Source organism: Trichogramma pretiosum, unplaced genomic scaffold (genome assembly GCF_000599845.2).
Source record: "Trichogramma pretiosum strain Unisexual culture from Peru unplaced genomic scaffold, Tpre_2.0 scaffold120, whole genome shotgun sequence".
NCBI classification, from domain to species: domain Eukaryota; kingdom Metazoa; phylum Arthropoda; class Insecta; order Hymenoptera; family Trichogrammatidae; genus Trichogramma; species Trichogramma pretiosum.
In genome coordinates, this window is record NW_019641645.1 from 246,502 (window position 1) to 379,815 (window position 133,314).

Consider the following 133,314-nt stretch of genomic DNA (forward strand, 5'->3'; position numbering starts at 1 on the left):
TTATCAAAAATACAGTAGACATATAAAAACTTGCTCCATTCATAGCTCCAAATAAGCAGTGAAAAAAACACCTTGAGTTGATCGTTGTATGAATAGTTTCAGAAACTAAATAGCCAAAAAATTCATCGAGAGTAGTAATTAGTAGTACACGAAATTCGGAAATACCACAATGTCGGTATACTAAGGTGTAATATTGATTATGAACCTCAAAGTTTTAGGATTATTTCAGCGCAATTTTTATTGAAAATTTTTGAAAAACTTATTTTTTTGACTATCTATGGGCATAGTCATGTCAAGCATGGTATGTCAAAAAATGAAGTTAAAAACTAAGTACGTGGTCATGATCAGTACACATTGAAAAATGAAAACCCTGAAAGTTTCAGTCCCCTAGGTCCAATCTTTTTGGAACTACAAGGGCTCAAAGTTGGAATTTCATATTTCAAAATCTGTTCTGTTTCCCAAGGCTGAATATAAAAAAAATTTTGAAATATGATTTTTGATGTAAAATTTGATGAGGAATTTAGATATGTCGTCTAAAATCATTTTTACAAGCTTCTGTTTCTTTAGAAACTGAAAGTAGTAAAAAAGTCACAAAATAAATATGTTTGTATCCAGCGTTTAGGCCAAAATTGTAATATGCTCATCGATATATCAAAATACAACTTCTGATAAATTTTGATCATTGGCAGATAAACAAACTTCATTATTGAGCATGAAATGAGTCTAGAATCAAGGAAAATTAGAGAAAAACCATGTTTTTGACCCATATCATGCTCAATAATAGAGTATGTTGATATTCATTTCAAAATTTGGCGCCTCCTTGGCGTGATTTGCGTGCTGTGCAATCCGACACTGCTCATACATATCGAATACGAGAAAGTAAAGTGCAGAACGTGTGCCTTGTTAAAAGACAAATTTTTTATCGAGTAATAACTAAACTAGAGTTGATAACTTTTATATTTGATAACTAAACTAGAAAATTAAATATTAAAAGTAACTATTCATACTTCTTCAAAGCAATTAAAGTGTTTAAAACTCAGTCGTACTTTGTAAATGGATTTTCGAGGTTGCATGAAAATTTTTAATGCTACATCTCTAGAATTTTAGGTGAGACAGTTTTTTAGCAATAAGTTTTTTTAACTTTAATTTTTCAAAAAATGTTTTTATCGCCGGTCCACCTCGCCGAGGTCGAGAAACTTTTTCGCGATGTACTCGTGGCCAGCGATGCAGGCCACGTGGAAGTTGCTGAGACCCGACTCGTCCACGTAGTTCGCGTGGAACGTGTCATAAATCTGGAAGAGGGGGCGAACCTTGTGTGCCCAGTCGTTGATCTCGTGTCTGGCGGCGTAATGTATCGCTGTGGTACGACGCAACGATGGCTCGCCGTCTTCGTCGAACTCGGGCACGTCCCGGTATCCTGTCCTTGTCACAAATTTGATCAACTTGGTAGGGGTGAATTCACCCCCATAACCACCGAAAAGAGCATTTTTTTAAGAAAGACTCAAAATCTTAAAAATTGAAAATATCAATTTTATAGAGGTTTGTCTCCTAGAGAAAGTTGTAACGATTAAAACGAGACGTTAAACGTAAAGATCGGACCAGTAGTTTTATCTCAATCGCTGCCAAGAGCCGAAACACGGATTTCAGCAAATTCCGCCTACAGCCAACAAAATGGGTCTTAAGTCCCATAAAAAAATTTTTTATGTAGTTTAATATGTCAGAAACAATACCCAAAAGGCCCGGAATGAATAAAAATTATAATTTTCAAAAAAAAAATAAAATTTAAAAAGTGATTTTTTTTACAATTTGCAATGGGAATATCCCCTTAAATTATTAGGCTTCTCCTGTCATAATAAATAAATAGAATAGAAACTTAAAAAAAGTTCCAATTACAGTATATAAATTATAATATTTATTTCCTAATGGTCTCTGCTCTGTTTATTTTTTATAACGCAGAGCTGACGAGCTGCCATTTGAGTGTTCTAAAATGATCATCGACGATTCATTCATGAACGAGAGCTTATATCATATTTGCTCGGCCATTACAGGCCAAAACGAATGTTGACTCAGTAATTTTTTTAACGCATTAAGTCATTTGTCAAAAATTGTACAAAATGGCTGCAGCTCAAGAAAATGGCAAATATAAGAACTTAAGCTTCGATAGACTTCAATCAAATATAATCTGCGAAGCATGTTCATTTGATGAATTACTACCTCAAGAGTTATGCCATATTAACTAATATTGCTTCATAATCATCCGTAATTTCATTTCAATGATACTTAGGGTAAGATGCATTAGATGACCACTTTTTTAAATTCACAGATCAACAGCTTCGTTTTGATGAGAGATTTCAGCGTAACATCGAAATTGCGTCATTGAAAAAATTAATAAAACTCGAAACAATCACGAGTTCAATGAAATATGTAATATGGTAACAGAAATGTTCACATTCTTATACATTAATTTGGTTGATAAAAATTTAAATTATTCTCATTTCAATATTACAAAAATAAGTAGTCGATGGCAAGATTTTTTTGCATTATTGTTCCTCAAATAATTTTACTGATATCGATTAAAAAAGTCATTTTTCTCCATCGTAAAGTATTTTTGAAAGGATTTTTAAATATAAATGAGCAAAATTAGAAATTTCCTCGAGTGGTTAGAATAAAGAAAATTTACCCGATAATATAGACCGCACAGTAGAATCGAGAGTAAATCGGAAATGTTTGTTTTTCTTTGTTTTTCTCATGGACAGGTGGACGCCGAGCCTTGGCACGCAGTATTTTACATTGCCGCAGCCTTTATGGCCCTTATGAATCTGATCTGCACAATATTTTTGCGAGCCGAGGAGTAGAATTTGCGGCTGAGGAGAAAAATTAAGAATTTTATCACGCGGTAAAATTAAAAGTGATGAAGCATTTAAATTACTGGTAGACAAAACTACACAATGCTAACAGTGAAAAATTAACGTAATTGAAAGATTTATAGAGCTTCAAAATCTTTGAATCTCATTACAAATAAATTCGTGTACTGTTATATTTTAAATAAAAATATTGCAGAATAGTGATATAACAAATCATTATAAAACAATGAGAAAGAAAACCAAGCACTCTAAATAATTTCCATACGTACTTCAAGTAATTATAGCATCTAAACATGAAAACTATATAAAAGAATTATTAAGTAAAACGTACACATGTGCATTAAAAAAACTCAATTGTCTTTCTTTTTTCTTTTCATTGATCAGCGCTAATTAATGCGGATTGACCCAAAAGAGATCTACTATAATGAAGGTCATGCAAGATCATGGCTTAAAAAAAGACTATCGAATTTTTAATGAATCACTTGAATAATTAAACGAGTGTCGAGACTTTTTGTGGGGGCTTTTTCAAGAATATAAAATCAAGGCAAAAAGAAGTCGTAATTCAGTTTAGTTTCAACCACGACGATGTCGACCCTCGCGACGTCGTTTGTCGCGATCGTCGCGGTCCTCAGCGGCATTATTTTACTCGGCTCGATTTCACCCGTCTCGGCCTATCGGAGTTTTTCGTTCGAACGCAAGCTTGGCAAAAATTTCATAAAGATCAGTCCGAGTGCCGTCGAAAATGGCACCGTCTATTACGGCGTGTGTCCCGACCGGAATAGTGTATCTCGACTAGGTTGTGTGCTATACCGAGTGAAGGGAGATTTCTATGGTGGCAGCCCGAAGGAAGACAAGTGCTCCTTTACGATAAAGAGCGAGCTCGGCGACCGACTCATTTTGGATTTCATTAAAATCGATTCGCTTGGCAGGGATCGAGCGATTGTGCGTTGGGCCGAGGAAGTAGGAGACCCGGAGTGGGAAAAATATAGATTCCGACTCAGCATTGTCGATTTTTCAAATTGCAAAGTCACAACCACCAAAAGTTCGCGAGATCTCGATCGCTTGATTGAAGGAAAAACAATCAAATGGGACAAACCGGAGACTATTAAGGAAGGCTTTGACAATTTTTTCTTTCAGAGTGATGTCGCGGTGAAGTATGATCACAACTGGCCAATGTATCAGAAAGGAGAAGATGATTTTGAAATTGTGTCAATTGTCTACGATGATAATTCATTCTCAGATAACTCGATGCCCACGTCTTGGGAAGTTCTTCGAGCATCGATCGATGCCGACGGAGTAGTTGCAAAGGTCGACACGTTGCTTCCTTCCACTTTATCCCCTCCCGTTGTGCTTGTTCATCCATTGTCGAAGGACCAAGGCTATTTGTACATAGCAAGCGAGTCCGCGGTATTTCTGGACCGTAGCACCATGACTGTGGCACTTATCCAACCCAACGGTAATTGCTAAAGAAAAAAAAAACACGTGTTTCAATTTTCGCTACTTAATAATGCTAATGAGATAAATATTTTATGTTTTCAGGTCAAAGGCGTAATTTGACTCACGTTCGGAATGTTTACCACGTAGGTTACGCTTCGATCTCGTTGGCCAACGGAATGATCGGCATATGCATCCCACAAAACTACACGATGTCGCAATGCACGCAGTTCAGGCTCGACGACCAAGAGATCGAATGGTTTCCGGTCACCCTTTACATGGAAAATCTATATTCCGTTGGAGAGGTTAGGCGACTCATCTACAACTTGCCCCGGGGCGAAGGATTTCTGACTGAAATCGCTAACAATGGCGAAAATCCGTCATTCTATACTGACAAGTATCTGCTAAAAATAGGTTTGGATGGAAAAGTCAAACAATTCTTAGATCCCGACATGTACTGTAAGCGTTACACTAATACTGTAGCCGCAGTCAATAATATTTTCGAAGACGATCTAGGCAATTATTGTGTGACTCTCGCTTGCTGGCGAGAGGATATTTCCTTGATCACGCTCGACGACGGAAGATGCAATCATTATGTAAAACTACAATCGAAATGTTTCAAACCGGAAGATTTTAAAAATGTTTCAAAGTTCGAGGTGATTGCAGAATACGAGAATGGCTACCCAATATATGGAAAAGGCAGCGTATACAGTGGCCTAGTCAAACCGTTGGAGCTTCTCATCGAATAATATATTTATAAGCCACAATAAATTACTTATCGGTCTCATTGGATTTCCATGTGATTAAAGCAGTTATGAACTACGCCAATATTTAATTTTTTCTCTTTAGAGCATTTAAAATCGTATTTAGGCGCCGGATGAGATAATGATATTCATAATTTGAGAGCTGCTGTCGTAGCGGACAGTATTCATTTTTGCACAGAAATTGACATAATCAAATTTCCATAAATAAAGTCATGTAGTTTTTGACGTGAGTGACGATTTGGATCACAAATATCATTTCTACTCAATCAGTAATCTAATTAATTAAAATGTCTGCTTGATTATTTTTTACAATAAATTTGAAAAAAAAAATATCTTATACGTATAATTTACAACCTATATGTATTGCGCACCATACGTATCTCTTTCTGCGCTTCTGTAGACGAAAAACCGACGTTAAAGAATTAGCAATGAACTTCATCATAAACAAATTATCGTTCGTATTTTCCTCTGTTTCACAATTTAACACAGAAAATTAAAGTTTAACAATTCATAGTTCAAAATGACATCTGAAATATTTATAAAAAAACATTTGTTAATTATTAAATTTAATGCCCACTGCAACTAGTTCATATCCTCGAGTACTTCAGTGATAAACAATTTAATACCTAATAATAATAATATTGTGTAAAATAATAAGAAAACTGACAAAACATACATAAATGATTTGATTTCGTCTAAAAAAGTTTGAAAAAATTTGATTTGTTTATTTCAATACGATAGAAGATAGGAAAAATTTCCCGAATTCCTCCAGGACTAAATTTTTAAAATTGTTGATAAATTTTTTCTAAAGCTTTGAAGCATTCGGAAATTCTGAAAAAACTTGAGGTCTTTTGAATTAACGAAATTTTTTTAGATTATTCAAATTTAAAAAATGTATTTCTGACGATAAAATTTGATGAACAACCTAGGATATCGTTCTGTTTTCTATCGCATCGAAATAAATAATCTCAAATATTTTCAGATTTTTTCGAGTTGCTTCACGCAAGTTTTAGAGCTACCGCCATAAAATAACTGCCCCCAAGTGAATGGAAAGACACTTGTTTTGCTACTACGAACTGTACGTTTTTGTTGTCGAATGACGCGCCGCGTCGGTCCGCGCCAGTGCAATGACCGATAGTCAATCAATGAAACGCCGAAATAGTTGCTAACTAATGACAATTATTATCAGCGCGATCGATCGTTCGGACCTAATTAGAACAACTTTGGATTCTTTTTTTCGGTACATATAAGTATGATCAGTCAAATTTCCCGGGACTACTATTCTTCATTCAGCCATTGACAATACAGTTTCGAGTAAATTTGAAAAATAAACAACCCAAAACATCTTGTGGAAAAATGTCGGGCGACGATACGATCGAGAGGAGTGACGAACCGTGCCTGGAGTCGCCCAAACAGCGTAAGTTTTTACCCGTCATTTTTCCTACACTTCGCGTAATTTTAATCAACGTAAATAAAAAAATGAAGTTAAAACGATAATAAAAAAAAAACACAGTAATGCTTGGCACGCAGAGAGCTGCTACGGCACGCGGCACTGCCAGGTGTTTCTCATGGCCCTCAGCCTGATGATGGGCAACGCCATGAATCTGTCGCTGCCCGTCGCCATCATCGCCATGACCGACACCAACGACGCGAGAAATTTCACGGTAGGATATATGTGCCGTCGACTGTAACGACATTTCCAGTGGAATTTAAATTTTACTCTTACTCGTCAAATATCAATGCATTGAGATTACAACATTCGGTTTGGTTCGAATATCAATTCATATAGAGACGAGTACGAGTACGAGAGTACGATTGTAAAATTGCCATATAGATTGGCAGTATCTCGTACTTAATGCAAAAACTTAGCTAATTCTCTTTTGGTTTCCGAAAATTTGTCCATACGCCATCTAGGGGTAACTTAAGAACTGCTTGAACCGAAAAGTCACCTGTAGGATTTTCAATACGCTTGTCTGAATTCTCAGTGCATTAAAGTTTTGTATTGTTCCAGAGCGCATTACTTTTGATTCGAATTATCGTAATTAAATTTTATAAAATACAGCTGTATTCAAGTTTTTACTTACGAGTTCATACGTTAGTCGAGTAAATCAACATTATATTATTTTCATTTTAACAATATTACTTCTTAATTTAATTTTCACACAAAAATCATTGGCTTTACGCGTAAACGTTGTAATTTCAAAGTAAATATAACTCAAAAAGTCAATATTCCGGCACGAATGTACCTTATTTTTCTCTCGACGATCTCACACGCGCGCTCTCAGTTCTACGACTGGACGACGGTGGAGATGGCCCTGATACTCAGCTCGTTCTTCTGGGGCTACCTGCTGATCCAGGTGCCGAGTCGCTACTTCGTGCGCAGGTACGGCGCCCAGCGGCTCTTCTCCGTCGGCCTGTGCTGCAGCTCCTGCGTCAACTTCTCCATACCGCTGATCGTGGCGTACGGCGATTACGTGGCGCTGTGCGCGGCCCGCCTCATCATCGGCCTCTGTCACGCCTGCTTCTACGCGTGCACCCACGCGCTGCTGCTCAAGTGGGCGCCGCCCTTCGAGCGCTCGAGAATGAGTGAGTAATAATCGCGTATACCCGTTGTAACCGATTTTTGTTTTTTTTTTCGTGAAAATTTATTTTAAAAAAATTTGCTCGCATCTCAGGCTCGGTGATCACCGGTGCGGGCTTCTTCGGCACGATCGTGGCGATGGCCTCGTCGGGCCTGATCGCCGCCTCGAGCCTCGGCTGGCCCGGCATCTTCTACATCTTCGGCTCGCTCGGGCTGCTCTGCAGCTTCGTCATCTTCTTCAAGATCGTCGACGACCCGGAGTCCCATCGGAACATGTGCTCGCGCGAGCGCGACTACATACTGGAGCACAGGCGGCGCGAGGCCGTTCGCTTCGAGGCCAGGGTAAATGCGAAATAAATAGAAAAAAAAAAAAAAAAAAAAAAATTGGACGATAATTTTGATGGATTCGTTGCCGATAGAAATTGACGTGCTGCGACGTGCTGCTGTGCGTGCCGCTCTGGGCGCTGATCGTCACGGAGTGCGGCTCCAATTGGGGCACCTACATCATCAACTCGGGCATGCCGAGTTACATGAAGTACATCCTCGACTTCAACATCAGAACGGTAAGCCGTTAAACTATTTAAAAATAGAGATGCTCGACATTCGTAATGGGCTCGATTGGCCGAAGAGATGATCGTTCGATATGTTTCAAAAATCATTGCGTTAAAATTATGCTAGAAATATTAAAATGATTAAAATTGATCGGCAAATGAAAATTTAACCGTTTGAAAAAATTAAAATTAGATACGTTAATGATACTTCGAGTTTCCACCACTAGATGGAGAGCACCTTTATTTCAGTAAATCTGCAAGTGGCACAGTAAAAATGAGGGTATAAGATTTTGAATTTTATTCTACGGAGCATACTTCGTAGATCTCCCGCCCCGTCAATTTGATCTTTTCAAAATGTAGAAAATTCAAAATAATCACAATGAAGTACAATCTATGTAATTTGTCAATTCCTGCAATTCGTAAAATGATAAATTTGCACGAATTATGCATAGTCGAAAAATCATTACAATAATGGCAAAAAAAAACCGCATACTTTCGATAAAGACGTATCCAGTTCTATCGGCCTTTTCATGCCCAATAAACTTTCTCGTTAGCCAAAAAGCTATACGTTGAGCATTTCTCATCCATCTTCGCATTGAAAAAACATTTTCTCTTATAGAACGGCCTGATCTCGACTCTGCCCTACCTCACCAACTGGCTGCTGTCGTTCGCGTTCAGCCGACTGTCCGATCTGGCGCTGCGCCGGGGCGTCTCGCCGGCCCGGGTGCGACGCGTCAGCAACACCGTGGGCATGTGGGGACCCGCCGCGGCCCTCAGCCTGCTCTGCCTCGTCGACGAGTACAGCCTCGTGGCGCCCGTGCTGCTGCTCACCCTGGCCGTGGGACTGCAGGCCGCCTCGCCGAGCGGTTTCGTCGTCAATCAGATCGAGATGTATCCGAATTACGTCGGGGTGATTTACTCGACGGCTACGTGCATCGGTACGAGCGTCAGCATACTGGCGCCCATCGTCTGCGGCAATATCATCGTCGACGTGGTGAGCGTGGCATAGAATTTGAACGATATACTTCAACGATCATTATAAACATCTTTTATCATTTTTTTGCTTTCAGAGAGACGTCGAGCAGTGGCACGCGATATTCTACATAACTGCCGCCGTTTACTTCTTCATCAACTTGATCTTCATGGTCTTCGGGCGCGGAGAGACGTACCTTTACGACTTCGATGACACCACGAATACGAACGTATCGTTTTCGGCGCAGGACGTGGAGAGTGTCGCGGATAGATCAAACATCGAGCTCGTTCGGACGACTCGTCGTGACAATTAGTCATTGTTTATTATACTTATATATTACAATCGTTACGTTTTATTCATATTAGATAGATAACAAATTTTAGGTAATTTTTAATTTTAAAATAAAGGAGAAGAAAAGACTCGAAACAGGCGGCTTGGAAAATTTGCAATCGCCAGCGGTCAATACAAGAATTTCATGTATCGCATCTATCAGATAAAAAAAAAAGAGCCAGAGAGAGAGAAAAAAATTTCACATTCTTTTGTTTATATTATTGTTTTAATCGCTCGTCAAGATATTTATGTATACATGTATTTACGAAACAATCACGTGCTCGAATCTAGCGAACACGAGAGATTGTAAATTACATTCGAAGGTATTTCAACGTGTTCGCTTATCATTGCTGCTGCTGCTGCTGCTGCTGCTGCTGTGGTGATCGATTTGAAAATAAAAAAAAAGTGATCTACGCGTGGAATGTTTAATTAAAAAAAAAAAACAAACAAACTTTCTTCAGTTTTATTTCATTTTTTCGAAACGAGGGTGCCAACATTGGGTACAGGTGCGCAGGGTAAAAATTGTCGCGCGCGCCGGATACGGGACAATAAAAGCGAGCGTGATAGATAAAAGATCAAAAATTATGTCATCGAGCTTTCGAAATGTTTATAATATACGATTACGCATACATTTTTTATAATACATGAACAAATATAACGATAACGAAAAAAGGGGAAAGAATCGTGGCTCTGATTTAATTTTTAATTTTTAATTATTCGTCACCCTGCTAGAACGATCTTTCTCGACATTCGCCTCTTTCTTCTTTTTTTCTCGATTTCGGTGTCAAGAGCATAATCGGAAAGATATAATTGCACACACACACACACACTCACCTACCAGATACCGGTTATACTTTATCGGGCTTAACGATCGTCGTCGTTGTCGCGGCGCACACGCATCGTAGCCCCAAGTCTGTATATATGCATTACTCGAAAGCGATGTTAGATTCGAGTAATATCTCTCGTATTATTATTGTATTATTGTTGTAGTAGTATCGAGGCACATCGCGACGAGATAATTTTTTTTCTTTTTTTTTTTTGACATTCGTCGGCGAGCTATTGTTGATTCAAGAGAGTACAATATTGTGACGATACACAACGAGTGCGCGTGAGATTATGGTAATAGAAAAGTGTGTCCACGTTTGTTATGCCACGGGTATTTTAATTGTCGATTAATTTCTGCGCAAAAATCACGATATAATACACGATAAATAGATATATAATTCATACGATACACAATGGACGAGACGAGGGAAGAAGAGCAGTTGCCGAAAAAAAGTAACGTCGATTTATGTGCTTTAATCGAAGTTTCAATTTAAAGACAGCGAAAAAAATGTTTTTTATCGTCGTTTCGTATTTATTTGTATTTTTTTAGAGGGACTCGGCTCCAGGCACGTGCAAGTGCTCATGCTGTTCCTCGGCATGGCGGTGGCCTACACGCTGCGAGTCTGCATGTCCGTCGGCGTCGTCGCCATGACGGCGGAAAACTCCACCCATCCGGATATACCGGTTAGTCAGATTACGATGAAATAAGATTTAAAATCCATACGAAAATTCATCGCCACTTTGATTCTTAAAAAGTCTTAAGAACTCGTAAAAACTCATTGAAAGTCTGAATAAGTCTTAAAAATTCTTATAATTGTTCGGATTTCGTACCACGATTTTTAAGAGTTAATAAAAATTCATAAGAGTTTTAATTGATATAAATAAATTTAAAAAAATGTATTTGAAACTTGATATTTGATTACCGAAATATTCAGACTGGTAAGACAATCGCTTATTTAATTTAAAAAAATGTTTATAAGTGTGTTTATGAAAGTTTTTAATTATAGTTTTAAAAACTTTTTTGTTCTGTATAGGCATATGAACAATATAGAAAAAAATGAAAAAAAAATTAACACTTTTGCCAAAATGTCGAGTCTCTACAAGGTTTTATGAATATTTAAAAACTCTTACTAAAATCATCAATCGGGTGTACGAAATCCGAACATTGGTAAGACTTTTTAAGACTTTTTTTTGGACTTGATAAAACTTTCTCACGAGAAAAATTTCCGTCGAGGAAACAACAAAAAATTTACATTGAATTATCTTTAAACGCCTCTCGAAAGACGTACAACTGGGGCGCCAACGTGACCGGGCCGATCCTCAGCTCGTTCTTCTGGGGCTACCTCGTGACCCAGCTGCCGGCGGGCTACATCGGCACGGTGGGCAGCGCCCAGAAACTCCTCTCGATCGGCATCGCCTGCTCGGCCCTGCTCAACATGCTCGTGCCGGTGCTCGCCGAGCACGGCGGCTACGTGGCCGTCATTGTCTGCCGTATCGCCATGGGTCTGAGCCAGGGCTGTCTGCTGCCCGCCAGTCAGACTCTGCTGTCGCGATGGGTGCCGCTGGGCGAGAGGGCGAGACTCGGCGCCTTCGTCATGAACGGCCCCCAGTTCGGCACGGTACTGGCGATGCCGATTTCCGGACTGTTGGCCGACTCGGGGGCCGGTTGGCCGGGTGTGTTTTACTTCTTTGGCGCGTTGGGACTGGCTTGGAGCGCCGCGTTCTACTGGATCGGTGTGGATTATCCGTCGGAGCATCCGAGCATCGACTCGAGGGAGCTCGAGTACATCAACAGTTGCACGGGAGCCAACGATCACACAAACGTGAGTATAGTTAGTTTGTAAAATTAGATATTCACGTTTTTTCGATTTCACCGTTGACAATTTTTACATTGTAATCGATCCAAGTCAAAATCTCAGACAATCTCAAAACTGTTCCAAAACGGAACTTGACTTATACACTTACTTTGACTTTGCCACTTGCAGATTTACAGATAAATTAGTACTCGCCATCTACAGGTGGTGACTGGAGTTAACTATGACCGAACTTCCATACATTTTTTTTAGCAATTAATTCCAAAAATACATCAGTATTAAGACGTTAATTTAGAATTAATTTGAGTGTAGAGTTTAATTCTATTTGTTAATTTTTGCAGTACACATAATGTATGAAGTGGCATTTCAATGAATCATATGTGAAGTTAAGGGGTATTGTACACCAATTTTTTCCCTTATGCTATTTTTATAATATAAAGTGCAGTTTTCAGATAATACCTTTATTACAAAAAAAAATAAACTTTCAAGTTCTCATAGACGTGAAAAAATATGCAGAATAAGCCTCTGCATCTAAAAATAATTTATAAATCCCTTTAACTTCACAAAAAATACGTTGAAATGACACTTCATACGTTATTTGTACTGCAAAAATTAACAAAAAAGATTAAATTCTACGCTCGAATTAATTCAAATCTTTTTAATTCAAAATGAACGTTTCGATACCGATGTATTTTTTGCGTTAATTGCCAAAAACTCGATCACAGTTAAAGCTAGCCTCCACCACTAGATGGCGAGTACAAATTAATCTGTAAATCTGCAAGTAGCAAAATCAAAGTATGTGTATAAGTCAAGTGCGGTTTTGGAACAATTTTAATACTATCATTGTATTTTCTCGAAACTGCTCTCTATGCTATGAAAATAGTGTAAGAGAGAAATTGGTGTATAACTTCCCTTAATTCAAAATAAGTTGCAACACCGGTTACTTCAATTTTAATGTTTCATTAAAATTTTCATTAAATTTAATGCTTTTTTAAAATAAAAATAAATATTTTCGAGATAACAAATCACGACGCACCGACGAGATAACACCATTTTGTATACAGAAATCCAAAGTACCCTGGCTCAAGATCCTCACCTCCGTGCCCATCTGGTCGATCATCATCGTCCAGAGCGGCTTCAACTGGGGCTTCTACACTCTGCTCACCGAGCTGCCCAATTACATGAAGTCCATCCTCGATTACGACCTCACCGAGACCGGCTTCGTCTCGGCCTATCCGTATCTCGGCATGTGGCTCATGGGCTTTCCCATCAGCGTGTTCGCCGACTGGGCCATCTGCAGGGGCGGCCTGAGCACCGCCACGACGCGCAAGATCTGCAACACGGTGGGCCTGTGGCTGCCCGCCCTCTGTATGGTGATACTGTGCCTGGTGGAGACGGACGACAGCACCGTGATCGTGGCCATAGTCGTGCTCGCCGTGAGCTTTCAGGCAGGCGTGACGTCGGGCTTTCAGATCAATCACATAGATCTGAGTCCGAATTTCGCCGGTACCATGATGTCGCTGTCCAACGGTTTCGGCAATCTCACGGGACTGTTCGCGCCCATCATCTGCGGAATCATAACCAACAACGACGAGGTACGCGTGTGTCATGATATAATTCAAGGTCTGATCGTACAACGGTACAACGTATTTTTTTTTCTTTATCTCTCTCTCTCTCTCTCTCTCTCTCTCTCTCTCTCTCTCTCTCTCTCTAACAGCACAACCCGGCCAAGTGGCACCTCGTCTTCTACATCACGGCGGCGATCTACTTCGTGGCGAATCTCATCTTCATGATCTTCGGCAAGGCCAGTATACAGCCCTGGAACGAGCCGAAGATCAAGCGCAAGCGGGAGCTCGGCCAGCTGCCGCGTCTGTCCATCGTCTCATTGGGCATCGAGCCGATCGCCCTGGCCGTGCCCGAGGACAAGAAGAAAGAAGTGGACGCGAGTCTGGCTTAGGTTTTTTTTCTGCGGTTGCGTTTTTTGCCGTTAAATATAACTTTTTTTTATATAAGTATACGTTAGCGATCTAGTTGTAAATAACAAAAAATTATTATTGTATCTCTCTTGTAACATAAATAAATTAAATTTTATATAATTTCGTAAGGAGCTTCAACGTCGCTGGTTTATTTTCTCCTAGCTTCAGTGCACATCCGCTTTCGTTGACCGAGCAAAAAAAGTAGGCTGTTTTTCGGCAAAAGTCTCACGATAGAGATCGGGGTCGGATTAGAGTTACATTTATATTTATCGCGACAAAGTGTCGGCACGATTACTGCATCATAAGAAAGAAACAGAACCTCAAGGACTTTTTTTTACATCCGGTCGTTACGTGAACTTTTCCTTCTCGCAGCTGCACCGGTTAGTCATGCATCGATTTTACCGTAAACGCTCGATATCCTGTAATCTCGACGCAGCATGAAATTCGACAGTCTTCTAGATCTGATTGTGCGCGTCGCAAGCCGTATGCGAAATTAATACGAGCGAGTTAAAAAAAAAAAAAAATACATAAATTAACGGTAGTCATTCGAATAATCGACCGATGCTCGAGTGCCGTCGACCTGTTTTTCTAAAAGTAGCCGCGGGCGCGAATCAAGTGTGAAATCTCGTGTTCTACAAGCCGCAATTAATTAGCCATAACTTTTTCATTCGCTACTTTGTATCGAATATGTACCGCTCGAGGTGATAATAAATTCCACAAAGTAGCGTGTTAATTTGTCAGCGCTCTCGTCGCCTCGAGAAACCATAATTCTTCTCGATAAATATGGGTACGCGAGCATGACATTTTTTTTTAATCTCCATAAATCTCTCTTACGTAATTGTGAATTATTAATTTTTGTTCGTACGCAGCGAGATTTGGCATGAGACACGTCCTCGCGTTGCTTTTGTTCCTCGGAATGGCCATTGCCTACGCACTGAGGGTCTGCATGTCGGTGGCGATCGTCGCCATGAAAAATCCAAACCCCATCAATCCGAGCGTACCCGTAGGTATATTTTCATTTGACGTAATTTATATTTTTGCGATTGTTCGAGATGAAAGGGTTACTAATGAATTTCATAAGACCATATGTTGTACAATTCATAAATTATTATAATTTATTCATAAATATTGGTGTTCGTACTTTTATTCAGTCATGGTGAGCATTAAGATTACTCTTAAAATTAATTTTTTTAATTTTAAGAGTATCACTGGCGTGGATGATATCATTATGTATCGAATTTTCGCGGGTTTTGAGTTTGTCCTATCGTATAAAATTCGTGGAAATATCTTTCCACATTTATATCATATGAATAGGTGACATTACTGTGTGACGCTACAATTACCTCGTTGAGCGAATATCTTTTCAAATACATCACATGCATAAGTAATTTTTTATGCAACAAATCAATGTGATGTTGTAGCTAGACCCGGTATTTGAAATGTCTTTCCACATTTATAGTTATAGGTGATATCACTATGCAATGCTTTGACCGATTGTATCGCACTGATGCGTGACATCTTTATGTGTCCGCCTCATGTGATTATGAAGACTTATTTTGTATTTGTATATCTGTCCGCATGCACCACACGTATGAGAGTTTTTTTTATGTTGAGCGTCGACGTGTCTTTTGAGGTTTGACTTTGTAGAGAATTCCTGACTGCATGTATCGCATGAAAATTTGATTCCACTATGCTTCGAAACAATGTGGTCTCTGAGATAATTTTTACAGGCGAATATCTTTTCGCATATATCACATTTAAGACGGATTTCACTATGCACTTGTCTGATGTGAGCACAGAGAACATTCTTAGTTCTAAATTTTTTTCCGCACTTTTTGCATTTAAGTCTCTTACTCTTACCATTGTGTATCGCATCAATATGGTTTTTGAGGTGATCTTTTCGTTTAAATGTCTTATCACATCTATCGCATGCATGACTGGCTCCATTATGTGTTCTACTCAAGTGCCTTCTGAGACTCACGATTTGTGCAAATGTCTTTTTGCATGTATTACATTCAAAAGTATTTTTATTATGCAACGAATCGACTTTGAGTTTACTTTTTTGAGCAAATTTTTTTCCACGTGATTTATGCGCGGAGATGCTGTCACTTTGAACTGTATTACTTTGTGCTTTGGGTCTGTTTTGATGGTCAGACTTTTTTGTAATTCTCCTTTTTTTATTTTTTTTGACTGATTCACAATTCAAATTCATTTCTTTTGCACCGTCAATCAAATTTTCTTTTTTCACTTTCCGGGCTACTAGAATATCCACACTGGGCTTGACATCTTTACATTCGAATTCAATTTCAACATCGTTATTGACTTCACCGTCAAAATTCGAATTCGATTCCTCGGCCATGTCGTCGACAACTTCTTCTTTTAGTTTTTCTTTCGGTTCTTCTTTAATTTTGTGTAAATCCATTTTCTTTGGTAGCAATAAATTCTTATCGGGCTTTACATCTTGACATTCGAATTCAATCATCATATCGTCGCATCTTGGAATCCTAAGGACCTGTTGAAAGTTAAAGTTGAGTAAAAATTTTCATTTAAAACAATTACGATAGCAGTTGCTCATAATTATTAATTCTCACCAAATTATCTCGAAACGGCAACAGTTGGACGATTTTATAATCAGTTGACTCCTCAGTTATTTCGTCCTCACATTCAGTAAATGACACTTCAGAAGGTTCCTCTTTCACCCTGGAATAATTGTTTAAGATTAAGTAATATTTTATAAAAATTTATTCATACTTTCATTCTCATGAAATAAAAATTACTTGACGGGAGAGTTGAATATTTGACTGGAATCCATCTTATCCTCAATGAATTTCGTTAATGACTCAACGCTCTGGAATTGTCCAACGATCTAACTTGAACTCAATTTAATAATACTAACAAATCATGTTATAATGAAAAGCCGAACCAAACAAAACTAAGTCGTTATAATTTTATTATAGAAGAGATTAGAGGAAGAAATTGTATTATTTATCTTATGTTTATGAACGGTCGCTACAGAAAATATTGATGAAATGAAAATTATGAATACAATTACGAAGAAAGTAGATTAAACAAAAGAATACGTAATCGAAAAATACTTAGAGCCTCTCTGTACGAATGAAGAAGACATGATAATAAATATTGAAATTATATTAGTCGACATTTGAATAGTGAAATTCTGAAAATGATACTAAACGTTGAAAATTTTAATAAAGTAACTAATCGGTCTCGAAACTGATCAAGTCTTTATGTTAATTTTCATGCAGGATTGATAAACCAAAAAATTCGTCTGAACAATTTATTTCAATTCTGGGGTAAATGCAATTTATTAATTGCCCCATTGTTGTCTGTAACTTCACTGTGGCGTTATTGATTGATTAATGCCGCGTCAAATTATTTGGAGATGTATATAGTTATCGGAGAAATTCCCTACGATAGTGTCTGTTGGCCGAGCGCAACCGCAACTCATGTATCTTTCATATTGTCACATCTCGCCCAAGCGATAACATTTTTCAAGTGCCTACGCGTCGGCAGCCATCTTATCCATACCCAAACGTGTAAAATCTATTTAATAGCTAAAGTAAAAAAGCACAATAATGCTGACTTCATTCAATCCGCATTGCGAAAATTCAATCATAAATAAAGCCGACCTCCACGACTAGATGGCGAGTACCTTTATCGGTCAATCTGCAAGTGGCAAAGTAAAAATGATTTCATAAATATCAAATGTCATAACTTATAATTTCATAAATATTGGAATGTATTGATGAAAATGTATTGATATGAATTTTGGAAAGTCTTTACAACGAAAGTTTGGCGTGAAAATAAAGTTTCAGCTGTGAACGAGGTACACGAAAAATATTAATGAAAATTCTTTCATAATCATAGTCACACGTCGAACATAGACTAAACGTCAGTGGTGGCGCGAAACCAATACATCATCACTGCATCGAAATTCCCCTGACCAATGTATTTAAAGTTTCTTGTAGTTGTTGTTATTTCGCCAATGGTATTGAATTAATCGATAAAGATGTTTCACATCTTGCATCTATTCATAAGTAGCTGATTTTTTTCAATATTTTTTTTTTTTTTAAATTTTTAATATTTATCATTCATTGATTTTTTCAAAATCCTAAGCTCGCGTATAGTATAACATCAATAGAATGAAAATGTAGACTCTAGTGTCAGAATCTATCAACATATACATTTTTGTAAATAAAGACCAAATAATATCAAGCGTCGGTCCGTATACCAAAATACAAGCAACATCTGGCTTCGCGTTGTGTGGTTAAATTAATCGAGTCGCTGCGGTTAAATACTCTTCGAGATCTGCGAGGAGGAGAGACGGTGGTGGACATCGAGGCGAGGAACGACGCGGGCTCGACACCGCTGCACTCGGCTCTGCGGCGGGGTCGCACGAGCCTGGCCGAGCTGCTGCTGAGACGAGGGGCCGATACGAACTCGCGCGAACACGACGAGACGAGGCGGACGCCTCTGCACGTCATCTGCGAGCACGCGGACTACGGCGATCGTTCGATGGAGCCGTTCTTGGCGATCTGCGACGAGATGAATCGGCAGCTGCTGATCGACGCCAAGGACGAGTTGGACCGGACGCCGCTGGACTGTGCCCTGACAAATTTGCGGCCGGATCTGATGGAGCTGCTCATGGATCGCGGCGCCAATCTCGACGAGGTGCTTGTCCCCGACGACGACGAGAGCGACGAGGAAAATCTCGACGAAGGCCAGGAGGGCGATTACCACTTGAGACGGGTGGCAGGTGTCGTGGGCGTCTACGAGTGCCTGGAAAAACACGATTACGCACTCGGCCACGAGAACGCCCTGTGGATCGTGCAATTTTGGGCCCGGTACGTGAAGAAGAAGTGGCAGTATCTCGACGACGCTGGTGACTGGTGGAACGACGAGGACTTCGCGCGCGAAGCCAAGCAGCTGATGATACGTCCGGACCTTAGCATCCACGATTTGATTCGAGTCGACGAGCCCGAGCCCTTCGGGCTCGGTTACAGGGACTACTGGGAGCTCGCCCGCACGAACGCGCTGTCGAGGCGGCTCGCGTCCGTGACGCCGAGGCTCGTGCTGGCTTGCACCATGCATGTCTGCGAGAAAGCGTTGAGAGGACTCTTTAAACGCGCGACGATCGCTTTGGCGCGAAGTTTGAATGAAACTTTGGATGAAATGAGCGAAGACGATGACTCCGAGTAGTTGACGAACGAAGATTTGTATCGGGTTAATAAGTTTAACAAAAAAAAACTTATAATTTGTGATGATTAATTTTTTAAAACAATAATAATAATTTTTTCTAATTTTTGTCATTGTTTGATTTAATTTAATCAATTTGATTTGTTGATAAAATTGTATGATCTTTTATTTTTTGTAGCTTCTCATCTATTTAAGGAAACACACCTGTGTTTATACCTATAAATGAAAAACATGAAAATTAAGGATTACTATTAAAATTTTTCGTTTCTGGTGTAAAAATATGTTTTTATAGGTCCTTTTACAACAAACAATATGTCTCTAGTTCCTGTTATTATTAAGAATCATTCATTATTCATGTATATTGACTTGTGATTTCCAAGTCATTGACTGCATGATATTGAATACAATTTTTCACCAATCCGGATCCTTGCTCTCTCAAAAGTTTTGTAATAAAATTCTTTTCCACTCAAGTGTAACAGAATTTAAATAAAAGGCTTGGAAAATTTTTTTCATTCGAAAGTACAAAAAAAAGACAAAAATAGCTATTTTAATAACGCTTATTGCAATATTTGGAGATTAATAGATTAAAAAAATAACTAAATGAAAAATCTGCTACACTTAAGTGGAAGAGGATTTTATAACAAAACTTTTCAAAATCAAAGTCATGTGGTTAATGACTTAGAAATCACAAGTCAATAGGCATGTTTGATGGATGATTTTTAATATTAAGAGGAACTACAGACATATTTTTTGTTGTAAAAGTACCTGTAAAAACATATTTTTACATCAGAAACAAAAAATTTTAATATTAATCCTTAATTTTCATGTTTTTTATTTATAGGCATAAACACAGGTGTGTCCCCTTAACATAAATAAAAGGTTTGAAAACATGCACGATAGTGCGCAAAGATGTTTCACACCATGAAAAAGGAAATAAACAATAAATCCTCGCGCGATATCTCTTCCGACATTTCAGACGTACCAGTGGAGCTCTCGCGTCAGCAGCACCATCCTCAGCTCCTTCTTCTGGGGCTACGTCGCGGCCCAGCTGCCCAGCGGTCACTACGCCAGCACCCGGAGTCCCTGCAAGCTGCTGGCCTCGGGCATGCTGCTCTGCTCCCTTCTCACGGCTCTGCTGCCTCTGGCCGCCTCGCGCGGCGGCGTACCCTCGATCGTCCTCCTGCGGCTCTGCACCGGCCTCGGTCAGGGCTGTCTGTTCCCCTGCGCTCAGGCGCTGCTCGCCCGATGGTCGCCCGCCGCCGAGCGAGGCCGCCTCGGCGCCTTCGTGATGAACGGGCCGCCCTTCGGCGTGGTGGTGTCGATGCCGATCGCCGCCGCCCTGGCGCACAACACTCGGCACGGCTGGCCGGCCATATTTTACTTCTTCGCGGGCCTCGGTGTCGTTTGGTCGGCGGCGTTCTACTGGATCTGCTCGGATCGGCCGAGAGTTGATCGCAAAGAAGACGATCCCATCGTTTCGGCTGGTGCGATGCGTGATTCGATCGAAAGATCGCCGAGGAAGGACAAGGAAGTGCCGTGGCGAGCGATCTCGACGTCGCTGCCGGCTTGGTCGATACTCGTCGCCCACTGCGGCTACAATTGGGGCAATTACACGCTGCTCACGGAGATGCCGAGCTACATGAAGTACGCCTTGAACTTTGACGTGGCCCAAGTAAATTTCTCTTTTCTAGAAAATAAAATTATGCGCTCACCACAAAAGTCAAATCAAAGTCAAAAGTTCAATAGTATAGAAGTAACATTTTATATCTTTTGTAAAAGCTTAAAATAAAAATTCGTTTAACATTTTAAAAAAATCAAGTGTCAAATTATAAAATATAAAACGAGCATTTCATACTTTGATAAAAAATTTTTTTTTCAATTCATAAATTCCAATAAGCTTCTTTGACATCTGAGCATGGCTTATCAATGTTCAATTGAAGAAAAAAAATACATTGAAAAAACCCCCCAACACTACTCATATTATCTAGAGCGGCTTCGTCTCGACTCTGCCCTACCTACTCATGTGGCTGCTCGGCTTTCCGGTTGGCTACCTCTCGGACCTATCCATCAAACGTCGCTGCTCGATCGAGCTCGCCCGCAAGGTCTGCAACAGTCTCGGCCTCTGGTTGCCGGCCCTGGGTATGCTCGCGTTGTGCCACGTGCCCCACGGTGTCGATAACAACAACGACGATTCGCAGCTGCTGCTGGTGGCCATCCTGACGCTGACCGTCGGCTGCCAGGCTGCGGTCAGCGCCGGCTTCTTCATCAATCACATCGATCTCAGCCCGAACTACGCCGGGGCCATCATGTCCTGGACGAATTTCGTCGCCAACGTATGCGGCATACTCGCCCCGCTCGCCTGCGGCTTCGTCGTCACGGACGAGGTGAGCGATCGATAATAATAACAATAATAATAATAACGAGGGCACGCGGGTAATGTTTGTAAATTAAATTTGTGTCACGAATGGGTGCACAGGCAGATAGCTCAGTGAGACAAGAGGCACGGCGTTTCGTGAATCCGACCCAAGCACGGTTTCGAATTCCGTCGCCCGAAATCTCACCGAATTGATCCGCTATTGAACGTTTGGTGCCTTTGTGACACCCGCTACCTCGTACCTCATACCTCATACCTGTAACCTACACAAAAAAGTGGTCCCTCTTACGTCTGACGTAGGAGGGCAACTTTTGTTTTTTTTTGTACACTTTCAAAGGGACATTTTTTTTAAACACAAAATCATTTATTTTTTACTGAGATGTCACTGTTTACGGTAGAGATTTATTAAGCACAAAAGAATTATGTATCAAGTAATTTTCCCCTGTTGTATTTTCAGAAAATTCAAGCTGAACGTTGATTGATCTAAAAAATTGAGCATGCTTGTTTGCACATGAAGCCTAAACCGATAAAGAGTCGAAATAAAAAGATTTAACCCGTGCCAAAAATCGGAAAAATGAAACTTTTATAATTGTAGCCATGTACATAATACTTTTTTTTTTGTTTTTTTAACATAATATACTATTTTTTTAATAGGTACACAAATATAATCATAAAATTTTTGCAAAACCCTTCTTCAATTTTAAGAAGTAGCTTTTAAAATATTAGGTAAATTTTAATGTTTTTATACGATATTGAAGCTTAACCGCACGCAGATTCAAAGTTACGCACGCAGATCTCAAAAAATTATTCAGAAAAATTAATAGAAAAAAATATGTTTTTTCTCTGTTAGTCACTAAACAAGTTTTTCGAAATGTATCCTCATCGCGATCGATAATAAATGCAATTCGGTCTAAATATGCAGAACAACAAGCTCTTTTGAACGTGTCAAGAAAAAAATACGTGTGGATTGTCTCAGGATTTTATAATTACGATTGACGGCACAGGTTCAAACTTTTTACTTCGACTCTTTACCGGTCCGAGCTTCATTTTTTTACGATACATACATGATCTTCAAATTAATACAAAATTAAGGATACCGCAGTAAACCCACAATAGTTTGCATAGTCGAACGAATGTTTAAATTTACAAAATAAAAAGTCACGCTTTCCTCCTCCTCCTCTCTATCTCTATATATATACTTTGCTCGCAGAGAGACGTAACGCAGTGGCACGTAGTCTTCTACATCACCGCGGCTGTCTACATCGCCAGCAACGCGTTCTACATTGTCTTTGGAAAAGCCGAGATTCAGTCTTGGAATAATCCCAGCCGCGTCGACGACACCGAGCTCAAGTCGTATACGTTCGAGCGAGATGTATAATTTCGGAGTCAGTCCGCTCGTCGTCGTGCACTTTTTCCAATGACAATCCAGCGACGACGATGACGAGGAGTGCGCTCGAGCTTCGAAAGCAACGATATAATCGTTGGATATCTGTGTTTGCTCGCGGTCTATGAATTTTGTCGGACTTGTGTGTATACGAGTATAAGAGGAAAATAACAAGGAATAAAAAGGCGTTATAATTGTATGAAATTCCACGACTGCATTCCAATCGCTTGTGCTCTTGCATAATATAACGATAACGGACGAGAGAGAGAGAGAAAAAAAATTCGATCGAAATTTTCACCTTGAACACATTCAAAATCGGCACGTATAAATTCGGTATAGCCGAGAAAATGCGTTGAAAATGAAAAAATAACTCGAATCGAATGCACGCGCGCGTGGCCGATTACGAGCTCGATCGTGCGTGCGACTGAGAGAAGAAAGAGCCGCCCGAAGAAACGCGTGCCTCGAAGCGAGAGACGTGACTCTCTCTCTCTCCTCTTCGTAATTGATCTCCCCCCGGAAAGGTGCCGATCGCGCGCGGATTTCGATGATCCGCGGAGCTCGGGCTCGCTCGTGAATGCACAAATGCACAAACACACGCGTATATGTAGTGCACGTATATAGACGCGAGAAACGCTTCGGTGTGCGTATAGTCTCGTCGATGCCACACGTGCACAATCTACGTGAACGCGGGGCACGCACTCGGTCGCGCGGGGGCCCGCTGCAGTCTCTCGTTGCACTTTGCGCGCGCTCGCCTGGACTCGCGGATCATCCTCTCGAGCTTTTTTAAATTTCTTTTCATTTCTTCTTCGTATTAATTTAATTTACATATATGATCATCGAGGAGGCTTCGAGTGCGCGTAATTATCTCAACTTTCTGTGTTTGTTTTTTACTTTTTTAAATTATTTGCGAGGACTGAAGTATTAGAACGAAAAAAAAAAAAAATGACGAGGCAAGGCAGCTTGAGACGGGTGTCCTTGGCGGACAACATGAAGGAGGCGCCGGTCAAACCCAAAGGTGAGTCGTCCACGCTATGTGTGTGCTTGAAAAATTAGTTTTGTTTCGTTGTATAAGCATACCGAATCATCCAAATTACACTTTGATTATTTAAAATACCTCGAGGAATAATTTTAAGTTCAACTGTCGCGTTTGAAAAAATAAAACGTAAAGGTCGAAACATAAAAACGATTTCGTTGCGAGAGAAATAAATTCGTGCGCGGAATTAACAACCGGCTTATATACACACACGTCAATTATCGCACGCGCCTCCGACGACGACGTGATTTTAATGCTCGCCAGCTCTCATTGTTCGTTCAACTTAATCGAATACAGCCGTTAATGCGCTCAAAACTATATCGATGTTTTTTAAAGTCCGCTTACATGCATATAATTACCGGACTAATCTTCGCTCTATGACGCGCTAAAAAAAGCATAGAAAAAGAAGAAAAAAAATTTATTACACTTTTGCCACTCTACTTCGAAATTGAACCAACTGCGCTCCAAGCTCGCGGCGTTGTCGTTTCTCTTATCGTTAATGGCGAGTGTATACGAGCTGCCACACACGCTATTAACGAAAAAAAAAAGCAAAAACAAATTTATTGTACGTGCGTGTGTGTAAGAGCCCTCGCTCGTTCGAACGCGTCAAAGCTTACGTAAAAAAAAAGAAACTGAAAAAAATTGCCTACTTAAAAGCTAGTACAAGTAAGCGCGCAGTTTTTCAAACGAAACGAAACAAAATTTATTGCTCGGCGAGTATGCGGAGCGACACAATCGCGACATTTCGCTGTTATTAAATTATTATAATATGGCATTTGTCGGACGACGACGTTGACGCACAGACACACACGTGCCCGCGAGTCCATATAGCCGATGACTGGCGCGCGTGGGTACATACGTACCACATTATATGTATTATAATCCGACGAGAGAATCCGTCAGCTGTGCGAGCATGTGATGCCCCTGCGCCAGTCATCGGCAAGGATCACGCGGATTTTTTTTCTTCTTTCGCTTAGATATCGCGTATACGCGTTGAGAAAAAAAAATGTGCGTCACGAAAATTCGTCTGGTTTCGTACATTTTTTTTTTGTACAAATACGTACGGTCTACGATAAGTACATACACACACGGAAAATTAAGCCCGTGGTCGCGGTGATTCGAGGCGCGAATGGAGCTATAATAAACACACATGCTAGCGGACACGAGAGGTGAACGTTCGATACGCGCGCGAGACCGCCACGGAGCGCGAGCGTCAATTATTATGTACACGATCGATCGAGCGACAAAAAAAAAAAAACAAAACAGCGACGAGGATTTTCGGCTGCCCGATCGAGATCGTTTATTATTCCGTGTACGCGACGTGGTATAATGACCGATTAGACGAGCAATTAGTAAAAAAAAAAAAAATAATTCGTTTTCATTAGCGATTGGCTCGTCTCGTAGGTCAAAAAATCCTCGCGAAATACATCGTTCAACTCGACATTTACGCACGCGTTCGTATATGCGCGCGATCGTTTCCTTGGACTGATTTTGCAAGTTGACACGACTAAGGCGACAACGACGCGCGCGGCACATATTTAATAAATACGCGCGCGCATACCTCGATATTAGCAATGAGATTATTTGTATATTTATTATAAACAAAGCCTCGGACGAGAGAAAAAAAATCAATTTCCAATCGAACGACGACACACACACACACACACACACACACGTATACGGATCGGTAATAATGTATGCCGATCGCGTGTATATGTATCATAACGCCGAGTATGTGCCCGATAACGATTTGCGAGTTCGCGCGTGTATGCGTGCTCTATCGTATAATTGTAGTAAGTCGCACACACACTCACAGGTGTGCACAGGAATCCGCGGCTTATTATCATTCGTTGTTATTATTACCGAGTCGCACGTGCGGAGGTAGCTGTAGCCGCTGCGAGTGGCATTCGCGAATCCTTTTTCGTATATTATACGTACACGTTTATCGATAAATATAATAATCGGATGAAAAATCGGTATCAAACGCGCGACGAACGACCCCAAAGCCTTTTATTTATATTGAAACGCGACGATCGGAATGTGCACTCGTGCACATATCTCGCGTTCGCGTAATGATTTTTGAACCTTGCCGTGTATTTGTATATTGCTTATCTTCGCTTTTTTTTCCTTCGCGTTATTTCTAACAAATATATATATAACGATGCCGCCGCGTCAATATATGAATTAATGCATGTACTATATTATGATAAAGTGTCCGCTCGTCGCCGGCCGACAGCACGACGATAAGACGACGACGACGACGAAGCGGCTGCCCGATGATTTTCCGCGATACGCATTGGAATATTTTACGCATGCATAATAATATTACAGACAAGAGTCGAGTGGAATCGATCGGACTCTTTTCTCTCTTAATTTTTCCATCTTAGGCTCTCAATTGTAAAATGCGCGTAAATATAGGAGACGCATAGAAAAATGTATATCCTTATCGAACGTATACCAAACATAGGCGAGCACGTGCTTACAAATGAATTAATTCTCTCTCGTACTTGATATTGCGGAGATCGTGCGCCGCATTATTCGTTCATACGATATTATATGCCATTAAACTTGCTCATAAAAAATTCTAATCATGCGCCGCTCTTGTGTCCACGCGGTGGTCACACACTACATACACACACAGACAAGATCGGCGCCCGTCACGTGCAGGCGCTGCTCTTGACCGGCGGCTTCCTGTGCTGCTACGCGATGCGCGTCTGCATGTCCGTCGCCGTCGTGGCCATGTCCGACAAGACCAAGCCGATGGTGAGTACATATACGACGAAAGAAAAGAAAAAAAAATTCAACCGATCTTATACACATTATATACATTATATCGCATATATACAGCACTTCGACTGGGACGAGTCCACGCAGAATCTCATGCTGAGCTCGTTCTTCTGGGGCTACGTGCTGACCCAGATACCGGGCGGCATGGTGGCGCAGCGCTGGGGCGCCCAGCGGCTCTACGGCGCCGCCGTCGGCCTCTGCGGCTTGGCCACCCTCGCCATACCGATCGCGGCGCGCTACGGCGACTATCAGCTCGTCTGCGCCTGTCGAGTGTTCTGCGGTCTGTGTCAGGGCGTCGTGCCGCCCATCATACACACGCTGCTGGCCAAGTGGGTGCCGCTGCCCGAGCGAGGTCGTTTCAGTAAGTGTATTAACGATTCGATTAAAAGCTTGAATTAAAAAAAAATAGTTGTATAAATCGAAATGGTGGAAATTTTATTTTTGTGATTATCTACGCGCGATTGACCAAAAGAAACTTCTACCCAAGCTCAGGAAAATGAATTTAATCACTTTTATCATAGTCCTGAATATTGTGTTATAAATATCACTTGTTACATGATCTTGAAAAGTTTTTTTCATCAATATTCTTGTATAGGGGTGTAAAAATCTTCAGAAAAGTACCTCATCGACTTGAACGGAGCAGAATTTGGAAAAATTGTGTACAACTTTATATACACGTTAAAATGTGACAATTTTTAAGAAAATCAATATTTAATCAAATGCCATATTTAAGCACTTGGAAGAGAAGTAAACTTTTCTTTTCAAATTCATCTTCGCTCAATTGGATGAGGTTACTTTTTTTGAAGATTTCCACACCCCATAGATCAATATTGATGAAGAACTCACGTCAGACTCGCGCGGCCAGTAAATTCAATTACAATATTTAGTATTATGATTAAATTGATGTAAGTGGTATTTCAGAGCTTGGGTAAAAGTTTTCTTTTGTCAATCAGGCGTAGAATGAACATATTTTACTATCACAAAAAGAAAATTTCCACACTGAGAAAAAAATTGATTGATTCAATGAAAATTTAATTAAATACAATCTATGAAATAATTTCATTGAAATAATCTTTTTTTCTTTGGTTTCATGAAATTAAAGAAAAAACGATTATTTCAATGAAATTATTTCATAGATTGTATTTAATTAAATTTTCATTGAATCAATGAATTTTTTTTCTCAGTGCACTATTTCGATTTACATAACTATTCTTGAATTCAAGCTCCGCGCTAGATCGCGCAGCCAAATCATCTTTTCTTTCTCTTCTCCTTTCTCTTCCCAGCCTCGTTCGTCTACTCGGGCGGCTGGGTCGGCAACGTCATCGCCCTCCAAAGCTCCGGCCTGCTGGCCGGCTCCTTGCTCGGCTGGTCCTCGTGCTTCTACTTCTGGGGCAGCCTGTCGCTCGGCTGGGCCGTGCTCTGGCAGTTCGCCGGTCGCGAGTCCCCGGCCGAGCACACGGAGATGGCCTTCGACGAGCGCCTCTACATCGAGAGCAGTCTCGGGGTGGTGGAGACCACGGCGCCCGTGACGACGCCCTGGCGCGCGATACTGACCTCGGTGCCGGTCTGGGCGCTCCTCGTCACCCAGTGCTCGCAGTCCTGGGGCTTCTGGATGCTGCTCTCGAAGATACCGAGCTACATGGACAAGGTGCTGCACTACGACATACAGAACGTGAGTTGCGAGGATTATATACCGATTGTAACTACCGATTGCTCACTTCCTGGTGCATTTAATGTTTACAGAACGGCTTGATCTCGTCGCTGCCCTACCTGTGCGCCTGGCTCATGAGCTTCCCCGTGAGCATCATGTCCGACTGGGCGATACGCAAGAATCGCCTGAGCACGCGCTCGTCGCGCATGATCTGCAACACCTTCGGCGAGGTGTTCCCCGCACTGGCCCTCGTCGGCCTGGGCTTCGTCGGCGCGGGCCAGCAGCTGCTCGCCGTGGGCATACTCGTGCTGGCCGTGACCGGCAACATCGCCATCTACTGCGGCCATCACGCCAATCACATGGATCTGTCGCCGAATTACGCCGGGCCGCTGATGGGCTTCACCAATGCCGCGGCCAACGTGTGCAGCATACTGGCGCCTCTGGTGCAGGGCTACGTCGTCAAGGATCCGTCCAACGTGGCCGAGTGGAGGAGCATATTCTTCCTGACGGCGGGCATCTACGCGGCCGGCGCCACGACCTTCCTGTGCTTCGGCTCGGTGCAGGTGCAGTCCTGGAACGACGCCACCATCAAGCGCAGCTGCTCGGCCAGGCGCTCGACCCTGTCGGCGAGGCGACCCGTGCCGCCCATACCGATCACCGAGATCTACAGCAGCGAGCAGACCAAGGCCAACGTCATCGGCAGCAACGTCGCCGTCATCGAGGAAAAAATCGAGAGATAAGCGTCCACGAGGCGAGAGGTGGATATAAACGCACTGGAGTCTCATCAATCTCACCGTTGTACATAGATAATCATGTATTAAAATACTGTATATTGTATGATGTTCGAACAATTATTCTAGACCATAAGTTTCAATTGTATTTAATTATCTACAAATTTCTGTTTTTACAAATCGATTAATTTTTATCGTACGTAGAACTTAATTTCTTAACAGTGCTGCGTATTGCGTATTGCAGCGTACTTACTATTAGTCGATTCGACTTATCACATAGTGTAAGCTATATAATTTTATGTACAAAGTTTAGAAATGCAATGATTCACATGTAAATAAATGCTATGCAAAATCTGCTTGGCAGATTTTTCTAAATTAAGAATTCCATTCGTGTCGCTCTCTTTTTCAACACTTTTAATTATCTTTGGACTTTTTTGGTACTTTGAACGATTTGTGTATAGTCCACAGTACGTAAGCTGCTCCGGTGAGAGTCACCAGGTGTGTCATACTAGTGACTAGGAATTTTCTACTCGTATTGCCAACTGGTATCTTCCATTCAAAGTCATTGTAGCCCTCCTGCAGAAAAATATTCGTCGAATGAGTTGAGAGAATGAAATCTACTGTACTGTAACTTTATAAAAATTTACCCAAATGTAATACACGTCTCTCCATTTCTTGGTGAGTTCACTGCACGGCGAGCATATTTTTGCCTTTGAAACTCTATGATCTTTGATTCTTTCCTTGCATCCTAGTAAAAGTACAGGTCTAGCTAGAGTTACATCGACAGGCTCTCCAGACGGATTAGAAAAGTGATAGCGCTGATGAATGGGAAAGGACAGAGTAGTTTTTGTACTTATCAGTTGTGCGCAAGCTGTTACGTCCTGCTCGTAGGCTCTCTCGCCAAACAGCTCCACGTCAATTTCACCATCTACGCAAGCATTACTCTGCAACGACAAATGCTAATCAGCCATCTTGATTCAAAATTAATAATTCTTTATCAGAGCAATCAATGTTTTTTACCTCTTGCCTACGTCTGAGATCAGCTAGCTCATCATAGTTCACGTAAACAGAGGATGGCAGTTCTTCGTACAGTGCTATGAAGCAGCTTTTGTTTTTCCAGCTACCTGTATCCACCGTATACCTGACAGTTCTGTCAAAAACAAAAGAAACTCATCAATTATTTCAGACCAAAACATTGGCCCCAACGAGTTGACTAACCTATGAAATCCTTCGCCCTCGACGAAGCCCTTGACCGTGGCACCGACGGACACGGCGGTCGTCGCCGTGGGCAGGAAGCTCAAGGCGAACAGCACGTAGAAGCACACCAGCAGCACGGCGAACACGAAAGTCGACCCGGCGGACATGACGAGGATGTGACATATACACAAACGTATTCACTGATCGCCGACGACGCGGTGCATTACGAAACTTCGGGTTTTGTTTATCTCTCGCTCGCCTGTTGTGCGGCTTCTGCTACGCGAGGCGAGTAGTCGACGATCGCGCCGAGGGATGGCGCTGTATGGACACTTTGCCAGTCGAGTAAGCTGAAATATTTTTTAAGCGTTGCTGCAGCGACTTGCCAATAGATGATGGAACCTCGCTCGGGACTTTCCTCGCGAGCGGGAAAATATTGGACAATTGCTATATAATTGCCAGTTCCGAGCCTCATAAATAAACACTTTCGACTTACTTCTGATTAAATTTTTGAAAGGTATTTTTTTCAACGTTCTTGGCATTTTTAACTTAAAAACTGAACGGCACACCTGGTGTAGTTGGAAAAATAGCCGGTATAGCGTTTGGTGCAATAGGAGTAATTGGCACCGCGAGAACGTTTTGAATTGAATGCATAGCGATATGCGGGTCTCGCCTAGTTGACGATCATCGTCGCGCACGCCGACCTCTCTTATTTGAATCTCGATCTGGAACGACCCATAAGCGCTTCATAAACTTCTTTACGTTTCTTCGAAGACACTCGTTGGTGGCAGAATTGCAAGTGACTGATTTTATTAATTTTCTGAAGTGTAATTGACACTGTTGGCTTTGCGCTTGGCTATAAAGAGACTATGACGAATAAAATTGATGAAATTGTGACATCGTCCTGCTGCCATGATTTATTGCAATCATCATTTATATAATGTACTGAGATTTTAATGTATTAGAACATTGGATTATCAATGATTTATTAATTTCATAATCGGAGCCAGTTATTTATTCGTATTTTTTTTCCTGATCCTCTATCTATGGCACGGTATGCACGAAAAATATTGAAATAATAAGATTCACATTTATTATTTTATCATTCCTGACAGAATACATTCTGTTAAGGAATAAGTGGACACAAGTATATAGGGAAAAAGCCTCGTAAGGCATGAAAAACATTTTTATCAAACGATAAGTTGTAAAATTTGACATAACGTTGAACAGATGAAAGTCAAGCTATTTTGAAAACAGTAGAAAACACAGAAGAAAACGATCTTTCAACCTTCCGTCGATTGATTTTTTTATAAAGGTTATTAACATTTAAAAAAAAATTTCTTAACTAGAATAAATCGAAATAAGTTACGCATCGTGACAACACGAGTTCCGTCTATCTGAATATCGTACAAAAAAATACAAGCTATATAATATGTGCACAGAGTATACAGCTATTTGCAATTATCGTTTATAAATTCGATATACATTACAGCCACACACATTAGCTCGAGTCACGTCGATGGCGATTCTCCGCGCTTCGCTCTCGAGAAGTTTATAGAGATAGAGAGAGAGAGAAAGAGAGCTTGCGACTTTCGTCGCCGAGTATTGTCCCTGGGACACGAAAATAGCTGAAAGCGTTTCTCTCTCTCTTTCGCAGCGCCAGAGCAGCAGCAGCAGCAGCAGCAGCGGAGCAGAGCAAAGCCGTATTCTATATATGCGTCAGCGTCGTCGTCGTCGTTAACTGCCTTAGCTCTAGCTTATAATGTAACCGTACCCTATATATATGCGTGTGTGCGATCGAAAGAAAAACCCGCGCGCTCGACGACGACGAAGTTTTACCCTCTGCCGCGCGTACACGAAGGAGAGAGAGAAAAATTTTTTGGCGGTGCGGATATGGCCGCGAGCATAGAGAGAGAGAGAGAGAGATTATCAAGGAGAAAATTTATCGCGCGCGTCTCTCTCTTTTTATGCACACGTGTACGCGAGTAGTATAACATATATATATACCCCGCAGATCTCGTAAAATATACGCACTCGTACACGCGTATGCTCGAACGATGCATCTGTAATCACGCACCATTTGGAGAATATAGCCCGGTGACTTTTTGAACGTAACATTTCGATGGCGAGTTTTCGTAGATACGCGCGTGCGACAATGTGCGAAACGTCGGATTCCTCCGCGGCTTCCGGATCAGCTGATCGATCGTCCGCGCAGGTGGTGGTGCCGCGAGAACTGCTGCGTTATCTTCCATGGGGCTGGGAAATCATTACGATTTTCCGAGCTTCAAGGGATTTACTGTATCTTTAGAATTTTCTAAAAATTGATTATTTTTTAATTGCATTTTTAGAAAGTATATAAATACAAAAGTGTCTTATTGAAAATTCATCAATACTGGAGCGATCCCCGGCATCAGGGTGAGAAACGAAATGGATTACACCAATCGATTTCTCGTGAAATTTTACATAGAAATACATTTGATATTTTTAAAGTGTAAGTGTAAAATCGTTCGCGATATCGAAATATTAGTCAACCGTCGGCCGTGTTGGCTAGCCACGCATTAAAAATTCAAAATGTATTTCTCTGTAAAATTTCATAAGGAATCGTTGGTGTTATACATTTTCCCGTATTTTGCTTAGTTTTGGAAATATATGCGAATAACAATTTCACTCTCTTTTTTCACCCTGATTATGGAGGTTGAGGCAAAAAATAATATCATATTCGGATTCCTGAGGGTCAAAAACACAAGAAAGCGCATCGTTTGCTGTGGTTTCTAAAATTTCTTCCACATATGAAAAGCATTGTAAATAATGTCGTTAAAATTTCAAGAGATTCTACCGATAGTCATTTGTTGAGGAAACTACTTCAAATGCAATGGCGACTGATGTGATACCACATGGTGGACATCGACGGTACCGACTCCGAAGTGACTCTCACTCTTGTGAGCTTACAATATATTCGTTTAATTTTTAAATTTTTGGACTTATTATTATAATATAGTATCCTTTACTTTCAATACAACACATGTACCAGGATTTCATCTGATCCATTCCGCCAAATTCCACAAATTAAACAGGAACGATGGCAATAGTAGGTATGGTATGGAATGAATTTTAATTTGATATGAGAAATTTCCTCCATTCCTATTTTTTGCTTTCTCGTAGAGTAAGCTATGCAATAAGCTTGAAAATAAAATTTTGAAACAGACGTCGTAGGAAATTTGGTTTACACAGATGGAAAAAACCACATTGAATTACCAATAGATGTTTGTAGGTGTGTATGTTGGCCTTCTCGGCCTTCTAACTAACATAGGAATGTAATTATATGAACTAAGAATTTACTGTACTTTTATAACGTATCCTTTTTTCATTAGCTTGAATACAAGCATTATGATTATTATAATACAATTAGTTTATCAATATTAAAGGTTTAGTTAGTTTATATTATAGTGGTCATTTATAAAAATGTACCGTCTGTTCAAGGTAAATTTACACCAACTTCTAAAGACCTCTAGGCTTATTTAAAGTTTCATGTGTTAATGTGAAAAATGTTGTATAAAAATATTTTTCACGCGTTAGCCATTTGCCAATGTATTGGCGGCGGGTTTTTCATTGGACACTTGGTAAAAACATTGCTTAAGATTATATACGAAGCTAGAAAAATGCGTGATCGATTGAAATGTCGGAAATAAATAGATTAAAATATAGTTAATTGAATAAATTTTTGATGAAAAATGTTTATTGACGAATAAATGTAAACGTAAAATTGTTCAATACATAAAATATGTACAAAAATAATGTATCGGCTTGGTCACATTGAAAAATCGTATCGAATGATACAAAGAAAGAAGACATTTCTAAACTAATTATATTCTTAAATTAACTCGAAAAAGTGATTCTGAGTACGAGATTCAATGATTGCGTTCATATCTTCACAATCATTGTGTACTTTTTTTCGGTGTCTGACTAAATTAAACCGAAGTCCAAATTTCTTATCGCATTTGTCGCATGCGAAATTTATGATATCTTCGTGGGCTATTAGTTGGTACAGAAACAGATTCGGTTTGTGAGCCGATTTTTTCTGGCCCTTGTCGAATGAGTAATTTTTTCGACCTTCGTGTACGATCCTTTGGTGAGTAAGCAAATGCGATTTTCGTCCCAATTTTTTTCCGCACTTGTTACGTGAGAAATTTTGACGACGTTCGTGAACTGTTTTTTGGTGTACTATCAAATTGCTACGAATCCTAAATGTCTTCTCGCACCTCTCACATGCATAATCTTTGCGACTTTCATGAATTGTTTTGCGGTGTTTTATCAAATTGCCTCGTTCCCCAAATTTCTTGTTGCAGTTGTTGCATGCGTAATCTTTTCGACCTTCATGGACTGTCTTTTGGTGAGTGAGCAAATTTACTTTTTGTCCAAATAGCTTCTCGCATTTGTCACATGCATAATTTTTGCGACCTTCATGGACTGACCTTTGGTGCTTTAGTAAATTTGATTTAGTTCCAAATTTACTTTCGCACCTTTCACATGCAAAATCCTTCCGACCTTCGTGTACTGTTCTTTGGTGCCTCAACAAAGCCGATTTTTGTCCAAATGTTTTCTCGCACCTGCCACATGCGTAATCTTTTCCACCTTCGTGGACTGTTCTTTTATGCATACGCAAATTATGTTTCAGTCCGAATTTCTTCTCGCACTCGTCGCATACGTAATCTTTGCGCCCTTCATGTACTGTCTTTTGGTGCTTTAGTAAATCTGGTTTTCGTCCAAATTTCTTATCGCACTTGTCGCATACGTAATCTTTGCGTCCTTCATGTACTGTCTTTTGGTGCTTTAGCATATCTGATTTTTGTCCAAATTTCTTATCGCACTTGTCGCATGCGTAATCTCTCCGTCCGTCATGGACTGTTTTTTGATGGATGCGCAAATGCGGTTTGTGTCGAAATTTCTTCTCGCAAAAATCACATGCGTAATATCTTCGATTCTCGTTTGAAACAACAATGTCTTTTTCACGTAAGTTTTCTTGTGAGATGGCTGGCCCGGATTTGTTCTTACTTCTGTTCATTTTCAAGTCTGAATTGAGCGATTGATTCTTCTATTCAATACTACGGAAATTGAACGAATGAAATTTTACTTTTGATAATATATCTTGTTTGATCGGATAAGAGAAGAGTCGTACTTATTTGTTTTCCATTCATGAAGGGACAATATCAAGATTGTTGATGTTCGTATTGTTTATAATTAAGACCCGAATTTATTCGTTGATAATTTTAAAATATCCCGGTGTAGGTTTATGAAGCTCATAAGAGATTTCTGCAAAGATTACTATTCATTATCTGACTGAAAATGGCAAATTATCACGTATTTTTTCTTGCAACGGAATAGTGAAGAAAAAATAACGTGATGATGCCGTAGATACGAAGTTTAGAAATGATTGAATCGATTTAGGAATTCGATTGAAAGAATTCTCTTCCACAATCACAAGAAGTGCTCGGTGAAAGGTAAACCGATAAAGAAATGTTTGTACATTGAAAACAATGACACGTCTTGAAACAGATTTATTCAAGATAGATGGGTAAAACTGTCAACAATTTTAGCCAAATTATTAAGTTTAATAACTTTAAAGTTGATCTGCAAAGATAGAGATTGTTTATGACAAAAATTTTCAAACACTCTGATAGTTGAGAGTGCAAATTCTGCGTACATATATATATGTGATCTTTTACAGTACATTTACAGTATACAAAACAGGTCTGTATATATGCTGGCGTTCTTGGTAAAGGTATTTATAGTCCTTTCTTAAAAAATCATGTGAAGTCGTTTTATTCGTCACTTAATTGGTCGAACAGTAACTGCGCCTCGCTTCATGATTGGTCGGAATCTCACGTCGGTCGTTCATTTAATTTTTTTAGTGGGAAAACTTGAATGTGGCGTTTGCTTTAATGTTTATATTTTTAAGTCATCGATTATTTTAATTTCACGTGATCAGTTGACGCGCGGAAAGCAAGACAAATGGCATTTATTAGCGCTTTCGATCAGTCAACAACAACTTCTGAGAGAATCGGTGCCAATTGAATTCAACTATTTAACCAGAGATAAATACTCAAAGTGTCATGCTGTCTTGACACTTTTTGTACAATTGAATTAATTTTGTGATTTATTTTAACAGTAGCATTGTACAAAAATATGACTGCACTCTTGTGTTTGTCAATAATTTGTACATTATTAACCAACCCACCGGTAGCATCAATTGAAATAGTAAAATTAAGATCCTTTACTTATTTGAGAACTTGTATTTGATTTTCTGTCCAGAGCCAAACCTCAAAGGTCTCAGTGAGAAAATTTCTTACACATTGATAAGCGTTCATTATTGATAGCGTAGATTGAATCTTATCACCAGGAAAGTCTTAAAGATTAATATCATCATCTCTTGCTTCTTGACGTACTGTTTCATATCCTAAAGAAATTGAAAGAGAGGGGTTTCCAGTCCCACTATCGTTTAATAATTCAGCTGCTTTTTTGTGTTCGAAATGTCACCGTTAGGTGGCGCAAAGCGCATATATAATTCATGCAGAAGAATTGGTTAAGTATGTTAATTAAATATAACTAAGAAAACTTGTGATTTTGGAGGCCTCGAGAGAGGCAAAAGATAGGTGAATATATAAAAGTGAGTTATTTAAAAAGTGAATCTCGACTAGTTTCTTTCATCTCCCTCCAATTAACCCTCACCTCCCAATCGAGGACCTCGGGCGTATAGTAACTCGCAAACTAGCCGACGGCTCGCTATATCTAGTAGCTCGAGCAGGCAGTTTTCCGTAGCGGACGAAAGTACAACGAGACCTCGGCGATCCGTAGCAACGCAAGTACGGGCGGACGACTCAGCGAGCAGCCTCGAGAGTCAACCCGAGCGTTCAACTACAGCAGTTTATATGCTATAGGTTTTTCATGAAGCAATATTTTTTTAGCTTCTTTTCTTCTGTCATAAGCTAGTCTTCTTCGTTTATCATGGAGGTTTCCAACAGTGTTTCAATGTAGTTTTGATACGGATTTTAATACTAGGTACACTTGACCGTCCTTTGCAATCGCCTTTGATTGTATTGAATCATTATTTACAATAACCGGAAAAATCACATTTCTGCTCACACTTGTCGCTTGCGTAGTCTTTTCGACCTTAATGTACGACCCTAGTAGAATTTTGCACTCTTTTCTCGCATCTACTTAATATTATAAGATAAATAATTAACCCATGGGATCGATCAGGCTATTTCTTAAGAAAAAAGAAGAGATAAATTCATGGCTATTGTTAACAACTTATGAGTTGCATTGGTCAGTGTTTCCAGCTCTTCTTGGTTATAAAATTTTTATATAGATCAGAGTCTAATATTACGCCTACAGGACAATTTTTCCATGTACTGTAACATAACAAATTTTCAAGAAAATGCGTCGTCCATGGGTTTATTTAAAACATTCTGAATCTTATCTACAAGTAATATGTTCGTGAACGTATGCATAATTATTTGTGTTCATTCACGAGTGTTTTCACAATTTAAATATGGGCGCTAGCAACGTATAAAGTTATTTTCCCGAACAACTCGTTCAAACGAGGCAAATATAAAAACAAGAGAGCCAAATTGATCTGTAAGTTAAAAAGCTTAAAATGTCAGTATTCTTGCGAATCGAGTCACGATCATCATGTCGTAATCGCGATTAATTTGGCACAATGCATAATACACATCGCAATGACGACATGTTGGAAACGAAGATAGATAAGCCTGAACCTAATGCTCAACTTGCAGTGCTCAAATGATGCATATAAATGACCGAATATCATCTTAGCCTGTGAGCATCTCTTGGTGAGCGTAACTTGTGAGTCTCATTCCATTTATCTCTTTTTCGTACTGTTGCAATTATAGGATTTTTATTTCAATAACAATTAATTATTGTAAGCTAGAAAAATGCGTGATCAATTAATATTTTAATACATATGGATTAAATTAAAATTTATTAAGGGTTTATCGACGAATAAATATCTACGTATAATTGTAAAATTCATAAAATATGTACAAGTAGAATTGTATCGGCTTGGTCACATTGAAAAATTATATCGAAGGATACATCGAAGGAAAACATTTCTAGACTAAATATATTGTTAAATTAACTCGATAAAGTGATTCTGAGTACGAGATTCAATGATTGCGTTCATATCTTCACAATCATTGTGTACTTTTTTTCGGTGTCTGACCAAATTAAACCGAAGTCCAAATTTCTTATCGCATTTGTCGCATGCGAAATCTACGACATCTTCGTGAGCTATTAGTTGGTACGAAAACAGATGCGGTTTGTGAGCCGATTTTTTCTGGTCCTTGTCGAATGTGTAATCTTTACCACCTTCGTGTATTGTCTCTTGGTGCCTAAACAAATCCGTTTTTTGTCCAAATTTTTTACAGCGCTTGTTGCATAAGACATTTTTACGACCTTCGGAGACTGTCCTTTGGTGCTGAAACGAATTTGACGCTTTTCCAAATTTATTGTTGCTCTTGTCGCTTGGGTAATCTTTGCATCTGACGTGTAATGTCTGTTGGTGAAGAAGCAAAGTCTCTTTATATCCGAATTTCTTCTCACATTTGTCGCACGCGTAATCTTCTTTACCTTCATGGACTGTTTTTTGGTGCTTCAAAAAATTTGATTTTCATCCGTATTTTTTCTCACGTTTGTCGCACGCATAATCTTTGCGACCTTTGTGGACTACTATTTGGTGCCGAAACAAATCTCTTTTGAGTCCAAATTTCTTCTCGCATTTTTCGCATGCGTAATCTTTTCGACCTTCGTGTACGATCCTTTGGTGAGTAAGCAAATTCGATTTTTGTCCAAATTTCTTATTGCACTTGTCGCATGCGTAATCTTTCCGACTTTCATGTACGGTCCTTTGGTGAGTAAGCAAAGTCGATTTTTTTCCAAATGCCATTTCGCACTTGTCGCATCCGTAATCTTTGCGACCTTCATGGACTGTTTTTTGGTGTATTAGCAAATGTGGTTTTTGTCCAAATTTCTTTTCGCACTTGTCGCATCCGTAATCTTTGCGACCTTCATGAACTATTTTTTGGTGTCTGATCAAATCGGATTTGATTCCAAATTTCTTCTCGCAATTGTCGCATGCGTAATCTTTTCGACCTTCATGGACTGCGTTTTGGTGCCGCAGCAAATCTCCTTTACTTCCAAATTTTCTCTCACACTTGTCGCATGCGTAATCTTTGCGATTTTGGTGAACTGTTTTTTGATGTTTGAGCAAATTAAATTTTTGTGTAAATTTCTTCTCGCACTTGTTGCATACGTAATCTCTGCGACTTTCGTGGACTGTCCTTTGGTGTACTATCAAATTGCTTTGAATTCCAAATTTCTTCTCACACCTGTCACATGCAAAATCTTTGCAACCTTCATGGACTGTTTTTTGATGGATGCGCAAATGCCGTTTGTGTCGAAATTTCTTCTCGCAAAAATCACATGCGTAAAAGCTTCGATTCTCGTCTGAAAAAACAATGTCTTGTTTACGTAAACTTTCTTGTGAGATGGCTGGCACGGATTTCTTCTTACTTCTGTTCATTTTGAAGTTTGAATTAAGCGATCGATTCTTCTATTTAGTACTACGGAAATTGAACGACTGAAATTTTACTTTTGGTAATATATCTTGTTTCATCAGGAAAGAAAAGTCATACTTATTTGTTTTTCATTCGAGAAGGGACGATGTCAAGATTGTTGATGTTCGTATTGTTTACAATTAAGACCCGAATTTATTTGTTGATAATTTATACTTTTAAAATATCCCGGTGTAGTCTTGCGAAGCTCATAAATACCGATAGCTACTCATTATATGACTGAAAATTGTCCTCATCTCTTGCTTCTTGACGTGCTTTTTCATATACTGAAGAAGTTGAAAGGAAGGGGTTTCTAGTCCCACAATCTTTTAAAAATTCAGCTGTTGTTTTATGTTTTGATGTACGTGTAGTAGTTGACGTGTCGCCGATAGGTGGTGCAAAACGCAAATATAATTCACGCAAATGAATTAGTTAAATATGTTATAAAATATTACTTAAAAAAATAAAAATAATATCTGCGTTAATTTATTACGAGACAATAAGCAATATTTTCACTGAGTGTTCTGAGCAGCAAAACATCCTGTAATTTATCGATAAAAATAGCAACAATATAACATTTCGAGGATTATGTAATTTACTGATCGTACAATAAAGTTGATAAAGTAAATGAGATAAACGTTATTCATATTATAACTTAGTCTGTGGCAGATATATATTTTTTAATAATGTCTAATGGCTATGAAGGTGGCACCCAAACTTCAACGTTCCTGCCAATGAAACGCGTCAATGAAACACAAACACGAATATTAACAAAAAAACGTCAAAGTTTATTCAAATTGTCGCTAACGTTTCGCTGAGTTTATCAGCCTCCTCAGAGCGATTGTTAGTAGCGAACGGCTACATGTCAACTGAGAGAAAGTTATGTATAATACACGAAAAACAAAAACATCGATACACATGAGATCGCTCAAATTAAAATTATTTTAAAATGTTGAAATAAACTCTGTTGAGTTTGTCAATATCTTCCTTCTTGTTCAAAACATTGCGTTGGTTATTAATATGTATCATCTCCGAGATCATTCTGGGCCAATATTTTGTTTCTCTGTCTAAAATCCTAACTTGGTCCCACCTCATATCATGACCGGGGTTGCGTAAGGTATGAAGCGCCACGACCGAATCATGATTTTTGCTTTTGCAGGCTCGCTCATGTTCTTTTATTCGCGTTTTTAAAGGTCTTTTTGACTCGCCCACGTAACGAGTATCACAGCTGTTGCATTGCAGTTGGTACACCACACCAGCGGTATCCATTGGTTCCACACAATCCTTGCCAAGTTTTATGATTGGAGCCATCGATCGGTCCTGTAGTGGTATAACCTTGATGTTGTATTTCTTTAGCGTGTTTAGGCACCGATCAAAGAAGGTATTTACCGCCGGCAAACACATAGTGAAGGGTCTCACATCGATCTTGGCAGACAAAACTCCGTCTTCACGAATCAACCTCTTCCTTTGGATATCTTGTAGTCTGATGTTTATATATTTATCAATGAACCTCCGTGGGTAGTCANTTTTTTGTTAATATTCGTGTTTGTGTTTCATTGACGCGTTTCATTGGCAGGAACGTTGAAGTTTGGGTGCCACCTTCATAGCCATTAGACATTATTAAATACACAATGGAAGGTGAAAATAACATATACAAAGATATATATTTGCCTATAGGCAACGCCCCTACTTTACGGAACTTTTATTTTCTAATCGTCATATCGTATTGAATGTAGGCGATGCCATATTTTTCACGAGGAAGCCATTTGCACATGTATTGGTGGCGGGTTTTTTAATGGACGCTTGGAAGAAATATTGCTTAAGATTATATTGGAATTAGATTATATTGGAAGCTAGGGATGCGAGATCAATTAAAATTTTAGTACAAATAGATTAAATTATAGTTAATAAAATACATTTGTGATTAAAAATGTTTATTGACGAATAAATGTAAACGTAAAATTGTTAAATACATAAAATATGTACAAAAGTAATGGATCGGCTTGATGATATTGAAAAAATGTATCGAATAATACAACGAAGGAAAATATTTCTAAACTAAGTATATTCTTAAATTATCTCGAAAAAGTGATTCTGAGTACGAAATTCAATGATTTCGTTCATATTCTCACAATCATTGTGTACTTTTTTTCGGTGTCTGACCAAATTAAACCGAAGTCCAAATTTCTGATCGCATTTGTCGCAAGCGAAATCTATGACATCTTCGTGGGCTATTAGTTGGTACAGAAACAGATGCGGTTTGTGAGCCGATTCCTTCCGGTCTTTGTCGAATGAGTAATTTTTTCGACCTTCGTGTACGATCCTTTGGTGAGTAAGCAAATGCGATTTTCGTCCCAATTTTTTTCCGCACTTGTTGCGTGAGAAATTAATTTGACCTTCATGTTCTGCCCTTTGGTGCTGAAACGAACTCGACGCTTTCCCAAATTTATCATCAAACTTGTCGCCCGCGTAATCTTCTTTACCTTCGTGGACTATTGTTTGGTGCTTCAACAAATCTGATTTTCGTCCAAATTTCTTCTCGCATTTGTCACATACATAGCCTTTTCGATCTTTATGGACTGATTTTTGGTGTTTTACCAATTCCCTTTGAGTAACAAATATTTTATCGCAACCGACGCATGCGTAATCTTTGTGACCTTCGTGGACCGTACTTTGATGCACAAGCAAATGTGATTTGTGTCCAAATTTCTTCTCACACCTGTCCCATGCGAAATCTTTGCGACCTTCATGTACCGTCTTTAGATGGACGAGTAAATGACTTATTCGTCCAAATTTCTTCTCGCAATTGTCGCATGCGTAGTCTTTTTGACCCTGGTGTATTGTTTTTATGTGAAAGAGCAAACTTGATTTCTGGCCAAACTTCTTCTCGCACTGATTGCATGCGTAGTCTTTGTGACCTTCATGAACTGTCCTTTGGTGAACGAGCAAATGCGATTTTTGTCCAAATTTCATCTCGCACTTGTCACATGCGTAGTCTTTTTGACCCTGGTGTATTGTTCTTATGTGGAAGAGCAAACTTGATTTCTGCCCAAACTTCTTCTCGCATTTGTAACATGCAAAATCTCTCCTACCTTCGTGGACCGTACTTTGATGCACAAGCAAATGATGTTTAAGTCCGAATTTCATCTCGCACTTGTCGCATGCGTAATCTTTTCGACCTTCATGGACTGTCCTTTGGTGAAAGAGTAAATGACTTATTTGTCCATATTTTTTTTCGCACTTGTCGCATGCGTAATCTTTTCGACCATCATGTACTGTCTTATGATGGCGTAGCAATTGCGGTTTATGTCGAAATTTCTTCTCGCAAAAATCACATGTGTAATAACTTCGATTCTCGTCTGAAAAAACAATGTCTTGTTCACGTAAATTTTCTTGTCTGATGGCTGGCCTGGATTTGTTCTTACTTCTGTTCATTTTGAAGTCCGAATTAAGCGATTGATTCTTCTATTTAGGTCTACGGGAATTGAACGAATGAAATTTTACTTTCGGTAATATATCTTTTTCATCAGGAGGTATTGTTTACAATGAAGACCCGAATTTATTCGTTGATAAGTTATGCTTTTAAAATATCCCGGCGTAGTCTTGCGAAGCTCATAAATACCGATAGCTACTCATTATATGACCGAAAATTGTCCTCACCTCTTGCTTTTTGACGTTTTTTTTTCATATACTGAAGAAGTTGAAAGGAAGGGGTTTCTAGTCCCACAATCTTTTAAAAATTCAGCTGTTGTTATATGTTTTGATGTACGTGTAGTAGTTGACGTGTCGCCGCCAGGTGGCGCAAAGTGCAAATACAATTCACGCAGATGAATTGGTTAAATATGTTAATTAAATATTTCTTAGAAAAATAAAAATAATATCTGCGTTAATTTATTACGAGACAATAAACGATGTTTTCACTGAGTGCACTGAGCAGCAAAATATCCTGTAATTTATCGATAAAAATAGCAGCAATATAACATTTCAAGGATTATGTAATCTACTGATCGTACAATAAAGTTGATAAAGTAAATGAGATGAACGTTATTCATAACTTATTCTGAAATATATTTTAAAGCAAAGATTATATCATAGAATATAATTTAAATGTAATGTTTTTTCAAGTTGACTTTACATATCATACGTTTTGCAAATTGATTGTCTAATAACCGCTTATATATTGCCTAATTTATCATATAGTTGCGTATCAAAATGAACTCTCTACACACTGAAAGGAATTAGGCTCTCTAGCTGCACTGAGAATACGAATGTCGAGAGAAGGGACTACTTCGATGGCGATGATCGCTGATTACCGCTTCAACTAGTAAGGGTACCTCCAGCTCAATGAGTCGCTGTTATATTTCATTCGCAGAGTAGTGACCACTCTTATGCGAGAATGGTGAGCGGCGAACGCAGTTAGAAATTCGAGCACCATGTATATGAACGATTATATATGAACGGGGTTTACTGTACGAAAGAAGTAAATCGCGTAGCTGTATTTATTAGATTTATTTCGTTGATTGTTTATACATCTTAATGAATGTTTTATTGATTAATTATACATATTATAGGACATATTGTGGTACAATAAATACATTTTCATTCAACTTTACACAAGATACAGGTGGCATTCTTATTATATGGGACAACTGAAGTTCAACTTTTTCTGAGCTTATCTTTTCGATAAAATATGTGATTTTATGTTCGTTAAAATATAATTCTCAATATAATATTACATCAAATATTGCAGACTCAGTATTATCAATATTAATTTTGACAATAGAAATAATTTTGCCTAACTGCTCTTTTGGTTCTACCATACTTGTGATTATGAATAGTAGTAGTAGTAGTAGTAGTTTTACTGGCATTTAAAATTTTTACATAGCCATAGTACAAATACAAGTGATTATGAATGATTCAATGCAGGCGCAGATGAGGGAAAAATGGTAAATTATAAAAAAGTATATTATAAATATTTTTTGATTACAGAAATCTATTCAACTCTAATAAATCGATTGACTTTGGCTCAGCTAAAAATCGCAAAAGCTCGTTGCAGCCTGTCTTGAGGGAAATTATTTTGTCAAGATTTTTTGGCTCGACTTCTTGAAAACTGCTGTTTGACGATGTTGTTGCTACCTCTTCATCTGATAATTTGTTGGTTTTTTGAATGAGACTTTCGATATTTTTTGCGCCTCTATCGACAAGCAATGAACCCAATCCATGAATTGATGGAAGGCTCAATGATGCAGTTTTCCCAGCATCTTCGATAGTGAATATCTTTTCGAATCTTGTATTTTAGGAATCAATCAGCCCTTTTATGTAATGTTTAGAAAATGTTGGTGTATCCTCGCACTGTAGATTTCAAAGAAGCAACACCATACACGAAAAAATTAATGCAAATATGACCGTTGTCATCGTCGCGAGCTTTGACCCACAACCGCCAAGATAATATTATACAAATCTTTGTTAGTCAGCTCATCGAAGATTATGTCACAGCAGAGAATCGGAATTCGGTAGTGAATTAGTTTCCAGAAAAGATCCAGGGCCCATCTTCGGAAATTTTTTTTTGATACTTTCTCGCTCAGGCGCAGGTAACAAGCCTCCATAGGCTTGTAAGGGATATTAAGCAATCCGTACGAGATCGCGAAGTTGAAGTAATCCATGTACGTGAATTTTTTCGACATTCTTTCAAATATTGAATCGACCGAATCATCGACATCCGTACTCGCGGAAAAGTCCGTACTTTCGTACAATCCGTACTTGTCGAAAAATCCCATGACCTTCAGGGCGTCGCTCAGGTCCATTTCGTAGCCTCTTGTCTCGATTCTCGACGGCCAGCGGTCAGCCACTGGCCACGGCCCATTCCAGCGCTGTTCGGCCCTGCTTGCCGTCTCGAATGTCGATCCCCACCGCTGCTGCCTTTCTTCGTTTATGCTTAAAAATTCGTTTACGGTCAAAAATTTTTCCATCCTGTAGGCGTGGCCTTTTCTTTTGGCAATGAGATGCAGAAATGTCAGTCCTTCCGGATTGGCCAAATTCGAATTTTTGCGCCTCGCCTCAGCAGCGATTCGACCACTGTCGCGTTTTCGCGCGAAATAGCCAAGTGCAACGGTGCGTTGCCCGACCTGTCTCGGACATTGAGCCGAAACCGCTGATGTTTTTCTTCGCAGATGTAGAATAATACCCGTAACAACGAGCCCACATTCTTGTATTCTGCGCAAATGATGTGCAGAGCAGTCTGTACAGGCTAACGATTTTCCACGCAGAGCTCAAATAGCATCTCGATCATGGCGTATCTATCATTGTTTTGACTAAAAATGACATGCAGAGGAGTCAATTTGTTCTTGCCGGTCGAATTTGGATTGGCGCTATGTTTCAGCAGCACTCGGATAATCGTTTTCTTAGACTCCCTTGAATCGTCGGCTAAAACCGATAACCGACCGACTCCGCGAAAAAAAATTTTTTTTTCCTTTTCAAAAATCACATGCTATAGTAGACGAGACTGCTTCGGTGCTTGCACAGCGATGTTGAAACGTGCACTGGCTATAGGCATGTCTATATCGAGAGTAAAAACCAAATGGTCGAAGTTACAAGAGCTATGCACTGAAGACACTCGATAGCCAAAGTTTCTAGTGTAGTTAGAAGCCCCTCGCGCGACGATAATAACAATAACATACAGGTAGCAGATATATATTTGCCTGTAGGCAACGCCCTTACTGTACTGAACTTTCATTTTCTAATCTTCATACTGTATTGAATGGAGGCGATGCCATATTTTTCACGAGGAAGCCATTTGCCAATGTATTGGTGGCGGGTTTTTTAATGGACGCTTGGAAGAAATATTGCTTAAGATTATATTGGAATTAGATTATATTGGAAGCTAGAGATGCGAGATCAATTAAAATTTTAGTACAAATAGATTAAATTATAGTTAATACAATACATTTGTTATGAAAAATGTTTATTGACGAATAAATGTAAACGTACAATTGTTAAATACATAAAATATGTACAAAAGTAATGGATCGGCTTGATGATATTGAAAAAATGTATCGAATAATACAACGAAGGAAAATATTTCTAAACTAAGTATATTCTTAAATTAACTCGATAAAGTGATTCTGAGTACGAGATTCAATGATTTCGTTCACATTTTTACAATCATTGTGTACTTTTTTGCTGTGTCTGACCAAATTAAACCGAAGTCCAAATTTCTGATCGCATTTGTCGCATGCGAAATTTATGATATCTTCGTGGGCTATTAGTTGGTACAGAAACAGATGCGGTTTGTGAGACGATTTCTTCTGGTCTTTGTCGAATGGGTAATATTTACCACCTCTGTGCATTGTCTCTTGATGCCTAAACAAATTCGTTTTTTGTCCACCTTTTTTTCCGCACTTGTTGCGTGAGAAATTAATTTGACCTTCATGTTCTGCCCTTTGGTGCTGAAACGAACTCGACGCTTTCCCAAATTTATCGTCACACTTGTCACCCGCGTAATCTTCTATACCTTCGTGGACTGTTTTTTGGTGCTTCAACAAATCTGATTTTCGTCCAAATTTCTTCTCGCATTTGTCACATACATAGCCTCTTCGAACTTTGTGGACTATTCTTTGGTGGGCGAGCAAACTCGGTTTTTGTGTAAATCTCTTATCACAATTGCCGCATGCAAAATCTTTGCGACCTTCGTGGACTGTCCTTTGGTGCACTATCAAATTGCCTCGAACCCCAAATTTCTTCTCGCACCTGTCACATGCGTAATCTTTTCGACCTTCATGTACTATCTTTTGATGCACAAGCAAAACGTTCTTATGTCCAAATTTCTTATCGCATTTGTCACATGCAAAATCTCTCCGACCTTCGTGGATCGTACTTTGATGCACAAGCAAATGCACTTTTTGTCCAAATTTCTTCTCGCACTTGTTGCATACGTAATCTTTAGGTGTACTACCGTCGTGTACTATCTTTAGGTGTTTGATCAAATTACATTTTAGTCCATATTTCTTCTCGCACTTGTCGCATCCGTAATCTTTGCGGCCTTCGTGGACTATTTTTTGATGTACAAGCAAAACATTCTTAAGTCCAAATTTCTTTTCGCATATGTCACATGGGTAATCTTTGTGACCTTCGTGGACTGTCCTTTGGTGCTTCAACATATCTCCTTTTTTTCCAAATTTCTTCTCGCACCTCCCACATGCGTAATCTTTTCGACCTTCATGTACTGTCCTTTGGTGTAATATCAAATTTTTTCGAATTCCAAATTTCTTCTCGCACCTATCACATGCGTAATCTCTGTGACCTTCATGGACTGTTTTTTGATGGCGAAGCAAATCCGCTTTTCGTCCAAATTTTTTCTCGCATTTGTCACATGCATAATCCTTATGATGTTCATGGACTGTCTTTTGATGACTCAGCAAATGCTGTTTATGCCCAAAGTTTTTTTCGCAATTGTCACACGCGTAATCTTTCCGACCTTCGTGTACTGTCTTTTGGTGCACAAGTAAAGTCGCCTTTAGTCCGAATTTCTTTTCGCACCTGTCACATGCATAATCTTTGCGACCTTCATGGACTGTCTTTTGATGGCGAAGCAAATGCGATTTTTGTCCAAATTTCTTCTTGCATGTATCGCATGCGAAATTTCTTCGATTGACGTCTGAAACAACAATGTCTTTTTCACGTACGTTTTCTTGTGAGATGGATGGCTCAGATTTCTCCTGACTTTTGTTCATTTTCAAGTCTGAATTGAGCGATTGATTCTTCTATTTAGTGCTACGGAAATTGAACGAATGAAATTTTACTTTTGATAATATATCTTGTTTGATCGGAAAAGAGAAGAGTCGTACTTATTTGTTTTCCATTCATGAAGGGACAATATCAAGATTGTTGATGTTCGTATTGTTTACATTTAAGACACGGTTTTATTCGTTGTTGTTTTCTGCTTTTAAAATAGCCATGTGTAGGTTTATGAAGCTCATAAAATATTTCTGTACCGATAGCTACTCATTATATGACTGAAAATTGTGAATTGTCACGTATTCTTTCTTGCAACGGAATACTGAACGAAAAACAACGTGATGATGCTGTAGATACGAAGTTTAGAAATAATTCAATGGATTTAGGAATTCGATTGAGAGGATTTTCTTTTGTTACAATCAAAAGAAGTATTTGGTGAAAGGTAAGCCGATAGAGAAATGTTTGAACATCGAAAACAGGTCCGTCTTGAAACAGATTTATTCAAAATAAGTGGGTAAAACTATCAACTGCAGTTTTAACCAAATTCTTAAGTTTAATAACTTTAAAGTTGATCTGCAAAGTCAGAGATTGTTCATTTTAAAAGTTTTCAAACACTCTATTACTCGTGAGAGCACAAATTATGCGTACATATATATGTACCGAATTTCATGTGATCTTTCGTAGTACATTTACACTATACAGCACATGTCTGGATATATGCTGTCCTTCTCGGCTAAGGAATGTGAAGTAGGTATAAGATAATACATATGTACTCTGAAAGCAGTGTTCTCTCTGCGCACCATCATTCTATCACCTTCAATTAAAGATTTATCATTAACTCATCAATGATAAAAGTATAGTCAGTCAATATTAGTGGTCATACATAAAAAGTTGGCAGCGTTTTTCGAGTTAATTTGGAATGCAATGAAAACTAGATGAAAATTCTTTGATCTTCCAATAAGTAGGCCTCAAATAACTCGATCGAGAGTCAAGTTTTTTCGAGTACTTGCGTACTAGTCACACACTGAACATATAAAATCGTTCTCCGCCATAAATAGTGATGTCTTGCGGTGTCGAACGAAAAATCGAATGCCGCTATTATTGCAGTCAGTCGCCGGGTCTACTATTGCGCTCTGGTTGACGATACTTTTTTTATACTTTCAGTGCGCATAATGGCTCCATAGAGAGAACGAAACTCGCCGTTATCTCGAGTCATCGCGAAAAATATCACGAGGGAAAAGTGTGCTTCCCACATTACGTGAACTTGAATCTCACAATACCATTGACTTCGAGTCACCTGCTCCGAAGCGAAGCAAGTCGTTCGATTCGTACGTCGATGGGGATACAACACACATTTATCCGGGGGTGGCGCGCGGTAGGTCCCTCGATTCATCTCCGTCTCTCGCTCGTCTTCGAGCTATACAGCTCGCCGTAATATTTATAAAAATAGCCGTTTTCTTGCCCAATTTAGTCGATGTTTGTATTACATATTCGGGCGATGTGTGTGTGTGTGTATAAACGCGCCTCGCGAGTGTCGAGTCGTTGTTAGCTCGGAACGCGTACATCCGTCCTGCGTGCGTTAAATACGTTATTAATAAATAAACCGGTAACTCGAGACTATAATATGTGCGTAACGAATGCGCAAAAAAAAAGACAGAGAAAATTTTTTTGCAATTGCTCGAAGTTGACGTCAAAAAAAAAAGAAAGATCGATTCAGGGAAATATCGTATCCTCCGGGAATCGTTGCATAGTAGTGCTTTCGAGCTTTTATTATAATAGGACGATTATGCGCTGCGACGATTGCTTACGTAAGCCGCGCCGACATTCCATTGTGAAAAGCACGTCGAGACTGTCTCTCTCTCGCTCTTGTGCTCTATAGAGCTCGGTCGGACTACAGTCGCTGCTGTTTCTAAGCACACCTATGATATATACACGTATATCAAGCTCGTTTAAAGCTCACTACTGGCCGCAGCAGCGCGTCAAGGAGGAAGAAGAGGTTTTCTGCCCCTCGAGAGCTTTCGGAGTCGTTCAAAGCCATACAAATGCAAAGTGTATAACTATTCCGCGCTTAACAGCTCTCGGCAACATCTCTGCGCATATATAATACGACGCACGCATTAACGGGCAGTAAGTCGCGCGCGTACTTGTAATATTGCATAAAAAAAGAAAAAAAAATTGCGCGCGTGTATATAAATAAACGTAACACTTTTTCGCTCTCTCTCCCTTATTCTTTCGTCTCTTCTTTTCTTTTCCTCTCTTACCGATGATTTTTACGCGCGTTTAGCCGAACCGTGTTTATACATACTTTGCCAAAACGCGCTTTGCTCGCGCGCGGCAAAGGCATTACGATATTCTTGGCCGAACTGCTGCTGCTGCTGCTGCTCGGCTTTTTTTCTCGGCAAAAATATAACCAATATCTCGTTTGTTTGCCCTCGTGCATATACTCGCATCCTCCTATACCTCGCAACGCACACACGACTCAATTATTGGACCATTTGTCGAAATAATAATTGCTTGTATATACAACGAGGGTTATTTATAAACGATACAGTCGCGCGGTTAAAGTACCCAATAATGTAATACGTATTATACGTGCACAGTTTGATTTAGAGCGAAAAAATGATTTATAATTGTCCAACTAACTGTAAGCGAACGACGATCGCCGCGCGCGTCTTTCGCGGTCGAGGTGAAGGCGATCGCGCGGATAATCCGCGACGCATCCACGCGTATGTATTACGTATTGGCACGCGCGCGGGGCGATCTTTAGTTGCTCATGCCCGCGACTCGAGCTCGCGCGATGAATTATATACCTCGCGTCGTTAATCGATCCGCGACTCTCGTACGTATTTCGTTTTTGGCGCAAATGTACAAACGATACGTTATTATATAGTTTCCGATCGTAATACTGCACGCGAACATCGAGACTGTCAAACGTTATATAGTTGATCGCGCGGGTGGTACGTGCATGACTGTGTGGGCCATGTGCGTGTTCCGGTCTGCTTGCGAGCGTTGCTCTTCGAAAATTAAACTGTCGGGCATGACGACGACCACTCGAGAGACCTCGGCTTGACCTCCTCTCGAACACGCGCGTTTGTGTCTGAATGCGTGTGTGTATAATGCACCTTGCAAAATACATAAACTTCGTTTCCCGCGCGCGCGCGCGCGAAAATCGATTATCGTTACGAAAATCGACCATTGAGATTTGGAGGCTGCCCGCAACGTAGATTGCATGAAAAATTATTTTTACGACCTGAAAAAATAATAGTAACGCAAGAGGAAAAATTCTGAAAAAGCTCTTGTGAATTTTCCGTCTGCGTTGATTTCCTTTGCGGCGCGCGCGCGCGGCTTATATACCCGTAAAGTCTTTAAAGGCCCTCGCGCGTGCCAGAAAGACTCGCTGCTGCTGCTTCGACTCTCTCTCTCTCTCTGCTGCTGCTTCGTGTGTGTCGGTGTGCGAGTGCCTGTGTATGTGTGCGTGTGTGTATGCAGTGTGTCCCAAATATTTGCGCGTGAGTTAAAAATATGATTTGCTTGTGCGCCCGTCGTCGTCGTCGTCGTCGTCGTCGTCGAGCGGCGGCAACTCTACACACGCACGCACACACACACACACACACACACAGATACATACACACTAGGCAAAGCCCCTTATATCACCGCACAGAGTAATATATATACATGAGCATCGCTCCGGCCTGACGTTATTGTCGAGGCCTTAAAAAGTATACGAGCGAATGTGTGACGTAGAAAAGCTGCGAGCTTTTTCCAACGCAGTACGCGCAAACGTACCTGTAAATCATTTTTTTGAAATCATATGTCGCACGACTATTCGTTTATTGGTTTATTTTCGAGCTCGCGAAATTGCGTCGGACAGGTGGATACGATGACACTATACAAATCGATCGTGTAAGTGCATTTTGAAGCGTGTAAATAATGCGCTTCTACCGTACGCTGCTAATTTTTCATTTAAACGATTTCCTTCCGATATTATATCTACAAGATAAAATTGTTCTGATCAAATAATAATGGAAAAGATACTAATTGAAGCGTATAGTTAAAATAGAAACCATTATTATGAAAATACGAGAGAGCAAGTGAAAGATGCTCACAGGGTGAGATAGGTATTCGATCATCTGTGTCCATCAGTTGAGCAAGCTGCATTGGGCTGTGGCGTCTACGTATAATCGTCGCGTTGTCTATTACGCATTGTGCCAAATTAAAAATGATAAATTGGCCGCGAGTACGAAGCGAGGATCGCGACTCGAGTACCAACTTTTTGGAAAACCACCGATCGATCCCGTGTAACAGTTCTTGTTCTCCCTATATTTTCCTCGTTCGTGCAATTTGCTCGCTCACATGTAATTACAATGTTAAAATTCTTGTAAATAAATACAATTTTCTTTGCATACACTTCGAGTATGAGACTTGTCATTAATTATTCGGACAAAAAAATTATCTCAACATTCACCGCACCATTATCGAATCCTTCGAATGTTATACATTTGTCACCTATTATTTGGCCGAAATATGCCGTAAAAAATAACTGCAGCAAAGGCTCGCAGTCTAATAAGTATTAGAATGTTTGAAAACTTTCTAACTTTGTAAAAAAATTTTGAAGTTATTAAACTTAATAATTTGGTCAAAACTATTAAACATTTTATTTTCGTCTATATTTTCAATTTTCAAACATTTAATTCGTGTATGTACTTTTCATAAAGAACTCATAAGCATTGTAACGGTAGTACAGTCCTCGACGATGCACTGTTGCATGAACTCTTCATGTTAAGATGCACTACGTGAGGACACTACATAACGACGAAATAGATCAGAACGACACGACATTGTTCTTTTTCCTTAATTCTATTGCAAGAAAAAATTAATACAATAATTGGCCATAATTGGTCATATAAAAATTGGCTGTCGGTAGAGAAATTTTTTTCATCAGCTACACAGGGCTATAAACAAAGAAGGAAATATTAACGGATAAATCCGTTTCTTAATTGTAAACAATATAAACATCAACAATCTTGTCATCGTCTCTTTATAGATGAAAACAAATTAGTATGAATCTTGTCTATTCCGATCAAACAAGATATAATATCGAGAGAAAAATTTCATTTTCAGTTTCCGTAGTACTAAATAGAAGAATCGATCTCTTGATTTAAGACATCAAAATGGAAAAAAGTCCGGAAAAATCCGAACCAATCATCTCACAAGATAACTATACCAAACAGAACATTGTTGTATCGGACGACAATCGGAGATATTACGCATGCGATTTTTGCGAGAAGAAATTTCGACACAAACCACATTTGCGCATCCATCAAAAAACAGTCCATGATGGTCGAAAAGATTACGCATGCAACAAATGCGAGCATACATTTGGAACGAAATCAGATTTGTCGAGGCATCATAGGACAGTACATGAAGGGCGCAAAAATTATGCTTGCGACAAATGCGAGAAGAAATTTGGACGAAAAGGAGATTTGTTTCGGCACCAAATAGCAGTCCACGAAGGTCGCAAAGATTACGAATGTGACAAATGCGAAAAGATATTTGGAGATCAAAGCAATTTGAGAAGACACCAAAGAATACTCCATGAGGGTCGCAAAGATTATGCTTGTGCTAAGTGCAAGAAAAAATTTGGACTTAAACAGCATTTACTCGATCACCAACAGAAAGAACACGAAGGTCGTAAAGATTTCGCATGCGACAAGTGTGAGAAGAAATTTGGACAAAAATCGATATTGATCAGACATCAAAAGACAATACACGATGGTCGTAGAGATTACGCGTGCGACAAGTGTGAGAAGAAATTTGGAGAAAAATCGCATTTGAATAAACACCAAAAGACAGTTCACGAAGGTCGTAGAGATTACGCATGCGACAAGTGTGAGAAGAAATTTGGAGCAAACTCGAAATTGATAAGACACCAAAAGACAGTTCACGAAGGTCGCAAAGACTATGCTTGTGCTAAGTGCGAGAAAAAATTTGGACTTAAACATCATTTGCTTGACCACCAAAAGAAAGTGCACGAAGGTCGCGATGACTACGCATGCAACAAGTGCGGAAAAAAGTTTGAGCAAAACACGGATTGGTTCAGACACCAAGAGACAATACACGAAGGTGGTAAAGATTACCCATTCGAAAAAGACCAGAAGAAATCGGCTCACAAACAGCATCTGTTTTTGTACCAACTAATAGCCCACGAAGATGTCATAGATTTCGCATGCGACAAATGCGATAAGAAATTTGGCCTTCGATTCAATTTGGTCAGACACCGAAAAAAAGTACACAATGATTGTGAAGATATGAACGCAATCATTGAATCTCGTACTCAGAATCATTTCATCGAGTTCATTTAAGAATATATTATTTAACCCAGAAATGTTTTCCTTCGTTGTATCATTCGATACTATTTTTTAATATCATCAAGCCGATTCATTATTTTTGTACATATTTTATGTATATTACAATTATACGTATAAATTGTATTCGTCGGTAAACCTTTAATAAACTTTAATTTAATCCATACTTACTAAAATATCAATTGATAACGCATTGTTGAAATTCTCGTAAATAAATACAATTTTCTTTGCATACACTTCAAGTGTGAGACGTGTCATTAATAATTCCGACAAAAATATTATCTCAGCATTCACCACGCCATTATCGTACCAAATCGTTTGTATGTTAGAAAAAAAAGATACACTCAAAAATCATGTGAAATCAGCAGAAATCGTAGCAGATCCTTCGAATCTTACATTTGTCACAAATCATTTGGCTGAAATATACTGTACTAGATCACATAAAATGATGCAGCAAAGGCACGCAGTCTAATGAGTATTAGAGTGTTTGAAAACTTTTAACATGAACAATCTCTAACTTTGTAAAACCATTTCGAAGTTATCGAACTTAATAATTTGGTCAAAAATATTAAAAATTTCCTTTCCGTCTTTATTTTCAATTTTCTAACATTTCATTCATCTGTTTACTTTTCATAGAGAACTCATAAGCGTTATAACGGTAGTAAATCTTCACGATCGAATCTTTAAACTTCGCGTCTACTCCACCACTTTGACGTTTTTCGATCTCGGCGATGCACTGTTGCGTGCACTCTTCATGCTAAGACGCACTGTATGGGGACACTTTTTCTTCCTCCATAATTCCATGAAAAAATTTATATAATTATTGTCCATAATTGGTCATATAATAATTGGCTATCGGTAGAGAAATTTTGTTATCAGCTACACAGGGCTGTAAACAAAGCACGAAATATTAACGGATAAATCCGTGTCTTGATTGTAAATAATATAAACATCAACGTTCTTGACATCGTCCCCTAATAGATGAAAACAAATTAGTACGAAACTAGTCTATTCTAGTGAAACAAGATGAGTTACCAAAAGCGAAATTCCATTCGTTCAGTTTCCGTGGCACTAAATACAAGAATCAATCGTTTGGTTAAGGCTTCAAAATGGACAAAAGTCAGGAGAAATCCGAGCCAGCCATCTCAGAAAATAACTTTAGTGAACAGGAATTTGTTGTTTCAGACGTCAATCGAAGAAATTTCGCATGCGACAAGAAATTGAGACACAAACCGCATTTGCTGATCCATAAAAAAACAGTCCATGAAGGTCGAAAAAATTACGCATGTGACAGGTGCGAGAAAACATTTGGACGAAAATCGGATTTGTTGAGGCACCAAAAGACATTCCACGAAGGTCGCAAAGATTACTCATGCGACAAATGCGCAAAGAAATTTGGACATAAGAATGTTCTGCTTGTACATCAAAAGACAGTACATGAAAGTCACAGAGATTACGCATGTGACAAATGCGCAAAGAAATTTGGATATAAGAATGTTCTGCTTGTACATCAAAAGACAGTACATGAAGGTCGCAAAGATTTCACATGTGATAGGTGTGAGCTAGCATTCGGACAAAAACCGCATTTGCTTCATCACCAAAGGTCGGTACACGAAGGTCGCAAAGATTTCGCATGCGACAAATGCGAGAAGAAGTTTGGACGAAAATCTAATTTGCTAATGCACATAACAACTTTCCACGAAGGTCGCAAAGATTATGATTGCGACAATTGTGGAAAGAAATTTGGACAAAAAGGGCATCTGCTTATCCACCAAAAGACAGTCCACGAAGGACGCAAAGATTTTGCATGTGATAAGTGCGAGAAGAAATTTGGAGAAAAATCGAATTTTTTAAAGCACCAAAGGTCAGTCCACGAAGGTCGGAGAGATTACGCATGCGACAAGTGCGAGAAGAAATTTGGGCAATCAAGCAATTTGATCAAACATCAAAACATAGTCCATGAAGGTCGGAAAGATTACGCATGTGACAAGTGCGACTGGAAATTTGGAGAAAAAAGGACTATGATTCAGCACCAAAAAACAGTCCACGAAGGCCGAAAAGATTTTGCATGCAACGAATGCAAGAAGAAATTTAAACATAAACATCATATACTTCTGCACCAAAGGACAGTCCACGAAGGTCGCAAGGATTATACGTGCGATAAATGCGAGAAAAAATTTGGGAAAAAGTGCACAATGATTCGGCACCAAATGATAAACCACGAAGGTCGTAAAAATTTCTCACGCAACAAGTGCGGAAAAAAGTTTGAGCAAAACACGGATTGCTTCAGACACCAAGAGACAATTCACGAAGGTGGTAAAGATTACCCATTCGACAAGGACCAGAAGAAATCGTCTCACAAACCGCATCTGCTTTTGCACCAAATAATAGCCCACGAAGATGTCATAGATTTCGCATGCGACAAATGCGATAAGAAATTTGGCCTTCGATTCACTTTGATCAGACACCGAAAAAAAGTACACAATGATTGTGAAGATATGAACGCAATCATTGAATCTCGTACTCAGAATCACTTTTTCGAGTTAATTTAAGAATATCTTTAATCAAGAAATGTTGTCTTACGTTATATCATTCGATTTTTTAATGTGACCAAGCTAATTTCATTCTACTTGTACATATTTTATGTATTTAACAATTTAACGTATACATTTATTCGTGAATAAACTTTTAATTGACTTTATTTTATATCAATTTGTATTAAAATTTTAATTAATTTTTAACAAGACTTCAATGAACAATCATCAACGTCCACTACGTTTGTCAAACGACAAAAATTTTTTCAATCGCAATTTCAACCTCGAATTTCTTCAATGATTCGTCGAATTACTTTTGTGCATATCTTCATTATGGCACACGCGTCGTCATCTGCATCGTTGCGGACGACATCGGGATCACGTCGATGCGGCAGCCAACGACTCACATCGACGCGTCGAGTAAACACGCGTTTCCCAATACACGTTGGGAAAGTCTCGCGCGAATAAATCCGTTTCCTCGCATAAACAAAGTAATCGTCGCGATGAGTTTATAAGATCGTTAATTATTCTCCTCGTCGCCGCGAGGAAGAGTATCTCATAATATTATTACGAGTTTATCTCGCGCGAAAATTTCGCGGTTTCTCGAGAAACACACCGCACGCGTCTACATTCGCAAGGATACCATACTACTGGCTGGTGAAAATATTTTGTCGAAGCTCGTTTCTAATGGAGCGCGCGAAAAAACAATTTTTATTAATATTGCCTCGAGCTCTTTCACTCTCTGTCTTTTCGCTGCTGCTGATGTTCGCCCGAGCGATTGTCAAAATATTTGCCGCGGGCGAAGCTCTGCATACGTCTCTATATACACTGGGGGGAAATTTATCAAAACGCGATGTGCACGCGCTAAACTGCACACACACACACACACACAGACAGCGTCATGGATCGTTTAGAGATTCTTAGCCAATTTGGCTTTTCGCGTACGCGATAGTTTCAAAGTCGAAACAATTGCCAATCCCGCGCGCTGTTTTATAAAAAGCCACCCCTCTGGGTTAGCGGAGGTGGCTCGCGATTCACGACGCGTAATAATCGGGGGTACATTCCGCTGTCCGATCGCCGCGCAAAAAAAAAGGCTAGAAAAGAACAGAGTGACGAAATATCGACGCGAGAACGTCACGTCGTACGGGACAAGCGTATACGACTATACCACTAAATATTTAAAGATTTGAAAAACATTTTCGGTGGCTCGTTCGTCTCTATATACGTCCGAGTTTTCTGTATTTTTAGCGCGGAGCACACACAATATTCGGTTTATATGTGCTACCGTGTGTATATTATGTAGAAGATCGAAAATAGAAGAAATCGGCTTTTTTTTGCACAGCTCCTCTCCGCGCTTAGACGATCGTTTGCTTATATATGGTAGGCCAAAAATGACTATCTTTCATAATAGAGAATTAGAGAGAGAGAGAGAGAGAAAAAACAAAACAAAATATTTATACCCGCGTAAATATCCGATCGTCGCGAAGAATGCGGACCGGTAAAATAACAGGGAAAAATCGGTTAGCTCAATTATCCACCGCATATGCACGTATTATTCGGCTCGCGCCAAGTCGCGATAATTATATTCTGGCAAATGAAAATTAAGACGAGTTCGCGTATAACGACACGCGTCCAATTAGATTTTCTCACTCTCTCTCTCTCGGTTGTATATATCTATACGCGTAATTGAAAAAGTTGCGCAATGTGTGAGCGCATAGCAGCAGCACACAACCCCTCTCGCGCCGCGCAATATTATCGTACTCGCATTCCTCGCGAGTAAACAAAACGTGAATCACTGCCTGTGCAAGGGTTTGAATGCCGCGCTCGGGCATACATATGTATGTAAGTACGTGTACGTGTGTGTATAAACGGTGTAGGCGTATTTTTAGCCGGCGAGCGATCGTTAGAAAACGGCTCGACGGTATAGCAGCAGCGGCAGCGGCGGCGGAACGGGTATACTATAATAATGCATGCAGCTATTATATAGAATCTCTTCTTTTTTTTTTTTGGTCGACGACGAAGCAGAAATTCCTATTACATTAAATGCCCGCAATCGTGTCAATGCCTCGCGCTCGTCGTCGCTGCCACGTAATAATATATGTGTCGGTATTGTATATATAAGTTATATAGCGCCAGTGGCGAGCTGTGCGGCTCTTTAAAAAATATACAAAATTCTGGAGAGAGAGAGCTTGGATGATATTGCGCGCGGGTGGGCTATTTTTATGTGTACCAGGCATACTACTCGAGTCGTCGTCGCTATTTTACACCCGCGACGTTGACATAATACAAAACGTAACGTTATTAACTAGCGTATGGGATATATACGGGCGGAAAACGCGAAAATAGTCGTAACGCAATCCAATTCCGGCGATACACGTACTTATATATCGATTGAATGCACGAAATCGTCGAATCGAAGGGATGTAACTTCGACGTCGACGATCTGCTCCCGAGACCTTGAAACGTTTATATACATCGTCGTATATACGAGTGGCACCGAATCTTACATCTGCGAAGGGAAAAAAAAGGGACTCGACGTGTGTGTGTGCATCTGTGTGTATATGGATGAAAAGTTATGCCAAAATTGAGTGAGTCTAGTCTCTTCAAGGCTCCCCCGTCGTCGTCGTCGTAGTCTTTAGTCGTAGTCTTTTAGTCGGTAGCTCTCTTTCTCGCTCTACTCGAGAAAGAGAGAGAGAGAGAGAGAGAGAGAGAGATGTGTGTTGGCCCGGTTTATCTCACAAGCTGATCCGAAAATAATCGCGGTAGATACGAGAACGCTCGCGAAAAAGAGAGAAGAGAAGAGAGAAAACCTTTACTACTTTTGTAATATACCTAATGCGATGCGTATGTTTTTTTTTTTTTTTTTTTATAATCAACGGTACGAATTCCGAGTGGTTTTTAAATTGGGTAAAGAAAAGTAGAAAGATGAAGAAAAGGTGTACGCAATGCACACGTCAGATCGACGTTGACATTTGTGTCAAATGACTCGACGATCACAAAAATACATTAATCGCATATAAGCGAATGAATCGTACGAATGAAAATTTGACTGATGTAACAATGTATACGACACGATATGTCACGACTGAATCATCATCATCGTCGACAAATCGTCACGCTAACGAATCGATTAATCGTTCTAATTTTCTTAGCTTTTTTTTGTGTTTCTATATGTTTCTATAACGACACACGTACGCACACGCGAGATAAGCTATTTTAATACGGCACTTACGCACGTAATGGACGAGAAAGAAATTTTCTTATTTGGAAACCGCGAGCTTGCGCGAGAGCTCGTCGCAATCGTAAATCAAAGATTTCTTGAAGCGTCTTCGATGCCGCTCGCGAACGAATCGCACACTGCCCTTCGTTTCGTTGCATCCAAAACCCAAGGATTCGCGGAATGAAGCTGTGGTAAGTCGCGGATGGTATATAGTGGCCTCGCTGCGATTTCCGAGCGAGTGTACGTACTCCGCGTGTCGAGAGACAGGTGCACCACGCGAGAATATATACGATACAGGCGAGATTAGACGTTATATAAATATATTTATATATGTACGCTCGGTGACGAGTGTAACGGCCTCTGTATATGTACGTATTAATTTTTGTTACTCGAGCGATGCGCGATAAAAGTTGATTTATTTCGTACGATAAGTTTTTTCAGGAGTCAAAAGTCCATACGAGTCGGCTGCTTTTAAGCCAACAAGTTTGCCTCGTCGCTTTGGCGATTTTACCGTGATCGTTCAGCGGACATCTGGCGACGAAGCGACTCGTTACCAGGATTCACGAGATGAGATTTCGCGAGCACACATTCACTCATCTCGGCTCGTTTAATCGTGAAAAATACGAGTCTCGGGTATCGATCTCATTTGTTGTTGTCGATCGCACACGTTTTCGTAACGTAAACAGAGAGTAGTCGGTCGCTGCTCGTTTCGCGCGCATCATCCTTCGCAACTGTCAGACAGCAGTAGTAACAGCCCGACGACCCGTGCGTGTATGTGTGTGTGTGACGTATCGAACGTTAAAACTCAGATATCGATCAATTATTCAAAAATCGCAGGTGCGAAGCAATGGAAGAAATGGAGCAAAGTATCGAAGTGAGAGAGGAGAGCATCGACATCGCTGTTGAGTCAGCGGCTGATGAGCAAGAGAAAGAGGTGGAAAAAATGGAGCAAAGTACTGAAAAGAGCGAGGAGAACAACAACATCGAAGCTGCATCAGCGGCTGAAGAAAAGAAAGAGGTGGAAAAAATGGAGCAAAGTATTGAAAAGAGCGAGGAGAACAACAACATCGATGCTGAAGTACAGGCCGAACAAGAGAAAAAGGTGGAAAAAGTGGAACAAAGTGACGAAGGGGAGAAAAAGAACTTTGACATCGCCGCTGCATCAGCGGCTGAAGAACAAGAGAAAGAGGTGGAAAAAATGGAGCAAAGTATTGAAAAGAGCGAGGAGAACAACAACATCGACGCCGAAGTCCCGGCCAAAGAAGAGAAAGAGGTGGAAAAAATGGAGCTAAGTGTCGAAGGGGAGAAAAAGAACTTTGACATCGCCGCTGTATCAGCGGCTGAAGAACAAGAGAAAGAGGTGGAAAAAATGGAGAAAAGTGTCGATGAGGAGAAAAAGAACATTGACTCGGCCGCTCAAACACCGTCCGAAGAACAAGACAACGATGTGGAAAAAATGGAACAAAGTATCGAAGAGAAGGAGAAAAATATCGACGTCGCCGTTGAAGCATCGGTCGAAGAACAAGTGAACGAGATGGGAAAAATGGAGCAAAGTATCGAAGCGAACGAGGAAAACATCGACGTTGCCGTCGAAGCATCGGTCGAAGAACAAAAGAACGAGGCGAAAAAGAGCGACGAAGCGGAGAAGGACACTACCGATGAAGTACCGGTCGAAAAACGCGAGAACGAGGTGGAACGAATGGAACAAAGCGTCGAAGAGAAAGAAGAAAAAGAAGAGAAAGTCGAGCCATTGAGACGGCGCACCGTCTACGAGCTGGACCGAGCGAGGATCCGTGCGGCCCGACAAAGGGCTCACAGACGCTGGTGGAAATTCTTCAAAACTTCGCGCGAATCCGAGGATTGGAGCGACGAGGAGAAGACCCGAATCAACAAGGAGCTCTTCGAGAAATTGGACAAGGCCGACGCCGACTGGGCGGCTTGGCGCGACGGACCCCCGCTGCCGAGCATCCGCTTCTTCGACGATCTCGTGAAGCAGGAAAGAACGAGACTGGACAGGCTCGAGCTCGAGGCGGAGGAGTTCGCCGAAGGCGATTGCATCTCGGACGACGACGAAGACAACGGCGACGACAACGGCGACGACAACAACAACAATGACGTCGACGTCGTCGATCGGGGACAGGAGAAGCACGAGCGGCAAACGCTGGAGAGCCAGAAGACGGTCGAGGTGTTGAACAACGCGACGGAGGAGGGAGAGACGACGAAGACGACGACGACGACTCAGGACGAGCAGTCGAAGAAGAGGAGGCACAGCTCGTCTAGTCTGGAGGACGGCGAGATCGACGACCGGAGGTTCCTGACCATCCGTGGCTTCGGCGAAGACGAGTACCTGCCGAGGGAGTTCAAGATGCCGAGGAACGAATGAGCGTCGTGTTTCAGAGATTCGCGATTATTTAGAAATTGTAATTTTTTTATTATATAAAAAGAAAAAAAGATAACTATGTGTAATTTTACGCGTATGACGATAATAATAACAACGACAATGTTAAAATATGTATATAATTTAGCTCGCGGCGCCCCGTGTATGGAAGGCGCGCAAGTGTCAAAGTGTAAAAACACGAACTCAGTCTTGAAATAGTAAAGAGCGCAGAAAAAAAAGAGCAATCCGCGCATATTTAAAACGCTCGTCAAAACAAGTGCCTCTCTGTGTTATCTTTCCCGCTTTCCCACACCTTACGTACATACACGATTCTCATCGTCGTCGTCATCCGCTTCGACTTTTTACGCGCGAGTACGCGTTCGAATATTGCCAAATATTTCGCGAGCTTTTACACGTATTATATTATTACATATTATACGCGCGTGAGGCCTCTCTACTCGCTCGTTTTGGGCTCTTTCTATTTTCAGTTGAAGCGTGGCTCGCTCTCGAGCACACACACACACACACACACGCATACGAACGTGGCGCACACACCCACGCGCGGAACGAGACAAAAAAGATGAAGAAGAAGAAAAGAAGAGGATGAGTGAAAAAATCGAGCGACGAATGTGCAGCCGCTCACAGGATGTTACGTTGTACGCGCGCGCGATCTCATCCATCGTTGGTCATACGTATAGTGATTTATAAGAGTCTCGAGTCTGAACGGCTTCCAAGTTTGAATCTCGCAGCCCTAGGCGCGGAGAAAGAGAGAAAGAACAATTGCCCGCGTGTAACGGGCGCCGTGGCACATTCTCTACTACCTGTATCTGTGTCACTGGTGTATAACTACTCGTACGCGATGTAAAAGTATAATTTCGCGAAGTCTCATTCATTTATTGTACCCCAAATGCCGAGGATGACTGTCAAGAAAATGTACATACGACGCCATGGTTTTATCTTCGAAGATATATTTTGTAAAAAAAAGCAAAAGAATTAAACAAATTCAGCGCGCCTCGTAGCGTCGATTGAGAAATATGGTTCAATCGGGCATCTCTCGCGCGGAGAGAAGCTCGCGCGCGTAAACACGGCCTCGAGCGCGAAGATATATATAATTCGCGTGTATATGTAATACATTACTAGATTCATAACAAAGATTAGCTAACGCGTATGTATGTATGTATGTATACCAGTCCGAGTCAGTAGTTTGGAATTCCTATCGCGAAAACGTAAACTGCATATTTTTATCGTACGTTTATATGAGAAATTGGCCCGTGAAAATCTGTGCACTTGCGCTAGAGCTTTATATATACGCGCGATAAGGATGTGCTTTTGCCAAAAAAAAAGTGCAGCACCATACCCGCATTTTCATTTCTCGCGTTTCCGTTCTAATTCTCTCCGGCCGACCGCGTGTTCGAGCTTGAATTTCGCGGCGCATCGAGCTCCGATATAGCAGGCCCGTAACACGCTGGTGGAATGCGCGCAAGATTGCCTGAAACATTCGAATACAGGCGATATTTGATAAAACAAAACACGACGCAACACGGAGCGTATCTCATTCGTCATAGTCGCAAGGCACAAGCGGGTCATTATCGCGCCCCGCGCGCGATGTTTAAAGGGCGCTTCCCTACTCTCTCTCTCCATACTGTATACATAGTATAACTCGCACCCCGCCGTAGCGGTGGTGGCGCTCCACCCCCTACTTTGGAAAGCCGCCGCGCTACGTATGTGTGTGCGTTGGGCGCCTCCACCGCCGCCGCCGCCGTCGCCGCCGTGTATATCCAACTAAAAAAGGTCGGCGCGAGCGGGTGACTAACGCGCGACGCTATTGGCCGAAAGCTCCAGCCAATCTGGCGCTAGTTTACAAGCTCGAATCGCTTATATTCGGAGCCTTGACTCGCTCGCATTTCAGAACGGATCTCTAACGTAAGTGCGTAACAACACCATCGACGTACAACGCTTTTATCTATATAACATCGTATATTATATACTCGTCGCGTACAAAGCTTCACTGTAAAGCTCTCATTTTTTTTTTTCACCATTAATTTTTGTAATTCTTGATTGAATTTCTTCCGTACAAACGTATATAAATCAGACGGATATACGCTTTGGATATTTATACTCTAAGCTTTTTTTTTTTTTTAATCATCATACTTGCAAGCTCGACTCAACTTTCGAATTCCGCGCGCTCGCGTACGAGATTCGCGCGCAAGTTTTTGAAGGTTGAGTTCACGCTGACTTGTCAAAGAATTTTTTGTTACGATTATTGTTTATTGGATTATCGAATTGTTGGCTCACGATTTCTCTCCGGGGCAAAATCGGAAAGGGGGCTCGATAAAATTGTGCGACGTACGAGACGATCGAAAGTGACGCGCGGTCGTTTTAGATCGCTCCAACTGCAACGTGCGTACACCTGCTGCCGGAAGTTTCATAAGACCACAGACTGTGAATAATCGAGCGATTCGGAGGTTTGAGTGCAGTACAGTACAGCAAAAAGTGTGTTTGTGAAAAGCAATTGGGATCGAATCGAAGGATCCGAGTGTGCCGTATGTGAAATTCCGACGCCGAAGTTTGATCAGCGGAGGCAGCAGCGGTTGGAGCATTGACGGATCGTTGGACTGTTTGACAAAGTGATTTCTCGTGGACGATGAAAAAAGTGAAAAATTTTTAGCAATTGACAAGGATCGATTGGTACGGCGTTGAGTTGACACGCACGCAACCGCAATAAGTGAAAAATAGTGAATCTTTTTTTACCCCGGTAACTCGATCGCTGCGAAACATTCTGGCCCGAACGAGTATTTTTTTTTCAATCGAGATTTGTGTTCAAATAAAATAGGCACTTTCGAGGGCTTTAAATGCCAAAAATAACTAATATTACGCCGGAGCTTTTTAATTCGAGTCGAGTCGATTGAAATCTTTATTTTTATTCGAGTCTCGCAATACCCTTCGGTAACTATAAAAATCCAATTCGAACGCTCGGCAAAATTAATCGTCGCAATCGCGAGAGCTCGGCAAAATCGTTTCTCGCTCGCGCTCGTTCAATTTTCCGCGTCGCTGAGCGTGATCGCGCGGCGCCTGAAAATCTCCCGTGACATCAAAGAGGGAGCGAGCGAGTCGAGATTCGCGCGACAGACGTCTCTGGCGTCGGCGATCGATCGAAAATCGCAGAGCGCGTATTACATAACTCGCACGCTCTCGAGGTAAAATGACGCAAAATCGATGGGGCTAGGCGGTAGCGGCAACAAGAAAAAGCGAACGAGACAATTTTATAAAGTTTTGCGTACTTCCTGTTTTTGCATGGGACGCGGGGCTTTCTCTCTCTCTCTCTCTCTCTCTCTCTCTCTCGCGTATACGAGCGCGTGGCTTATTTCTAGCGCTGGAATCGCTGGGATTTAAATTTAGCTCATATTTTAACTGGGACTTCGGAGTGGTCGAACGAAAATAGTCCATAAACTGTGAATTGATTTAAAATGTCGGTCAAACGATTGTGACAAACTTCTCTTGTCCGTCTTCTTGTTTACACTTGTTGTGAAAAGTCAAAAAATAAACTTTCGCATTTCGCGCATAACTTTCCCATGAGCAATAAATTGAGCTTGATTAAGAAAGAAAAATGTTACATGCAAAATGAAACATCCATTCAATCGTGAAAATCGCGAGCAAAAAAAAAAAAAAAGTACACGTTTGTTGAACTTGAAAAGTCGATACATGGCCCGGTGCGAAAGCTCTCGCGACGATGCACGAATATGGAGCATTCCTCCGGGGCGCCGCGCGCGCGATCATTTTCCTCTTGACGCCAAGAAGCAAAAAAAATCTGTGCCACCAGTGCCTAAAAATATGCCTTCCGAAATTTATAAATACAGACGCGACTTTTCTCGCGAAAAAATACGCGACGCGCGGGTGAAATCATTCAGAAAAACGAATAAAAAAGAAGACGAAGAAGAAGAGGAAAATTAAGCTCGCTCGAGTAAAGCAAAGAAAAAAAAAAGCTCCCGCAGAGGCATGTGTTATTCTAGGTCGCGCGCGTAAAATATATATGTAATCCCATTGGCTCTCTCCGCGCGCTGTACGGTCTCGCGAGCGTCCCAAAAATACCCGGTTACGGCTCTCTCTCTCTGTATAACGGGTGATGTCAAATCCGCGAAACAATGCCAATGTGCAATCCGATAGGCAGTCGCCGCCGGTGTTGGAGAGAGAGAGCCCCCGCCCGCAACAATTAGGGCAAGAGTAATCGGCTCATTCTCTTTTGCTCTCCGCCGCCGCCGCCACCACTACCACCAGAGACTTTTGGATTCTCGGCATACCGCGAGGCGATGAAAAATCTAAAACGAGAGAGAGAGACAGAGTAGAGATCCCCGTTTTGTTTTTTTTTTGTTTTTTTTTTTTTTTTAAGAAAAAGCTCTCCGTCTCTCTCTATCGCTCGGAGCTTGGGCGCAGGTAAACGTCGTGGCCCCCGCGAAGCGAGCGAAAATTTTGCGCGAAAGGGGCGCCCGAACTATATAACGTATATGAGATAGACGAAAATAAAAGAAAGGGGGGCCAACAATTCGACTATACGTTTAAGAAAGAGAGAAATAGAGAGAGAGAGAGAGAGAGAGTGGAGGCTCGAAATCCAAAATTGAATCTAACCCTCCCTCCTCTCTCTCTATTTCTTCATCTAGATATATATGTGTGTGTATATCTCGAGCACGGGTCGTGTGGGTGTGGGGGGTGTGGTGGGGTGTCTCTCTACACGACACACTCTACCTCAGCCGCCGCCGCCACCGCTGCCGCTGCTCGGCTGTCGCCATATTGGCCGAATCTCTATAAGCTATACTAAAGTCGAGCTTTCCGTTTCTCCGCAGGGCCGCCTTGTTCGTGTGCCGGCCAGAAGCAGTCCGTCCGCCGACGACGCTAGAAAGAAAAAGTGATAGGATAGTTATTATATATTAGTTCGAAGGCGAAGAAGTTAAAAAAAAAAAAAAAAAGTCAGCGACGACGGCACCTTCGAGTGTGCGCGACATCATCATCATCGACACTCTCTCCTCTCTCTTCTATACCGAAGAAAAAAGAAAAAAACGGCGCGCACAACGAACAGCGATCCGAAGTGATTCGGATTCATCATCATCTCTTCATCATCAAGTTTTGGATTATTTTTTTTTTTTTTTTTTGAATAGTGACGACGACGACTTATATATTAAAGCGATTTAATATATAAAACGACAATTTGCTTATAAACGAAAGGCATATTTTATAAAGTTGGTGCGTCTTTGCTCGTGAAGGCTCATCACCCCGACACACAGAAAAAAAAACTACTGCATCCGCGCGGATTACATCGGTCGCGGAGTGTTAAAATTATTAAAAATTTATTTCGATTCGTCTTTGAGTGAATAAGCCAGAAAAATGCCGGCTCCCCAGAAGCAGGACGAGGATGCGGATCCAACTCCGTACTTGTACGTCTCCTTGGAGCAGAAGAGAATCGATCAGACCAAGCCCTACGATGCCAAGAAGGCTTGCTGGATCCCCGACGAGAAGGAGGGCTATCTCCTTGGTGAAATCAAGGCGACCAAGGGAGACATCGTCTCCGTCGGCCTGCCCGGTGGCGAGGTAAGTTTGTTTTTTCCTTCGTCTACTTTTTTTTCTCTCTCTCTCTCAGCCAATCTTTTCTTCGCTCTCGAGTGCGAATCCGGATTTTTTTTTCCGCGCGCTAGAGAGATCGAGATCTCGTATAAATGGACGCGACGCAAGAGTTACGCAACGCGTTTAAAGCTCCAGTTTAAAGCTCTATCGGGATTTTTGAGTCTTCTTTCGGTTTAATTTTCATTCAACGTTGCTTTTCATTGATCGAGCTATTTTTTTTGCATCGCTTAGTACTCGACGTCTCTCGGAATTTCACGAAACGTAAGTCGATCGTTGACGCGAAAATATAATCGACCTGCAACGAGTTCAATTCGTACATATTATTATACACATATTACAACGTGACGTGTACGAGTCGGTTCAAATTTGCTCTCGATTGCCAAATACGACGAACGATCGGATGTACGATATACACCTGCGCGTCGACCATATCTTCTTCATCATCCTCTTTATTTTTTTTTTCTTGTCTCCGATCCAAGTTTTACGCGATCGCATCTTCGGGAACGGATATTCGCAATAATGACTCACGGATGAACTTTCGTCGTCGCGGCGGCCGATTCCGAATAAAAATATTTCGGAGCTTTAACAAACACACACGCGCACGCAAGCGAGCACGCATACACACACACACACCCGTCTTTCTAATTATAAACCTGCTTGACTTTAAAACGATGACGATGATCGGTCGGGGAGAGCTTTCGCATGAAATATATCCCCTCATCGTGGCCAGCACAGGAGCTATGTAATATTTTCCATATACGCTTGACTAGCGCTTGAAAAAAAAAAAAAAGAAAAAGAAAAATATTTGCAAAAATAACAATATAATTACGTAATACGTGGCTGAGCGAAACGCGCGGCAAGTGTCGTGTAAAACGAGGGGGTCCGAGGAACGGAAGCGAGGGTTACGCGAGATTATTACACGGCTCGAGGACGGAAAAAAGAACGACGAGCTTTTCTGGGCTAAGCTTCTATTTTTTCCGCTCGATCGCTTCGCGACGCGTAAACACACGGACTCATTCACACTAGCACAAACACACCAAGCGGGACGCAGCAGCAGCACCATTGAAAAAGATGAAAATATCTCTCGACTCGTCCCGGAGAGAGAGAAAGAGATCGTCGCTCGCGAAAGCTCGAAAGCTCGTTAACGTTAAGACAAGAGCGGGTGGAGATTGTAGAAAGGTCGTCGCAAAATGAAATGTTACGGATGGATCAAATTTTTTTTTTGCTCTCGACATTACGAAAGCTTTCGAACGTAAACGCGTACGATAAATTTTTTCGCGCTATTATTATTTCCCACCTTCGCCCTCGTAGCGATAATAATGGAAAGACGCGCGCGCGCGCGTTCAGCAAAAGAAAATTCATGGACTCTCCGAATACGAGCGCGCGCGCGCCTTCTAACCTACATATATCGGAATTTTATATAAATACCGCGAAGAAAGCCGCGCGCCGTCTATTTTCACGTCGCGCGCTGCCTATAAGCGCACGAGAGTCGCTTTATTATTAGCAACACGCGGGCGACTTGTCTATACACACACAGGCACTAACTCTCACTCGCTCGCTCGCTCTCGCTGGGGAGCGCGAACTTTTTGCAGCAGCAGCACACGCATAATCGTCGCAAAACAACCGACGACCTTCCGGCCCCCTGTTTACGCGCGTTACACGCATTTCGTAACCCGCATCTACAAAAATGGAGCTTTCGGACGTTAAGGGGTATTATTATTACGCAAGCTCGTGTAAAAAAGCTCGGTTTCGATTCGCTCGGTGGTTTTATAACGGCGCTCGCGTAAAAGCTCTCGGGCTCGATCGTTGCACAGAGACTCTCTCCGGCTCTGTATAATGGCATGGCGCTATTGTTAGCCAATCAACGCGGCTCTCGCACACGTCCATCGCATGGACACACGCACACACACACACACACACACACACAGACGCGCATATACGCGTATGCTCTGCGGGCTATAATAATAAAACGGTGAAGCGCGGGTCACGTTATTTTTGGGCGGTGTACGCGCCTTCAAGCTCCACATATCCACCGGAGCGCGCGCGCGCACGGCTCAGCCAGTCACAGAGAGAGAGAGAGAAGCAGAGCAAATCCGTCTCTCTTTCTCGCTGGCTCGGGTTGAATGATGTACAACACCTTGCGAATGAAAATGAACGTGGACAGAAGTTGTGAGAGCTTTTTTTGCGAGAAAGCTTCCAAGCGGTCGATGCTTCATTTTTTATTGGAATATTAGAAATGGAAAATATCGTACGAATAGAGCTTGCGAGAGTGAGAGAGCGCGACGGAGATAGCAAAATATGACGCGGTATTAGCGATCGTGTTTTCTAAAGCGCGCGCGCGCTAAATTTGGAATCGCGACGGCTATGACGGCACTGGGTTCTATATATATTTACGCGCGCTCACGCACACACACATACTTGTGTATACATAATACACACACACACGTACGCGAGGACGCGAACGAGCGCGCGGGCGGCAGAGTTTCGCGCGCGCGCGGATGTGTCTCGTAATAAACATATATCTTTCGTTACATAATGTCTCGAATGCAGAGAGAGAGAGAAGAAGAGTCACCGAGTATAAGAGCATAACTCATGCCAGAAATCTCTCTCTCTCTCTCTCTCTCTCTCTCTCGCTTATATTATGTTGTTGCTCGCTTTGAAAATCGGAAGAGACGCGCGCGCAATAAAAGAAATGACGAAAATCGATACACAACACGCACGACCGGCTCGCAAGCTAGAGAGAGAGAGCTTTAAAAAAGCTCGACGCCCGAGAAAGAGAAACGACTATGGAATTCGGTTGGGCAATAATACACACGAATCGAGATCACATTTCTCTAAACGAGACTCACTCTCTCTCTCTCTCATTTATATATGCCGCCGCCGCGTTGGCTAAATTCGTATTATAGAGTCTCCTTCTGTCTCTTAACGCAGCTTTTTCTCTCGACCGAAAGAGTAGCCGTTTTATGTATAGCGCCGTGGACCTAGCGGCGTGTGCAAAATTGCACGCGAAGCTCTTTGACACACGCGCGCGCACAAACTCGCTAGTAGTAGCTAAAGTCTTGGCAGAGGCTCAAAAATCAGGTTGACGAGTGCGTATACGGGACACGAACTGCACACAGACAAATGTCACACGCAAAATCTCTAGCCGCGGCGAGCTTAAGGACACGACGATATGAAATAATGCCGAATGCCGAATAACAACGCAATGACGTAATTTTATTTATAATGGGAGACGCTTGAAATAACACGCATGCACGAAAACAAAATATGCGCTACAAACACACGATATGTCTATTACGATTTAACGAAACACACGAAAAACACACGTTGACCAATAGAGAAGGGAGGTACGCAAGGACAAGCTCCTGCAGGTCAATCCGCCGAAATTCGAAAAGTCCGAAGATCTCGCCGATCTGACCTTCCTCAATGAGGCCTGCGTCTTGCACAATCTCAAGCAGCGCTACTACGCCAAACTCATTTACGTAAGTTCCACAATGCCAAAACTCGACTAACGGTGCTTCCTTCTTTTTCTCTCGATAAAGGTTAGGGACGTGAAAAAGGACCTGCTGCAGCAGGTGAACCCGCCCAAGTATGAGAAAGCCGAGGACATGTCCAACTTGACCTATTTGAACGACGCCTCCGTGCTCCACAATCTCAAGCAGCGTTACTATCACAAACTCATTTATGTAAGAAATTTTAATGCAGAGAAGAGTTGTCCAACGTCGTGACGCGACGTGATTCTCCGTTTGTCCTCGAAGAGACGGATACAAACGGAGGATACGTGTCTATGAGTGTGATCCAACCATCAACAACCAACCAACCAGCGCCTGACCGCTGTTTTGATATTCTTCCTTTTTTTTTTTTGTTGTTGTCCTCCTCTGTTGTTCAATATCATTCGAGTCGCGTACGATCGAATCAAATGCTTTATGGAATCCTAAAAATCGAAAAAAAAAATTATAATCAAGTGAAGATCGTACGCGGCCGATGACGTTTTTTTTTTTTTATTTCTCGTAGTTAGATTTTTTCCAGAGTCTTGTGTGTCTCCAACGAGGTGTTCAGAGCAACTGACCTGCCAACCCTCGCAGCTGATATATTTTTATACATTATATATGTCGTATAATACATAGAAATTTTCAACGTTTTTTTTTTTTCATGACTAACCCACATGAACATTCCAAAAAGAAAGGAGGGTGAATGCAGCGTTTAAAGAGTGGAAAATGAAAATTTCTCACTGCATTCGTTCTCCGAGTATTGATGGAAATTTTTATTAACGAAACATCTCGAATCTTTTCGAATACAGAAAAGATTAGAATATCCATATACCCGTACGTATGTATCGATAAAAATAGCTGTTACACTTTCTCAACTTGTAATATTTTATCGATAGATCGTACGACGATTTTTCACATTTTGATACCTGTAAATATATAAAAAGTATATACAAAATAACAACATTAGACGATTGATATTTTAAATGTAAATTAAAATCACGATCGTGTCGGCAAAAGTATCCAAACGCATAAAAGAGCCACACGCATCGTGCGGATCGCGCGTAAACCTGCTCACGAAAAAGTAGACTACGTGCGATCCTCGTCATCAATTTTTTTCGTTTTTCGTTTGTCACGTTTTCTTCTGTTGTTGAAAAAAAAAAAAAAAATTATCATGTACCCACCCACGAACGATACTGATTGTCTTTTGTTTTTCTCCGAACCAAAAACATTGCAGACTTATTCCGGTCTTTTCTGCGTGGCCATCAATCCTTACAAGAGATACCCCGTCTACACCCAGCGTTGCGCCAAGCTCTACCGTGGTAAGAGGCGTACCGAGGTGCCACCCCACATTTTCGCCATCTCTGACGGCGCCTACGTCAACATGTTGACCAGTACGTAACACTTACAAAACAATATCGAATTTTGAAGATGATACATTTTATTAACGAAACTCAATTTCTCGCTACCTCCCCAAAAAAAAACAGACAGCGAAAATCAGTCTATGTTGATTACCGGAGAGTCTGGTGCCGGAAAGACTGAGAACACGAAGAAGGTAATTGCGTACTTCGCCACCGTCGGTGCCTCCACCAAGAAGGACACCTCCGGCTCCGAGAAGAAGGGATCCCTGGAAGATCAGGTCGTACAGACCAATCCCGTACTCGAGGCCTTCGGTAACGCCAAGACCGTGCGTAACGATAACTCCTCCCGTTTCGTAAGTACTCCAACTTTTTCCCGTCGTTATTTGTTCTCGAACATAAATTCGATCAAGCATTAACTTATCCAACTCGTTGTTACCCAGGGTAAATTCATCCGTATTCACTTCGGCCCATCTGGAAAACTGGCCGGTGCTGATATCGAGACCTGTAAGTTTTTACTTTCCACTTGCACCTTCTCTCTCTTTTGCTCGTTGGATTTTTTTTTCTTAACCGACCGACTTGTTGTTTTTGCCGCACAGACCTGCTGGAGAAGGCCCGTGTCATCTCTCAACAATCGCTCGAGAGATCTTACCATATCTTCTACCAGATGATGTCTGGAGCCGTCAAGGGTCTTAAGGGTAAGGTTTTCGCATTACATAATAGAGACTCTCGCGAGTCGCGTCGTTTAATTCTTTACGATTAGGTTATTGTAATTTTAAGATAATTATGCGATAAGTCCCTGATTATGATGAAAAAGTCAAACGTTATTTGTTGTCGTTTTTACAACTGGTAATAGTTTTACATCATCGACAGATTTACAGATGACGTTTGGTTTTTTTCGAATATAGAAAAAGAGGTTGATCAAAGGCTTAGGATATAAAATCAAGCAATTTAGAATTCAATTATCAGTTGATGGTTACATTTTTTTATAGTCAATCCAATAATATATCCAAAATACTCCTTGTGATTAACTCGGAATTTTGAAGGCTCGACAACGGCTGTCATTGTTGTCATTACGGTGTAATCGTGTCTCCATCAAAACGAGACGAGAAAAAGAAAGAGAACGTAATGTGTCAAGTCTGTCTCTGTGTATGTCTGTATATGTCGTCGTCAATCGAGAGAGATGATTAATTTTACTTTATCATTATTATTATTTTTTTTTTATTCCTTCAATTGTTTCGATTATTTTGGAATGTCGTTCACTCACAACTGTGCCCATTTGATTTTTCCACGTACGAGCAGAGATGTGCTTGCTCTCGAACAATATTTCCGATTACTACTTCGTCTCGCAAGGAAAGACGTCCATTCCCGGAGTCGACGACGGCGAGGAATGCGAACTGACTGATGTAAGGAGATAATTAAAAAAAAAAAAAGCAAAAACAAGCGAATCGCGCGGCTGTCAAAGACTTTTTTTTTTCAATATTTATTTTCTAATAACGACTTTGTATATACATTTTTTTTTTGTTTTCACTGTATAACGTAATTTTTATTGTTGACTTGTTGCCGTTTATTCACAAATTATATCTAAATATATTATACGCCGCTACATTTTGTTACACTTGTATAAAAAGAAATTGCAGATTTGTTGTAGTAGACTTTGAATTATTGTTAAAAAGCGATTCGCAAGCAAAAGGCTCATACAGCTCTTCGCGTTAGATCGTGATTAACTACAGTTTGCAACCGAGAGTAATGACAAACAATTGAAATAAAAAAATTTTAAACAGACTGAGAAACCAAACCCTCTGCGACACGAGGACTTTTTAAATATTTGTACACAGCGATGATGTGTTAAAATGCAAATGACGCAAAAATAATTGAGTTCGACGATACGAAGGGCTCTCTCTTACATCAGTGTGTGTGTATTGACTCTTATTGTCGATAAACGATGAAATTAAAAAAAAACAACAGACAATTATGTGTGTTTGAGATGTAATCTCAATTTTGTAGAAAAAAAAAACCAGTTGTTATGGGCATCCGACGAGTTACGGAGCACAAAAACAAAAAAAATGATAAAGCGACAGACTCGTTTTATTGATGTAAAGTAACGCGCATGTATTGTGTAATCAACCATTACCAACTTGATGGTTGAATCACAACGTGCCGATATTGTAATAATTAGTTTCTAAGTAGTTTAGAATATTTAATCCCCTTATTTTTAAAAGCTGATGATCAAAACCCCGAAATCAACCGGGTGTTCAAAGTCACAGTCGCGATTATATTATTTTCTCTCGAAACTAATCATTGAAATTTCACGTCAAACCTTTTGCATACGGCTGTGACTTTGAAACGTCGAAAAGAACCTGGTGGGTACCCTCTGAATATCCATACGATTCATTGGGTACGCAAAAACACGACCACTTTGAAAACTACTAAAAGGTTCAAAAAAATCGGCTCTCATCCAAGCATGTGTTTTTTTCTCTTTTTTCTTTAAAAAAAAAAAAATAAATCTGCAATACACCAACCACCAACAACTACACAACAACAACAACAGAAAAGTGCCTGCTGTCCAACAAAATCACTGATTACTACTTCGTGTCGCAAGGCAAGACCACGATACCCGGTCTCGATGACGGCGAAGAAATGCTTATTACCGACGTAAGTGCCGCCCCGTTCGCCATACGCATATACTCTCCATATTGTACTACTATATGGCAGCTACTGTGTCGCACACGCGATACACGCGCGTGTGCGTATACGTGTGCGCGTGGGGGTGGTATATTAAAAAAAAAAAAATGTGTAACCCCTCCACGCGTACACGATTGGCGAACGTCATCCACTCGCAGCACTTCACGATTACACGATTCTTTGGTTTTGCTCTATTACTACCACTATCACTACTGTTGGTTTTTTTTTACATTTATTTTATCGCGTATCTCATTGGCTCTGCATCGAATTGTGGATTTAGTTTTCACTATCTGAACAATTTCAAAATACGATATCCATAATTGTTTGCACCAGTCGAATGAGCGTACGATTTGTAAATATCTATCAATCTACACTCGCTCAGATACTCATATATTATAGATATCTTCTAAGTGTGCGTATCATGTCTGTTGTCTGTCATTAATAATGTTTATATCATCGTCTCTCGTCTATTACAAATTTCCTTTACTTTTTTTATTTCTATCTCTCTCTCTATCTATCTCTTTTATTATTCACATCAACTGTTGTAAATACGATCGAAAATCTTATGTATTTTTTGTTGTATACATTCATTTATATATTATAATTCACGATTACTCTCGCTTGTATATATAGCTCTAATTTTTTTTGGAATTCACTATTTATATTATATGTATCCTAAAAGCCTTACAGCCGCAGCAGCCAATTTTCACCTTCATGCATCTTTTTCTATCTTACTTATAAACTTCTCTTTTTTTTGTATCTTTATATCTTATTAGCTCTATGTTTAGTTTAGACTATTATATGTTTAGTTAGATATTTAGTTTATATATCCCTCTTTATTACTATTTTAAGTTATGCAAGTATTACTTATTCTAAAAAAACAACCACAACTTTCAGAAAACAGGTACTATACACTCCACCGATGAACAATATATAAAAAAAAAGACTCGACGAGTCGCGATGGACGAGATTCATTTATTTATTTATTTCACTCTGTCAGAAATGTATTACGAGTGCTCCATTTCTCGTCCGTCGCGACGTCTGACCGTTTTCTCGACTCTCCGCATCTCTCTTCTATGCATTTGCCTCGATGTTATATACGAATTCGTATAATGTATGTGTATAAGTGCGCACACACACACACACACACATGCACACAGGCACTCGTGAATTTCACGAGCTGCTCGTTTTTGAATGGCACAAACGCAGGGCAGCACACATTTGCTCGCTGGCCTCGTTTATCGAGTTTATATTTATACGATTTTGCCATGTGTGTGTCTGAGTGTGTACGCACGCTATACACGTCTACATATTTATACGTATATGCATTAACTCGAACGCATCTGTGCACAATTACGACCAACAAAAAAAAAAAATACAGAATTGACGTTACTGAGCAACCGCATCGGTGACTACGGCTTCATTAACCAGGGTAAAACGAGAATTCCCGGGGTCAACGACACCCTATCAATGGAAGACACGGACGTAAGTCCTCTATGTCATAATACATGAAAAGCTATTTTATTATTATTTATGATTAATTTTTTACATAAAAAAAAAAATTAATTTAATTTATTTTTGATCAAAAAATGATATTCTAAAGCGAAACGCCAAACAAAAAAAAAACAACAAATCAAATCAACCCCTTCAACGTATAACCCCACCTCCGATTTTCACCGATAAACCGCTTCCTTTAAAAAAAAAAAAAGCAACTTGTGATCGTATAGTTTTCATTGTTTATTTGTTCGATTTTTAATTGTCTATGTGCAGTATAACGTTGTATTGAGTCATAATTTTGTTTCTTTTTTTTTCTATTACATTCACGCTCTTTTCTCGTGTTTTATCTTTTTTTCGAGTTAAATTTAAAAAAAAAAAACAAATCAATAATTAAAAGATATACTGCAAAATTGTTCTAAATGTACTCATATAAAAAAACAGACGTTTTATTGAAAGAGATTAATTGTTCTTCGCAAAAAATTAAAGCTTGCCAAAAAAAAAATTTATTAAAATAAAACATTTATAAAATGAGATCTTTGAAAATGCGACGACGATCATCGGCTCGGCTGCATTGAGAAAAGCTCGCTCGTCGACGCGAGTGTCAATGACACCCCGCGGAGTCATCGCTCTCCGTCGCTCGAGAGCTTTTCTCTCTGGTCGAATCTGCCCGATGAGTGTTTAAAAATATCTCATTAAATGAGATTACATAAAGTTTTGTTTCAAAGCACGTTTAATCGCGAGCGAGCTCACATTATTGTTATTTTTTATTATTATATATATCGCAAGCCATATATTTATATAATTGCCCGCAGAGATTGGGGGGCGGGAGCGGCTATCGGAGTGTATATAAATCGGGGAAGGGGGTGTATATCGTTGAGACAAAAGGCGTTAATTTGATTGATTTTCAAAATTGTCAAACCCATAAAAGATTTGTTACAAAAATATGTTTCGCAGAAAATAGATTTTCATGTGACAGGTGGATTTTACTGAAAATTATGTTTTATATATACAAATGCAGGTCCCGCTCCCCGACTTTATATGTGAATACGTCATGTACGTTTTTAGCACACTAATATATAAACACTACGTCACGATACATCTTATACACGCGACACCGAGTTTGGCGAAAGCTTCTCGTTGCAATTTTTTTCCTCTTTCATCTTTTTTGTTTTCGAAGAGATAAAGTATAAATTGAACGAGAGCAGAGCCAAACTCACCAATCACATACGCACACAACAACAACAACAACAACAACAACAAATATCGCAGCTGTTATACGCTTGTTATGTATACGAATTCAGCTAATCTTCAGGTTGTCACGTATAAGCGGAAGATTTCCAAGGACCGTAAAAAAAAAAATAATTTGTATTGTCTATTTATTTGTAAGCAAGACTGATTACTCTTCTTTCATTCTTTTTTTTTAATTGTGCTTGAACTCTTTTTCCCCGCAGAGATGTGTTTCTTATCGAACAACATTTACGACTATTACAACGTATCCCAGGGAAAGATCACTATTCCGGGTATCGATGACAACGAAGAAATGGGTCTTACGGATGTAAGTCCTGTTCCCCAACAAACCCCCTCCACCCAAAAGAGAAAAAAAAGAAATGACCAGATCCAGACTTTTTTACCCTCGTTTTTTTTTTATATAATTTTACTCTCAAACCAATCACAAACGAGTGATCTGTTTTATCCTTGAAAAAAAAAATGATGAATACCTTCCATTGATTCAAATACTAGAATCTTAGATACGAGACAATTTTTCTATTTCTTTTGCTTTTTTTTATATGAAAGAAAACAAAAAGAAACTTCCATATTCAACGACATGTTTGAATAAGTACCAGACTCTCAGAATCTTGAACATTTCGACGTTCAATGCAACTCCTTTTTTTTCACAAGCACGTTATTTCGATTTTTTATTTTAAAATTTTTCACGGCACTTGTTTTACTTGTCCTCAATCACTATTTATTTCTTTTTTTTTCTAATTGATATATGACCAGTTCAATTTTCCAATTTTGATGAGATACTTTTCTTGATCTGATTTTTTTTTCACCTTCGATTTCATCCCTTTTGAAATTCAACCTGAAGAACTCCACGATAGTCGTTTTCAATTGACACAAATTCTGTTCTTAAAATTGGACTATCGTCGAGTATCTCTCTATGACTTTCCACCCCACCAACGAATTTTCCCTGAAGTTGTGAATGATATTACCAACGTTATGAGACAAAAAAAGGATTGATCACATGACCATGAAATGAATTTTCAGAGTACAAGCACGTTTTATTTATGACAGAAAGTAAAAAAAAAAACGATCGAACTTTCTCAGCACAAGGCAAAATTGAGAAGTGACGGTTCGTCGGCCGAAAAAATAAATAGGTTCACAGAGAAACCATCGCTTATTTATTATTTTCTTTTTTCTATACTTCAATTTTTTTTTCTTCCTTCACTTTGCTATCATTATATCTATGTACTATTTATGATAAAAAGAAAATCGCTTACACTCTGCTTCGATGCTTTGCTTCTTGTACAAAAGAGCGTTTATAGCTTTGCGTAAATATGTACACTGTCTCGGCTTGAAAAATGTCTCGCAGCTTCGAACTTGTCGCACTTGTACTGTATTTTTTCTTGGCTTCCTGTGTGTGTGTGTGTGTGTGTCTTTCGTTACACCTCAAAGTGTGACCTGTCTTGCTATGTCATATTTTTTTTTGTATCACACTTTATCATTTTGATTTGTACCGGTACCTCTCTGGGAGGCGATAAAAGGATGAGTTGTCAAAAAAATAAATCGAAAAGTGAAAAACTTTTATCGTCTCTGCATCGGAGGTCATAAGAAAAATTGTGCATAAACGGGTCTCTAACGATACTTTATCCCCTCTCGAAAAACAGAAAGCCTTCGACGTCTTGGGTTTCACCCAGGAGGAGAAGGACGACATCTACAAGATCACCGCCGCTGTCATGCACATGGGTGGCATGAAGTTCAAGCAACGTGGTCGCGAAGAGCAGGCTGAGGCCGACGGTACAGAGGTTAGTAAATCCACCGAAACGTATGATTATTATTACCAATAAAATTTACAAAACTCTTTAATCGAATGTCGTCCTATTCCACGAACGCAGGAGGGTGAGCGCGTAGCCAAGCTTCTCGGTATCGACTGCCAAGACATGTACAAGAACTTGCTGAAACCAAGAATCAAGGTCGGTAACGAGTTCGTCACCCAGGGTCGTAACAAGGACCAGGTGTCCTACTCCGTCGGTGCCATGTCCAAGGCCATGTTCGACAGGATATTCAAGTGGCTGGTCAAGAAGTGTAACGAGACCCTAGACACCAAGCAGAAGCGTCAGCACTTCATCGGTGTACTGGATATCGCCGGTTTTGAGATCTTCGACGTGAGTAGTCTACACGAAACCCAGAAAACCAACTACAAAAAATCTTTACACGACATCGTTCGTTTTTCGATTCGATCGCTTTTTATAAGAGTAACTTGTCGAAATTTTGTATTTTAATTTTTTGAATGAACGATCAGATCGGAAACACGAAATTAACCACGCGTCGAAAATCAAACTTGAATATCAATGTGAAAAAATAGTTCAAAGAGAGTTTGAATTTCGTACGCTGGTGAAAACCCCCACAGCCCCCCTCAACGAAAAAAAACACTTCAATTAGTCATTCAAGGAAACGTCTGCATCACATCGTCCATATATAAAAAAAAAATACCCAATCAGAGATCTCCAATCGCATCATCAAGCCTCCCCCCTTCACCACTACACCCCCTTTCTTCAAATAAAATAATTGCAAATAGACTCAAAGAGTAAAAAAAAAATATCGTGCCTATGAAAACCAAAAAAACCTTAGTACAACGGCTTCGAGCAACTTTGCATCAACTTCACCAATGAGAAGTTGCAACAGTTCTTCAACCATCACATGTTCGTCCTCGAGCAAGAGGAGTACAAGAAAGAGGGTATCAATTGGGCGTTCATTGATTTCGGAATGGACTTGCTCGCTTGTATCGAACTTATCGAGAAGGTAGAGCCACAAAGACCCCCGCTCCCCCTTTAGAGAGACTTTCGTTTTGAACCCCGTTGATTTTCTACAGTTTCTTTTGTGCAATACCCCGAAAAAAATGATCTTTTCTTTTTTTTTCTTCTTTTTTTTTTTACTTTTGCATTCCGAATCATCATAGAAAAACATATAGTTTTCAGATATAAGAAAGTCAGTTGTAACTGATTCGTTTGTGAACCCTTTTTACAATTCATTAGCAGCATATTGTTTTAAAATATCCCGTTTTGAACCCCCCTTCTGAATTTTATGAATTGATTCATCCATTATAGTTTCAAAGTCGAAAATAAATTCAACTTCGAGAAACTCGAGTCGATGTTAAGTAAGTTTTAAACGGACCATTTAAACGAGAACGATCGCAACGGTAAAAGGTACAGTTTGTTTTTTGACCCCCCCCCCCCCCCACNCCCCCCCTCTCACCACAATTGAAAAAAAAAACAACTATCACAACAAAACACGTGTTACCCTTTTTGTGACCCTTTCATCATTTCCCGATGTACTCCCATATCAGGCACAGAAACGATAGACTTTGATTGATGTTGTGATTAAATTTAGACTTTAAGACAATCATTTCATTTAACGAGATGAAGTAGATAAAAGTAAAATCGTGAACACCTCTTTGATCATTTTTGTATCCATATTTGTAGTAAAATTTGTAATTTCTCGACCTAAGCATCCAAAACTGACCACAAACGACAGAAACGTCAGCTTAGCAATTATATCATCTCATCGACCTGTTTCCTCGCACTCAAAGGTGAAACCTTGGAGATCATTCACGGGTGTATCCCTGATGAAATGAAAATTTTTTTTTAAACAAAAAAAAAAAAAAAATCTCGCAAACGAGAGATCAAAGCAGACACGTCGATCGTAAAAAAGAAAAGAAAAAAAAATCCCCCATCTGAGCAAATCAGTAAAGAAACTGACCTTATTTCCGGTGTCATCTCCTGTGCGCTCCTCGAACAGTTTAACAGCTTCGAGCAGCTCTGTATCAACTTCACCAATGAGAAGCTCCAACAGTTCTTCAACCATCACATGTTTGTCCTCGAACAAGAGGAGTACACGAGAGAGGGCATCGAGTGGTCCTTCATTGACTTTGGCATGGACCTACTCGCGTGTATCGAGCTCATCGAGAAGGTGAACCTGACGTGCTTTGAACAATGCCGTCGACCTGCTCGCAAGCTAAAAAGCCTAAAACAAAACAAAAAAACAGATCAGATTGGTTCCTCGTATTAAGACAATTTTGGTACCATATCTGTCGTTTTAAAAAAAAAAAACAAACACTAATCGGGCAATGTTGTAAATACACACAGAAAAAAAAATTATCAACGTAAATCAAAGCCTCTTGAGAACACGGCTCTACGTTGTCGCCATACGCCCAAATGGCTCTCGTTCGTATCTAACCAAAAAAAATGTGCCAATTGTATCGTCAGAAGCAAAAAGTGATCGTTCACTGTTTCCATTCAATTTTTTATATACATTATTATATGTGTCTATTAAGTGTCTGTCCTGGTGTCCGTCTATGTGTCAAAACAAACAAAAAACATAATATCCGTTTTCTCCCTGTTTTGTTTCAACCATCATCAACAATCCTTCGTTTTATGTGTTCGATTTACCCTTTACCACATCGAGACCTGGTTAGTTATTTAAGTGACGTTTCCGCACGTTCTTTCCAATCCGAAAATCTGAGGCTCCAAATATTTCATCATCAACCACAGAAACATAAAAAACAAACGTCTTCAGAACATCAACATCAACCACAAAATATCAACCACCAAAATTCAAGCATGATTTAATTTATCCAATGCAGCAATGAAATTATATCGAAATTATGTCTTTATTTCTTGCTGATCCACGAATCCCCGTGCAAAAAAAATCGTTGTTGTGACGCAAAAAAACCGAAACCAAAAACCCGCAGTATAACGGGTTCGAACAGCTTTGTATCAATTTCACCAACGAGAAATTGCAACAATTCTTCAATCATCACATGTTCGTGCTCGAGCAAGAGGAGTATCAGCGCGAGGGCATCCATTGGGAGTTCATTGATTTCGGCATGGATCTGTTGGCTTGTATCGAGCTCATCGAGAAGGTACTGAGAGACAAACACAATCCGAACGAAGAAATTGATTGTGGTCAACCAAAAAAAAAAAGCTATTGTTACGGAGAAAAAAGAAAAAACGAACCCGAAACGCTTCGATTTTTTTTCCTTGAATTTTGAGGCTTTTGAGATGAACGAACAAAAAACAAACGAATTCATTGGTACCATGGAGAATTGGTTAACCCCGGCTTTTTGATATGTACTCCATCATACGGCAGAATTGCTCATCAGACATGAAAACAAAAACCTTTCAAAGGGTCTGTCTACGTTGACCCTCCGGATTTGCGATACTTTATGGATCCACGTCACAATGATGATCGTTATCGGCTGATACACGATCGTCGAAGCTATATTCATTTGTGTTTTGACCCTGTGTTTGTATAAACCCTCTTTCACCCTTTTCTCAATCATCCATTATCCTCGATCATGGAAATTTTTTCATTTTCAAGCTTCACCCACCTTCTCTCTCACTCTCTCTCTCTCTTATCTTTTTCGATCCAGCAGTCATTTCATCGTCGAAAATGCAGATATAGATTGCTCGTATATGGGAATGATACCCCGTACGGAATCACACCGAACCAAAACGTCGTTAGGCCCGAGAAAAAAAAAATAATACTCAGACATGAAAGAAAAACATAAAATTTTCATGCGACTGGTGCCTAACGAATCTCTCATTACTTTTCATTCTGTTCCATTGTTTTTTTTCCGTATACACCCCGCTTGAAAAATCTCACTGCGAAACAAACAAACAGTTCAATGGCTTTGAACAACTCTGCATCAACTTCACCAACGAGAAGTTGCAGCAGTTCTTCAATCATCACATGTTTGTGCTTGAGCAAGAAGAGTACCAGCGCGAGGGCATTGAATGGTCCTTCATCGATTTCGGAATGGATTTGGCCGCTTGTATCGAACTCATCGAAAAGGTAGCGAGCGTGAAAAACGCGCCGATGAGTCGAAGGCGAAAAAAAAAACAAAAAACAAATCAGTGATATATGCACGTGGATCCGCAGAAAAAACCGAGAGACATGGGATTTTTTGTGCCGAGAAGCTATTTTATAGTCATTAGATCGATTGCTTTTTTTCTTCCACCAAAAACAAAAAAAACTTGTGGACGTCCGCATACAAAAGCGTGAACGTCGCGAGAAGTGCTCCGCTTAACGAGTATCTTTTTTTCTCATCACCTCTCATATGGCTTCATGTTTTTTTCATAGATACGTCATTGAGAATTGTTAGGGTCCCCCCAGCCCCCCAAAAAAAAATCTGTCACTTTTTTCACTACCTGTCACCCAACTGTCATACCTTATTCCTGTACGACAAAAATGAAAAACGATTGCAGATAGGCAATTGTGAAAAACTAGTTCGTAAGATCGTGAGTTATTCCAACGAAATAAAAACACTTATAGACGTGTTTCGAACCCACATCATCCCCCCCTTGGAATGTACGAGCTTCAGAAAAGCAGACCAAAACTGAAGTTTCTTATTCATGAAAAAAAAATGTACGAAATTACCTTGAAATCACGAGATGAAAAAGTTTGCAGACAACTATATTGCATCTCCCTTGTCAAGCACCCTCATTAGTTTTAAGCACACAACTACACACACACATTTACATACATAAAAATCATTGGCAAAGAAAACAGTTAACTGACGGCTGTTTTGCCTGTCTTTCTTTCTTTTGTTTGTTTCCATGCTCGCAATATACAAAAAAAAAAAAAAAAATACATAAATTGCGCTCGCACACGACACGACACAACAACAACAACAACAGTTCAACAGCTTCGAACAGCTGTGCATCAACTTCACGAACGAGAAGTTGCAACAGTTCTTCAATCACCACATGTTCATTCTCGAGCAAGAAGAGTACCAGCGCGAGGGCATTGAATGGACATTCATTGACTTTGGCATGGATCTTCAGCAAACAATTGACCTGATCGAGAAGGTATAACACTCAACGAGACTCGAGATTCCGAGAGGTCAAACTTCGGTCTGTCTGATCGGAGTCCGCCGTTTACGAAAAAAAATTCATTACTCTTACTGACGTGATATAATGGATTCAACGATAAGCAACAAGCAGCGACATACATAAACGAAAATTAACAAAAAAAAACATCAAGCATTATTAACCCTATTGCAGGATACACACTCGATTAACATAACAAGCATGAGTTTTTTTTACCTTCACATTAACACCATAATATTCATCGTTTGAGATTTTTTTTAAATTCATTTCAAAAATTTTTTTCGTACAATCCCTCTTTCACGAATTATCATCCATTCCTCACGTCATCCACTCGTCATCCATAGACAAAAAAAAATGTATCTATCTCCCCCCAACTCAAAAATACCCAATTTTTCAATCAATGTTTTCTCAATATTATCTGTCTAAATGTGATTTTTTTGTTCTTAATGCGTTTTACCCCTGCTATGTGTTCTAAATGTGCTCTCTATCTCTATCTATCTATCCGCATCTCCTGCCTCCACGAGACCGAACGTGTCCAATAAAAAACAAACAAACCAAAAAATGGATGACACGGGTCTCACACGCTGTGCAGCTCAATAGCTTTGAGCAGCTCTGCATCAACTTTACCAACGAGAAGCTCCAGCAATATTTCAATCACTTCATGTTCGTACTCGAGCAGGAAGAGTACGAGAGTGAGGGTATATTGTGGACCTTCATCGATTTTGGTATGGATTTGCAAGCTACCATTGATCTCATCGAGAAGGTAAGGCGCGACCAGCTGGAGCTATAAAACGCTTTAAAAAAAAATCATCTTTTAATTCTATAACTAAGCTCTCGACAGCAGCAGCCAGCAGCAGAAAGCAGCAAAGGAACCATCGCCTCTTTAACTTTTCATTACTTCAATGTCTCCGTGTGTTTGCGTGTGTTTTATTTAGCCTCGTTTGGGCTTGCTCTTTGTCGTTTTTTTTTTAATGGTATCTGTCTCTATATTTTGTCAAGTATGTATATGTTTATGTATACGAGCGCTTTTTGTGTTGATCCACGTCTTTTAAGTATTATCAATATTCAATTATATCTAGTACAATATCATTGCAAAAGTAAGAGTTAAATCTTACTTTTGCAAACGTCGGTATCAGTAAACCAAAAAAAAAGTAAAATTACACATTGTATTTATCTAAAGATGTTGAAATTAGCGAGAGAATTACTGCTACCGACCAAACATTTTATATAACAATCATTTACGAAGCAAGCACTAAAAGTTAGCGGCGGTAAAAAGTTGATACATATATCGTTATTATTATTATTATTATTCATCGAATCGATCACCTGCAAATCACGGCAGTAATATTTATTACGTAGATTCATTGTTGACGAGATCATCCGAGTAACTTTAATATCTTCATGTAAAGTAGAGGCAACTTATATCTTTCGAGCAGCTTTCGGTAGACTGCAAAATATCGTTTTTTTCAATGCAATTCTTATTTGATGTAAAAAAATTTGAAGAAAAAGTGCTGCACTTCGAAATGTTGAAAGAAAAAGAAAAAATTAACTCTGCGTCCACTCGAAGAGGACTTGACTGACTTGTGGTTTTTTTTCTTCTCTCTTTTTTTCACTCAATAGCCCATGGGTATCTTGTCGATTCTTGAGGAAGAGTCTATGTTCCCGAAAGCCACGGACAAGACCTTTGAGGACAAACTTAACAGCAACCACTTGGGCAAGAGTCCCAACTTCTTGAAGCCCAAGCCACCCAAGCCAGGTCAAGTGGCTGCCCACTTCGCCATTGGCCATTATGCCGGTAACGTAAGTATCAAAAACGTCGACGACTCTATTGATCTTTTCATTAAAAAAAAAAAAAAAAACATTTTATCTCATCTCGATCGTTACCATTACCCCCGCCAGGTACCTTACAACATCACCGGCTGGCTGGAAAAGAACAAGGACCCGTTGAACGACACCGTGGTCGACCAGTTCAAGAAGTCCAGCAACAAGCTGCTCGTCGAGATCTTCGCCGACCATCCCGGCCAGTCCGGCGGCGGCGGCAAGGACGCCGGTGGCGGCCGTGGTAAGAAGGGCGGTGGCTTCTCCACCGTATCCTCGTCCTACAAGGAGCAGCTGAACAATCTGATGACCACTCTGAGGGCCACCCAGCCTCACTTCGTCCGTTGCATCATTCCCAACGAGATGAAACAGGCCGGCGTGATCGACTCGCATCTGGTCATGCATCAGCTCACCTGTAACGGTGTGCTCGAGGGCATCCGTATTTGCCGCAAAGGATTCCCCAACAGGATGAACTATCCCGATTTCAAGCTACGGTAAGCTCGCTCCCCCTTCGCAATTTTTGAACCTCCGATGAAGTTAAAAAGGTTTACATAAGTTTTAAGCATAAGTTAAGAGTAATGATTAGACAAAAGACCTATTATTATTTATATGAAAATTGAGACCTAAAAACAAGATGAAGACTGACATGTCGTATGTTTGTTGTACACGCGCAGTTACATGATCTTAGCCCCGGCTGCGATGGCCGCCGAGAGCGACCCCAAGAAAGCCGCTCAGGCCTGCTTCGATTCGTGCGAACTCGATCCGGACATGTACAGGATTGGTCACACCAAGGCTAGTTGAAACAAACAATCCCCCTATCAATTCCCCTCAATGTAGTTAAAACAACATTTAAAAACCAAACGGCGTGTTTTTAAAAAAAAAAAGTATCTTTCGTACATTAAAAAGTAAAACAAAAACCATCCAAATCAAACGAGTAGATCCCCTTTCAATAGAGATTAATCAAATTGTCATTCCTTTAGAGATACATTGTTAGCGTTTTGTTGTACTCCCCCCCCCCCCCCCCCCNACTTTAGATTTTTTACACACGTATCCCATCATGTTGCTGTTCGCACATACTTCGCCATTGTATTATTAGAAAAAATTGAATTGACCCCCCCAACTTTCCTCTTCTTTTTTTTTTTTGTTGCTGGATTGTCATTATATATCAGCGTAGTTACGTTTTTCTATCCTCGCACTCGCTGTATTTTGAAATACCCTTTTTTATTGTGCCAACACCACACATCCGCTAGAATCGACAATAATAATTAAAAAAAAAAAGAAAAAAATTACCATCGCGTCGCACGTAGCTCTTGATTTTAATCATTATTTTTTTTTTCCTCTTCGATCCAATGCCACGGCAAAAAACACGTGCGCACACATGCTGTATACATCGATTGGTTTATTTATAATACATAAATAGCGTAGAGCGTAAAAATTCATTTGCGAATGTGCAAGCGTAGTTATGTTGATACCACACCTGTTTATTGTCCTCGTACGATTATTATTTATTTATTTATTTATTTTCTATTTACTTTGTATCCAACTCATTCTGTCATTGCCCAATTTCGAATTTACAAGAGAGGGAGCAAGCTGAGAGATGACGGACCGAAGCGGAACTGAAGCAGCACCAGTGGATCCGAATGGAATTATAGTTTACCCTTATTTTTGAATTATTATTAGCATTGAATCCCGTCATATTGTGGTGGTAGTAGTTTTTGTGACACCTCCCCTCTGAAACCTTCATTTAGATGATACACTTATACGTAGCCACATTTAATCGTATATTATGATCTTAGTCGTAGTTACCTCGTAGCATAATTATTAGTCTAGTCAATGTAATATGATTAATTTAATAGTAATTATCTGTAATTAGTACCAGAATCCAAGCACTAATCCGTATATATGACTTTTTTTTGTCGTTGTTTGGGCCTTTATCTCTATTTTATGTGCCTCTGTGAATCCATCACCACCACCAACATCAACAACCCTTTAGGTACAAAATCATTGCACCAGCCGCATGCGAGAAGGCCGGCGGCGATCCAAAGAAATGCGCCGAGGCAATTCTGGACGGCTCCGGATTAGATCCCGATCAGTTCCGTCTTGGACACACCAAGGCACGGTTTATCATGTCTATCCATTTAGTTGTTCTTCTTTTTTTTTGTTGTTTCATCAGCTACAGCACAGCCGCCAAAGATCGAAAATATGCGCCTTGACGTTTTTTCTTTTTTTTTTTTGTTATATATGTGTAAATTAATCCCAAGTATGCACACGAGCCCAAATTGACGGGCCTCCTTCTAATTGTTTGTGTGATAGCAATTTGAGCGACACGACCTTCGGTAGAGCGATATACACGTACTTCATATGCGCTATTAGATTTCGCCACCCGACTGCACATTCGTATTGATGCATTGATTTTTTTTATATTTATACACAGCATGAGTACATTATATACCCACAAAACGATTTAGGTTCAAAACAAGTAGTACCTAAGAACCTTAATATAATACATAATCATTTATGTATTACACATGATTATATATTTATATTGAATCGACGAAGTATTTGGACTGAAATATTTCATTTTTGATTCACACTGTAATTTGATACAGCTCGAAAAAAAAACCCAAATGCTTCGTCCCATGCAAAACAAATTTACAACGATACACATATATTCAACAACGATATCGTGTTTTTTTTTCTCTTCCATTCGTGCGTCCGAAACACCACAACCAACGTGACCACCACGAATGCACTGACACATTTTTGCACGCACACACTGCTTACCAACCAAAAAAAAAAAAACCAAAAAAAAAAAAAAATAANAAAAAAAACAGATACAAAATTCTGTGCGCCAAGAAAATCACCAACAGCATGGATCCTAAGAGAGCCGCGCAAATCGTGCTCGAGGAATACGCGCCCGACGATCAATACCGTCTGGGTGCCACCAAGGTACACACGCACACTAATACAAATACGCACACACACTCGCGTGGCGATGACGAAAAATCATCGTCGTCGGCTTGCGAGCTCTCGAGCTTGCGTGACGTGGCATTTAATTTTTTTTTTTTTTTTCATTTTGACACCCGACTAATTCGATCGTTAATTCCAAAGTACAAACCGAATACCTGTGTGTGACTAATAGCCCGTCTTTTTTTTTCTTAACTGTGTGAAACGCGGGGACTAAAAAAAAAAATCCAACGATCCCAAACGCTTATTGGAATTTCAGCGAGTCAGCAAAAAAGAAAAACACATTTATCAGGGAAAAAAGATCATTTTCCCCCTCATTTAAGCTGTACGACACGGCGAGATATTTGAATTACGCACGGCGAGGCGCTTCTCGATTAAGCGTGGCTATGTTTTTTTTTCACGCTCGCGCTCTAGTGAGAATGTCAAGGTTACGACCGTAATCTTTTTCCTCTGAGTAACAGATATACAAATATCTCGCCGTGGCTTCTAAAAGCGTTTCGATGCCTAAAATTTACATCGCTTTACGATACCTCTAATACGTACATGAAATCGATGTATTTTTCCAAAGTTTGTCTACTAACAAATCGTTTTTTTTTGTAAAACAAAAAACTGTACAACCGCTACAGTACACATAAATACGGCAGTTTGCACGGGCTCCTTATTATTTTTCTTTTTTTTTTCTGTATAAATATAAATCCGCAACGCGATTTGTGTAACTTTTGCAGCGTCGAGCAACTACGTTCGTGCAACGATTTCGTACAACTCTTGCATTTACAAAACTACTTCGATAATATATATTTTTGGCACTTCGGGGAACGCGCGCGCGCGAGCGCGAAAAGCTACGCGGCGTTAAATCACCCACAACATCGCTCGCTTCGAAAGTTTAAAATGTTTTCCACAAATATTTCTCGACAAATTGTACGTGACGAAATATCAAACTGGCTCGCGCGCGCGGCGCTCTTATAAAATAACGCGATTCACATCTGATGCAAACTGCCGGGGTCAAAAAATCCAACAGAAAAAAGAAATGCCAAAAACTAACGCAATGTTCACTGAACGATCGATATAGGTATTCTTCCGCGCCGGAGTGCTCGGTCAGATGGAGGAGTTCCGTGACGAGCGTCTGTCCAAGATCATGTCCTGGATGCAGGCCTACGCCCGCGGTTATCTGGCCAGGAAGGACTTCAAGGCGCTGCAGGAGCAGCGTCTTGCCCTCCAGGTCGTCCAGAGGAATCTGCGCAGATACCTCAAGCTGCGCACCTGGCCCTGGTGGAAATTGTGGCAGAAGGTCAGGCCACTCCTCAACGCCACTCGCATTGAAGACGAGCTTATTGTGAGTATTGAGACGACGACGACGTTGAATGACGATGACGATGAGAGACGCCGGGTATGAAATTTTTCACCGCTGCTGCTGCTGATCATTGACGATCGAGACAGTCAGTTTTTTCATTCATCGCTACAGACGAGCGCGCGGGGGGGGGGGCTGCTAATAATAAACCAATTCAGCAGGCATTAATCAATCGTCGCCGGATATTCGACGACCATAAAAGTGCAATTTTCCGTAAACACATACATATTTACAAAAAAAAGCCATGGCTCGCAAACTGTTTCGCAGCAGCTTTTCTGCTGCTGGAATGTTGCTTGTTGTCGAAATTTTTTTTATTATTAGCACTTGGCCGTAAACTAATAGCCACGCACTGGAAAAAGAACCGTTGAAAAAAAAAAAATTTCTCCGTTCTCCATGGGCACAGCACATCCTACCTATTTTTAGAGCGACTCTCTTAATCGCGCTTAAAGCGCTTATAGGATTGGGGGGTTTATAAATATTTTTCGCGCGTTGCGAAGCTTTTTCGAGCTTTTTCGGGCTAGCGAGGTGGGGAATCGTATTAAAGTGCGCGAGAGTGTGAGAAGATTATTGCGATATTATAACGCGAATATCTATGACTGTGCGTGCGTGTGTTAGTATAGTGGAGCGGAGGAGGGTGGGTAGAAAAGTTCCGCGGTATCGGCGAGTCGAGCGCAGTTCTTAACTGGCTATCGATAGCGGCGCGCGACACTTTAGCAGCGGCTATTAAATAGCCCAGCCATAGAATTTGTGCTTTAAATTAAATTTTTTTCTTTTTTATACTTCACTTCGAATCAACCTCACGAACGAACTCACAAACGAATCATTGCCTTACACATCGAGTTTAGCTTTTTTATCTTTTAATTTTTTGTGCCTTTCGAACCATACACCGCGAGTGCGCGAGTTTAATCGAGTTTTTATATTAAATAAATACAATTGTACACGTTCATTCCAATCGAAGACTGTCGATAAATAATCAAGTGTGCTTGTGGTGTGATACGAATAGTTTTTTGGAATCAAAAGCTATACAGGAAAAAAAAAATTTCATACCTCTTCTCTCTCTCGCTCTCGTTGGGGAAATTTGTTGTGCGTGAACGCGGAGAGATATCATGGCTGACGCGAGCGCTGAATTGCAGGCTATGGAGGAGAAGGCGAGAAAGTACCAGGAGGCCTTCGAGCGCGAGGAGAAGATGCGCATCGAATTGGAGGAGCTCAACACCAAACTCCTGGAAGAGAAGACCCATCTGCTCAAGGGTCTCGACAGCGAGAAGGGAGCCCTCGCCGAGTACCAAGAGAAGGCGCTCAAGCTCGGTGCTCAGAAGGCCGATCTCGAATCTCAACTCGCTGTAAGTACAAGAGCTTATTTCTTATTATTAAATTCCTACATTTCACGGCCTATTAATATGGTGATTCTCAAAAAAAGAAAAAGAGTTATTATACGCGCTCGAATCGCGAAACTATCGATGGAAAATTTTCTGTACAACAAATGATCGAGCCATTGGAATTCGTTTCCTGGTCGAATTTTTATTTCCGCGGCCGAAAAGTTGTGCAAGTCCGTCTCTATTCGACGTAAAAGGCCGCCGCGTGTCGATAGAAAGAGGCCTCGAGGGAAAAATTCTCGAGGCGCCGATTGGGCAAATCGTCATTTTGTCGATCTATGCATATGCCTACATCGCGAGTCGAAATCGGAACGTTGCAAAGAACTTGCACAATTATTTTCAGCCTTGCGAACGTTGATGATACTTGGCGTTCCGATCGATTGGCGCCGATTATACATATGTACGCGCGGGGTTATTAGTCAAAACATACAAATGAGATTCGCGCAGAAATTCGAGAAGCTGTTTGTTTCCACAAAAACCTCTCGGGACTGCAAATATGGATTTCCAGCGTCGGAAAAAAGATTACAAACACACGCATACGATCCCCCGCAAAAATTTGCAAAACACATGCTTATTATACTCGGCGGAAATCGCGGTAATAATAGAGCTCGTTAATCTCCTATACGCATATACATCACTGGCGCAGTAGTACGAGTCGACGTCGGTGTCGGCGGTGGCGCCTGTCCCGCGCGACACACATCCATACGCGTTTGTAACGCGATGCGGTAATTTTTCCGAGCGAAAAAATAAAGATCGAGAAAGAAATCAAGAATTCATCGATCAACGCTCCTAAATATATATCGCGCGTAACCCTTGGCCGTTCTAAATCTGTCAAAAAAAAAAAAACGCGTGAAAGAAGCGACGAGATCATTATTAGATGGCACTTTCATTCTCCAGCCGGGGACTTAGTCACGACTTACGGATTTAGATCTCGCGGGCTGGAGCTTTTATCGTGACGTAATCTCTCGAGTGGAATTTCGAAACTCGATACTTACAATTTTTTTTTTCTTCGTGTCTCGTACGCGTGCACTTGTGAAAATTCGTGTCGACTCGCGGATTTACGCATCGCTACGCGCGAATAATTCCAGGTTACATTCGAAATTAGCCACCGCTGCTACTGCCGCTGCACTTGCTCGGGTCAATATTATTAATAGTCGATTTGCACTTGCGGACAGAGTCGAAGCGACGGCTCTTCCTTCAACACGTGTGTATGTGTGGGTAGGCAAGCTGTGTTCTGCACTCGTCAACTCGAGTAAACGCATATCTGGCAGTGACGACGATCGCACACTGTCGCGCATCGATTCTCGCGCGGCAATTCGTCATACAGGCTTGCGCAAAAACTTTTGATAAATTCCAATCCACGCCTGCATACTTATCTGTATATATGCTCGCGCAGAAGAAGTCGCATTAATCAAAGCGATGACGACGACGCTGGCGAGAGGAGCTTTAATTAATGCCTTTGCGCCAGTTATGCGTTATGTGTGTACACACATTTTCGAATCGAATTTTGGCTCCAGGCAGAACTTCAGCACATGTGCACTTGCGAATCGGGCTAATATTAGTCGCATACGAAGTCGAGCTTTTTTGAAAAACGCGCGTGCTCTCGATATTAAACGATCCGCGAGGCCTTTAATTTCCCGTGGAAAAGGTTCAAAGTCGATAAGTCGTGCGTGTGCGCGCACGACCTCAATGGCGACAATTATTATTACTCGCTATCCGTTATTAATGCCCATTGATTCGCGACTGCTGTATATCATCGTTAATGGCGCGCCTTTTACGGTCGTGTCCTAATTGGGCCGCCACTTGACAAAGTGTCAAATCGTATTTTTGAGAATCACCAGGCGTGAATCGACGTATCGTTATGTAGTTACGGTAGTTACGAAATATCACGCTTCCGTATTTAGGACATCACCGACCGCTTCCAACAAGAAGAGGAGGCTCGCAACAGTCTCTTCCAGACCAAGAAGAAGCTCGAACAAGAGATCTCTGGCCTGAAAAAAGACTTGGAAGATCTGGAGCTCACCATCCAGAAGTCCGAGCAGGACAAAGCCACCAAGGACCACCAGATTCGCAATCTCAACGACGAGATCGCCCACCAGGACGAGCTCATCAACAAGCTGAACAAGGAGAAGAAGAACCAGGGCGAGATCAATCAGAAGACAGCCGAGGAGCTGCAGGCGGCCGAGGACAAGGTCAACCACTTGAACAAGGTCAAGTTGAAGCTCGAGCAGACCCTCGACGAGCTCGAAGACACACTCGAGCGCGAAAAGAAAGCACGGTTGGTTATTCTTTTTTTTTTGGAAGTTGGAGTTGATCGAAGATCGACGTTTGCTCATGTAAATTTTTTTTCTTTTTTTAATCAACAGCGCTGACGTCGAGAAAGCCAAGAGGAAGGTCGAGGGCGACTTGAAGCTCACCCAGGAGGCCGTGGCCGACTTGGAGCGCAACAAGAAGGAGCTCGAACAGACCATCCAGCGCAAGGACAAGGAGCTGTCCTCGCTGACGGCCAAGCTCGAGGACGAGCAGGCGCTCGTCGGCAAGCAACAGAAGCAGGTCAAGGAGCTCCAGGCCCGCATCGAGGAGCTCGAGGAGGAGGTCGAGGCCGAGCGTCAAGCCCGCGCCAAGGCTGAGAAACAACGCTCAGATCTCGCACGCGAGCTCGAGGAGTTGGGCGAGCGTCTTGAAGAGGCCGGTGGTGCTACTTCGGCACAGATCGAGCTCAACAAGAAGCGCGAGGCCGAGCTGAGCAAGCTCAGGAGGGACCTCGAGGAGGCCAACATCCAGCACGAGTCGGCACTGGCCATTCTCCGCAAGAAGCACAACGACGCCGTCGCCGAGATGGGCGAGCAAATCGACCAGCTCAACAAGATCAAGGCTAGGTAAGAGAACGAGATAGACGAGATCATTGGATCGCAAAAAAAAAAAAAATAAATAAATTATCGAATCGTTGAGACGCGTTAGAGTTCGGTACTTTTGGTCTTACGATGGGTCATTGTTATATTTAATCGAATCGTTTTTCGTGTAGGGCCGAAAAGGGCCGCAACGACATCCACGTCGAGCTGAACAATGCTCGGGCGGCCAACGACGGAATCTGCCGTGAGAAGGTACACGCACGTGAATGTGTCCCTGATCGTTCGTGTATATACTCATACCTACCCTTTGTCGTTTTTCATATTATGTTATACGATTTTTATTTTGTCACTAATTCCGATTATTCCCCCCCCCCTTTTTTTTACAATTCGTCGCGATGTTAGCCGAAGCAGCCGAAGAATACGATCGACATTTATTGACTAAAAAATACCACACGTTATACCACATGTTTGTTAACCAACCCGAATTTTTCTTTCCATCGACCGTTAATAGGATTGAGAAGGAGAAGGTGCAGTACTTCAGCGAGCTGAACGATATGCGCGCCTCGGTCGACCACCTCAGCAACGAGAAGGTATAATTCCGCAACAATTTTTCCCATTTACAGCTTGCATAAACGCAATCTATGCGCAGTCAACGTGCTACTAACCGCTATATATAATAAATATAACGCAGAGAGCCAAGAAGCTCGACGTCGTCGACCCGCTGCCGATCTTCTGCGTCATTACCATTGTCTCTTGTATCCTCGTAATCACTCTCAACCCGATTTTACCCATGATCCTTTTCGTGCTTTTGCTTCTACTTGCCGTTGTGTGTCATTGTTACAACTGGCCCGTCCGGACGATTCTGACTGATCGCTGCGTTTTGTGTTGTTACGACGAACAGGCGGCCCAGGAGAAGATCGCCAAGCAGCTGCAGCACCAGCTGAACGAGGCCCAGGGCAAGATCGAGGAGCTGACGCGCACCGTCAACGACTTCGACGCCGCCAAGAAGAAGCTCTCCATCGAGAACAGCGACTTACTCCGCCAACTCGAGGAAGCCGAATCTCAGGTCAATCAGCTGTCGAAGATCAAGATCTCGCTCACGACTCAGCTCGAGGACACCAAGAGGCTGGCCGACGAGGAGGGACGCGAGCGCGCCACCCTGCTCGGCAAGTTCCGCAATCTCGAGCACGACCTCGACAACATCCGCGAGCAAGTGGAGGAGGAGGCCGAGGGCAAGGCCGATCTCCAGAGGCAGTTGAGCAAGGCCAATGCCGAGGCACAGCTGTGGCGCACCAAGTACGAGAGCGAGGGTGTCGCCAAGGCCGAGGAGCTGGAGGAGGCCAAGCGCAAGCTGCAGTGCCGCCTCGCCGAGGCCGAGGAGACCATCGAGTCGCTCAACCAGAAGGTCATCGCCCTGGAGAAGACCAAGCAGCGCCTGGCCACCGAGGTCGAGGATCTGCAACTGGAGGTCGACCGTTGCACGGCCATCGCCAACGCCGCCGAGAAGAAACAGAAGGCCTTCGACAAGATCATCGGCGAGTGGAAGCTCAAGGTCGACGATCTGGCCGCAGAGTTGGACGCCTCGCAGAAGGAGTGCCGCAACTACAGCACCGAGCTGTTCAGACTGAAGGGCGCCTACGAGGAGAGCCAGGAACAGCTGGAGGCGGTGCGCCGCGAGAACAAGAATCTGGCCGACGAGGTCAAGGACCTGCTCGACCAGATCGGCGAGGGTGGACGCAACATCCACGAGATCGAGAAGGCCAGGAAGCGCTTGGAGGCCGAGAAGGACGAGCTCCAGGCCGCCCTCGAGGAAGCTGAGGCTGCCCTCGAACAAGAGGAGAACAAGGTGCTGAGAAGCCAGCTGGAGCTGAGCCAGGTGCGCCAGGAGATCGACAGGCGCATCGCCGAGAAGGAGGAGGAGTTCGAGAACACCAGGAAGAACCACCAGCGCGCCCTGGACTCGATGCAGGCGTCGCTCGAGGCCGAGGCCAAGGGCAAGGCCGAGGCACTGCGCATGAAGAAGAAGCTCGAGGCCGACATCAACGAGCTCGAGATCGCCCTCGACCACGCCAACAAGGCCAACGCCGAGGCCCAGAAGAACATCAAGCGCTACCAGCAGCAGCTCAAGGACGTGCAGTCCGCCCTCGAGGAGGAGCAGAGAGCCCGCGACGAGGCGCGCGAGCTCTTGGGCATCAGCGAGCGTCGCGCCAACGCGCTGCAGAACGAGCTCGAGGAGAGCCGCCAGCTGCTGGAGCAGGCCGACCGTGGCCGCCGACAGGCCGAGCAGGAGCTCGCCGACGCGCACGAGCAGCTGAACGAGCTCGCCGCCCAGAACGCCAGCATCTCGGCGGCCAAGCGCAAGCTCGAGGCCGAGCTGCAGACTCTGCACTCGGACCTTGACGAGCTGCTGAACGAGGCCAAGAACAGCGAGGAGAAGGCCAAGAAGGCCATGGTCGACGCCGCCCGATTGGCCGACGAGCTCAGAGCCGAGCAGGATCACGCCCAGAACCAGGAGAAGCTGCGCAAGGCCCTCGAGACGCAGATCAAGGAGCTCCAGGTGCGCCTCGACGAGGCCGAGGCCAACGCCCTCAAGGGCGGCAAGAAGGCCATCCAGAAGCTGGAGCAGCGCGTGCGCGAGCTCGAGAACGAGCTCGACGGCGAGCAGAGACGTCACGCCGACGCCCAGAAGAATCTGCGCAAGAGCGAGCGACGCATCAAGGAGCTGGCGTTCCAGGCCGACGAGGATCGCAAGAATCACGAGCGCATGCAGGACCTCGTGGACAAACTCCAACAGAAGATCAAGACGTACAAGCGACAGATCGAGGAGGCCGAGGAGATCGCCGCCCTGAATCTCGCGAAATTCCGCAAGGCCCAGCAGGAGCTGGAGGAGGCCGAGGAGCGAGCGGACCTCGCCGAGCAGGCGATCGCCAAGTTCCGGACCAAGGGACGCGGTGGAAGCGCGGCTCGTGGACTCAGCCCAGCGGTAAGTGTCTCACGCCTAATTTAGATTATGATTAACTCTTTTATCTTTCTTATTTTCAACTCTATTTATATGATTAATGAATATTCTCTATTCTTTTTTCGTTCGATTGCGACCTCTACCTTACACCCCCGACGCGCTGTTTTATATATAAATATAAAAATATAGGGCTTTGATTTTGACGAGTTCGAGGAAATCGACGATGACGAGGAACAGGTTAGACGACGGAGATAAATGTGAAACACAAAAAAAATGATCGTGCATCAGTCGTGTTGTATTATTACTCTCATTTTTTATATTATGTGACGATCGCCTCATTCGTACTCGAGAATCAAAAAAAAATATATTTCGCTCCCACTTCGATTATGAACGTTTTAATATCGAGAATCAAAGACATAGCATAAACTTCTTATCATATTTTTATGTATTGTATACACGATAAAAGCAGCCGAGTAGACATCTCTCATTTATGTGTCCCATTTGTGTATTATAGCCCGCCGGTCCCGCCGGACAAAAGGCACAAGCCCGCAAATCAGAATAAAAGGGCCGCGCCCCGGTTCATGTAAGTTCTCATTGGTATCGCACGACTCTCTATCTCTATCTCGTACCCCCGATCTAATTGTGATCAAGCCCATGATTAAAATTACAAAAAAGCTCCGAAAAAGCTCGCTACGTATGAGCTTTTTTTTGTCATAAAACACTTTTATATATATCTGTTGTACTATCTGTTAAGTGTTGACCGATCATTCCAATACACGATTGTGTTTATTTTTCTATTATGTGTCACCGATCAAAAAACGTATCTGATACTACGTGTTTGTATCACCGTTAACTATCATTGAGTTTTTTTTTACAAAACCTAGTCGTAACAAAAGCGAATCATTATTGTGCCCCTCATTGGACATTCATTCTGAAATACTCTCATTGTCAAGAGCGCAATATTTACAAACGGACATTGGACTCTCCTTTCTCATTTCTCGACGATTATATGATCACAAAAAAGTCATCAACGTACCAACAACGAAAATTTTGTGATTACTCTGATTAACTCTCACTAAAAATGTTTACAAATAGACATGAGATACATACGCACCCTCGCAACTCACCATCGTGTAAATAATTTCAACAAATATTATCAACGTGACTTATCAAGAGCACCTCTATATAAATAATTATATATGTCTACATGAACAATCTCGTTTTTACACGAGAGTACATATAATTTCTTTGATTGTTTGTCTCGCCGTAATAATAATTATCATTGTCTCAACTTTGTTCTCTCACGACTCAACGACTAATGAAAAACTCGTTCGATTTTTGCAGCCACACCGAGCGATGAACAAACCCCAGTTCGATGGTTCCGCATTCCCACCAAGGTTCGACCTCATGCCTGACTCAGATCTGTAACCGAGCCATCGATAACGCCAAGTAAAAAAGGAAAGAGAAGAGAGTGAAAAAAAAACAAACTCGCCCCAACATCTCGAGTGTTATTTATTAAATAATATTTTAAGAATGAGAGTATATATAATAATTTAAGCGTCAATGCGTATAATATAACGTCGTCGCAGTCTCATCATCTCACACATCCATAAAGAAGCAAATATTTACAAAAAAAAAAAAAATAATAATGATAAGGATTATTACATTTGCATACCGATCGAAAAGGATATATAAAAAAAAAAAAGAAAAAAACTATAATGTTTATTTATGAAGATGATGACGGAATATCGCACCAAGCACTACACATTTATGAAATACGTAAAATTTTAATAATTTTTAGACTACTTTATGTAATGATTGTTTTCACACCACATGCCACACACGCAGAAGTCCATAATTCATCGAATTCAATAATCCTCCATCAATGTCGCGTTAATACACATTTGTTATTATTATTATTACTACTATTATTTATTATAATTATACTTATTATTACTTATCATTAGACCATTACCAATTGTTGAACGATATTATAAAAAAAAATGGAAAAATATGAAATTACACATATTATACAGAGAATTAAAAAGAAAAACGAGACGTTTCGATCGGAAGGATAATGCGGCTCATTCCGCGCTCCTCCCGAAGTTGCTCTTTTTTGTGAGGAGGAGCGGGGGAGCGGTCCGCCATTATCGTGCGAGGATATCGCCCAAAGAGAATAGAAAAAATGAGAAAAAATGTAAGCACGCGAGAGCAGAATTTCATCCAAAACATATAATATAAATATAAAATATATATTTATTTGCATTATATCGTTGAATTTTTAATAAAAGGAAATACGTTACGTTATCATAATAATAATGAATGTTATCTATTATCACCCACTTTACAATTTATACGATATTAATTATATGATACCTTGCCACGTGGGGGGAAATCGAGGGGAAAAAATTTTTTTCAAATATCTATGGGACGACCAGAGGCTATGAAGAGATTTTATTATACATAAACATTACGTTATTATATGTTTAAAGATAGGGGGAAATACGTGTTAAATAGATAAAGCAAATGGGGATTTGTGTAAATGCTGAGGTCCTATATAAAAGACGCGCGTCCGCGAGGAGCCCATGACCTTTTCTTCAAATATACAGAATGACAATGATATACTATATAGTAAAAAAAGAAAGTTTAAAAAACGTTTTTAATATTATAATATTTATATAGACTTAAAGTAAGCCCGACGTATGCGAGATTCGGACGAGAAAAAATAAAGAAGAGAAAAGAGAGAGAGAGAGAGAAACAGAGACAGAAATTAATATACTCCAATGATCAAGAAAAATCAAAAATTTACCTTTGACATACAACGCGTACGTCGACGGCGGCAACAACGACCATATATAATGCAATTAATATCATTTGAAGAAAAGCCGGAGGATGGAACGAAGAGAAAAATCGCGCGCAAATTCACCGAGTCCACGCGCGTTCTTTTATGGGCCCACGAAGCTGATCTATGTTTCTTTGATTTTTTCTTTTTTTCATCGCGACTATTTTTTCTTTGGGATCGAGAGAGAGAGCAATCGTACATTTATTTATTCATATGCATGCATGATCATTCAATTATTACCGAGAGTTAAAGAGAAGACAGAAAAAACTGTACATGCGGGAGTTTCTACATTCTGAATGTGAGATATAAGCGTCATATATATTATTATTCTTATTATAATTATAATTATAATTAATATTACAACTATTGTAGCTCATGACAAGTGTTTATATATGCGCATCTATGTGTATCGTAACATACATGCTTATATGTATATCAATATGAATGTTATGATAGAAAAAAGAAAATCAGCTTCTGCGTATCCAGAGGCAGAAATTATTCGCACCGATTATCATTACATACACTGCGAAAGCATCATCGTCGTTATTATTATTGTTTTACTCGTCTCGAAGAAAGAAAAAAAACTGTGTCGTCGAAAAAGAAAGAAAGAAATCGAAGAAAGAGAGAAACACAACAACTACTATCCTATCGTAAATAAAGTAATTTTAATTTATAAAGAAAAACGAAATATGTATTTATTAAAGTAAATAAGCAATAAATAAAGTTAAGAACTTAAACGCTGCAGATTTATTTTTTTGCTCTGACTCTGGTGAATTATTTCTCTCTCTCTTGTGCGAGCTAGTAAAAAATTTAATCGAGAAGATAGGATCGCATTTGCATTCGATGTTGCATCGAGTTGGAAAAAGGAATAAAAAGTAAACTCGATCGCTTTTAACAAAAAAAAACAATGTACTCGTACACGAATGACGTAAAAAAATACAGGCAAACCCCGTTATCCGCGGATTCGTTATCCGCGATTCTTCGTATCCGCAGTACCCCTATTTGTGACCCAAATTCAGTATCCGCGGTTTTTTTCTGGAGGTTAAAATTTTGTGCGGTCAAATTTAAAAATTTTTTTATTAATTTTTATTTAATTATGTCTCGTCCAACACCAAAAATAAACAGTTTCAATCGAAAAAAAGCGCGATAGAAAAGTTCTTAATTTGGTCGAACAGATCAAAATTCTCGACGCGTTGGCATCTGGTGAAAAAGTTGCTACAATCGCAAGAAGATTCAACGTCAACGAGTCTTCGATCAGAACAATCAGACAACGAGAAAAAAACTCGAGAGACTGCAAAATCTTTGGGGAAACATGCAGAACAATGCAAAATAAATCATAATTAAAATTTTAGCTGATGCAGAAAAACTCATTGAATGAACCATAAATCATGATCCAATAATGACTCGTAACCTTCAATTCAAGCAAGATATAACAAAATCATTGCAATGTTATGAAAGTTTATACAAAGAGTTGATGCACAGAGCGAAGCAAAAAAGTTTGACCAAGTATTTTACTCGAAAATAAATAAATACTTTCATTTTTCATAAGAAAAAAGGTGTTTTACTCTTTCGTACATTGACATTTCAGCTGGACGAGGAACCGAACCCCCCTTTTCCCATTAGAACAATGCTTCGGTATCCGCGGTTTCGGTATACGCGGTACTTTTTCGGAACCGAACCCCCGCGGATAACGGGGTTTGACTGTACTGCAAAATATGATCATCGCCAACAGCTTTGTCCCGTATCTGCCTGGCAAACGCGCCACATATCCTCGTTCTTCAGTATCTCGATGATAATTTCGCAGCAGAGAATCGGCAGTCGGCCGACTCGACGACGGCTTCGTGCTCGCGTCTTCCTCGACGCCGAGCTCGTCTTTGTAGCCGCGGCGAGCCACGAAGCCGATGAACGACCATGACGCGTAAATTGTGAATTCATCATTATTGATGGAATCCAAGAGAAGACGCTCGATCTCTTCGGTCCGAAAAATGTCCCGCAGGTAAGGAAATTGTTTCTTCCGATCGCTGATCACGGTAATGATAACCTGACGGATGAATGCGAGCCGCTCACCTTCGATCTCCCAATTGACGTTCTCTCGTAAGCTCTTCAATTGTTTCGAGTCGTCGGACGGGGACATTTTCCTGTGCACTCGCACATACGAACACGAACACAAACACAAACACAATCGCTAAATTATTAAAATTATTAATTTTTGTACGATAATCACTTGGCTAGAATCGATGCGATCTTGCTTTCTTGTTCACACTGCGACGTCGTATAAACACTCACTACATGCACAAACACATACGTGTAAAAATGTGCATGAAGCGCCTTATGTGTCAGCCTATGTATTTTTATAGGTTCGATTGACGAGAAGTACAATAGAGTATAAACTTTTTTCTCTTACTAATAACTGACATGACGGTTTAGTAACACAAACGAGGCGTTGCAAGTTTACGCGTACAGGTTCACTGTCAATAAGCCCGCCAAAAACGTCAGCATCTTAAGAATTGAAAAATAACACGAGACAGCGTGGCGCTGCGGTATTTCATGCTACAATCTCACGGACCCACGATTATCGCGTTCGTTTTCTTCTTCTTCTTTTTTCTTTGGCCTTGTGAGCGCTGTACAGCGCCCCCGAACTGACAAACAAGAATGAATGACAAACAGGAGTGCATGACTCCCTTTCACAACTATGGTGATAATCGTCTACCTGTATCGTTCGTAATAATATCAACATTTTAGGAAAAGTACATTTCACGAATATAATTTTTATTAGAAAAAAATTTTAAGAGTCGGATTTTTTAGGGAAAAGGATTATGAAAAATGGATCAATATTAAAATCGATAATATTTTTAAAAATTTATTCATTTAAATATAAGTATAGAAAATTAACAACGTCTGATTATAAAAAATATTGTAAATGTTTATGCATCTGCCAAGCAAATATGATATAAATCTTCGTTCATCATCTTGCTAAGGATTTCTTCACAGCAGATAATCGGCAGTCGGCAGCGCATGAGATTCATAAAAGGATCCAGTGCCCAACGCCGGAAAAATCCTCTAGACATCATCTCGCATAGACGCAACTGACAAGCCTCTTTAACTTCTTCGGGAAGTATCCAAAGATGATCAAATCTCGCAAATTTAAAGTAGTCCTCATATGTCAGTAGTTTTTCTTCCTCTTCGAGTGTTAACTTGCTCCACTCGTAGAGCGATAGACTCGGGTCGTTATCCCTTATCATAATCTCTTTCGCTTTGCTCACGAACTCCTCGTCCTCGTACCAACATTTATCCTGATTCGACGGCTTCTCGAACAAATTTCGTTCAGCGAAGAATTTCATGATCGTCAGGGCGTCGCTTCGACTAAACTCGTATCCTCTTTGCTCAAGATTTTCAGCGATGGACAGTAGGCTAGACGCCATTATCAATTTAAAATTAGCATAAATACTGCTGAAGACTCGCGTATCCAACCTCTCGGCGAAGTCACTCGCGGTGGGGAAAACGAAGCTCGACAGATCGGCCCCGTGATCCAAGAGTATATCGACCACGCGAGGAACCAGATTTTCCACGGCCCATCGAAGAGGTGTCCGGCCCAATTTGTCCACGACTTCGAGCTGCGCCAGCCGAGGAAACATCACTAACAACTCGTCTCGACTCGAGGCTATCTTGCAAATCATATGCAGTGGTGTCCTCCCTCCCTCATTAACCAGATTCAGATCGGCGCCTCTTTCCAGAAGCAATTTAATCAACTGTGGATTGCCGGTAAATCGTTCGAGGTGGTATAAAACCAAGTGCAATGGTGTATTACCTAACTTGTCCACGGCGTCGACTTGAACCTTCAACTGTCGTTCGTCGCAGATATCGAAGAATAGTTTCGCCATGCCATCGTTTTCGTCGTCTCTTTTGCAGCAAATGGTATGCAGAGGAGTCATACCATCATTAGCCGCTAAATTTGCATTTGCGCCTCTTCTCAGCAGCTTTTCGACCACCTTCTTGTTACCCCAATCCACAGCATAGTGCAACGGTGTATTACCCTCCTTGTCCTGAACATCGACTCGACCCGTCTGCTGTCGTTCGTCCCAGATCTCGAAGAACATCTCCACCAATTCGTCTTCGTCGTCGTCGTCGTCATACATGCTAATAAGGTGCAGAGGAGTCTCTCCGACGTTGTTTGCTAAACATTGATCAGCGCCTCTTCTCAATAGCAATTCGACCAGCATATTGTTGTGGCATTCCAAAGCCAAAAGTAGCGGTGTGTTGCCGGACTTGTCCCGGGCGTCGACTTGAGTCGTCGTATGCTGTTGTTCGTCCCAAATCTCGAAGAACATCTCCACCAAGTCTTGGTCATCGTCGTCTTTATACTCGCTAATGAGGTGTAGAGGAGTGTATCCATCATTGTAGGCTATATTTAGATGCACGCCTCTTTTCACTAACAATTCGACCAGCTGTCTGTTGCGGTTTATTAATGCCTCGTGCAACGGCGTATTACCTTCCTTGTCCCGAGCATCGACCAGCACTGTCTGCCCTAGATCGTCGCAGGTCTTGAAGAATAGCTCGGCTAGGCCTTGACCGTAATCTCTCTTGTGAATGATGTGCAGAGGGGTCCATCCTTTCGCATTGGCTATATTGGGGTTGGCGCCTCTTCTCAATAGCAATTCGACCATCTTCTTGTCACCGCATTCGAGAGCCTCGTGCAATGGTGTATTGCCCAATTTGTTCTGGACATCGAGCCGCAAAATTCAATTGTTTTTGTCGCAGAATTCGAATAACATTTTCGCCAAACCTCCGTCGTCGACTCTCTCGCAAATATAGTGTAGAGGAGTCGAACCCTCGTGATCGATGAAATTCGGATTGGCGCTTCGTTTCAGCAGCAATGCGACGAGCTTCTTATTTCTGTATTTCACAGCCAAGTGCAGCGGCGTCCTACCCGACTTGTCCCTGAAATTGACCGGCACCATATGCCGCAGGTCGTCGCAGATCTTGAAAAAAAACTTGGCCAAGTCAACGTGATCATCATCGGTATGCATGGAAAAATTGTGCAGAGGAGTCTGTCCCGCCTTGTTAGCTAAATTTGATTTGGCTCCCCTCCTCAATAGCAACTCGATGACCTTCGATGTGTCGTCGTAATTAACTGCCGCAGCAAAGTGTAGCGGCGAATCACCTGTATGATGCACGAGGAGATTGGGATCCTGGCCAAGGTCGAGGAATTTCTTCACCACGTCGTCCAAGCCAAACTCGCAAGCCAGATGAAAATGAGTAATACCGTATTCACAGCTGAAATTCACGTCAAATCTGTCGTATATTTCGAAAAGGTCACGAATCACGTTCAACCCGGATGCAGCTGCGATGTGCATTGCTGTGACGCGACGAGATATTGGCTCGCCTGCCTCGTCGAGTTTCGGCTCGTCCCTGAAGCCTGTTCGAGCTACAAACTTGATAAATCGTTGCAGTTTAAGAGGATCTTTCGTATTTTTGGTAGCCTCCATGAGAAGCCAGTCAATTTCTTCGGCACGGAAAATTTCTAGAAGATTCGGAAGCTGTACCTTCCAGTCGCTCGTCAAGTGAAAAAGTCGAAGGAGAAGATCACGTCGCTCCTTTACTAAATTCCAATCGACCGCGGCTCGCATCTCTTTTAATTTTTTTAATTGGGACATTGTTCGGCACACTCACACACGCGACACTTGTATTGTAAAATAGTTTCCAATTTTTTTCACGAAAAAACCACAGGCCACAATCGGAGCGATATACCTTTGATGTTCAGTCGGTGAAGTTGTAACGTGTACTGACTATATAATTTGTACTCGACACTATAGAAAGAAAAAAACACATGGTCGAAGGTGAAATAGGCTATGTACAGCGGCGATTGAAAAATGAAAGTCCAAAGTGGGAGGAGCCTCTCGTATGCGTATAATGTATGTGAAAGTAGCACATTGCTGGACAAAGGAGTCGTCCAAACTTCTACAATACAGCAGTGCGATCGGAGTGGGTATTCGATTGTTATAGCTTCGATAACTTCAAAAATAGATTAAAACAATTTCGTAGCGTTTTTTTTTTCAATTAAAAACCGATGACAATTGATTGGCAAAAAGCTTGCACGTAAAAAATTTTGTTTATGAAATGGTTTGGTAATCGAATCATCAATGTAGTTTTTTCCATCTATGTAAACCATCTATGTATCTATGTAAATTTTCTACATCTGGTCACAAATCTCATCTTTAAGCCTGTCACATACCCACGTGAAAATAATATATGAATTTTTCAAGAAAACTATATGAACCCGTGTTTACAGCTCTGAACATGAGGAAGTGACTATCATACATTGATTTGGCGAACCATGGCTTATTTTTAGTATCTTTGTAGTAATTTGTGAAGAAGAGAATACCTTTAAATGTGGCAAGAAGTTGCTGTTTGTTTTCTTGGTTGACTATTTTTGTAATTTCTTCATTCAGGTCTGTGTGGTGCAAGTCAAATAACAGTTGTGTTCCTGTATCCGCTGCTTCCTTTGCCAATGTGTCGACTGCTTCATTGTATGTTATTTTGACATGCACTGGGATCCGCATTAGCCTGATGTTTATGCCCTTGTTCTTTACCAGGAAGAGTAGTGATATAACATCCAGGATAATATAAGAGGTGTCTGTGTTTTTATAGGAGAGTAGTTGTCAATGTCTGTCAAAGCGCTCAGAGAGTCTGTGTAGATGACAGCTTCTTCGATGTTATTGGATAGAATGTATCCTATAGCCATGAGAATTGCTAATGATTCTGCTGTAAATATCGAAGCTTTGTTATCTATTTTGTATTGTTGGTGAGAGTTGAATTGTGGGCATAGCATTGCTAGACCCACGTCCTCTGCACCTTCCTTTTTTGATCCATCAGTGTAAATGCTAATGTAATTTTCAGATTTATTTTTTGTGAGGCGTTCAAATGCTTCTTGAGGGTTATTTGACTTTTTTATTATTTTGCCTATTGAAGTGTCTACTGATGGTTTGGATGTTAGTGTTGTGTAATTGTATTCGTATGGTAGTGGCGTGAATTATTTTCTAAGAGAGATGTGCTGCATAGTTTAATATTGGTAAAAAAAAGGAGCCTCTTTTTTTTTTTAAATTTATTTATTCAAGTGATATGGAAAATACATAGGATTAATTACTCTAGACATTGTAAAAAATACTGCCAAATGTACTCACTAACATCAGGAGCTTTGGCCCACAGCCGCCAAGCAAATATTAAGTAAATCTTCGTTGATCAAATTATCGATGATCATCTCACAGTAGAGAATCGGCAGTCCATATTGCGTTAACTCCATAAAAGGTTCCAGGGCCCGTCGTCGGAAAAATTTTCTCGGCATCATTTCGCGTATATGCAGCTCGCAGCTACCACGATACTTACCTCGATAATCTATTTCCTGCGAAGACTTGAAGTATTCGAGACACGTGACTCGTTTCGTCGCCTCTCTGGCTGGTAAATTGACCAAGTCCCAGAACGACAGGTCTGGCTTGATCATTATTTTTTTCTCTTCGGTCAGGAACTCTTCTTTGGCGCACAAATATCGCTGAAGATCCGGCGTTTTCAAGAGCAAGCTGTGCTCGGCGAAAAGTTTCATGACGACCAAGGCGTCGCTTCGGTCCAATTCGTATCCTGCCTTCTCGAGGCGTTCGACGACGGCCGCGATGGCATCCGTTCGTAACTCTATCGTTTCGGTACCGAATTCATTGTCATCGTTTTCGTACGGGTTTTCGATTGGGATCGACCCGGCCGAGCTCGAGAAATCTTCTCAAGGCCGTCGTACAGGAGTAGACGCAGGCCACGTGCAGATGAGTCATCCCGAGCTCGTCGACGTAGTTCAGATCGAATCTGTGGTAGATCTTGAACAGCTGGCGGACCGTGCGACGGACTCCTCCGCGCGATCGTCTGGCCGCGCAGCGATGCAGCGGCCTGGTGCGACGCAAAATCGTCTCGCCGTCCGCGTCCAGCTTGGGCGCGTCCCTGTAGCCGCTGCGAGCCACAAACTCTACTCGATCAGACTCGGTAGTCGGCCCTTCCACTCGGCGAACAAGCTCACGAGACGACGGATAAATTCGCGTCGCCTCGCTTTGCTCCGCCAATCGACGGTTTTTCGCAAGCTCTTCAATGCTTTTTTTTTCGTCGGTCGTTGAGACTCGGATGGTCGGATTTTCCAACGTTTATGATCATTTTTTTAATGCTGATGTAACAACGCATGATCGGTTGCGTTATTTAAGATTTTCACTTCACTGAATTATCACTCGCGTCGTTGATCACGATGTCGCAGGTCGTCAACTCGTACACTGGGCCTCGTGTTGGGCGTGCAACAAACTTTTGGTTAAATGGATAGAGAAAGCAGTGCCACGTGCATTCGTCTCGGCTTTCGGGGACTTATATTGAAGTGGCTGTACAGACGACGACTGCTGGAGTGCTGCGCCGGGCGTTGACGCAGGCGTGCGGAGCGACTTGAATGACTTGCGCACAGGTGGCCCAAAAACAGGCCCACATTCTTTAAGTGAGAGCGAGCGAGTGAGGTGGTTTACACGTGGGCAGACTTGCAGTTCAGCATGGGCAGCATAGACCGGCAGATACGGTGACCGATGAGCACACTTTAGTATAGTTGGTTCTGAGTTTAGTTCTGAGGCATCTATAAGCGCGTTAGGGGGCTTAAAAGATAGGTCTTGAAATGCTTTTAATTATCAGTTGTATTTGGAAAATGTTTCAGTATTTTGTGAATGTCCTCAAAATATAAAGAATGTGGTCATTAGACGGATGAAAGCAAAAAAAATACAAAAAATTTGAATATTTCAAATGCCGCTATACGGAGCTAGGATGCAATATTCCGGTCGAAATCTACGTGATTTGATAGCTTATTACATACGAAAAAATACCCTGAAGTTTAGGAAAAATTTGTAATTCTCCGAGTGAACCTCGGCTATTAGAAAACTAGAAAAATTGCGATTTTTTCCATTTTTTAGCAGTATTCAAATGGTTCTACAGCAGTTAATTTTGAAGTTTTAGAGTATGATCTGACTTGGCAGTCTTTACAGTGCGCCATTGATATTCACTTAATTATATAGAAAAATGTATCGGTTCTAAATTAAGAGGATTAAGATTTTCTAAACTGTCTTCATAATCTGTGTAAGTTAGTCACCGCTAGGTGGCGTCGACGCAGATCGTCGCTCGCGCACCAGAAAAATACTAGCTCTGAGCATATAGGAGAGCTCGATCCGTCGGCACATTGTAATTTTAACGAAAGCCTATGTGTGTTTGGACTCGGTGTGTCCGAAGGCAATCTATAGAATTTAGATTGAGGACCGCGAGTATGACTCGATGGTAAAAGCGAATTTTGAAATTTAACATTATATTCTTGTATACGACTTTATTCACTCATTTATACTAAATATTGAACCAAACATTGACTAGACTTTCTTAATTAAATAAAAACTATATATTTTTGTAAAATAAAAATTCTTGTTAATGATCATTTAATCAATCCTCTCCACCACTGCAAATTCAGCAACTTAGAAAAGGTTTTATTGTTTTTGACCTTCCAAAAAAAAACAATCTGATTCCTCATCTTGGTTTTCATAATCTGATTCCTCTTTTTGGTTTTTATAATCTGATTCCCCCTCTTGGTTTTTGATAATTTGAAACTGGCGATGAGTAATTATCATCAGAAATGATATTTGGATCTACGCGTATGCAAATCCTTTTTTTGTTTCTTAATTTTTATCCAAGCATACGCCAAGCCTTGTTTTTTGTTACTTCATTTTTATCTGAGCTTACTTTTTCATTTTCTTAAATATTTTATTATTACAAGATATACTATATAATAATCACTTTTTTACATAAAACATCAAACAAATTTGGTCATTATTTGAAGTTAAGGCATCGATGTAGTCAAGGTATGATAAGCCCTCTCTCACTTCCCACTTTTTACTTGAAATTCTATAACACATAGAATAATAATGACGCATTGATGAGTCTAATAAATAAGTCCTCTAAGTACAAATACATTTTCTTGAAAAGTAATACAAGTTTTTAACTTGTTAATGTCCTTTATCGTAGTTTAAAAAATATTTTCTATGTCAACTATCAATACGTTATTGATTGCAATCATTTGAGCATCCGTCTTATTTTTACAAACTCAACAATTAATCAAATTATCTGAACCAAAAAAAACTGAGATATTTCATGATTCACTGCAGAGCTCAGTAAATTTGTCTTATTGTCATTTTCAAATGTGGTTATATAATGAAAATGTTGAAATCGTGTCCGATTGCAACTCAAGTTTTGACACGTAACTCTTTTCTGTAAAATAAATTCGTTGCTCATCATCTTTTCTAAGATTAAAGAGATGCTTGTTGTACAGTCCACATAGTCAGGATAACGAGCCATTTGAATATTGCTGTAAAGAAGCAGTAAAAATTAATTTAAAAACCTTCAAGCGACTGGCGGCACAGGTTATATCAATTTATACGAGCTAAAATTTTGCACAGACTATTATTTTGGTATATAGATCACTTTTCCATTTAGTCCAAGCAAAATGAAAAAAATTTTTTTTGCTTCCAGTCAAATATATATCATGTATATACTGTCGCGTGGGACGACGAGGCCCCACCAGTGACGCGGCGCGCGACAATGAGGGCGATGAGCATAGCTCATCAACGGCGGCAGTATCAGTACATCAAGCGACAAGGAGACATCTCGCGCGAACGGCCCCTCCCCTCTGATATATTTTGAGCCTAATTAGTTATTTCATCTTTTATTCAATCTTTTCCCACGTAACAATACTAATACGAAGCAGCGCTTGCTTATCCGTGCGAACACTCACACAGTGACCCGCTTGCTTATCCGTGTATGAGCACTCATACAGTATCGGGCTTGCTTGTTCGTGCAAATACTCATACAGAGTCACGCTCGATAATACGTGTGCCCATACATGCTGCATCGTTCTTATCTGTACGCAAGAGATGTATAATTCTGTACGCTATTTGCGCCGCATATTTCTTGCTATGGCGTTTATAAAATAAATGATCGATAGATCATTACAAAATTAAAAAAAGAATCGCCACGCTAATACGACGTAATATTCCGTTTTTTTGAGCTTGTTATCGATTATGTATCTTTCAGACTTTTCAAGGGCATAAGTTTAAAAATCAGCACCTATTATCGGTCACTATCTGCCGGTCTAGAAACAGGAACGTCGTGGTCGAGTGAAAATCATTTTTTCAGACGCTGCAGATTCGACTGAGAATGTACACAAACTAAAGCTCGGTGTCTATATAAAATATAAAAGTTAAATATAAAATCGAACTCGTTAATTTTTTCGATTTCAATTTTTTTGTGTTTTAGTTTCATTTATAAAAAGAACATGAAAAAAAGTCATTCATCTTAAACCTGTACTTTTATAAAAAATTTCATTTAACTTCAGTTGAAATCATTCCGCGATAAATAAGAATCCCCTTTCGGCACACGAAACCGCACCGTTCTTGACAAATAGATGGTATTTTTATCAGTATACAGCTGGTTAAGGGGGTACATAGCTCTGTATGACGGAAATTATTACTATTATTATTTTTTATTATTATTTATTTCGAAAAACAAAAGTTCATTCACTTAGAAATTTTTACGCAACAAAGTTTATCCATTAGAGAAACTACAAATTTTCAGATGAAAATATTGAAAATTGTTGATTTTTCATCAGTTTTCCTCGGTCATCCTGTTGTTCTGCGGTAGATAGTATAATTCCTGAAAGGATCATCGGAAACCAAAAATTCGACATATTTCTCCAAGCTTATACTCTTGACTAGTGATTAAACGAAGGAAAAGTAAAAAAAAAAAATAAAAATTGATAATTTGGCACGAGTTTTAATGATGCTTTTGTTCATTGTTTGCTGAATATGTGCGTACGTTTGCTGAATAGTTCGAATCATTGGAAATTAATCTCTTCATAGTCATCATCGATTGAAATGAAGACACAACGATAAAGATTAATGTTTTAGATGAGATCATCCTAAAAATATTTTTTTACAACACTTTATACCACTTTATACCTAAAAACGATCGTTTCAAGGTTCATTCGGGTGTGCAAACAATGTGGAAAAAGTGATAGTTTCTCTCCGCGAGTAAATGACCAAAATTTGCTCGTTGTTTATCCGGTGAAAATTGAGGAAATCCGACCACACGATCAGAAAATCCATTATTTTTTTAGCACATTTCGATATTTTTCTGTTTGAGTTAAAAATTTAGCTAAAGAATTTGGATTATCTTTTTTACTTGGAATGATACGATCAATTTTTTTATCGGCTTGAAGCACACGCACGGAGCGAATTATTATATTTCAGTCACTACACGTTACGACGCAGAAGCGTTAACAACAAAAGAAAGATATACATTATTTGTAATTGTGTATTTTACATTATAAGCGATTCTGTTTAGGTGAGTGCGTGAAAACAATGGACCAAGAAACAAAGAATCACGAATTTCTTCGTAAACTTTATCCCCTGATGAGAGATTACGAGGGTCAACTCCCGAATCTGCGAGACATTTTTCGGCCCGAAGCTGTTGAGTGGCTTCTCATGGAGTCCATACGCCAGAAAGTTTGTAACGGTCTCGATCCAAAGCCACTCATCAGATTTGTGATCAACACCGGTTACAAGGACGAACCCAAGGTAGATCAAAATGGCAAGATAATTGTGCATCGCACCACACCGATTCATTATCTCGCGACTCTGTTCGCCTGTTCTGAGTTTCTCGATGATCTATTTCTAATATACGACAGATTCGACGTGAATTACACCGACGACGACGGCGACGGCGTCACACATTTTCATGTAGCCTGCAGGTACGGCCTCTATGACGTCGTCGAGAAATTCCTCGAGCTCGGTCTGGACCCGAATGTCCTCGTGCCTAGAATGGGCCACTTGCCGCTACTGCACTGGGCTCTGATCTGCGAGCACAAGCAGTTGATCGAATTGTTGCTGAAATATAGAGCAGATCCGAATGTAGCCAACGACAAGGGAGAGACCCCTCTGCATATCATTTGCCAAAGGTACAAGGATGTCGATGACTTGGCCATGATATTCATCAATGTCACCAAAGAATTCAATCATAGTCCGTTTCGGATAGACGCACGGGACGACTTGGGTAACACACCACTGCACTTGGCTCTGCGCATTGGTCACAAGTATAAGCTAGTCGAATGGCTGCTAGAGACAGGCACTGATTCCAATTTAGCCAATGCAGAGGGATTAACTCCTCTGCATATTATTTGCGATAGATACGACGATGCCGATGGCTTGGCCGAGTTTTTCTTCATTATGAATAAAAAAATCAAGCGGACAGTGGAGATCGATGCAAAGGACAAGTTGGGCCGTACACCACTGCAATTAGCCGTGTTGAGCCTTGCAGCAAAAACTCTCGATGTACTCTTGAAATACGGCGCTGATCTTTCCAGCTTCCCTTTTCCTTCTGAGAGTAATTTTGCTAAGATTTTGGAACCATTGCCATCTAAAAGCGTTATGTATTGCAATTATATAAATAGATTGAGATTGGGGTCTCGCGTTTTGATCATGATCGACATGCTCGAGAATCGAGGATATAAACTGAAGCGATGCGACGCCCTGAAGATCATGGGATTTTTCACCAAGTACAGATTCTATTATGAGCCGATGAATCTCGATACATCTTGGTACGACGACCAGCAGTTCGCGAACGAAGCAAAAGAGATGATGATGAAGCCAAACCTGTCGCTATACGACTTGGTCAAGTTAAGGCCCGAAGAGGCGGAAAAAAAACTCACCTGTTCGGATTATTACGACTTTGCGTGCTCGTATAAATTGTTCAAGTTACCCGATAAGCTTCGTCAAGCTAGTGCTGCGTATCTGTGCGAGGCGATGTCGAGAGGATTCTTCCGTCGATGGGCCCTGGACTCCTTTTTCGAGCTGACTCGCCACGATCGACTGCCAATCGAGTGCGGTGAATTGATAACCAATGGCATATACACGAACAGAGATTTACATGATATTTGCTTGGAAGCTGCTGGCCTAGGCTTCTGACGACATTAATCATATTGGCAGTCTATGTTATAATGTCTGGAGTGACGAAAGCGCTGGAATGGGCCCTATAACCGGGGACACATTTGCAAGGGCTCCGAGTTTCGATTCGCGAGTCCGCGTGGATTTTCAAATTCTTCCCGGAGAAAAAAGGCAGCTCGCAGATCAAACTTTCCAAAAAGAGGACAGCTCAATCATACATCAAGCTCTATTAGCTGCATAAGTATTTTTCATTGTCTGCGAGCCGCTGCTTCATAATGTTTTATGGCGTCAGCGGCAGTCTGCTAAAACTTAAAAAATTACGTAGAATTTAAAACATGGATTAGTATATGAATTTGCGTTCAATTCTCATATTTATTAATGCCAAATACAACTTTTGATAAATTTATAGTCTTATCGATTATTAATAAAAAAGTTGAGGCAAGTAAGATTTTATATTCGTATTTTTTTCTATTTTTCTCCGATCGAAACTTCCGTTTGTGCTTTTTAGTTTTTTATACTGGAACAACTAATGCGGATAGAATACTTAATTCTTCTCGCAGATTTAGCCAGTCAGAGTACTGGCGTATGATATCACTGGCCTCATTATCACCAGCCAGAATAAAATAATTTCATTATTAATATTAAAGTGGCTTTCCAGATCTAACATAATGATTAACCAAAAAAGTTTTAAGGCAATATTTTTTCATATTTCATCGATTTTTTAATTTAATTATAATTATATAAGATTAAGGATTTGTTTTAAGAAGCAGCCGTTGCGACTTTTCTCTTTCCGCAGATTGATTGTATGTGATTGTGATAGGCTCTTCGGTTTTGTACGACTCGACATTTACCTGTGAAAATAATACATTGCAGAAAATTAAATTTTCTATTCTTTTATGAGATTAAGGATTAAGATATTTTATTTGCCAAAGTAAAAAAGAAAAATTGTACGTTTGTTCAGTAATGAAGATAGAAGGCAGCGTTGAAGCTTCATTTTTTACTGAAAATTGAGCTTATTTTATCTTCTTCTGTATTCAGAATTTATAAAAACGGCTTTATATAAAAATTTCGACATTTTTCATTAAATAGAAAATTTTGATCCCAATTTTATGATAACCCACACGATGGTACATATATTGGACACATATTACTTGTGTACAGAAATGCCCGTGTACAAGTTTCATGTGTACGAATGATACCTTGCCGTCATTTTCACTTTTGAAAACACGGATGAGCTAGCTAAAAAAAGCTAAATTGAATTTTAAGGTGAATTGTACACAGATAAAATACATACTCGTTACAAGTAGCATCAAAAAATAATATTTGTTCCTACGGGTTCAGGGGGAGCTGCAGCTTTTTCTTTTACAATTTTTCTGAACGAACGCCTCTCCAGACTTTAGTGGTCACTTTTAATGCAATTGTGCTCCGTTTTTATTTTGATGCTGTTTGTATCATAGTTAGCTTCGATTTTTAATACCGCTGGGCATTCTTTTTTGATGCAACCGTACCCCCAAAAAATATCTCGGGAAAATTGACAGATTTGCATTAAAGCGACTATATCGTTGCGTGGGTACGTGCTCGGGTAATGAATAACTAAGAAACTAATTAATTAATAAAGAGATACTCCGAGCGGGCTAAGGAGCTGCGCCTGGCGACGAACGGCCGCGAGCCATGCTAGGTCGACGCATCACGACCGCTCAGCGGTCCCACGTAACAATATGGCATCGACACGGCTTTTTTCGCGTCAAGTGATGCACGCTCGCGATGACATGCTACGGCAAACGCTCTCTGTCTCCCTCTCTCTTTCTGTATCTCATTTATACATGCACTCTGTTCTCGTTGATGCGTTTTTGCACTATGCACATATAGAGTAAATAATTGTTCACGCACCCCTACACTTACCCGCGTGTTTTTATTATTTAAAATATGTAATCGCGTTGGGCAGTCGACAATGCGTGTATTGCATTAACTTGATAGTTGGCCGCGTCAATGCAGTTGACTTCAGGACGCTACTTCTTGTGCTGTGGAGCGCAAGCAGCGAGCGGCTCCTATCTTGCTTTTGTTTTCCTTTTATAGACGTTTGTGGAGAGTTTAGAGGTGCAAGCTTCACTATTGCTCTGATCTTCACGTTTTTGTTTCTGTGTGTGTTATTATTTAACCTATTTTCTATGCTCTCACTTTCTTATGTGTTAATAATAAAAGCTTTGTTTCTCCAACTATATCAACATTTCATAATTTACCTCCGCCAACCGTTTAATTACTATGTTCATTCTAGATAGCATCTTAAGCTGCCATTATGCGCGCAATAATTCAAGCATATGCTTTGTATTATACGTTTAAATTATCTTGTTTTTGCGAAATTTTTTACGCAGTATTTGTAGCCGTCGTAATGCAAACCTCGCAGGACAGGATCATCGGAAAAGTTGCAGTTTTGCATTATGTATGTAGATTTGATTTGCAGATTTACTGATCAGAAAATCTATCTCTTTAAATCAGGTAACTATAACCAATGGGTAATTATTTTTTCGATAATTCTGTTTGTACGATCCCTGGTTGTCTTTTGTGTGCAACTTCAGATTATATATTAATGTGTTGCTGCTATTTTTATATATTATATAACGCGTAGCTATATTATATATAAATATGAAAGGTTGACTGATTATTCATTGAACTCAAAATTCAAAAAATAAGTAAGAATAATCCAAGAATAATATTCTCACCAGAAGAAAAGGAGCTACTAGCAAAATGTATAGCACCTCACAGGGATGCTATATTTTCAATAAAAAGACAGAAACTCTACATTATGACCAAAGAAAAGGCATGGGAGAGAGTCAACGAAAAAGCAGCATTCGCGTTTTCGTAAAAACGTTCAAAACGTTAAAAACGTTCAAGGTCTGCACTTGACTAAGATCAACGTCTCTTATATGCTCGCTTATTCGCTTTGGCACTTGCGAGAACGACGCTCTTGAGACAGCGCTACCTGGCGACGTCCAACGTAAATAAGCACAAAAGATACAAACAGTGACTTTGTTTTCATGCCTTATGGCATAAAATGTTTTTCCCGAACGTCGATTCAGCGAAATCAAAATTAGAAAATGAAATGATGATTGATACAATTAACGGAATGATTTACACTGAGCAACTGATGAAAAAGAGCGGTAACAATTATGAACCATCTCAAGATGGATTGGAAAAAGTTGTAAGCGAAAAATTCTTCAACAATAAATGCAAAAAATATTAATTAGCAATATAATTTTTATTCAAAGTGTTAGTTATTATCTATTTAATTTCCAATTTTTATTTTTTAACACTAATAACAACAAATACTTCTTAAAAACATTATTTTGAAATTATTTTATATCCTGATGTCATTTTTATAAATTAAAAGATCATTCAAACAAAAAAGTATGAGAATTATTAAAAAAAAAGAATGTATTTTAGTACATTCCTAACCAATAATCCTAACCAATAATTCTACAATATACTCACGCTGGATTTGTTAACAGAAATTACAGAAGAAAGAAAAGCTGATTTATTTTGGGGTAAAATCTTAGCTTATTCATTAAAAAATAAAGATTGCTTCAAAGATCCATGTGATTTTGTTATATCAATACTCCTTTTACCAAATTTAAACGCGAGGGCCGAAAGGGTATGGAGCAAATAAAATTTGGAAAAGACAAATTTGCGCAATCGATTGAAATTCGAAACAGCGAAAAGTATATTATTTGATGGTCAATTAGCAATGCCTTTGCGCGAAGATAAATCATATGAAGAAATTAGCGACGAAATGATAATTAGTGCAATTAATACTTCTAGTCGAGAAAAAAATCCAGTAAAACCATTTGAAAATATTAATTTAGCTGCTCTTGAAAAAGCCTTTCTTCATGATCATACTTATTATATAAATCGTATAAAAATTGCCAAAGAAGAAGAATCGATCAAGAAAGTAAAGAGAAAACTGCGTGTTAATTATTTAAATAAACCGAACATAAATGAAAACGATAAAGGTATGTTTACGTATGCTTATATCGACGTACAAAATTATTTCTCAGCAAATTTTTATACAAATTTATTCCTCGTCTTTATCATAGTGGATTACTCGAAATCGTCAAGTGAGTTTCAACATAAAGAAAAAAAATAATGTACTGAAAAAAATCGTACCTACGCCACATGAAGCTCTGGGTAAGTAAAACATACATTGGCTTAACCCAGGTATATTATTTAATTTTTTTATTAACATAGATTCCTTTGAATCACCGGCAAAATTTGAACACTATGATTTAATAAAATCTAAGAAGGATGATCATCAAATTATGGTAAACTTATTTATAGCTTGTGAATAATTACGGCAATTATATGGTTATAGTTATGCAATATTTTTTCACAGATGTAACCAATGATAACTCAAGCGCAATTGAACTTCCTGTAAAACGATTCATTAGTTTATTACAACCACTGTGGTTGCAAGTTCTGAGGAATGAAATAGAAAAGGTTTTTTCTAGTCAAACGATTATGGATTTTAACCTTTCTTTGATGCAACCTCGAGATGCCAAATTTGAGAAATATGCAATCGTCGCACATTATAATTACGATGATTTAAATTCCTTTGGGTCGCGCACTGGATCTGAACGTTATGTCTACTTAAGTGAATTTAGAACTTTATTTAATGAAGAATTCATAGAATCATCAATTTTTCGATTTTTTCTGCATTCTCAATATCAAAGAAAAGAAATGGCCAAATGTATCTTTCATACCTACAAACACGAACACTTGGATTATAGTAAATAACAGGAATGAAGAAATAAAAGCAACGATTTTTTTATTTACAAAATTTCATATGAATTTAAGGACATCGTATTCATACCCTACATATACGCATTACATTGCTACATTTTGGTATTAGATTGCCAATCACAAGAGTACCGCAAATATTTATATAATACTTGGAAAAATGTTCGGAAAATAAATTAACAAAAATAAATTGGAAGATGGTTCAGAATTCGAAGAAGATGCCATGACAAAATGATGGGTACAACTGTGTGATTCATGCTATGAAATACATGAATCGCATAGTGAAAAAAAGTCTTAGTCAGATTGACAATTACGAAAACTACGCATCAGATAAATTTAGACTTTTGTTGACGGAAATTATCATTCTAAAATCTTTCTCCTTAGATGATATATGCATCGGATATGAAAACCAAATGAAATATTTAACCTTTTACTATAAGTGTGAATTTTGTGGTCGGCGAGCGCATAGAGAATGTTTAACATTTTTTTTTAACAGACAATCGTGTAAATTTTGTTTACACGATAAGAATCGCATTGCAATATTGCCAAAATTTGGACAATTAAACAATTACATTTCAATTGTAAATTGGATTTATTTACAATTAACAATTACATTTCAACTGTTAATTGGATCGGTTCATAATTAACAATTGAAATGTAATTGTTTACTTGTCGAAAATTGAATTAAAATTTTTGCAACCCTGTTGCAAGCTGATCTTGTATTGGTCTCCAAAGAAAGTCTCATTGACAATTTATTTACTGTTGGATTCCAACAAATTACTAAATGCAAAAACTGTAACTTTGAAACGGAATGTTCTCCCCTGGAAGAAAACATTCTGTTCATAACGTTACCCCAGGATGATGAGTGCAATTTTGAATTAAATATAAAAATTATAAAAAAAATTTATTCATTAATTACACTCTTGATATGAGACAACAGCACTGTTAAAGATGTATAATCAAGAATTTTTAAATCAAGTTGAAAATAAAATAGTTTATTCACCGAAATATTTGATTTTTGTTATCAAAAGATTTTCTATAAACGGAGAAAAATCATTTAATGCCGTAGAGATTACTCGCGAATTATATTTGTATACGTTCGAGTAAGTTTTATAATTTTTTTTTAGATTGCTTGGTTATTTCAAAAAATAAATTTTGTTTCATTTTAGAAATGGGAATAATCAATCGGATACCGTTTTTACATTGAAAAGTGTAATTGTCCATCATGGGACAACAATTAATCAAGGACATTAAATAGCTTATGTAAAACGAAAAAATGTTTGTTATCATTTTAACGACGATATCTTCGAAGTCTACGACTTCGAAGAATTTATTACATTAACAGTTGATGATGCTTATTTGCTGTTTCATGAAAAAATAAATTAATATACTGTTAATTATTTTTAATTACTTAATTTTTCACTTTCCCACTTTGTTGTCAGCGTATAGGAGCATGTTTTTACACGTCCCGGGTATCAAATTGAATTGCCGCGTAGCTCATAAGTTGGCAACAGCGAGATGGTCGATAAAGAAGTTACACCGCGCACGCATGTGGCAGACGACGCTGCCACCGGCGCACATGTTGCAGCATTGTTACCGAATTTTGATCCGTGTCGTGTAATAGAAAAAGTAAACTAAAAATTTATAATCTTTATACTATTTAAACATTTATTATCATAATTATGATCCTTATTGTCGCTAGTTATTGAATTCTCAAACATTTCTTTTAACGCACAATCATACACTGCGATTTGTTAATCATAATTGTGTTTATGTGTATAACCTTCATTATTGACGCCTGTTATTTATTTTTTTTACAGTTCAACAATGGCTCCGAGGATCGAATTGGCTATTGGCTTGAACAAAGGCCACAAAACCACCAAAATCCGAGTCGCTAAGAACCTATGTGAAAAAGACCGGACAACAGTGATCCGACCCGCTAGACTAAAAGGCGTAAGTACCTTTGCACTTGTATTCTCTACCTCTATAGGTTAAAATTTTGCAATTATAAAACAACCACTTACATAGAGATTTCATTATTCAATGGGCTTTGGGATCATTACAGAATGGTTGAAAATAAAAATATACGTTATTAACAGATGACTTCATACAAAAATTGCATCTATATCTATGAATAAATAGTCTCTGTTACTCTAAATGTTTTAATATAGTATTCTCATTGTTGAATTTATTTCAGCGTCAGACCAAGCACAGCAAGTTTGTGCGAGACCTCATAAGGGAAGTTTGTGGTCACGCTCCCTATGAAAAACGTGCGATGGAATTATTGAAAGTGTCAAAAGACAAACGTGCTTTGAAATTCCTTAAGAGGAGGGTACGTATTGATACTATATATGTAGTTGCTTTGGAAGTTTTGAATTGTATTTAATATTCATCAATTTTACAGTTGGGAACACACATCCGTGCCAAAAGGAAGCGTGAAGAGCTTGGAAACATCCTTGTTCAAATGAGAAAAGCTGCTGCTGCCACTCATCATTAAGTAACATTTTTTATTCATAAGGTTTCAAAATAAAAAATTCAAAAAAAATCTTTTCTGTGCAATCATTATTTCATCAATGTGCTTAGTTGTCAAATATCTTAAAACTAGCTTGTAGTTTTTTATTAAGGTTGTAATATAAAGAACAAAAATAATTTTGTGAGTAAAATGAGTTAGACATTGAAAATAAACTTTTGAGTTAAAGTTGACCTTATAGAACTTAAAATCTTCAATCAATTTCATAAATAATCTAACAAATGTCATGTAGTTGACGAACGTAAAATAATAGACTAACTTGCATTATTTATAAATGTTAACTTTTCAATTTTTAAATACATGAAATGCAGGGTGATCAGTTATAGTTTCTGTACCATTCGCAGCTTAGATGGTGCCTTTATAGATAAAAAATGATGTCGCATTAACACTGTTTATATATGAAACTAGCAATGTCACCTTGCTAATGTGAATTTGCCTGTCCATGGCTTTTAAATTCATCTGAACACAACCTGAACTCTGATTATTGAGTATTTATAAAAGATGAAAACTGATATTCTGATTGTATTTGTTATCTTTATATTTTCACTATTAAAAAATAAATTCAAGCCTGAATTGATAGTCTCAATGTGATAATAGTAAGCTTCCTCTGCGTTTTTTTTTTTTTTCAATTATCTATGTATTTAAAAATTTGCTTACAGTACAGAAAGCGCGAGCGCGCCAGAGAGTTGAGATATAATTTATGACGCGGGATATAAGCTTTGGTCTAGCGCACAATGAGCTCAGAATTTAAGACCCGGTAGTCGAACAACTTAAAAATTTAAATTTAAAAGTGGTTTACAGTTTCGATCGTATTGAGTATGAGTTAAAGTCCTTATGTATACAGCGTGTCAAAAGTAGTGAGTTTTATTGGACAGTATCGCGTGTAGTTGCAAATTTTAATGGAAATAATAACTTGACGTCTGTTTCTGAGCCATACTAGCTTGGCCCCGAGATTATGTGTGTGTCTGTGTGTACGCGTTGCGGTGCACGCGAGGGAGGATCATCGAATTGTCGTAGTTTCTTCCAACGACGTTACTTGTTCTTGCGTTTGAAGCTTGATTTGGCAAGAACAAAAGTTGGCCTCATTTGTGATCTGGCTCTACGGGATCAATCATTGCTCAATTTTTCCGATGCATCGAGAGCCCGAACGAACAGTACATATTACCGGGGCGAGTTACGTGTAATCTTTTATCGCACATTCGGCCGTGCACTTGAAGAGAATAATACGTGGTATTCATTTTTTTCCTCATCTTTCGATGCCAGGATAAAAAATTTGAGAAAACAGGCGTTTTTGGAAATAATTAACTTTCAAGAGTTACTTTCTTTTCTTTTTCTAGCTAAAAAAGAACTTTTTGAAAATCCTTTTTTTTAGTTAAAAATTAAGCTTTTCAGACGGTCGAAATTGGTGGTCCGCGTTATAGAAGATTACGCCCCATCTATCTGTGTAGAAACATGAATACTGTCGGACTCGCGTCTATACGCGCACCGGATCGCTGAATTTCACAGCTCGAGCTGCAGATTTCATTCATCTTTCGGTTCCTCGTTGCTTTTATTCCCTTCGCGCCGTATCGATATATTTATTGACGCTCCGAAAACGTCGGCAACGAGCGCAACTGTGGCACTGGCTGCGCCGATGTACAGGTATACATCGTATCCGATGATTCGTCGGCTGAGTACGAGGCGGAAACAGAAAAAAAAGTTGCATAGACCACGGGACGATCTACGATGGATCGCTACTCGAACGAGGAAGTGTTTATTTACGTGTGATACTAGCTCTTGTGGGTTTCATGTAAAATATTTTTTATACGATATTTTTTTCATACCGTATTTAACAAAGTACAATCAATAGAAAATTGTTAATTGTTTAGTACACCGGAGACCAATTTGGAATGATCTCTTCAGCTCTGTTGACATAAATGTTCTCACACTTTCATTTCACGATTCGTAAATATTATTACATCTTTAAGTTACCTAGTTCGATGTGTAACATCATTACTGAGCAATTAGTCGTTGATCAAGTTCCGAGTAATAAACATGGAACTCAGTGGTGTATATAACTGTAATGTCAGGTAATTTTTATTTCGTGAGAATGGAATTCAAAAAAAATTGTAATATTATACTTGATTTCAATGTGAATATTGCAGAGTCAAGGAGGAACCAAATGACGTTTTCCCAATTGAAAATGAAGATTATAAGATGATTGATAATACATACGATGTTAAAACCGACGGATTCTCGAGTTTTCGTCGAGAAAATTTTGTGAGTGTGGATATGGGACTGTAATAGTCAATATTTATAACAAGTATTATTTTACTAATCTGAAATTACATTTTCAGACTCATAAGCTTCAAGAATATGATGAAAATTCTGGACCTAATGACGATTTGGAAATAGAATTCGAATGTAAAGACGAGAAGCTCGGCATTAACTTATTAGTAGTCAAAAAGATCGAGGACGATTACCCAGATCACTTGCGGCATATGAAAAATAGTGGCGATTATCAGACTCAAAAGAAAATTAAAGAAGAAATTGTCGACGAAGTAAAAGAGGAATTGAATTTGGATGGTGAACTCAGTGATGCATTAGATGCAAATGAAAAAACATTTGCTCAAAATAGTCAATACAAAACCCAAACTGATAAGGCACGCAATCGTACCCAACATCCATGTAATATATGTGGTCAAAAATTTTCACGAAAAGGTACTCTCAAGGTCCACATCGATTCAGTTCATAATGACGTCAGGCATACGTGTGTTACATGTGGAAAGACATTCACACAAAAAGGACATCTCAAGGTCCACATCGATTCAATTCATAATGGTATGGCACCTACTTGCGAAATATGCGGAAAGAAATTTCAAACGAAGACTAAACTCAAGATTCACATCGATGCAATTCATAATGGTGTTAAACATGCGTGTAGTATATGTGAAAAGACATTCACACAAAAAGGTGATCTCAAAATTCACATTGATGCGATTCATAATGGTGTTAAACATGCGTGTGGTGTATGTGAAAAGACATTCACACAAAAAGGACATCTCAAGGTTCACATCGATGCAGTTCATAATGGTGTTAAACATGCTTGTGGTATCTGTGGAATGACATTCAAACACAAAGATACTCTCAAAATCCATATCGATGCGATTCATAATGGTATGGCACCTACTTGCGAAATATGCGGAAAGACATTCAAGTCTAAAGGCAATCTTAAAAAACACATGAATTCAATGCATAATAAGATCACCCACCCATGTAATACGTGCGGCAAGACATTTTCACGAAAGGATGTACTGAAAATCCACGTGGATTCAATCCATAATAAAATAACTCACACATGTAATACATTCGGTAAAAAGTTTGCGCTAAAAAGGACTCTCAAGAAACATGTCGAAGCATCGCACGGTAATAATATTCACGCCCGTAAATAATTATGTGGAAAGTCATTTGCATCAAAGAGCTATCTAAATAAACACCTCAGATGTGTACATTTTGGCTAACCCATGCACGTGATCAATGCAGAAAAAAAATGTCTGCAAAATATTTTAAAACGACAACTAACAATACACAACAAAAAAACATTGAGACAAATAATTAGGCTCAAAACTGGCATTAATATGGAGCTTCTTTCACGCATTATGATCAAATAAATGTATAAAATGTATATTCAATTTTGTAAAAAACAATTATCATCATATTTTAGATTACTTCTGTTTTTCAATTTGACTACTTGAAAAAAACTTTGAGTTTTAAGAAAACCAATAAACTTCTTATAAAAAACCAAATTGCTCAACTTGAATTAATCCAGAATATTTTAATCAAATTTTACGGTTTTCTTGGGTATACAAATCGTAAAATGACAATTCAAATGAGTATGAGCGTTTTGCGCGATAAAACAATTCAGTACAATTCGAAGTTAGCTAAAATTGATTCTATATGATCTATCGCGATAATAAAAAAAAATTACAATGAAAAAAAATAGCTACATCATTCTTTAAGAAAGAAAATCAACGGATTAAAAATTTTTCACGTTAAATTTTCAGTATAATTGTCTGTATCGTATTGATGGTTAATCGCGTAGTAAACTTTTGTCTCCTTCTTAAGATACGGACCGCGGAGGTGCACCACCACAGAATTATTCATAAAGCTCTCATCTTCGCGGTTGTTATTGCATTTTTTCAAGTTTCTCGCAAACATTTGTCACGAACGTTAAACTTAAATAATCGAACTCTACTTCACCTCGCTGCGACTCTTTCTTCGTGCACATCGGCTACTCCAAAAAAAACATCTTTCACATCGTTGATCCAAGCTGAAATTCCTAAGTTGAAATTATGCATTCGAATTACTCCCGAAGAATTTGGAGCTTGTACGACAGCAAGTAAAGCAGAGCATTCGAAGCACGACGGCGATGAGAAAGACATAAAGTTACGGTCCAGCAAGATTTAGCCGGGCTAGGACTGCGGATATAATAAGGTCAGCGAAAAAGTTAGTGCACAAATAACTATGTATATCTATGCCCAGAATTAAAAATTTCATCACTTGGAAAAGTTCAGTCAACGATGGAAAGAAAAATCTTTCTTAGAGCCTTTAATCTTTCTTAGAAAAATCTTTCTTTAAGGCCTCTCTATACACACTGTAGTCGGTAACTAATTCGTGTATTTTGTACTCATTTTTTTCATTTTCTATTCAACCATTAGTCTTGAAATTTTGTGGGGGTGATCAGGAAACTAATACAAATGTGCCTATGAAGCTATTTTTTCATATAAATATTGTAACAATTTTTTTTTCAATTATCTGAAAAAATAGCTTCATAGGCACATTTGTATTAGTTTCATGATCACTCCCACAAAATTTCAAGACCATAGGTTGTATACTAAATGAAAAAAATGGGTACAAAATACGCGAATATAGTTACCGACCGAGTGTGTCCAACACATGTGAGTCCTTGACTCTCCGTTGGGTCGTTGAAAGCAATTTTTTAAATTATTAGGAAAAAACACACGACAATTTGCCGTCACTATTCTAGAACAATATATCGAAAGAAATTCAGTTTTCATCTATAAAACTAAGGCGATTAATTCGGTAGCCGCAGCAAAACAGAAATAGTTTTCAACTTTGAAATGTAATTAATCTTGATAAGTCGGCTAGTTAGTGTTTAGAGTTTAAAAATTAAGGCAACGATAGCGATTACGTTGATGTAATAATTTTAGAGAAGGTACTAATGAATCCGATTTAGTATAGTAATTGACTTGTAAAGGTAGACGGCAATGAACTTATTCTGACTCAAACTAATATACGCACTTTTGCCGCTAATTTTAAGCTTTCATGGGGAAAAAATTGTTATCAACTGTGTCAGACATGGTATTTTAACAAAACTAGTTACGGCTCGCGTCTTCGGCTCGTGCTTTGATGGGTCATATGAAAAATAAACTATACATTTTATTTTGGGTACATAAAATTCGTGTACCACCCAACATATGTTACGTACGTTAATGAATAATGTATGAAAAAATGATTTAAATTTTCTTTTTCATATATCTGCAGGAGACCCCAAAAAAATTTTAGAAAAGATTCGTCGCCCACGACTGAAGTGATGATTGGGAGTTGGTACGGTCGTTGCGCAGCGTACCAAATGGTCAGTTGCAACAGTCGCAGCTACAGCCAATCCAAGTTTGTAGGTGAAAGTAGCCGTTGCAACGCATCTGTAGTTTCGTATATATGCCGCGTCATTTGGTAAAGATTAGAAAGTGAATTAAGTCTAGCGAAGTAAAGACAGTTAGTATAAGTTACGACGCCGCTACGTGAACAGCTTCACGAAGATCGCATCGACCGAAAAAACACGTGGGACACTCGTGACTAAAGTAAAAAATATTTACGACATTGTGTACCGTGTGTGTGAGTGCGCGAAATGTTTCGTTCAGTCAACTCCTTCGTACGTGTGATTCGTATCATAAAATTGAAGAGATCACGAGGGAAGCTCAATTGGGAGATGGAAGAAGAGCGACACGAATTTATTAGTCAACTCGTAGGTTCGATCAGCAACTGGAAGGGTAAACCCCAAGATCTCCTGGACATTTTTCGACCCGAAAAAATGGACTTGAATGTCTATTTTCTACTTTTTCTAATGAAAATGAAAATTATCAGAAAATCCAAATGCACCATAAGAAAGCTGAGAAAATTTCCTATCGTAACCATATGTTTAATAATTTTTCCAGCCAAATCACAATGTCATAAGAGCGAGTTACAAGTTACAGCGGGCCGCGCAAGGCTAGAAATCGCGCCGAGCGGCCGAGCGCTAACTAAAACCTCCCGTATTTTCCTTAGTTTTCATCAAAAATACACTTTGAAAACTACCATATCCGATGTAAAAAGACCTCATCTTTCGATTGAAACAATAAAAAACGCAAAAAAAGTGGCGTTTTTCGAGATATTCGAGTTTGAATGTTTACTTGCATTTTCCGAGGTGAAAATGGAAAATTCTGGAAAATCAGACCTCACCATCAGAAAGCTGAGAAAATTTCCTATCAAAATAATTAGTTAGTTTTTTTTTGAGGGGCGTTTTGATACTTTTACAGCGAGTTAGAAATTGAGTGATTCGGCCAAAAAATGCCGTGCGGCAGAGCGCTAGGACACTGCAGGAAATTTGCCCCGTATATGAATCGTTCGTTTTCCAAACCACCCTAGATTTGTAATTTTATGCTTTCCTTGCAAATTTCCTAAATTTCCTGTCTAATTTCCTGTTATTCGTGGAACTCTAGTGCTTGTTGCCAGAGCAGCAACGAATGCCGGGCGTACACACAAAATAGGCGTACCATTAGGCGATGTTATCATTTAAAAATGCATTATAAGCAACTCAGTGCTCGCCTTATTCACAGATCCAAAACCTTAAAAAAATCCTCGATGACTGCTTCATTAAGAGCTTACTCGAACGAGATTGACAAAAAATGCATCGAAATTATAAGTTGAATTATAGTGTAATAATTCATCATATCTGAGATGTTATAACGACAACGTTTACAACATATATATGTAACTGTTATAAACAAAAAAAACAACAATTTTTGTTACTGGGAAAAAGCTCAAAGTCATAATGTATATAATTGTCCATATTAATTTTTAATAAATAAATGACGCATATGCATTTTTATTTTTTTGGTTTTATTAAAAAATACACGATCAAGTAATCTCAAATCGTATCATTCATTACCACGCAAAGCAATCAGTACAGCACATCCAAAATATTATTACGTGATGTGAAACATCGATGCTTGTGTTGGGATTTTCTGACTTTTCTTTTTCTTGATTTTTTGTTTTCTTACTTTTTACTTGTTTGATTTTAGATTTTTTATTTAAATTTATTTTTTCTTGATTTCCTAGTTCCTAGTTTGTTTTTAGATTGTGTTTATTTAAATTTATTTTTTTTTCTTGACTTTTCAATTTTTAATTTGTTTTTAATTTTTTACTTATTTTTACTTACTTTTTTGTTTCGACTTTTACTTGTTTGATTCGTAGTTTTTATTTAAATTTATATTTTCCTGATTTTCTATTTTTTTTTATTTTAATTTTTAATTCTTTAATTTACTTTAATTAATTTTTTTCTTTAATTAATTGATAAAGATATTTCACATTTTGCAGCTGTTCATATACAGCTGATTTTTTTCATTTTTTTCAGTTTTTAATTTGTTTTTAATTTGTTTTTTTTTTACTTTTCTAGTTTTTACTTATTTCATTTTAGATTTCTAGCTTTTTTATTCAAATTTATTTTTTCTTTATTTTCTAGTTTTTTTTTATTTTACTTTTTAATTCTACATTTTTCTTTAATTAATTGATAAAAATGTTTCACATCTTGCAGCTGTTCATAAACAGCTGATTTTTTTATAAATTTTTCATAATTTAATTTTGAATTAAATAATTTTTCAATATTCATTATTTACATTCAATCGTACGTATTGATTATCACTTACATTGTATACATCGAAAGGTTCGTATCATTGGAAAAATAATCTCTTTATAGTCATCATAGGTGGCAATGAAGAAACAACGATAACGATTAACGTTTTAGATGAGATCATCTTAAAAATATTTTTTTATACACTTTATACTAAGAAATGATCGTTTCAAAGTTCATTCGGGTGTGCGAACAATGTGAAAAAAGTAATAGTTTCTCTCCGCGAGTAAATGTCCGAAATTCGCTCGTTGTTTATCCGATGAAAATTGCCGAAATTCGACTACACAATCAGAAAATCTATTATTTTCTCAGCACATTTCGATACTTTTTTGTTCGAGTTAAAAAATTTAGCTCGTACAGAGAGCCTGAAATGTAGCTTCTGCGCGAGTAACGTCAGTATTTCGATAATCTTTTCTACTTGGAGCGATAAGATCATTTTCTTTATCGGCTCGACTTTATTGGCTAACTCATACACAAATAAATTCTAAATTCTAAATTCTAAAATTCTCGAAGCACACGCACGAAGCGAATTATTATATTACAGTCAGTACACGTTACGACGCAGAAGCGTGAACAACAAAAGAAAGATATAAAGAGTTTGTAATTGTGTGTTTTGCATTATAAGCGATTCTGTTTGCGTGAGTGCGTGAAAACAATGGCCCAAGAAATAAATCACGAGTTTCTTCGTAAACTTCATTCTTTGGTGAGGGATTACGAGGGCCAACTCCCGAATCTGCGAGACATTTTTCGGCCCGAAGCTGTTGAACAGCTTCTCATGGAGTCTATAAAGAATTACTTTCATAACGATATTGACCCAAAGCCATTCATCAGATTTGTGATCAACACCGGCTACAAGGACGAACCCAAGGTAAATCAAAATGGCAAGATAATTTTGCGTCGTACCACACCGATTCATCTCGTGACTTCATTCGACTATCTTGAGGTTCTCAATGATCTGTTTCAAATATACGTCAGATTCGACGTGAATTACACCGACGAATTTGGATGCACACATTTTCATAAAGCCTGCAGCTACGGCCTCTATAACGTCGTCGAGAAATTCCTCGAGTTCGGACAGGATCCTAATTGCGTCTTTCGAGAAACGGGCGATACGCCGCTGATCTTGGCTCTGAGACATAACACAAAAGACGTGGTCGAATTGCTGTTGAAACATGGCGCAGATCCGAATGTAGTCAACAACAAGGGAGAGACCCCTCTGCATATCATTTGCGACAGAATAGACGATGCCGATGGCTTGGTCGAGTTATTCTTCATTATGAACAAAAAAATCAAGCGGACAGTGGAGATCGATGCAAAGGACAAGTTGGGCCGTACACCACTGCAATTAGCTGTGTTGAGCCTTGCAGCAAAAACTCTCGATGTACTCTTGAAATACGGCGCTGATCTGTCCAACTTCGTTTTTCCCTCTGAGAGTTATTTTGCTAAGAATTTGGTACCAGCGGCATTTCAAAGAGTCATTTTTAATTGCAGTTACTTGAATAGATTGAGATGGGGGTCTCGCGCTCTGATCATGGTTGACATACTCGAGAATAGAGGATACAAACTGAACCGAGACGACGCCCTGAAAATCATGGGAATTTTCACCAAGCACAGATTCTATTATGAGCCGATGAATCTCGATACATCTTGGTACGACGACGAGGAGTTCGCGAACGAAGCAAAAAAAAGGATGATGAAGCCGAACCTGTCGCTATACGACTTGGTCAAGTTAAGGCCCGAAGAGGCGGAAAAAA

At 39.9% G+C, this 133,314-nt stretch overlaps 13 protein-coding genes across 64 annotated transcripts; 8 read left to right on the forward strand and 5 right to left on the reverse strand.

Annotated features, from left to right (window-relative positions):
- Positions 1–6,418: 6,418 nt before the first annotated feature.
- Positions 6,419–9,480, forward strand: LOC106655490 (putative inorganic phosphate cotransporter). The gene is made up of 7 exons (XM_014375910.1): positions 6,419–6,479; positions 6,593–6,726; positions 7,348–7,648; positions 7,738–7,985; positions 8,063–8,206; positions 8,814–9,188; positions 9,265–9,480. The coding sequence occupies exons 1-7, from the start codon at positions 6,419–6,421 to the stop codon at positions 9,478–9,480; spliced, it is 1,479 nt and encodes a 492-aa protein (XP_014231396.1).
- Positions 9,481–10,735: 1,255 nt separating this feature from the next.
- Positions 10,736–14,093, forward strand: LOC106655492 (putative inorganic phosphate cotransporter). The gene is made up of 5 exons (XM_023459775.1): positions 10,736–10,775; positions 10,873–11,006; positions 11,606–12,154; positions 13,201–13,731; positions 13,854–14,093. The coding sequence occupies exons 1-5, from the start codon at positions 10,736–10,738 to the stop codon at positions 14,091–14,093; spliced, it is 1,494 nt and encodes a 497-aa protein (XP_023315543.1).
- Positions 14,094–14,895: 802 nt separating this feature from the next.
- Positions 14,896–23,098, forward strand: LOC106655493 (putative inorganic phosphate cotransporter). The gene is made up of 5 exons (XM_023459776.1): positions 14,896–14,899; positions 14,982–15,115; positions 20,303–20,998; positions 21,315–21,710; positions 22,911–23,098. Exons 1-5 carry the CDS (start codon positions 14,896–14,898, stop codon positions 23,076–23,078), a joined length of 1,398 nt encoding a protein of 465 aa, XP_023315544.1. The 3' UTR covers positions 23,079–23,098.
- On the reverse strand, positions 15,246–17,059 carry LOC106655523 (myoneurin-like). 2 transcript variants are annotated; one of them, XM_014375947.2, is made up of 3 exons: positions 16,890–17,059; positions 16,704–16,812; positions 15,246–16,624 (listed from the first exon to the last, which is right to left on the reverse strand). In XM_014375947.2, the coding sequence occupies exons 1-3, from the start codon at positions 16,922–16,924 to the stop codon at positions 15,587–15,589; spliced, it is 1,182 nt and encodes a 393-aa protein (XP_014231433.1). In that variant the 5' UTR covers positions 16,925–17,059; the 3' UTR covers positions 15,246–15,586. The 2 variants fall into 2 exon arrangements, with proteins under 2 accessions (XP_014231433.1, XP_023315549.1); XM_023459781.1 differs by lacking the exon at positions 16,890–17,059 and having other exon boundaries at positions 15,246–16,616; positions 16,704–16,795.
- Positions 23,099–23,708: 610 nt separating the features above from the next.
- Positions 23,709–29,642, forward strand: LOC106655612 (putative inorganic phosphate cotransporter). 2 transcript variants are annotated; one of them, XM_014376103.2, is made up of 5 exons: positions 23,709–24,099; positions 26,759–26,880; positions 26,965–27,265; positions 28,188–28,576; positions 28,648–29,642. In XM_014376103.2, the coding sequence occupies exons 1-5, from the start codon at positions 24,027–24,029 to the stop codon at positions 29,293–29,295; spliced, it is 1,533 nt and encodes a 510-aa protein (XP_014231589.1). In that variant the 5' UTR covers positions 23,709–24,026; the 3' UTR covers positions 29,296–29,642. The 2 variants fall into 2 exon arrangements, with proteins under 2 accessions (XP_014231589.1, XP_014231588.1); XM_014376102.2 differs by lacking the exon at positions 23,709–24,099 and having other exon boundaries at positions 25,723–26,880.
- Positions 29,420–30,706, reverse strand: LOC106655613. The gene is made up of 4 exons (XM_014376104.2): positions 30,505–30,706; positions 30,307–30,436; positions 29,934–30,230; positions 29,420–29,862 (listed from the first exon to the last, which is right to left on the reverse strand). Exons 1-4 carry the CDS (start codon positions 30,648–30,650, stop codon positions 29,701–29,703), a joined length of 735 nt encoding a protein of 244 aa, XP_014231590.1. The 5' UTR covers positions 30,651–30,706; the 3' UTR covers positions 29,420–29,700.
- Positions 30,707–41,048: 10,342 nt separating this feature from the next.
- Positions 41,049–41,513, reverse strand: LOC111693863. Its single transcript, XM_023459777.1, has one exon. The coding sequence runs from the start codon at positions 41,511–41,513 to the stop codon at positions 41,049–41,051; it is 465 nt and encodes a 154-aa protein (XP_023315545.1).
- Positions 41,514–61,570: 20,057 nt separating this feature from the next.
- LOC106655535 (golgin subfamily A member 6-like protein 22) lies at positions 61,571–63,604 on the forward strand. The gene has a single exon (XM_014375959.2). The coding sequence runs from the start codon at positions 61,809–61,811 to the stop codon at positions 63,342–63,344; it is 1,536 nt and encodes a 511-aa protein (XP_014231445.2). The 5' UTR covers positions 61,571–61,808; the 3' UTR covers positions 63,345–63,604.
- Positions 63,605–65,265: 1,661 nt separating this feature from the next.
- Positions 65,266–101,123, forward strand: LOC106655557 (myosin heavy chain, muscle). Of its 50 annotated transcripts, none has more exons than XM_023459801.1 (22): positions 65,266–65,348; positions 68,177–68,918; positions 72,290–72,433; positions 73,677–73,833; positions 73,927–74,153; positions 74,241–74,304; positions 74,397–74,495; positions 75,100–75,203; positions 80,868–81,005; positions 81,096–81,365; positions 81,832–82,002; positions 87,711–87,890; positions 87,990–88,402; positions 90,743–90,857; positions 91,945–92,208; positions 93,357–93,566; positions 95,504–95,877; positions 95,966–96,478; positions 96,963–97,041; positions 97,353–99,434; positions 99,600–99,647; positions 100,755–101,123. In XM_023459801.1, exons 2-22 carry the CDS (start codon positions 68,715–68,717, stop codon positions 100,836–100,838), a joined length of 5,940 nt encoding a protein of 1,979 aa, XP_023315569.1. In that variant the 5' UTR covers positions 65,266–65,348; positions 68,177–68,714; the 3' UTR covers positions 100,839–101,123. The 50 variants fall into 50 exon arrangements, with proteins under 50 accessions (XP_023315569.1, XP_023315557.1, XP_023315582.1 ...); XM_023459789.1 differs by lacking the exons at positions 81,832–82,002; positions 90,743–90,857 and adding exons at positions 83,951–84,121; positions 89,902–90,022; XM_023459814.1 differs by lacking the exons at positions 81,832–82,002; positions 90,743–90,857 and adding exons at positions 85,899–86,069; positions 88,583–88,700.
- A 4,053-nt stretch (positions 101,124–105,176) lies between these two features.
- On the reverse strand, positions 105,177–106,916 carry LOC111693864 (ankyrin-1-like). Its single transcript, XM_023459778.1, has one exon. The coding sequence runs from the start codon at positions 106,914–106,916 to the stop codon at positions 105,177–105,179; it is 1,740 nt and encodes a 579-aa protein (XP_023315546.1).
- Positions 106,917–106,991: 75 nt separating this feature from the next.
- On the reverse strand, positions 106,992–107,906 carry LOC111693865 (serine/threonine-protein phosphatase 6 regulatory ankyrin repeat subunit A-like). The gene has a single exon (XM_023459779.1). It carries the CDS (start codon positions 107,904–107,906, stop codon positions 106,992–106,994), a length of 915 nt encoding a protein of 304 aa, XP_023315547.1.
- A 14,720-nt stretch (positions 107,907–122,626) lies between these two features.
- Positions 122,627–123,785, forward strand: LOC106655540 (60S ribosomal protein L36-like). Its single transcript, XM_014375969.1, has 4 exons — positions 122,627–122,711; positions 122,903–123,035; positions 123,280–123,414; positions 123,487–123,785. The coding sequence occupies exons 2-4, from the start codon at positions 122,910–122,912 to the stop codon at positions 123,577–123,579; spliced, it is 354 nt and encodes a 117-aa protein (XP_014231455.1). The 5' UTR covers positions 122,627–122,711; positions 122,903–122,909; the 3' UTR covers positions 123,580–123,785.
- A 1,861-nt stretch (positions 123,786–125,646) lies between these two features.
- On the forward strand, positions 125,647–133,210 carry LOC106655495 (ankyrin repeat domain-containing protein 1-like; the record flags this gene model as incomplete). Its single annotated transcript, XM_023459780.1, has 4 exons — positions 125,647–125,681; positions 125,757–125,871; positions 125,949–126,254; positions 132,186–133,210. Coding segments are annotated over exons 1-4 (1,481 nt in total), but the record flags the coding sequence as incomplete, so codon positions are not given.
- Positions 133,211–133,314: the final 104 nt, after the last annotated feature.

Coding starts and splice junctions, on each gene's coding strand:
- LOC106655613 (XM_014376104.2), bottom strand. CDS start 30,650: ATGTCCGCCGGGTCGACTTTCGTGTTCGCCGTGCTGCTGGTGTGCTTC. Junction 30,231..30,306: donor ATCTCAGACGTAGGCAAGAG/GTAAAAAACATT, acceptor TTGTCGTTGCAG/AGTAATGCTTGCGTAGATGG. Junction 29,863..29,933: donor GAGACGTGTATTACATTTGG/GTAAATTTTTAT, acceptor ATTTTTCTGCAG/GAGGGCTACAATGACTTTGA.
- LOC106655557 (XM_023459789.1), top strand. CDS start 68,715: ATGCCGGCTCCCCAGAAGCAGGACGAGGATGCGGATCCAACTCCGTAC. Junction 68,919..72,289: donor TCGGCCTGCCCGGTGGCGAG/GTAAGTTTGTTT, acceptor GTTGACCAATAG/AGAAGGGAGGTACGCAAGGA. Junction 75,204..80,867: donor AGGAATGCGAACTGACTGAT/GTAAGGAGATAA, acceptor CTCGAAAAACAG/AAAGCCTTCGACGTCTTGGG.
- LOC106655612 (XM_014376102.2), top strand. CDS start 26,674: ATGCCATTAAACTTGCTCATAAAAAATTCTAATCATGCGCCGCTCTTG. Junction 26,881..26,964: donor CCGACAAGACCAAGCCGATG/GTGAGTACATAT, acceptor GCATATATACAG/CACTTCGACTGGGACGAGTC. Junction 28,577..28,647: donor TGCACTACGACATACAGAAC/GTGAGTTGCGAG, acceptor TAATGTTTACAG/AACGGCTTGATCTCGTCGCT.
- LOC111693863 (XM_023459777.1), bottom strand. CDS start 41,513: ATGTGTTTGCCGGCGGTAAATACCTTCTTTGATCGGTGCCTAAACACG.
- LOC111693865 (XM_023459779.1), bottom strand. CDS start 107,906: ATGTCCCAATTAAAAAAATTAAAAGAGATGCGAGCCGCGGTCGATTGG.
- LOC106655540 (XM_014375969.1), top strand. CDS start 122,910: ATGGCTCCGAGGATCGAATTGGCTATTGGCTTGAACAAAGGCCACAAA. Junction 123,036..123,279: donor GACCCGCTAGACTAAAAGGC/GTAAGTACCTTT, acceptor AATTTATTTCAG/CGTCAGACCAAGCACAGCAA. Junction 123,415..123,486: donor TGAAATTCCTTAAGAGGAGG/GTACGTATTGAT, acceptor TCAATTTTACAG/TTGGGAACACACATCCGTGC.
- LOC106655535 (XM_014375959.2), top strand. CDS start 61,809: ATGGAAGAAATGGAGCAAAGTATCGAAGTGAGAGAGGAGAGCATCGAC.
- LOC106655493 (XM_023459776.1), top strand. Junction 20,999..21,314: donor TGAACTTTGACGTGGCCCAA/GTAAATTTCTCT, acceptor CATATTATCTAG/AGCGGCTTCGTCTCGACTCT. Junction 21,711..22,910: donor GCTTCGTCGTCACGGACGAG/GTGAGCGATCGA, acceptor CTTTGCTCGCAG/AGAGACGTAACGCAGTGGCA.
- LOC106655490 (XM_014375910.1), top strand. CDS start 6,419: ATGTCGGGCGACGATACGATCGAGAGGAGTGACGAACCGTGCCTGGAG. Junction 7,986..8,062: donor CCGTTCGCTTCGAGGCCAGG/GTAAATGCGAAA, acceptor CGTTGCCGATAG/AAATTGACGTGCTGCGACGT. Junction 9,189..9,264: donor GCAATATCATCGTCGACGTG/GTGAGCGTGGCA, acceptor TTTTGCTTTCAG/AGAGACGTCGAGCAGTGGCA.
- LOC111693864 (XM_023459778.1), bottom strand. CDS start 106,916: ATGGTCGAATTGCTATTGAGAAGAGGCGCCAACCCCAATATAGCCAAT.
- LOC106655492 (XM_023459775.1), top strand. CDS start 10,736: ATGGACGAGACGAGGGAAGAAGAGCAGTTGCCGAAAAAAA. Junction 10,776..10,872: donor AGAGCAGTTGCCGAAAAAAA/GTAACGTCGATT, acceptor GTATTTTTTTAG/AGGGACTCGGCTCCAGGCAC. Junction 13,732..13,853: donor TCATAACCAACAACGACGAG/GTACGCGTGTGT, acceptor TCTCTCTAACAG/CACAACCCGGCCAAGTGGCA.
- LOC106655523 (XM_014375947.2), bottom strand. CDS start 16,924: ATGGATTCCAGTCAAATATTCAACTCTCCCGTCAA. Junction 16,813..16,889: donor ATATTCAACTCTCCCGTCAA/GTAATTTTTATT, acceptor CAATTATTCCAG/GGTGAAAGAGGAACCTTCTG. Junction 16,625..16,703: donor TGCCGTTTCGAGATAATTTG/GTGAGAATTAAT, acceptor AACTTTCAACAG/GTCCTTAGGATTCCAAGATG.